Source organism: Coregonus clupeaformis, chromosome 12 (genome assembly GCF_020615455.1).
Source record: "Coregonus clupeaformis isolate EN_2021a chromosome 12, ASM2061545v1, whole genome shotgun sequence".
In the NCBI taxonomy this organism is placed as follows: domain Eukaryota; kingdom Metazoa; phylum Chordata; class Actinopteri; order Salmoniformes; family Salmonidae; genus Coregonus; species Coregonus clupeaformis.
This window is the reverse complement of record NC_059203.1, coordinates 36532287-36655083: the sequence shown is the minus strand read 5'-3', so window position 1 is coordinate 36655083 and position 122797 is coordinate 36532287. Positions and strand designations below refer to the sequence as shown.

Genomic DNA, 122797 nt, shown 5'->3' with positions numbered 1-122797 from the left:
TTAAAATAAATGCACTGTTGGTTAAGGGCTATAAGTAAGCATTTCACTGTAATGTCTGCACCTGTTGTTTTCGGCGCATGTGACCAATAAAATTTGATTTGATTTGATTTGACAAGTCAAGAGGACAGTTCAAGAGGTATGCTTAGATAGGCAGAAAAATATACATATTTTTTACATATAATTAACTATAATTATTATATGGCTCTATTGCAGGGAAAAGCTGTTTCAGGTGTTTGAAAAATACCACCCCCCAGGCATCCTCATGTACTTTGTGCCCCCTCAGATTTTGGGGGTGCATGACGGCCCTGCAGACACCTTGTAAGAGAGTAACACTCCAGACTTCCTAAATCTCTTGCCATGGTGTTCCATGTAAATTGCTGTTACACAAGACAAAATGTCTGTTGTTCCTCTTATCATACACTATTCATCTATCAGTTAGTCACAGTCAATTATACCTCTAAGTGAACATGGAAATATTTGTGATAAGGACATTTCCATAACATAACACAATAAGATATTCTATTTCAGGGGCACATGGCTGCGCTGCAAATTGGTAATTTTCTACATCAGTATCCATTATGAAGGCTTATACTCATAGCTGGCTATGAATACATTCTGTATGCCAATATTAGTGACTGCAATCACACTAAAAACCAACCTGGTCTCAGAGCATTTCGTATTATTCTAAATCTGAGACACTCCATTCAATATGATATGTTATGTTTCGTATGGTATGTATTAATTTGTGGATGTCCATGACCCATTTCGTATGATATGTTCTGAATTTCAATTCGTATTATATGTTACGAATTTGCAAAACGTACAATACGTTAGGAATTAAAAAAATATACAATATGTTAGGAATTTGTAAAACATATGACATGTTATGAATTCTAGCTAGGTGGCTAGGTGGCTAACGTTAACTAGCTGGCTAACGTTGGCTAGGCTAGGGGTTAGGGTTAAGGTTAGGGTTAAGTTTAGGAGTTAGGTTAAAGGGTTAAGGTAAGGGTTAGGGGAAGGGTTAGCTAAAAGGGTTAATGTTAGGGTTAGTGGAAGGGTTAGCTAAAAGGGTTAAGGTTAGGGTTAGGGGAAGGGTTACCTAGAATGCCTAGTAGTTCCTTTACACGGTACCCTATCCTGTTTATCTGTTTAGCCTCAGCCCAAACTTTCGTCACCATTACCAGTTGTTGTCTTAGCCCTCTCGAATAACACCTGTGATTGCGTTATGCCTCTCTCCCATGTCAATATGCCTAGCCTATTGTTGTTTGGGTTAGTTCTTATTGTACTATTTCACTGTAGAGTCCCCAGTCCCGCTCAACCAGCCTCAGAGCTCCTTTGTCCCACCCCCCATACACGCGGAGAACGGCTCAATCGGTACCTCCAGTGATGCTATCTTTTTCATCGTTACCCAATGCTTAGGTGTACCTCCACTGTACTCATATCCTTCCATATCCTTGTCTGTACATAATGCCCTGAATCTATTCTACAATGCCCGGAATATCTGCCCCTTTTATTCTCTGTACCCAGCGCACTAGAAGACCAGTTCTTAAAGACTTTAGCCGTATCCTTATTCTATTCCTCCTCTGTTCTTTTGGTGATGTAGAGGTTAACCCAGGCCCTGTAGCCCCCAGTATCACTCCTACTCCCCAGGCGCTATCATTTGTTGACTTATGTAACCGTAAAAGCCTTGGTTTCTTGCATGTTAACATCAGAAGCCTCCTCCTCAAGTTTGAGTTATTCACTGCGTTAGCACACTCTGCCAACCCTGATGTTCTAGCAGCCATCAGAAATTCAGAAATTTCCATCCCGAATTACAACATTTTCCGTCTAGATAGAACTGCCAAAGGGGGCGGAGTTGCAATCTACTGTAGAGATAGTGTCAAGGCCGGGCGTAGGTGTGGTGTGGAATCAATTGCAGGATGCAGATGCAAGTCCAAAAACACTTTAATAAAGTCCACAGAAACAACGGCTATAAACAGAGCCGGTTGAACAAGGGAAAAATAAACGCACTCAGCGTAAAAGTACAACAAACGCACAACGTGCGGACTCTCTAAATACATAGAGCACAAACTGACTGGCAACACCTGCTGACATAGAACATAAACACATAGAACTTACACACCCTGGCTCAACATATAGAGTCCCCAGAGCCAGGGTGTGACAGTACCCCCCCCAAAGGCGCGGACTGCGACCGCGCCTCAACAAAACAAACCAGGGGAGGGCTGGGTGGGCACTCCGCCTTGGAGGCGGATCCGGCTCTGGGCATGATCCCCACTCCTTCTCTAACCCCCCACAGTACCCCTGGTCCGGTCTGGCCCTGCTGGCCGGAGCTGGACTGAACACTGGTGGAGCGGATTGCTCTAGCTCCGACGTGGAGCAGCTGACCGGTACCGGACCAGGCACCGGTGGAACAGGCACGGGCTGTGCCGGACTGACGACGCACACCACTGGCTTGGTGTGGGGAGCAGGAACAGGCCGAGCCGGGCTGACGAAGAGCACCACTAACTTGGTGGGGAGAGCAGGAATGGACCGGGCCGTGCTGGTGACGCGCACCATAGGCTTGGTGCGGGGGGCAGGAACAGGCCGGACTGGGCTGACGAAGCGCACCACTGACTTGGTGGGGAGAGCAGGAACAGGCAGAGCCGGGCTGACGAAGCGCACCACTGACTTGGTGGGGAGAGCAGGAATGGACCGGGCCGGGCTGGCGACGCGCACCATAGGCTTGGTGCGAGGAGCAGGAACAGGACGGGCCGGGCTGGCGACGCGCACCCTAGGCTTGGTGCGAGGAGCAGGAACAGGCCGGGCCGGGCTGGCGACGCGCACCCTAGGCTTGGTGCGGGGAGCAGGAACAGGCCGGGCCGGGCTGGCGACGCGCACCATAGGCTTGGTGCGGGGAGCAGGAACAGGCCGGACCGGGCTGGCGACGCGCACCACAGGCTCGATGCGGGGAGCAGGAACAGGCCGGACCGGGCTGGCGACGCGCACCACAGGCTCGATGCGGGGAGCAGGAACAGGCCGGGCCGGGCTGGTGACGCGCACCACAGGCTCGATGCGAGGAACAGGAACAGGCCGGACCGTACTGGGGACACACACCACTGGCCCTACGCGGGGATCAGGAACGGGCCGGACCGGACTGGTAACACACCCCAGTACCTCTCGCCGTGCCTCTACACTTTCCCTCCCCTTTAATACCAGTGGCCCCCGTAACCTGGCGGCCTCCTCTGTCAACCCGCTGGACCGCTCTATCGCGGCCTCCTGCTGCCCCGATGTCCACGTCGTGAGCCCCCCCCTAAAAATGTTCTGGGTGTCTCTCCTCCCCGTGGACCAGGCCTCCCTAGTTCTCGCCAGACTCTCACCCCACTGCTCCAAAGTCCAGCCACTCTGCTCTTCACTTGGCTTGGCCCAGTCGAGACTCTTAATCCACTGCTCCATAGTCCAACCTCTCTGCTCTTCACTTGGCTGGGCCCAGTCGAGACTCCTACTCCACTGATCCCAGGTCCATCCTCTCTCCTCTTCACGCTGCTTGGTCCTGTCTTGGTGGGATCTTCTGTCAAGGCCGGGCGTAGGTGTGGTGTGGAATCAATTGCAGGATGCAGATGCAAGTCCAAAAACACTTTAATAAAGTCCACAGAAACAACGGCTATAAACAGAGCCGGTTGAACAAGGGAAAAATAAACGCACTCAGCGTAAAAGTACAACAAACGCACAACGTGCGGACTCTCTAAATACATAGAGCACAAACTGACTGGCAACACCTGCTGACATAGAACATAAACACATAGAACTTACACACCCTGGCTCAACATATAGAGTCCCCAGAGCCAGGGTGTGACAGATAGCCTGCAGAGCTCTATCATACTATCCAGGTCTGTGCCCAAACAGTTTGAGCTTCTACTTCTAAAAATCCACCTTTCCAGAAATAAGTATCTCACTGTTGCTGCTTGCTACAGACCCCCCTCAGCCCCCAGTTGTGCCCTGGACACCATATGTGAATTGCTTGCCCCCCATCTATCCTCAGAGTTCATATTGCTTGGTGACCTAAACTGGGATATGCTTAACACCCCGGCCGTCCTACAATCAAAACTAGATGTCCTCAATCTCACACAAATAATCAAGGAACCTACCAGGTACAACCCTAAATCCGTAAACATGGGCACCCTCATAGATATCATCCTGACTAATTTACCCTCTAAATACACCTCCGCTGTCTTCAACCAGGATCTCAGCGATCACTGCCTCATTGCCTGCGTCCGTAATGGGTCCACAGTCAAACGACAACCCCTTATCACTGTCAAACGCTCCCTAAAACACTTCAGCGAGCAGGCCTTTCTAATTGACCTGGCCCGGGTATCCTGGATGGATATTGACCTCATTCTGTCAGCAGAGGATGCATGTATGTTCTTCAAAAGTGCTTTCCTCTCCATCTTAAATAAGCATGCCCCAATCAAAAAATTCAGAACTAAGAACAGATATAGCCCCTGGTTCATCCCAGACTTGACTGCCCTTGACCAGCACAAAAACATCCTGTGGCATACTGCATTAGCATCGAACAGCCCCCGCGATATGCAACTTTTCAGGGAAGTCAGGAACCAATATACACAATCAGTTAGGAAAGCAAAGGCTAGCTTTTTCAAACAGAAATGTGCATCCTGTAGCACTAACTCCAAAAAGTTTTGGGACACTGTAAAGTCCATGGAGAATAAGAGCACCTCCTCCCAGCTACCCACTGCACTGAGGCTAGGAAACACTGACACCACCGATAAATCTACGATAATCGAGAATTTCAACAAGCATTTTGCTACGGCTGGCCATGCTTTCCACCTGGCTACCCCTACCCCGGCCACCAGCTCTGCACCCTCCGCTGCAACTTGCCCATGCCCCCCCCGCTTCTCCTTTACACAAATTCAGACAGCTGATGTTCTGAAAGAGCTGAAAAATCTGGACCCTTACAAATCAGCTGGGCAAGACAATCTGGACCTTTTCTTTCTAAAATTAGCCGCCGAAATTGACGCAACCCCTATTACTAGCCTGTTCAACCTCTCTTTCGTATCGTCTGAGATCCCCAGTGATTGGAAAGCTGCCGTGGTCCTCCCCCTCTTCAAAGGGGGTGACAATCTAGATCCAAACTGTTACAGACCTATATCCATCCTGCCCTGCCTTTCGAAAGTATTTGAAAGCCAAGTTAACAAACAGATCACCGACCATTTCGAATCTCACCGTACCTTCTCCGCTATGCAATCTGGTTTCCGAGCTGGTCATGGGTGCACCTCAGCCAAGCTCAAGGTCCTAAACGATATAATAACCGCGATCGATAAAAGACAGTACTGTGCAGCCGTCTTCATCGACCTGGCCAAGGCTTTCCAAAATGACTGCCTCGACTGGTTCATCAACTACTTCTCAGATAGAGTTCAATGTGTCAAATCGGAGGGCCTGTTGTCTGGACCTCTGGCAGTCTGTATGGGGGTGCCATAGGGTTCAATTCTCGGGCCGACTCTATTCTCTGTGTATATCAATGATGTCGCTCTTGCTGCTGGTGACTCTCAGATCCACCTCTACGCAGACAACACCATTTTGTATACATCTGGCCCTTCATTGGACACTGTATTAACAAACCTCCAAACGAGCTTCAATGCCATACAACACTCCTTCCGTAGCCTCCAACTGCTCTTAAACGCTAGTAAAACTAAATGCATGCTCTTCAATCGAACGCTGCTTGCACACGCCCGCACGACTAGAATCACTACTCTCGGCGGGTCTGACTTAGAATATGTGGACAACTACAAATACAAGAAAAGTCGGATATTTATATAAACCTTAGCCAAATACATTTAAACTCTGTTTTTCACAATTCCTGACATTTAATCCTAGTAAAAATTCCCTGTTTTAGGTCAGTTAGGATCACCACTTTACTTTAAGAATGTGAAATATCAGAATAATAGTAGAGAGAATTATTTATTTCAGCTTGTATTTATTTCATCACATTACCAGTGGGTCAGAATTTTACATACACTCAATTAGTATTTGGTACATTGCCTTTAAATTGTTTAACTTGGGTCAAACATTTCGAGTAGCCTTCCACAAGCTTCCCACAATAAGTTGGGTGAATTTTGGCCCATTCCTCCTGACAGAGCTGGTGTAACTGAATCAGGTTTGTAGGCTTCCTTGCTCGCATACGCTTTTTCAGTTCTGCCCACACATTTTCTATAGGATTGAGGTCAGGGCTTTGTGATGGCCACACCAATACCTTGACTTTGTTGTCCTTAAGCCATTTTGCCACAACTTTGGAAGTATGCTTGGGGTCATTGTCCATTTGGAAGACACATTTGCGACCAAGCTTTAACTTCCTGACTGATGTCTTGAGATGTTGCTTCAATATATCCACATCATTTTCCTTCCTCATGATGACATCTATTTTGTGAAGTGCACCAGTCCCTCCTGCAGCAAAGCACCCCCACAGCATGATGCTGCCACCCCCGTGCTTCACGGTTGGGATGGTGTTCTTCGGCTTGCAAGCCGCCTCCTTTTTCCTCCAAACATAACGGTGGTCATTATGGCCAAACAGTTCTATTTTTGTTTCATCAGACCAGATTACATTTCTCCAAAAAGTACGATCTTTGTCCCCACGTGCAGTTGCAAACCGTAGTCTGGCTTTTTTATGGCGGTTTTGGAGCAGTAGCTTCTTCCTTGCTGAGCGGCCTTTCAGGTTATGTCGATATAGGACTCATTTTACTGTGGATATAGATACTTTTGTACCTGTTTCCTCCAGCATCTTCACACGGTCCTTTGCTGTTGTTCTGGGATTTATTTGCACTTTTTGCACCAAAGTACGTTTATCTCTAGGAGACAGAACGCATCTCCTTCCTGAGCGGTATGATGGCTGCGTGGTCCCATGGTGTTTATACTTGCGTACTATTGTTTGTACAGATGAACGTGGTACCTTCAGGCGTTTGGAAATTGCTCCCAAGGATGAACCAGACTTGTGGAGGTCTACAATCTTTTTTCTGAGGTCTTGGCTGATTTCTTTTCATTTTCCCATGACGTAAAGAAAAGAGGCACTGAGTTTGAAAGTAGGCCTTGAAATACATCCACAGGTACACCTCCAATTGACTCAAATGATGTCAGTTAGCCTATCAGAAGCTTCTAAAGCCATGACATCAAGTACTGGAGTTTTCCAAGCTGTTTAAAGGCACAGTCAACAAAGTGTATGTAAACTTCTGACCCACTGGAATTGTGATACAGTGAAATAATCTGTCTGTAAACAATTGTTGGAAAAATTACTTGTGTCATGCACAAAGTAGATGTCCTAACCGACTTGCCAAAACTATAGTTTGTTAACAAGAAATGTGTGTGGTTGAAAAACTAGTTTTAATGACTCCAACCTAAGTGTATGTAAACTTCCGACTTCAACTGTAGGTGTCTGGTTAGACCGTAAACTATCCTTCCAGACTAACATTAAGCATCTCCAATCCAAACTTAAATCTAGAATCGGCTTCCTATTTCGCAAAAAAGCCTCCTTCACTCATGCTGCTAAACATGCCCTCGTAAAACTGACTATCCTACCGATCCTTGACTTCGGCGATGTCATTTACAAAATAGCTTCCAACACTCTACTCAGCAAATTGGATGTAGTATATCACAGTGCCATCCGTTTTGTCTCCAAAGCCCCATATACTACCCACCATTGTGACCTGTACGCTCTCGTTGGCTGGCCATCACTACATATTCGTCGAAAAAAAAACACTGGCTCCAGGTCATCTATAAATCACTTCTAGGCAAATCCCCGCCTTATCTTAGTTCATTGGTCACCATAGCAACACCCACCCGTAGTATGCGTTCCAGCAGGTATATCTCACTGGTCATCCCCAAAGCCAACACCTCCTTTGGCCGCCATTCCTTCCAGTTCTCTGCTGCAAATGACTGGAACGAACTGCAAAAATCTCTGAAGCTGGAGACACTTATCTCCCTCACTATCTTTAAGCATCAGTTGTCAGAGCAGCTTACCGATCACTGCACCTGTACACAGCCCATCTGTAATTAGCCCACCCAACTACCTCATCCCCATATTGTTATTTACATTGTTATTTATTTTGCTCATTTATCCCCAGTATCTCTATCTCTATCATCTTCTGCACATCTATCACTCCAGTGTTAATGCTAAATTGTAATTATTTTGCACTATGGCCTATTTATTGCCTTACCCTAAATAATATATAATATGCCATTTAGCAGACGCTTTTATCCAAAGCGACTTACAGTCATGTGTGCATACATTTTTGTGTATGGGTGGTCCCGGGGATCGAACCCACTACCCTGGCGTTACAAGCGCCGTGCTCTACCAGCTGAGCTACAGAGGACCACACCATACCTCCATAACTTACTACATTTGCACACACTGTATATAGATTTTCTATTGTGTTATTGACTGTACGTTTTGTTTATTCCATATGTAACTCTGTGTTGTTGTTGTTTTTATCACACCTGCTTTGCTTTATCTTGGCCAGGTCGCCGTTGTAAATGAGAACTTGTTCTCAACTGGCTGACCTGGTTAAATAAAGGTGAAATAAAATAAAATAAAATAAAAAGTTGCAAAATAGCTGAAAAGTAGTAAGTAGTTGAACATTTGCTCATTAGCTAAAATGCTAAATGTTCATGATGAGATTGGAACTCGCAACCTTTGGGTTGCTAGACATTCGTGTTATACGCCCACTCCTCCAACCTGACCAACCACCTTACTTTCATTTCTGCCTTAAGTAACCATCTGTCTTATGTAACCATACCAAAAGTAACATATCATACTAATTTGAGTGTCCCGGATTAACATTTACTATGTTACGTCTAGTCTATGAGACCAGGCTGTAAAAACTGGTCCTTACACCCAGACATTCACAGTCACATGTTAACATAATTGAGTAATCATAAGACATTCCAATCATGCACTGCAAAGTTGATAAGGCCTGTTAATATGAGTAATGGAATAGTTTTAGGTATAGAGAGCTCTCTGTTTAAAAGTTACACCAACTACACTTTCACCAGTGTTTGGGTAATATAGTGTGCCATAATCTGAGCAAATATTAACCCATATCATGATACAGTACTGTATGATATGACCATTTAAAATAAAAGAGTGTAGGGCAGGCAAATCAAGTTGTATATGAATGGCCAGACCATGGTTGATAAAACAGTCACACCTGCCACCTGAGTCAGAGAGGGCAGTGTGCAACTGTGATTGGGTGCAATCTGGACATGTAGGCTGGCTCACCCATCACTAGTATCCATGAGGCAAAGGTAATGTCAGTAAGGCAGGGCTCTCAGAGTCTGCTGTGGGGTCAGGTCAGGTACTGTAGGTAGGCTGGTGTAAATCACATTCAAGCCAGAATCCAGCTGGGGCCTGAGTCTGCCTGCCACAGGTATGAGACATTTTGGAAAACAAACAGAAATCAGAATCCTCGTGTTTTGACAGCTTGTGCCCATCTCAAATCAAATCAAATTTTATTGGCCACATGCGCCGAATACAACAGGTGCAGACATTACAGTGAAATGCTTACTTACAGCCCTTAACCAACAGTGCATTTATTTTTAACAAAAAATAAATAAAAATAAAACAACAACAAAAAAAGTGTTGAGAAAAAAAGAGCAGAAGTAAAATAAAATAACAGTAGGGAGGCTATATATACAGGGGGGTACCGGTGCAGAGTCAATGTGCGGGGGCACCGGCTAGTTGAGGTAGTTGAAGTAATATGTACATGTGGGCAGAGTTAAAGTGACTATGCATAAATAATTAACAGAGTAGCAGCAGCGTAAAAGGATGGGGTGGGGGGGCATTGCAAATAGTCCGGGTAGCCATGATTAGCTGTTCAGGAGTCTTATGGCTTGGGGGTAGAAGCTGTTGAGAAGTCTTTTGGACCTAGACTTGGCACTCCGGTACCGCTTGCCGTGCGGTAGCAGAGAGAACAGTCTATTACTAGGGTGGCTGGAGTCATTGACAATTTTGAGGGCTTTCCTCTGACACCGCCTGGTATAGAGGTCCTGGATGGCAGGAAGCTTGGCCCCAGTGATGTACTGGGCCGTACGCACTACCCTCTGTAGTGCCTTGCGGTCGGAGGCCAAGCAGTTGCCATACCAGGCGGTGATGCAACCAGTCAGGATGCTCTCGATGGTGCAGCTGTAGAATTTTTTGAGGATCTGAGGACCCATACCAAATCTTTTCAGTCTCCTGAGGGGGAATAGGCTTTGTCGTGCCCTCTTCACGACTGTCTTGGTGTGTTTGGACCATGATAGTTCGTTGGTGATGTGGACACCAAGGAACTTGAAGCTCTCAACCTGTTCCACTACAGCCCCGTCGATGAGAATGGGGGCGTGCTCAGTCCTCTTTTTTTTCCTGTAGTCCACAATCATCTCCTTTGTCTTGGTCACGTTGAGGGAGAGGTTGTTGTCCTGGCACCACACGTCTATTCTCAGGTTGAAGTTACAGGGCAGAGACCAGGCAACTCTGATCAGAACAACTCTAAGTATGCCATCTGTAGCAGTCCTTCTTCTTCTTCTTCTTCTTCTTCTTCTTCTTCTTCTTCTTCTTCTTCAGTATAATGGTGTTTGCAACAATAGCCTACCTGTAGCAGTCTGGTAGCAGTCCCTTATTTATTACCAATTGCCAATGCATTTTCAATGCCTGATAATACTTTTGTATTCAATACAGAATGACAGAACATTGAATTCAGAAAATCAGATTGAATTCCCTATAAAATAAAGTGCACATGAATGTCTCAGTGTGTTATATGAATTACGGACCACACCTTGAATTGACAGTCTCTCAATAACAGGGATGGGCAACATTGATGGGGGTGGTGGCCACAAGAAATCTGAACTCATCATGAGGGGCAGCAGTGGCTCGTGGGTCTGCGTACCCACATCCATACCCACACATTCACTCAGAGCCAGCACTAGCCTTTTGCCCCCAAAGCATTTTAGTGCCCCCCCTCTTGACAGAGGAGAGAAAGTTTTAGAGTTCATTTTCTGCAATTCTACACGTTTTGCCATGGGGGCATAGAGAAAATGTTGTACTTTTAAAGCAAGTTTGCTGCAATTCTACACACTTTGCCATGGGGTGGGCAGAAATGTTAGCAGTTTTTTATAATATGATATCTGAGTGAGAGTGACTAACATTACTTCGACCATGATTACTACAAGTATAGATAGCTGGCTAGACTAATTTACCAGTCTAAAATGTTTTAGCTGACATTGTCTAATTGAGTCACTGTCAGTGACTGACATAATAAGAGAAAAACTGCTGATGAACAATAACATTTCGAAATTGCACATTGTGTGTGTGGGGGGGTATTGATCCGGTGGGCCGCCAGTTGCCCATCCCTGCTCTATAATGTACATTTGTATCTGCAACTTTCTGAATGCCGCTCCCCCCTCCCCAAAAAGCGGAAGTAGCGCTCCCTCGACAGTCGGTGAGTCTGTCAAAAGATTGTTTTGTGCTCGTGCTACTTCTGACAGTGACCGCTCGAGCTGCCGAGTCCCTGCTCTAAGGTAAGTAGCAAGTTGATGAAGGTTTGCAAATTCTTTAGCTAGCTTCACATTTCTGTCAGCTGTAGCGGCATCCATAGCCTTGTAGTTAGCTAGCTAGCAAACGCTATTGCGTGAACTTCTCGATACCAACGGCGTTTAGCTAACGTTACACACCCACAAAAGGAAGTTATTGGACTTTGCACCAAGCTAACTAAACCAGCTAGCTATCTACCTAAACATTACTGAGGGGTTATACATGGAAATCCAGCTAGGACAGCTGCTGTAGCTAGCTAAAAAGACATATCTCAACCTCCCCAGTGCCTCCTTAGACAGGTCAGGGAACTTACGGGCATGTCAGAACTTGTCTGTGTCTGCTTTTTCTACGATGTCTGCTGCTACTACTTCTGTGTTACTGGAAGTACCCCGCCTCACTCATCTGTATCAAAACACCAGTGCCAGTGTGCCAGAAAGGGGATGAAGTGAAAAGCACCTTCCTCAAGTGCACCAGGACTATCGTTCATTCTTCACATTTTAGTGTGTTGATGATGCATAATGTTTGTCTCTTTTCTGCAGTGATTGAGATACAGATAAAGGATGGCACCAAAGAGAAGGGCTGCCTCATCCACCAAAGCCAATAAAGCAGGTGGAAAGAAGGTGAAGCAAGAGCCTGACACACCAAAGGATGCCTTTACCTCTGCCAAAGAGGCTCTGAAGGCTGCAGGGCCAGAAGTTAAGGGCAAAAGGAAGGCTGATGAGCACTGCTTGCTGTCAGAACAGCATTCAGGAAGGGTGAGTTGGACATCATACCATATCAAGGCAGGGAGTAGGCTATTTATTGGGCTGCCTGTACCTCCAATCAGACAAATGTATTGTGTACTATTTCAACTCAAAAGTCCTCCTGTGCAGCCATTACTACTCCATTGAGGTACTTTGAAAGTGTTACTGTGATTGAAGCATTTGTCACACACTGACCATTACATTTACATTTTAGTCACTTAGCAGACGCTCTTATCCAGAGCGACTTACATGAGCAATTAGGGTTAAGTGCCTTGCTTAAGGGCACATCGACAGATTTTTCACCTAGTCGGCTCGGGGATTAGAACCAGCGACCTTTCGGTTACTGGCACAACGCTCTTACCCACTAAGCTACCTGCCTCCCCATAAAGGCTATGACAATGAATGGCTTTGTGAGTTCAGTTCAGCCACACCCTTCATTTAGAATCCATGAGGTCTGACTAATTTCCATTATACAAACCTTAGAAGTGACATGTAGGGTACAGTAATAGTTTCAGTTGGAAGTAAACTCCCTGAGAGAGAGATATACACGTGCCCCCTGCATTCATCTAATACAGAAGGGGACTATGCTCTTGTCTCCTTGTTCAAGACATTAGCTTTGCTCAGTTGTAATGTACGCTCCCCCAAGACACCTGAGATAATGTGTGTAAGGTCACTCATATCTACTGTATATGCTGCATTCAGTTATAGCTGTTTCAAAAGACCAATGTGTTGCTACAGTATGTGTGCTAATCATTCATATGTAGCGGAATCTAAAACTGTCACTAGTTACAGGTATTTGACTTGATGATTTGTTTGATCAGCCTTGCAGTCAAGTCAGTAGGACAGACTGCTGTGCAGTGCAATAGATGAATGTGTCCATTTTTATCTGACTGCTTTCCTGAATCATGTTCCTCCTTTAATCTCCCCAACAGGTGTATGAAGATTATGATTGCATGTTGAATCAGACCAACATTGGAAATAACAACAACAAGTTTTATGTTATTCAAGTGTTGCATATAGATGCCTCTTACTACTGCTGGACCAGATGGGGGAGAGTGGTAAGCTACATTTCAGACAGACAAGATGGTAGTTTACTGCACATTCCTGTGTAAACTTTAGTAGTAAATCTACATTTAAGTGAATTATGTTAAGTACTAAACTATTAATTTCTTGAGCATCCAGAATTGAAGCATCATTTTCTCCTCTCTCCTTTACAGGGAGAAACAGGCCAGTCAAACCTATCAGACCCCTCCGACAGCCCAGACAAAGCCATCAAAGACTTTGAGAAGAAGTTCAAAGACAAGACAAAGAACAGCTGGAAGGAGCGGGACAACTTTGTGTCTCACCCAGGGAAGTACACCCTGATAGATGTGGATGGAGACCAGGATGCAGAGGTCAAGGTACAGTGGTGGCTGGGTCTCAGTAGGACTAGGGATTCTAAAATAGGGTTAGGCGATTTTACGATTGCATCGTCTATCAACGATGTTTGACAGCCATTGTCGATGGTAATGACATTGTGATATCATAAACAATGTTTTAGCATATTTGAACTTAAATTCAGCACCGGAGTCTGGCAGCGCACAACAGCGCAGCGGAGTGAACACACAGCAGGTCGACAAGCCAAATGGCCTATTCCCTATTTGCCATAGCCTACATTTTCAGTACATACAGTACCAGTCAAAAGTTTGGACACACCTACTCATTCAAGGGTTTTTCTTTATTTTTACTATTTTCTACATTGTAGAATAACAGTGAAGACATCAAAACTATGAAATAACACATATGGAATCATGTAGTAACCAAAAAAGTGTTAAACAAATCAAAATATATTTTAGATTCTTCAAAGTAGCCACCCTTTGCCTTGATGACAGCTTTGCACACTCTTGGCATTCTCTCAACCCGCTTCACCTGGAATGCTTTTCCAACGGTCTTGAAGGAGTTCCCACATATGCTGAGAACTTGTTGGCTGCTTTTCCTTCACTCTGTGGTCCAAACCATCTCAATTGGGTGAGGTCGGGTGATAGTGGAGGCCAGGTCATCTGATGCAGCACTCCATCACTCTCATTCTTGGTCAAATAGCCCTTACACAGCCTGGAGGTGTTGGGCCATTGTCCTGTTGAAAAACAAATGGAATGGCGTATCGCTGCAGAATGCTGTGGTAGCCATGCTGGTTAAGTGTGCCTTGAATTCTAAATAAAGAACCATCACTCCACCACCTCCATGCTTCACGGTGGGAACCACACATTCGGAGATCATCCATTCACCTACTCTGCGTCTCACAAAGACACAGTGGTTGGAATCAAAAATCTCAAATTTGGACTCATCAGAACAAAGGACAGATTTCCACCGGTCTAATGTCTATTGCTCGTGTTTCTTGGCCCAAGCAAGGCTCTTCTTCTTATTGGTGTCCTTTAGTAGTGGTTTCTTTGCAGCAATTCGACCATGAAGGCCTGATTCACGCAGTCTCCTTTGAACAGTTGATGTAGAGATGTCTGTTACTTGAACTCTGTGAAGCATTTATTTGGGCTGCAATTTCTGAGGCTGGTAACTCTAATGAAGTTATCCTCTGCAGCAGAGGTAACTCTGGGTATTCCTTTCATGTGGCGGTCCTCATGAAAGCCAGTTTCATCATAGCGCTTGATGGTTTTTGCGACTGCAAATTTTCCAGATTGACTGACCTTCATGTCTTAAAGTAATGATGGACTGTCATTTGTCTTTGCTTATTTGAGCTGTTCTTGCCATAATATGTACTTGGTCTTTTACCAAAAAGGGCTCTCTTCTGTATACCACCCTACTTTGTCACAACACAACTGATTGGCTCAAACGCATTAAGAAGGAAATAAATTCCACAATTTAACTTTTAGCAAGGCACACCTGTTAATTGAAATGCATTCCAGGTGACTACCTCATGCAGCTGGTTGAGAGAATGCCAATAGTGTGCAAATCTGTCATCAAGGCAAAGGGTGGCTATTTGAAGAATCTCAAATATAAAATATATTTTGATTTGTTTAACACTTTTTTTTTGGTTACTACATGATTCCATATGTGTTATTTCATAGTTTTGATGTCTTCACTATTATTCTACAATGTAGAAAATAGTCCAAATAAAGAAAAACCCTTGAATGAGTAGGTGTGTCCAAACTTTTAACTGGAAGAGAGAAATTTAGATTGTAGAAAGAGCGGCTCGCACCAAAGCATGGCTAAATGTCAGATACAGCCTAATGTTTTTCCCTCTCCAATGTCTGATGATCACACATACCACATACACACCAACTTCCAGTGGTGGCACTCACTGAGAACGAAATGATGAAGGGTCATTCTGATAAAAAGCAAATGCTGAAAGGAAACACCCATTCTGAGTCCTCAAAGTAAAAAAAGTAAAAATTAAATTCTTCCCCCACCCCCCCCATAAAAAAAAAAATGTCTATCATAAGTTGAATGCACCAATTTGTAAGTCGCTCTGGATAAGAGCGTCTGCTAAATGATGTAAATGTAATGATCATGGGCCTTTTTCAGCGAACACCGTTTGGTTTATTGTTTTAAAATCTTTAATATCCCCTTTGAATGTATTTCCCTCCTTGCAAACCAAACAGCCAATAATAGGCTATTGGCCTACACATTGGCTACTGTCATTGAAAGTTGCAGTAGGTTAAACGTTACTTTGACAAGTTAATACTGGATCAGTGTCCCGAAATCGGGACAGTTGTTGCTCAATATGCGATATTTGACTAGAAGGGCATTGTAAACAACAGCGAACTTTCCGGGACATAGACATGTCTTACATCGTCAGAAAGCTTAAATGATTGTTAATGTAACTACAGTGTCCAATTTACAGTAGCTATTACAGCAAAAAAATACCATGCTATTGTTTGAGGATAGTGCACAACAACAAAACACTTATCAAGGCAACTGGTTTGATATATTTACCTCTGACGGTAAATAATGTACTTAGTCAGCCATCATTACGCACCAATGAGACGAGCGGTGTTCACTTGATTGACAGTGTCTTGGTGCAATGACCACCTATTTAGCTAGCTAGATAGCCAATGAGCTGGGCTTTACAGTTGTATGTGAACACCCTTTGTACGACAAACAGCCATCAAGCTAGAGCTGTCGCAACCGTGTTCATTCTCAAAGAAAACAGGACAAATGGTAGTTTGCGTTACGCAGCGTGGTTCGTTCTCTTCTATAAACTTTTCTCAAAACTGAAAAAGTAAAACATGGCTACTAAGAGTGGAAAAGCTAAATCAAAGTCCATGTATACAAATTTGGATGAGATTATTGCAGAAATTGACCGTAGAGTGACAGAGAACGAATGGACGAGGACTCTGAGTGAGCACAGTTTTGATTCCAGCGCAGAAGGAAAATATCCACTTTTAGATCAGTAAGTAAAATACGTTTTTGCTTCTCATGCTAATGCAGTTTTAAATGTTTGCATATTCATTTGAGATATTTCTCTCATATATATATATATATATATTCACACACAGTGCCTTCGGAAAGTATTCAGACCCCTTGACTTTTTCCATATTTTGTTACATTACAGCCTTATTCTAGAATGGATTAAAAATTAAATAATAAAATCCTCATCAATCTACACACAATACCCCATAAATACAAAGCAAAACCAGATTATTTTTTAAATTGTTGCACACAAAAAAAAATGGTTTCCAGGTTTCCTCCAGACGTGACGCATGGCATTCAGGCCAAAGAGTTCAATCTTGGTTTCATCACACCAGAGAATCTTGTTTCTCATGGTCTGAGAGTCTTTATGTGCCTTTTGGCAAACTCCAAGCGGGCTGTCATGTGCCTTTTACTGAGGAGTGGCTTCCTTCTGGCCACTCTACCATAAAGGCCTGATAGGTGGAGTGCTGCAGAGATGGTTGTCCTTCAGGAATGTTCTCCCATCTCCACAGAGGAACTCTGGAGCTCTATCAGAGTGACCATCGGGTTATTAGTCACCTCCCTGACCAAGGCCCTTCTCCCCCGATTGCTCAGTTTGGCCGGGCGGCCAGCTCTAGGAAGAGTCTTCGTGGTCCCAAACTTCTTCCATTTAAGAATGATGGAGGCCATTTGGTTCTTGGGAACCTTCAATGCTGCAGAAATTTACTGGTACCCTTTCCCAGATCTGTGCCTCGACACAATCCTGTCTCGGAGCTCTACAGACAATTCCTTCGACCTCATGGCTTGGTTTTTGCTCTGACATGCACTGTCAACTGTGGGACCTTTATATAGACAGGTGTGTGCCTTTTCTAAATCATATCCAATCAATTGAATTTACCACAGACTCCAATCAAGTTGTAGAAACATCTCAAGGATGATCAATGGAAACAGAATGCACCTGAGCTCAATTTCGAGTCACATAGCGAAGGGTCTGAATACTTATGTAAATAAGGTATTTCTGTTTTTCAAAAATGTCTAAACCTTTTTTCCCTTTGTCATTATAGGATATTGTGTGTAGATTGAGGGGGAAAAACATTTTATTTAATCAATTTTAGAATAAGCCGGTAACCTAACAAAATGTGGAAAAAGTGAAGGGGTCTTTGCTATGAAGCCCCTAAATAAGATATGGTGCAACCAATTACCTTCAGAAGGCACATAATTAGTTAAATAAAGTCCACCTGTGTGCAATCTAAGTGTCACATGATCTGTCACATGATCTCAGTATATATACACCTGTTCTGAAAGGCCCCAGAGTCTGCAACACCACTAAGCAAGGGGCACCACCAAGCAAGCGGCACCATGAAGACCAAGGAGCTCTCCAAACAGGTCAGGGACAAAGTTGTGGAGAAGTACAGATCAGGGTTGGGTTATAAAAAAATATCAGAGACTTTGAACATCCCACGGAACACCATTTAAATCCATTATTAAAAAATGGAAAGAATATGACACCACAACAAACCTGCCAAGAGAGGGCCGCCCACCAAAACTCACGGACCAGGCAAGGAGGGCATTAATCAGAGAGGCAACAAAGAGACCAAAAATAACCCTGAAGGAGCTGCAAAGCTCCACAGCGGAGAGTGGAGTATCTGTCCATAGGACCACTTTAAGCCATACACTCCATAGAGCTGGCTTTACGGAAGAGTGGCCAGAAAAAAGCCATTGCTTAAAGAAAAAAATAAGCAAACACGTTTGGTGTTCGCCAAAAGGCATGTGGGAGACTCCCCAAACATATGAAAGAAGGTACTCTGAGACTACAATTGAGCTTTTTGGCCATCTAGGAAAACGCTTTATCTTATTTCTTGTTTGTTTCACAAGAAAAATTATTTTGCATCTTCAAAGTACATGTATGTGTTGTACATTTGATTTTTTGATGCAGGGCTCACCCCCTGCTAAAATAAAGGTTAAATAAAATAAGTAATAGTAAACTTGAGTTCCAACTGAGTTTTTAAAATCCTCAATAGTTGTTGAGACTCAGATGACCCCTGGGAGCCAACTCCAGAGACCACATTAAAGTCCTCCATCCCCCACTCATTCAAACGTAATTACTGGTTCCTTCAGTCTGACTCCTGCTGCTGTCTCTGGCTCCACACCCACCCGGCCAAAATGCATAACTGCAGACCTGAATGTGCCTCAGGGCCACAATAGCACAGCAGGGAGGCATCATTGTACTCTGTGCCACAATAAATCTCCCATCACCTGCACTACTTGTGCTGTTACCCTCTGCTTCACAGCAGAAAGAGACTGCTATGGGACTTGGCATCTGCAGCACAATATTGTGTAGAGGACTGTGGGTGTTCTAAATACTCTAATTGTAAATAGTGTGTAAATAAATAGTTTTTTTTTTCAATGTGTTTGTTGTGTGTGCATTTATGACATTAGATCAGTGTTGGCTGCTAACCTGGCCCTTATCTTAAATAGTTCACTTCTGTGTTGGGAGGCATTGGATCAGAGTTCTCGTCGCGTCTCCTGTTGGTACCTTTCATGCTGCTAATGATGTTCCATCATGTATGACATTCCTGGGAGTGTGTAAACTTAAACTTAAATGTTTTATTTCCATAGCGTTTTTGTATGTTCTCTATAGTTATGTACTTGGAAATTTATCAATAGACCAATTCGGCCACTTGGAGACCACTTGGGTACATTTGGGCAAGCTCGTGAGGGACACCTGGGAGACTTCATACAAAATATTATGTAGCTCTCTCATTCTTGAATGTATCAGTCTGAAACTTTGCACACACACTGTTGCCCTGTTGTGGACAACATCTATCTCAATCTATGGCCTTTCTTTTGCAGTTCAAAGATGATGCAACAAAAATAGAAATCGCATGTTTTTTTTTTTTTTTTTTTTAAAATCTTTTACCAGATCTATTGTGTTATATTCTCCTACATTTCATTTCACATCTCCACAAACTTCAGTGTTTCCTTTCAAATAGTATCAAGAATAAGCATATCCTTGCTTCAGGTCCTGAGCTACAGGCAGTTAGAGTTGGGTCCTATCCAGGGTCCTATCCAGAAGAGGTTAAGCTTATAAGCTAATATGTGTAATATTGTCAGTGTTTATTAATGTCCTTCAATTGCGCAACGGGCTATCGGGCATAAGCTCCCGCAGCACTTTCAATAAGCAGGACCAAAAAATACATGAATGATGAGTCTGTGTTGGAGTTGTCTCACAAACAACTTTATTTTTGAATAGCTTACAAATTGTGCATTTGTATAAAAGTCAACTTTAAGAAAAACAAATTATTTAGCCTATAACACTTGAATGAACATTGGCTTAGGCAAAAAAATGAATAGGCCAATTAGGATATGCCTTTTGCCTTTCGAACTGTACAAATCCTAAATATAGTTACAAAATAAATAAAGTAGCCTAAACAAAATAAGTACGAAAATAACACATTTGTGCAATAAAACAAAGTGCAAGTAAATCTTTCAACGTTTGACAGAATATTTTACCTATCCTATAAGCTATATCTTTTGAATAAGATTCATCTGGATTTGAATATAGGCTACATTTAAACAAAGTGCAAAGAGGAACCATTAGGTGTAGTTGTTTTTTACCATGTCTTAGGCCTACCTAAAGGTTTCTGGCAACGAAAACCAGCATGTTCACATTTTCTGCCCAGAGTAGCAAACTCAGTAGGATGATGGACTTGTAAATGTTGACGGAGGTTTGTAGTCTGTCCATCCTTTACCCTGAATCTTTTTGCGTATTCTGCAAGTGACTTCGGTCAGGTCTGCTGGCTCACCTTTTATCCTTCGTCCTGAAACCGAAGAATGCTTAACAACACCAAGTCAGCCATAGTTTTTTTTTTCTGATTTAGTGTAAGGCAGGCTATACTATAGTTACTAAGTGAAATGCTGTTTTTTTTAACAGTCTGGAGTAGCCTAAATGAGGAAAGAATTACGCAAATGCCCTTACCCAGATGCTCAAGATGATGATGAAATAGCAATAGCCTACACTTTATATGGCTGTAATATTCATTTTTAAAAGGTAGGCTAATATAACTATCTAATAATATAGCTGTAATTTCAGACATCGCCCAACCATACTCTAAAGAATAACAACATTTTACCTTACTGGCTCCTGTTGTTAGTATATCTTACAATACGCTCCGGCGGTCAGGCTGACTCTCATTATTGTTTTGCTGTGTCCATTTCTGTTCTCTCTATAACATGCTCTGTTCTGGCTTTTGCAGGTGGACAGTGTTGATGGGATGATTGTCAAGGGGCCCAGAAACATCCTCCCTTGCACCCTGGACAAGCCCACGCAGGAGCTCATCCAGCTCATCTTCAGCAATGACATGTTCAAAGAGGCCATGGAGTGCATGAACCTGGGTGGGTGTCAATTTCAGTCCAGCACACCACCTGTACCCCTCCAGCACTGAAACAACTCTCTGTTCTTGAGTCAGTAAGCCTGGGTGGGGTCTGTCTATGTACACATGTTCTGTTATGAAACATACCTGTTGGACTGGACTGCTTGTTGTATTGTGTTTTACTATGTCAGTGCAATGATATACTTGGCTGTTAAACTGAAGTCAGGGAAGCCCAGGCATCTGCTCTATGTGATCAGAGAAGAGTATCCTAAATCATTAACTAGAGTAATTTTAAATGGATCTGGAGCTAAATGTCTAATCCATATAAAAACCCAGTCTGTCTGATTGATAATGTAAGTAGGACTGTAAAATGTATATAATTTTGATTCAGCTGTATTGCAAGTTTCCTAACTACCACATTTACCAATGTAGAGGAGCAGTCACCATGGGCCTATATAAACTGCAGGTGTCTAACATATGAACTCCGACAGAGCAGTAGTATGATGTGTGTAATCATATCCTCCCTGGTTGTCTCTCTCTCTCTATGGGCCACCAGACATAAAGAAGATGCCCCTGGGGAAGCTGAGCAAGCTGCAGATCGCTAAGGGCTTTGAGGTGCTAGAGGAGATCGAGGGAGCCATGAACGCCAGCAGGCCCAAACTGGAGGAGCTCTCCTCCAAGTTCTTCACCACCATCCCACACAACTTTGGACGCACCAGGCCCCCGGTCATCAACACCTCTGGGATCGTGGAGCAGAAGAAGGAGATGCTTCTGGTGAGATCAATTTGTACTTGATTAGACGCTGTCACAGTATTGTGCTTTGTGGAATGAGATTGATCTTGATCAGTACTATTTAGGGCCAAGATATTTTATTAATTTTTTATAGCCTACAATAAGTACCCATTTTTCCCTGATCAGGTCTGGTGAAACTCCTGGCCCTAATCATGATGAGTAGTCTTTTCCAGGCCTGATCCCATTCCTGACTGTGCTGTCCCCTGCAGGTGCTGGCTGATATAGAGATAGCCCAGAACATGAAGGCTGAGACTAAGAAGGCCCAGGAGCAAATGGAGGTGGAGAAAGTACCTCATCCACTGGACCAGAACTATCTGTCTCTCAACTGCAAACTCGGTCTACTACAAAGAGATACACAGGAATTCAAGGTACTGTGGTCTCTAATAGAAGTTTCATTCTATACAAACATGACTGTATTGTTCAAAATCAGACAAATCTTTAGTGATATACTGATGTAAGTCGCTCTGGATAAGAGCGTCTGCTAAATGACTAAAATGTAAATGTAATGGTCATATTTAGTGGCGTAAATGCCATATAGGTGACTATATTTACTGTGACAAAGCATACTTTATACTACAAAGACAATAATATTGTAAATGTTGAGCTTCCATTGTATTTCCATTCTTGTCTCCATTTAAAGGTAATAGAGAAATACCTGAAGGCCACTGCATGTAGCCACAACCAGCCAAAGATTATAGATATCTGGGAGGTGGACAGAGAGACTGAGGTGGGTAACATATGGCACAACAACTTCATATCATAATCCTTGTAGCATATTATACAGCATTAATTGTTTTACTCATTTGCTGTGATCTTGATTTTTATGCTGATGAATATAAAAAATATATTGTATAACTGTAGGTTTGTTTGACTTAGCATGAGTATTTAAAGTGAATCTTTCTGTTGGTCTGTGTCTGTGGGGATTGTTTTCCGCAGGCGGAGAGATTCAGGGAGAATGACGGTCTGGAGAACCGGCGTCTGCTGTGGCACGGTACGAACGTGGCGGTGGTGGCAGCCATCTTGAAGGGTGGCCTGCGGATCATGCCCCAGTCAGGGGGCCGCGTGGGAAGGGGCATCTACTTTGCCTCGGAGAACAGCAAGTCTGCTGCATACGGTGAGGCTATAGCTACCATGTGGCGGCACTACCGTTATCTCTTTTAGACGTCAACTTCGGAATATCCAGTCTATTTTCAAATGTATGTTATCATACAATATAGTGAGAATAAGACTGTTAGGTGCACTACTACGTCACTGTTAGTTTTGTGAAGAAATACTGTGCTGCTTACTACATATAGGGACTTTAAAATGAACTCCCTAACAGCCATGTCTCTGTGTCCTGTCCCTGTGTAGTTCGTACGTCTAAAAACACGGGGGTGATGTTTCTGAACGAGGTGGTGCTGGGGAAGGAAAACACTATCACTATGGACGACAGCTCCCTGAGGAAGGCTCCTACTGGCTACGACTGCGTGGTGGCTAGAGGACAGGTGGAACCAGGTACAGTAGCCTGAGCTATGTTGTTGATGTAAATTAAGAAGAGCGTGGGGCCTAGGATCGAGCCTTGGGGTACTCCCTTGGTGACAGGCAGTGGCTGAGACAGCAAACATTATGACTTTACACACTGCACTCTTTGAGAGAGGTAGTTAGCAAACTAGGCCAAATACCCCTCAGAGACACCAATACTCCTTAGCCGACCCACCAGAATGGTCTACCGTATCAAAAGCTTTGGCCTAGTCAATAACAGTAACAGCACAACATTGCTTAGAATCAAGGGCAATGGTGACATCATTTAGGACCTTTAGGTTGCAGTGACACATCCATAACCTGAGCAGAAACCAGATTGCATACAGAGAGAATACTATAGCCCTCAAGAAAGGCAGTCAGTTGATTGACAAGTTTTTCCAACACTTTTGATAAAAAGGGCAAGAGAAATTTACCTATGATGTTAGGATCAGCTTGATCTCCCCCTAAAAATAAAGGCACTGGGAACCTCCCCAGAGAGGAAAGACAGGTTAAAAAGGTGAGAGCAAGAGGCTCAACGATGATAGATAAAGAGGAAAGGATCTAAACCATCTGACCCAGATGTTTTTTGGGGGTCAAGTTTAAGGAGCTCCTTTAGCACCTCAGACTAAGTGACCGCCTGCAGGAACAAACTGTGTAGCGGGGCAGGGGAAAAAGAGGGAGGAGCATCAGGGCTAGTTGCATTAGAAGGGCTGGGAGATGAGGAAGTGTTGGACGGGCAAGGAGGCATGGCTGAGTCAAATAGGAATCCTGACAATTAAGTGGTTATTAAAGAGCTCAGGCTCCTTGTCAGTAACAACCACATCATCAACATTAAGGGGCATGGGGAGCTGTGAGGAGGAGAACTGCTCCTTAAAGTAACTAACTTTGGCCTTACGAATAGCCTGAGTGCACTTATTTCTCATTTGCCTGAACGACAGCCAGTCAGCATGAGTATTTGTTTGCCTTTCGCCAAATGGTGTTCTTGAGGTGGAGTAACTCTGCTAGATCACGGTCGAACAAGGGGCTGAACCTGTTTTTTAATTCTCATTTTCTTTATTGGGGTGTGCTTGTTAACAATACCACTGAAAATATTAAAAAAGAAGGTCGACTGAGGGGATCAAGCTGACTATATACCAATTTACAGAGGCCAGGTCATGAAGGAAGGCTTGCTCATTCAAGTTTTTCAGCAAGTGTCTGTGACAAATCAGGACCGGTCGTTTAACTAAGCAGCCATTACGAACATTGGCTGTAAAACAGTGATCACCAAAGTCATTACAGAAAACACCAGACTGATACCGATCAGGATTATTTGTGAGGATAACATCAAGTCACATTGTTTTAAGACTTTGTCAGGTGGTATAAGCATGTCCCAGTTTAGGTCACCTAACAGGACAAATTCAGACATAGTGTAAGGGGCCAGGAGAGAGCTTAGGGAAGGTAGGGTACAGGCCGGTGCTGATGGTGGATGATAACACCCAGCAACAGTCAACAAAGAGCTATTTGAAAGTTTAATGCTTAAAACCAGCTAATAAAATTGTTTTGGGGACAGACTGGAGACAACCGAGCACTGAAGGTGTTCCTTGGTAAAGATTGCCACTCCACCACTTTTGGAAGATCTGTCTTGCCGAAAAAGATTCTAACCAGAAAGGTTAACATCCGTGTTCAGAACACTCTTTCTTAACCATGTCTCAGTAATGACAACACATCTGGATTGGAGCTGTGAACCCACACTTTCAATTGATCAATTTTAGGTAATAAGCTTATAGTGTTAACTTGCAGAAAACCCAGGCTTTTACGAGAGCAGAAATTAGTGAAGCAGAAATTGGAGCACAAGTCAGAATTGGGGCTAGCAACAGTAGCGGACCAGGGTGTGCATGCACATTTCCAGATATCATCAGCAGTAATACAATCAGGGCACAGCAGAGGACAGGGAGAGCCCTGCAGTGTTTATTTTTTTAAATGACATTTGAATGTGCATTAGATGGCAACAAGATCATATTGTACAGCAATTTCATCAGGTAATGTGAATATAAAGCCGGCGAGAGGTGGTTAGAATAGGATGGGAAGCCATAGTCGTAAGTGTCTGTCTCCATATACACTACTGAAGTGGTCACTGTATGTCTAAACATCTGGTAGATGATCAGCAGATATCCAGAAGACTGCATCAGTCTAGTGAACACTGTTGTTGTGTATATCAGTACAGTGTTTTGTACAGTTGTGTAGTGAACACTGTGTGTTGTTTCAGACCCGTCTAAGGACATCTTCCTGACTCTGGATGGTAAGCAGGTGGCTGTGCCTCAGGGTGAACCCATCAAGCAGCCCCAGTACAAGGACAGCCACTTCTCCAACAGCGAGTATCTGGTCTACAAGGAGAACCAGTGTTGCATCCGCTACCTGCTGGAGCTCAGGTTTTAACCGGAGAGGAGGAGAGGCACCTATGCCCTCTAGGAGAGCGATATCTCCTGCTACGTCTAATTAGTAGAGTATGAAGAGTATTATTCAAATGAAGGTTGTTGTTGTTAGACACAACTATCACTGAGTACCATATTCAACCAAAGTTCCCTATAATATATCAGATATACTTCTCTGTGCCTTATGCTTTACACAACAGGCTTTGAGTGAAGTCTTCCATTGTCAGTTTTAGTTGCAAGTCGTTGGTGATTTTACTCTTAACCTGAGTATAAAAATTGCACTCACTTAAAATTCTAATCCTTATTGTAATTATATTAGTCTGCAATATTTACTTTGAACAGACCCATAGTATGGTGGATTTTCAATGTTATTGTACTATTTGGCCACTCATTTCTGTTATGGGAGGACTATTCTCTTTATCTTTACTGGATGTAGTGTGAATACTGTACCTTTACTAATATGCAATACAGTACCTACCTGTATCTTCATTCTGCACTACATCTGTTTTAATTTTGCTGTGAGTATTTCCTACTCTGAATATACTTGTATAAAGCTTTTTATTTTCACTTACCTACTTTAAGTGAAAACATCTCTCTTCAATAACTGTTTGAATGTTAGTGCATGCAACATAATTCAATACAATAGATAGGCCTATATGCTGTATTAGCATGGAGTAAAAGGCATGATTGAAGGAATAACTATAAATGATCTCTGTATGTTTACAGAAGTTTGATTTGCCTATAGTGTGCGTCTATGAAGGAGACCATGCAGCTTTGCAAATCTATAATCCCAGTGCACTGTGTATGTTAATATTCATTTAATACCTAGCAAGGCTCTGAAAGTTCCAGTGGTGATGATCAATGCGCTTGTCTCAGTTTATACATTTGCCTGGGTCCACATTCACAAAGCGTCTCAGAGTAGGATTCCTGATCTAGGATCAGTTTTGCCTTTTAAATCGTAATGAATAATTAGAGGGGGATCTGATTCTAGATCAGCACTCTAACTCTGAGACACTGTATGAATACGGGGCTGTTTATTCCACACAGCAGCCTATTGAGAGAATGTCCTTCTGCCATGCAACCAGGAGGTGTCACTAGTGAACACTCAGTCTCAGACCTTGTTGAATGTAACCACCTCTCAGCCTTTTTCCACCTGATCTATTTACTTGAACCTATAATGCAGGCTCAATAAACAAATAACCATCCAGCTGGCTGTCAGACCTCTCTCTCTGAGGAGACTGCATATGCTTTCACCTATTTATATAAGTCAGTGGTTTTATTATTGTGCCCAGACCCCAGTGTTTTGACAAATTTATTCAGCTCTTTTGATGTCACTACTGTGGGTTGCCACTATTTAGTGGTTGTTGCCCAACGTTTGCAACATGCTGTAGATGCACAGTTGGATGTGATGACCACATTCTTCAGACAACACATTCATCATTTCAATAAACAGCAACACCAACACAGACAGTTACCATTAAAGTTTCTTCCTTGCACTCAATTTTGAATATTGTCATCCAGAGATTAGTGGAAATTACCTCATTTCACCACAGCTGGGTCAATCACTAAATCCAATATAGGAAAGTTGAGGAGTCAGGACAAGATTATACCTCATGTTTTAATAACCCTTGCTCTATGAGTAATGTGATATTTGGTTGTAAAAAATAAATTGGTTGTATTTGCATCTAAAAAATACAGAAGCACATTGTTGGAAAAAGCCAACATGTTAACATGTATATGCCAGTTGCAGTTAAAGCAGAGCTGATGTCAGTCTTTTGAATTGGTGTGATCTAGGACCCAGAGAAGAACTGTCTCTGAGGGGACAGTGGAGTGTGTGTCTGTTGGGGAGGGGGGAGGGGGAAATCACACAGTGCACAATGTGTGACAGTCACTGCCTTATACAGTGATAGAGTGAGAGGAGGAGGAGGGATGGAGAGCGCATCCTCACATCTATCAGGGACTTAGACACCATCCTGAGTGAAGTGATCAACAGCCTCTACACACACCTGCTCTCACACTAGTGTCCCTCTGTGATCACAGCCTGGTCTGGACCAGGGAGATTCCCTCTACACCTATACCAGAGACTTCAAAACCTCCGGACAACCCACTGGCTAACTCTATCCTCAGCAGTGTGGAGCTTGTCCTGCTCATCCAGTGGAAATACCCAGTGTAACTGGTCTACTTGGACCTTTTCAGGTTTGGATCTGCTTAACTGAGGTCTCCTCACTAAAACAACACCTGGGATATCCAGAATGGACGAATCATGAAATCCTGATCTCTTTGAATTGGACTGGACATATCATAATCTCATATCATGGGTAGGTTACAATACTTTTCTTATATTATCATTCTACTCATTTTGACTCAGTTCACAAATCCATAATGTATCCTCAACAGGTTGCATAGCAAACAGGTGCACGTTCTGTTGGAGGTGCACTGTGCATTTTTACATAGAGTGTAATCACTTGAACGTTTCATCAGATTGTCATAGATGAGCTGAAAGTTGAGGGAACAAGCTATTTTGAGAGTGGGTTTTCTGCTTCAGGTGCATGTGTTTCAAAGTCAAGTTAATATATATGTCCAGTGTCCACTGTATGTGTATGTGCACTTAAGAAATTACTTCATCTTTTGAGTAGAATAGTATACCGTAATTTCCTGAATGGAAATGTAACATAAATGTTTTTATATCCCATCTATTATCATTCATAATACACACTCTTACAAAATGTTTGCCTCTACATCCATATTTAGCTACATCCTAAATACAAAATGTTAATTTTAAGAAAATACTTGTTTTAATTTACTAATATTGAAGGATATTAAACTGACTCCATCTCAGTGGGTTTCCCAGTTGACAGTAGCTGTGCAGTGACAGCTCGAGCTGAAATGGCAGGGAGGGAGGGGGTGGGACCAGAGAGGGACAGTGAGGGGAACTTTGGAGGGACAAGCATGGGTGACTCGTGTGACCTCTCAAAAAATAAACAAGAGGTACAGTGGGGGAAAAAAGTATTTAGTCAGCCACCAATTGTGCAAGTTCTTCCACTTAAAAAGATGAGAGAGGCCTGTAATTTTCATCATAGGTACACGTCAACTATGACAGACAAAATGAGAAAAAAAATCCAGAAAATCACATTGTAGGATATTTATTTACCACCATAATACTTATTTACCACCATAATTTGCAAAAAAAATCATAAAAAATCCTACAATGTGATTTTCTGGATTTCTTTTTCTCAATTTGTCTGTCATAGTTGACGTGTACCTATGATGAAAATTACAGGCCTCTCTCATCTTTTTAAGTGGAAGAACTTGCACAATTGGTGGCTGACTAAATATTTTTTTTCCCCCACTGTAAGTAATTGACCCTTCAGTGCAAAACATACACTGCTCAAAAAAATAAAGGGAACACTAAAACAACACATCCTAGATCTGAATGAAAGAAATAATCTTATTAAATACTTTTTTCTTTACATAGTTGAATGTGCTGACAACAAAATCACACAAAAATTATCAATGGAAATCAAATGTATCAACCCATGGAGGTCTGGATTTGGAGTCACCCTCAAAATTAAAGTGGAAAGCCACACTACAGGCTGATCCAACTTTGAAGTAATGTCCTTAAAACAAGTCAAAATGAGGCTCAGTAGTGTGTGTGGCCTCCACGGGCCTGTATGACCTCCCTACAATGCCTGGGCATGCTCCTGATGAGGTGGCGGATGGTCGCCTGAGGGATCTCCTCCCAAACCTGGACTAAAGTATCCGCCAACTCCTGGACAGTCTGTGGTGCAACGTGGCGTTGGTGGATGGAGCGAGACATGATGTCCCAGATGTGCTCAATTGGATTCAGGTCTGGGGAACGGGCGGGCCAGTCCATAGCATCAATGCCTTCCTCTTGCAGGAACTGCTGACACACTCCAGCCACATGAGGTCTAGCATTGTCTTGCATTAGGAGGAACCCAGGGCCAACCGCACCAGAATATGGTCTCACAAGGGGTCTGAGGATCTCATCTCAGTACCTAATGGCAGTCAGGCTACCTCTGGCGAGCACATGGAGGGCTGTGCGGCCCCCCAAAGAAATGCCACCCCACACCATGACTGACCCACCGCCAAACCGGTCATGCTGGAGGATGTTGCAGGCAGCAGAACGTTCTCCACGGCGTCTCCAGACTCTGTCACGTCTGTCACGTGCTCAGTGTGAACCTGCTTTCATCTGTGAAGAGCACAGGGCGCCAGTGGCGAATTTGCCAATCTTGGTGTTCTCTGGCAAATGCCAAACGTCCTGCACGGTGTTGGGCTGTAAGCAAACCCCCACCTGTGGACGTCGAGCCCTCATACCACTCTCATGGAGTCTGTTTCTGACCGTTTGAGCAGACACATGCAAATTTGTGGCCTGCTGGAGGTCATTTTGCAGGGCTCTGGAAGTGCTCCTCCTGCTCCTCCTTGCACAAAGGCGGAGGTAGCAGTCCTGCTGCTGGGTTGTTGCCCTCCTACGGCCTCCTCCACGTCTCCTGATGTACTGGCCTGTCTTCTGGTAGCGCCTCCATGCTCTGCACACTACGCTGACAGACACAGCAAACCTTCTTGCCACAGCTCGCATTGATGTGCCATCCTGGATGAGCTGCACTACCTGAGCCACTTGTGTGGGTTGTAGACTCCGTCTCATGCTACCACTAGAGTGAAAGCACCGCCAGCATTCAAAAGTGACCAAAATATCAGCCAGGAAGCATAGGAACTGAGAAGTGGTCTGTGGTCACCACCTGCAAAACCAGTCCTTTATTGGGGGTGTCTTGCTAATTGCCTATAATTTCCACCTGTTGTCTATTCCATTTGCACAACAGCATGTGACATTTATTGTCAATCAGTGTTGCTTCCTAAGTGGACAGTTTGATTTCACAGAAGTGTGATTGACTTGAAGTTACATTGTGTTGTTTAAGTGTTCCCTTTATTTTTTTGAGCAGTGTATTATTCTTAAGTGTTATACTTTTTCTCCTGTCTGTAGTAAAACACCTTTCTAAAAATGGAAAGGACCAGGACATTCATTAAGGGCAGTATATTGGGTTTATGAATCAATGTCAAAAGGCAAGAATAGAATTGTTTTGCTTTCCTCTGTGAGTGAAAGGTTGTTGTTGCTCAATGTTTGGAGAGAAAGGAGGAAAAACACCACAATCCATCCATTGGCCCCGTGTCCCACACCTTATCTAATGTGACCTTTACTCTTATCTACTTAGTGTTCCCAGAATCCATGCAATGCTGACACGCCATATAGCAAGGAGTAAGGACTATATGTTTCATACAAACTGTAGTAACCCACTGGGCACAGACGTCAGTTCAACATCTAGTTTTGATTTACATTAAACTAATGTGAATTCATCATGTCATTATATTTAGTTTAAAAGTTGGGTGAAAAAAATACGAAATGCCCTTATGTTGATGACTTTTTGCACGTTGATTCAACGTCATAAAATTTTTCAGGGTTGAAATCACATGTAAACAACTTTGATTCAACCAGTTTTTGCCCAGTGGGAAGTACTTTATCTGAACTAAAACAGTTTTTTTTCTCATTCACAATCAAAACAGTGAAAATGCATGTATTCTAATTTCTTTAGCTATCTTGGTTTTATGTCCATGTGATCTGGTAGTTTGGCTTGTCAGATAACCTCCAGGCAGTGAAATAGAGAGAGTTCAGGCCAGGGCAGGTATCCCCTTGTGACTATAATGCTGTATAAATGTAAATAATATCCAACATTTGACAAATTCATTTGATTTGTTTTATTTTTATTCTAACTTCATTACTATATTAGATTATACACTGAGTGTACAAAACATTAAGAACACCTTCCTAATATTTTGCCCTCAGAACAGCTTCAATTCGTCGAGGCATGGACTCTACAAGGTGTCGGAAGCGTTCCACAGGGATGCTGGCCCATGTTGACTCCAATGCTTCCCACAGTTGTGTCAAGTTGGCTGGATTTCCTTTGAGTGGTGGACCATTCTTGATACACACGGGAAACTGTTGAGCGTGAAAAACCCAGCAGCGTTGCAGTTCTTGAAACAAACCGGTGCGCCTGGCACCTACTACCATACCCTGTTCAAAGGCACTTAAATAGTTTGTCTTGCCCATTCACCCTCTGAATGGCACACATACACAATTCATTTCTCAATTGTCTCAAGGCTTTAAAATCATTCTTTAACCTGTCTCCTCCCCTTCATCTACACTGATTGAAGTGGATTTAACAAGTGACATCAGTAAGGGATCATAGCTTTCAGCTGGATTCACATGGTCAGTCTATGTCATGGAAAGAGCAGGTGTTCTTAATGTTTTGTACACTCAGTGTATCAGACTGATGTATTTGGACATGTTTTTCCTAATCAAATTTAAATTATATAATTGAGAACCATCATAGGTCTTTTGAGAGAGGACTCTCTAGAACATGTATTGGCGAGCATTGTGATATGATGTTTGTTTTTTGCTCTTAAAGCGCATTGAGATTCTATGAAAAGCGCTATAGAAGTTTAATAAATTATTATAATTTATAATGTATTATTATTAACATGAACAAAGGCCTTAGGCGGTGTTCCTCTCTGTTTGGGAAACCTTGATAGAGCTTACTGGTAAAACCCTGAGGCTTACCAAAACGCTTTGTTTTCCCTTGATGGGAGATAAAGTTGCTTTGACATAAACACAGCTATTTTTACTCTTATTTTACCCTAAATGTTTTTTTATTACCCTCTCATCCTCTTCTGTGTGAGCAAGGCATGGGATAGAATGTACGGTATATTTCCACTCTGACCTTGGGCTAATTATCAACCCACCCCTCCATAAGTTTTCTTTAGAACAAGACCTGAAACAAATATAGAAATGCTCAGTGCAGCCTAGAGCAAAGACATCATGAAGATTAAACTTGTAGAGGCAATTTTCTCTCAGGAGCCCATCAGACAGAACGTCTTTGAAGGATTAAAGGGTTATTAATGTAGAACATATTCCTTGTCAATACAATGTCTCCAGGACCATCTGAAATGTAATAAATCAATTAGGTTGTCCCTCACATGACAGGAATGAAGACTGATTTAATAGAAAAAGGATTACCAAACATGATTATACGGCATCAAAGCAAAATGTACTGTAGTAGTAAACCATATGTTAAGTTGCATCAGCATGACATTTCAAGCTCATATACAGTAATTGTTTGAATTGTGTTTTTGTCTCCTTAACAGGACATATCCAACATGATGACAAGTACCTGAAAAGAGAAGAAAGTAAACATTGCAATGGGGCCTGCTGCTGTAGTGATGCCTCTGACTAGACTTTTGTGAACTATGGAGAAATCTGGTCCGATGCTGGCCTCTACTCCCAATCGCACAGGTGCCAACCTCACAACCAGCCTATGGGGACCCAACCCCACAGTCCCCGCAGAGGTGGGAGTGGTCACCAGCTCCCAGTCTCAAATCAAAGATCTGATTGGGCTGTTCGCAATGGTGACCCTTAACCTCATCGCCCTATTGGCCAACACTGGAGTCATGGTGGCCATCGCACGCGCCCCTCACCTGAAGAGGTTTGCCTTTGTGTGCCACCTGTGTGCAGTGGACCTGCTGTGTGCCATCCTCCTCATGCCCCTGGGCATCATCTCCAACTCGCCCTTCTTTGGCACTGTGGTGTTCACCGTACTGGAGTGCCAGGTCTACATTTTCCTCAATGTGTTCCTCATCTGTGCCTCCATCCTCACCATCACCGCCATCAGTGTGGAGCGCTACTACTACATCGTCCATCCAATGCGCTACGAGGTGAAGATGAGCATCAACCTTGCCATCGGCATAATGATCCTCATCTGGGTCAAGTCAATCCTGCTGGCCCTGGTCACCCTGTTTGGCTGGCCTGCCTACGGGGCCCACAGCTCCATCGCTGCCAACCACTGCTCCCTCCACTGGAGCCACAGTCGGTTGAGGAAGGTGTTCGCCGTGCTCTTCAGCGTGGTGTGTTTCCTGCTACCTGCCATTGTCATCTTTGCTGTCTATTGTAACGTGTACAAGGTGGCGCGCTCAGCTGCCCAGCAGCACGCACCCGCGCCCACCACCTGGGCCTCGTCCAACCCGGCCAAACGTCCCAACCGTTCTGACTCCATCAACAGCCAGACCACCATCATCAACACCACCCGCAGCCTGCCCCAGAGACTGTCCCCTGAGAGGGCATTCAGCGGGGGTAAGGCTGCCCTCACCCTGGTGGTCATTGTGGGCCAGTTCCTGCTCTGCTGGCTGCCTTACTTCTCCTTCCACCTGCACCTGTCCTTCAGCTCATCCCTGCAGAGTCCCGGGGACGTGGAGGAGGCCGTCACCTGGCTGGCCTACTCCTCCTTCGCTGTCAACCCTTTCTTTTATGGCCTTCTCAACAGGCAGATCAGGGAGGAGTTGGTCAAGTTCCGGCGCTGCTGCTCCTCCGGGCCGGTGGAGCTGGTGGCCTCCAGCCATGAGGGCTCCTTTCAGGAGAACTTCCTCCAGTTCATTCAGAGGACCAGCAGCACGGCCGACACACGCTCCAGCTGCGCCAACTCCAGCCCCAGGAACACTCTGGACCAGGGGGTCAGGATCCCTGGACAGATACCAGAGGAGCATGGCTAAACACAAAGGACAGTGGACAACACACTTCAATTTGGACTGTTAATATGACAGCCCTCTGTACTCGTAGCACCCTGAGTTTTTCCTGATTATGTGTCCTGACCAGGAAAACTCTTTAGGGCCCTGAGGTTTTTCAGGTCAGGTCATGTGGTTGGGAAAAACTCAAGCCCCTACTCATAAGCTGTACTTAATGTATGCCTCTGAGTAGGTGTCCATTATTTATTGGTATGGGATTCATTCAGGTAAGGTCTCCAACACAAGACCACAGTGTTTTAATGTGAAATATTAAATTATTGTGACAGAATGTAATTGACTTTACCATTGTTTCATGACAGGTCCTAAACCTAAACATGATGTTAAACAGTCTCCATATATACTTCCATTCATTTTTTCAACTGGTACCGAGGGACCTTCAGACGAGTCTTGTGAGGTCTGTGGGCCTAGAGCAAAACAGAGAACACCATTGTGTTCGTGAGAGTCTCATCTTTCCATAATTTGTACGCTACAGACGATTTTGTGAGAAGACCGATTTTCGGGATTGTCTCGTGGTCTGACAAACACCGCTCTAGCTCTGTCACCTTTCACCACAGATGCGGAAGTGCGATATAGGTTGATGTGGTGGATTGAGAGGCATCCAATGCAACAAAAAAAACATATCTCTAGCTTAAATTGACTGATTAAAAAAAATGTTTTATGCTAATTACATTTCCACAGGGGGTGCGGACATCGACCTTAGGGGATTAAATTGTATGCTTGTTTTATATATTGTTGAATGAATTATATGTTCTGAAATAACATTTATGGACATATGTGTTTACTCATGTTTACAATGAACAGGAAAAAAGGTATTGGAATACGTTCCTATTTTAATATTGTACAGCGGCAATGTAAAGCTTCTAATTAACTTTCTCTCATTAACACATTATTTAAATAAAGTGACAAGCATCAATACAAGAGTAACAACAATGGATTTATCTTTTCTAATAATTCAAACCATTTTACAGTGAAAAACAATGTGTCATGTGCAAGTATATATCAATGCAAGGGATAAAAGGCAAAACTAGTGTAAAACATAAAAACAGCAACATGTAGATATAAAAATGTAACCATCCACCATGAATCTGAGGGACACCTTAAATGTCGTCTGTGCCTGTCACCATGGAAATGCAGTGAGGCAGTAGGCAGGGACACGTAGCAACAAGGTCCTCTGCTGCAGTGCTGGATGCTTGGCTTTTGATCCAGATTGGGAGAGCAGCAGACATACAGAGAGACAGAGCTTATTATCATCTGAATAGAGCCAGTGAAAAACACAGGCCAGCATAAGACTGTTGTGTTGTTGTGATTTGTGATTCATGAACCTGAGAGTCCCTGGCAGGCATGATGAAAACAGGGTCAGACTAGAAATAGAACGTGAGTGGATGTCGAGATACTCTGAGTCGATATTCACGTAATAATAAGGAATTTCCCTCGACCATGCACACAAATTGGGGTAAACAAACATTCTTTCCTATTGACCCACCCCCATTGTAAAAGAGCTAACTTCGTCATTGATTTTTTTGTTATACAGAAATAACAGAACATGCCAAAAAGATGCTGAGTTGTTCAATGTACATGTAACCAGGTCAGAAACCCAGACCTACGGTTCGCAATGCTCCCACGTAGGGAAATAGAGCCTGTGAGTAGGGTAAGGGGATACCTAGTCCCTGGTTACATGTACATTGAACAACACAGCAGCTTTTTGGAATGTTTTGATATTTCTGTATAACAAAAAATTGCATTCAACCAAAATGTGTCTTCCGCATTTAACCCAACCCCTCTGAATTGAGAGGTGTGGTGGGCTGCCTTAATCAATGTCATTGGTGCCCAGGGAGTAGTTGTTGAGGATGAACTGCCTTGCTCAAGGGTAGAACGACAGAATTTTCCACCTTGCCAGCTCAGGGATTAAAACCAGTGACCTTTCGGTTACTGGCCCAACGCTCTTAACCGCTAGGCTACCTGCTGCCCTTTGGTTTCAGGCTGTTCAGCATGGGAGAGTGGGAAATGTGGGGACCTGGTGTCCAAGTAGGCTACATGTAGTTATGTGTTTGGAAAACATTTAATCACAGGTAAGACATTTAACTTGTTTAGTATAGTCCGTTTGTAACTCCACTCACTACTTGTATATGTATAGTCCGTTTATTTATTTTTTTGTGTTGTTGGCTATCTTAATGTTCCGGTCGGTAGATAGCTAGGACTCACTCACATAGTTACTAGCACCGTCATGAAAGGGACATGAGGGAAGCCCTACAATATGAAGTTTTTATAACTAGTGAGAACGCTCGGGAGCAGGCAATGTTGAAAAGTAATCTTTAGACATGTACTTTTCTTAAATGTAGTTTTGTAATTGACTAAAACAAGCAGACAACAAGAAAATTGCATTTGTATATATTTGCTGTGAGCCAATGGCGTAACCTAGATAACCACAGGTTGTTTTCCCCACAGGTGGGCGGGCTGCGACTTTTATCTAATACCGACTGGGACTATGGAGAGCGTGATGGAGATTAAAGGCCAGTCCACCATGCAGCTCTAGCACAGGTGGCCTCTGGCACCTTAATTGGGGAGGACGGGCTCATAGTAATGGCTCGAACGGAATACATAGAATGGTAACGAACACATCAAACACATGGTTTCCATGTGTTTGATACCATTCCATTTACTCCATTCCAGACATTATTATTAGCCGTCCTCCCCTCAGCAGTGTCCTGTGAGCTCTAGTCTCTCCACATGAGAGGTCCAAGGTGCCTGGGGAAATAGAAGAGACACAATGGAGTACACCACATCAGTCACTGGCTTCATCAATAAGTGTATCGATGATGTCGTCCCCACAGTGACCGTACGTACATACCCCAACCAGAAGCCATGGATTACAGGAAACATCCGCACTGAGCTAAAGGGTAGAGCTGCCGCTTTCAAGGAGCGGGACTCTAACCCGGACGCTTATAAGAAATCCCACTATGCCCTCCGACGAACCATCAAACAGGCAAAGAGTCAATACAGGACTAAGATTGAATCGTATTACACTGGCTCTGACGCTCGTCGGATGTGGCAGGGCTTGAAAACGATTACAGACTACAAAGGGAAGCACAGCCGCGAGCTGCCCAGTGACACAAGCCTACCAGACGAGCTAAACCACTTCTATGCTCGCTTCGAGGCAAGCAACACTGAAGCATGCATAAGAGCACCAGCTGTTCCGGATGACTATGTGATCACGCTCTCCGTAGCCGATGTGAGTAAGACTTTTAAGCAGGTCAACATTCACAAGGCCGCAGGGCCAGACGGATTACCAGGACGTGTACTCCGAGCATGTGCTGACCAACTGGCAAGTGTCTTCACTGACATTTTCAACATGTCCCTGACTGAGTCTGTAATACCAACATGTTTCAAGCAGACCACCATAGTCCCCGTGCCCAAGGACTCTAAGATAACCTGCCTAAATGACTACCGACCCGTAGCACTGACGTCTGTAGCCATGAAGTGCTTTGAAAGGCTGGTCATGGCTCACATCAACAGCATTATTCCAGAAACCCTAGACCCACTCCAATTTGCATACCGCCCCAACAGATCCACAGATGTTGCAATCTCTATTGCACTCCACACTGCCCTTTCCCACCTGGACAAGAGGAACACCTACGTGAGAATGCTATTCATTGACTACAGCTCAGCATTCAACACCATAGTTCCCTCAAAGCTCATCACTAAGCTAAGGATCCTGGGACTAAACACCTCCCTCTGCAACTGGATCCTGGACTTCCTGACGGGCCGCCCCCAGGTGGTAAGGGTAGGTAACAACACATCTGCCACACTGATCCTCAACACGGGGGCCCCTCAGGGGTGCGTGCTCAGTCCCCTCCTGTACTCCCTGTTCACCCATGACTGCATGGCCAGGCACGACTCCAACACCATCATTAAGTTTGCCGACGACACAACAGTGGTAGGCCTGATCACCGACAACGATGAGACAGCCTATAGGGAGGAGGTCAGAGACCTGGCCGTGTGGTGCCAGGACAACAACCTCTCCCTCAACGTGACCAAGACAAAGGAGATGATTGTGGACTACAGGAAAAAAAAGAGGACTGAGCACGCCCCCATTCTCATCGACGGGGCTGTAGTGGAACAGGTTGAGAGCTTCAAGTTCCTTGATGTCCACATCACCAACAAACTATCATGGTCCAAACACACCAAGACAGTCGTGAAGAGGGCACGACAAAGCCTATTCCCCCTCAGGAGACTGAAAAGATTTGGCATGGATCCTCAGATCCTCAAAAAATTATACAGCTGCACCATCGAGAGCATCCTGACTGGTTGCATCACCGCCTGTTATGGCAACTGCTTGGCCTCCGACCGCAAGGCACTACAGAGGGTAGTGCGTACGGCCCAGTACATCACTGGGGCCAAGCTTCCTGCCATCCAGGACCTCTATACCAGGCGGTGTCAGAAGAAGGCCCTCAAAATTGTCAAAGACTCCAGCCACCCTAGTCATAGACTGTTCTCTCTGCTACCGCACGGCAAGCGGTACCGGAGTACCAAGTCTAGGTCCAAAAGACTTCTCAACAGCTTCTACCCCCAAGCCATAAGACTCCTGAACAGCTAATCATGGCTACCCGAACTATTTGCACTGCCCCCCCCACCCCATCCTTTTACGCTGCTGCTACTCTGTTAATTATTTATGCATAGTCACTTTAACTCTACCCACATGTACATATTACTTCAACTACCTCAACTAGCCGGTGCCCCCGCACATTGACTCTGCACCGGTACCCCCCTGTATATATAGCCTCCCTACTGTTATTTTATTTTACTTCTGCTCTTTTTTTCTCAACACTTTTTTTGTTGTTGTTTTATTTTTACTTTTTTTGTTAAAAAGAAGTGCACTGTTGGTTAAGGGCTATAAGTAAGCATTTCACTGTAATGTCTGCACCTGTTGTATTCGGCGCATGTGGCCAATACAATTTGATTTGATTTGATTTGATTTGGAGCTAGGACCTTGAAAAGATCCAGGAAGGAAGGCCACCTGACTAGACTGCATAACATAAAAACTCTCTCTGTAGGTAACCTAGTGTAGCCTTTGCTCAACGAGCTTCTGTCTGAGCAGAGGGGTTGGCAAAGTATGACACGGGCACACTCAGACTAGGGATAACAGGGTGGTGGCTGTGGGTGAGGGCGGGGGTGTATGAAGCGCACACCAGCTGGAGACGCAGGTGTGACAGGCAGGACACTGTGCTCTGAATTCGTTGCTCAAATCTACGTAATCTGGGGTCGGAAGGGGTGAACTGTCTGGTTTTTCTAACAATATTTACAGGACAGCGTGGATTTTCCTGTCCTTAAGTAAACTCAGACAGAACAGCGGACCCCAGACACAGTATCTGTTAGAGTTTGGGAACCCTTTTCAGACATGTTTCTCTGAGCTGATTGAGACAGATCCACAGTGCAGTGTGTCAGGCTTGGGCTGGCTCAGTCAGATGCTGTCATATCACTGTCTGGCAGCCATGCTGTTTCACTGTCATGTTACGCAACAATTAGACCCTCCCATCTCTCATTAGAGCAGCTTCTCTATAAAGTAAAAGGGCATTAATCCATAACCCCATGGAGGGGTGACAGGGAGGAGGAGGTTTGACCTCAGAGTGGTTCTGTTAGAGTTGATCCCTAGCCAATCAGGCCTGAGTGGTGAGGAGGCATGAAACTGTCAACAGGCCATTAGCTGGACAATCACAGACCGACGCACAAACGGTGGGACGGACACACAGACACACCTCTTTCTATTGATGCACATTTCTCTTTGTCTGTTAAGAGAATTGTTGCCAAACAGCAAGTGGAAGGAGGGGAATATAGTCCATGGGCGAATCAGAGCGTGGAAATGAATTGCTTTGTCTGGTTTGCCTTACCTATTGGGTGGAATCACTGAGAGGATCAGGGTGTGGAGATGACTAGATTAGTGTGTGTCACTGCTTCTCAATCAGTTCAATCAGGGTCAAGTTAAATACAATATGCTCCGCCTCCTGGCTGACATTCACACTGTCATAATCTGTGGCAAGTACTACCCAGTACATACAAAAGTATGTGGACACCAATTCAAATTAGTGGATTCGGCTGTTTCAGCCACACATTTACATTTACATTTTAGTCATTTAGCAGACGCTCTTATCCAGAGCGACTTACAGTTAGTGAGTGCATACATTATTTTATTTTTTATTCATACTGGTCCCCCGTGGAAAACGAACCCACAACCCTGGCGTTGCAAACGCCATGCTCTACCAACTGAGCTACACAGTTGTATAAAATTGAGCACACCGCCATGCAATCTCCATAGACAAACATTGGCAGTAGAATGGCCTTACTGAAGAGCTCAGTGACTTTCAACATGGCACTGTCATAGGATGCCACCCTTCCAACAAGTCAGTTCGTCAAATTTCTGCCCTGTTAGAGCTTCTCCGGTCAACTGAAATTGGTGTTATTGTGAAGTGGAAAAATCTAGGAGCAACAACGGCACAGCCGCGAAGTGGTAGGCCACACAAGCTCACAGAACGGGACCGCCGAGTGCTGAAGAGCGTAAAAACACTCATTACCGAGTTCCAAACTGCCTCTGGAAGCAACGTCAGCACAAGAACTGTTTGTCAAACTGTTAGTCTGGAGCTTCATGAAATGGTTTTCCATGGCCGAGCAGCCGCACACAAGCCTAAGCTCACCATGTGCAATGCCAAGCGTCAGCTGGAGTGGTGTAAAGCTTGCCGCCATTGGATTCTGGATCAGTGGAAACACGTTCTCTGGAGTGATGAATCACACTTCACCATCTGGCAGTCAGACGGACAAATCTGGGTTTGGGGGATGCCAGGAGAACACTACCTCCCCCAATGTATAAAGCCAACTGTAAAGTTAGGTGGAGGACGACTAATGGTCTGGGGCTGTTTTTCATGGTTTGGGCTAGGCCCCTTAGTTCCAGTGAAGGGAAATCTTAATGTTACAGCGTACAATGACATTCTAGATGATTCTGTGCTTCCAACTTTGTGGCAACAGTTTGGGGAAGGCCCTTTCCTGTTTCAGCATGACAATGCCCCCGTGCACAAAGCGAGGTCCATACAGAAATGGTTTGTCAAGATCAGTGAGGAAGAACTTGTCTGGCCTGCACAGAGCCCTGACCTCAACCCCATCGAACACCTTTGGGATGAATTCGAACACCGACTGCTAGCCAGGCCTAGTCGCCCAATATCAGTGCCCGACCTCACTAATGCTTTTGTGGCCGAATGGAAGCAAGTCCCTGAAGCAATGTTCCAACATCTAGTGGAAAGCCTTCCCAGAAGAGTGGAGGCTGTTATAGCAGCAAAGGGGGGACCAACTCCATATTGATGTCCATGATGTTGGAATGAGATGTTCGAGGAGCAAGTGTCCACCTACTTTTGGTCATGTAGTGTATTTGATCTGTTAAAACATGTTTAAAGGATTTGTTTTAAGGTAGCCTCAGCGATATGATGTGCATTGCATTCGGAAAGTATTCAGACCCCTTCACTTTTTCCACATTTTGTTATGTTACAGCCATATTCTAAAATTGATTAAATTATTTTTTCCCACACAATACCCCACCCACAATGACAAAACAAAAACACATTTGTTTGACATTTTTGCACACACAAAAATAATAATGAAATTTCACATTTACATGATAATTCAGACCAATAATTCTGTAATTTGTTGAAGCAGCTTTGGCAGTAATTACAGCCCTGAGTCTTCTTGGGTATGATGCTACAAGCTTGGCACACCTGTATTTGGGGAGTTTCTCCCATTCTTCTCTGCAGATCCTCTCAAGCTCTGTCAGGTTGGATGGGGAGCGTCGCTGCACAGCTATTTTCAGGTCTCTCCAGAGATGTTCGATTGGGTTCAAGTCCGGGCTCTGGCTGGGCCATTCAAGGACATTCAGAGACTTGTCCCGAAGCCACTCCTGCGTTGTCTTGGCTGTGTGCTTAGGGTCATTGTCCTGTTGGAAGGTGAACCTTCGCCCCGGTCTGAGGTCCTGAACACTCTGGAGCAGGTTTTCATCAAGGATCTCTCTGTACTTTGTTCCGTTCATCTTTCCCTCGATCCTGACTAGTCTCCCAGTCCCTGACGCAAAAAAAACATCCCCACAGCATGATGCTGCCACCACCATGCTTCACCATAGAGATGGTGCCAGGTTTCCTCCAGACGTGACACTTTTGCATTCAGGCCAAAGAGTTCAACCTTGGTTCATCAGAACAGAGAGTCTTGTTTCTCATGGTCTGAGAGTCCTTTAGGTGCCTTTTGGCAAACTCCAAGGGGGCTGTCATGTGCCTTTTACTGAGGAGTGACTTCCGTCTGGCCACTCTACCATAAAGACCTGATTGGTGGAGTGCTGCTGAGATGTTTGTCCTTCTGGAAGGTTCTCCCATCTCCACAGAGGAACTCTGGAGCTCTGTCAGAGTGACCATCAGGTTCTTGGTCACCTCCCAGACCAAGGCCCTTCTCCCCCGATTGCTCAGTTTGGCCGGGCGGCCAGCTTTAGGAAGAGTCTTGGTGGTTCCAAACTTCTTCAATTTAAGAATGATGGAGGCCCTTGTGTTCTTGGGGACCTTCAATGCTGCAGACATTTTTGGGTACCCTTCCCCTGATCTGTGCCTCGACACAATCCTGTCTCAGAGCTGTACGGACAATTCCTTTGACCTCATGGCTTGGTTTTTACTCAGACATGCACTGTCAACTGTGGGACCTTGTATAGACAGGTGTATCTTTCCAAATCATGTCCAATCAATTGAATTTACCACAGGTGGTCGCCAAGTTTTAAAAACTTCTCAAGGATGATCAATGGAAACAGGATGCACCGGAGCTCAATTTCGAGTTGCATAGCAAAGAATGAATAGTTATGTATGTGAAATTTCAGGGTTTGTTTTTTATATGTGCTAAATTTTCTAAAAAAAACGTTTTTGCTATGTCATTATGGGGTATTGTGTGTAGATTGAAAAATGTTTTAATCCATTTTAGAATAAGGTTGTAACGTAACAAAATGTGGAAAAAGTAAAGGGGTCTGAAAAATGCACTGTAGATGCAGAAAGTAAATGGCATAATAGGTCAATTTCCGCAACAACTAAGAGCATTGATCACGAGACGCAACTTCTCCACTGTTTTGGTTGCCTGGCTACCACCCTGTAACAATGTGAAGCGAACCCATGCACATGCGCAGATACTGTGCATGACTGTGTGAGAGCGAAGTCTACCATCTCGCTCATCTCAATATCTGCGATGTCATTTCGCTGAGTCTACCTTTATGTACATTATTTATTTAAATGTATTTTAAATGTCTGTCCGATGTATCAGGGGATCACACACACACACACACACACACACACACACACACACACACACACACTAAAGATCTACTAATGGGTCTAAAGGTCGGAGAAAGCAGATGTTCCCCTTAAAGCACCCTGGGAATCCACTGTGCCAAAACTGTTAGGGGAAAATGTGCTCAGAGCAAATTCAGACAGAGTTGTCTATTTGGCCCTGTAGTCACCTGGTGGTCCTGGCCCACAGCCCCTCTCTCTGATAATCTACATAGATAATATAGAGTAGTGTCTGGCAAAGGTGAGGGCCACAAAGGGCTGCCTGCTTGCTTAGTAGTTGTATAAGTCAATGTTTCTATCATGCTAAACACATTATTTGATTACAGTGCCTTCAGAAAGTATTCACACCCCTTAACTTTTTCCACATTTTGATGTGTTAGTCTGAATTTAAAATGGATTATATTTAGATTTTTTGTCACTGGCTTACACACAATACCCCATAATGTCAAAGTGGAATTATGTTTTTTTTAAATGTTTACAAATTGATAAAAAATGAAAAGCTGAAATGTCTTGAGTCAAAAAGTAAGTATTCAAACCCTTTGTTATGGCAAGCCTAAATAAGTTCAGGAATAATAATTTGCTTAACAAGTCACATAATAAGTTGTATGGACTCAATCTGTATGCAATAATAGTGTTTAACATGATTTTTGAATGACTACCTCATCTTTGTACCCCACACATACAATTATCTGTAAGGTCCCTCAGTCGAGCAATTAATTTCAAAGACAGATTCAACCACAAAGACAACGGAGGTTTTCCAATGCCTCGCAAAGAAGGGCACATATTGGTAGATGGGTAAAAATAAGAAAGCAGACATTGAATATCCTTTTGAGCATAATAATAATAATAATATGCCATTTAGCAGACGCTTTTATCCAAAGCGACTTACAGTCATGTGTGCATACATTTTTACGTATGGGTGGTCCCGGGGATCGAACCCACTATCTTGGCGTTACAAGCGCCATGCTCTATTAATTACACTTTGGATGGTGTATCAATACACCCAGTCACTACAAAGATACAGGTGTCCTTCCTAACTCTGTTGCCGGAGAGGAAGGAACCGCTCAGGGATTTCACCATGAGGCCAATGGTGACTTTAAAACAGTTACAGAGTTGAATGGCTGTGATAGGAGAAAACTGAGGATGGATCAACAACATTGTAGTTACTCCAAAATACTAACCTAATTGACAGTGTCACGGTTTACTAAGCCAGAACCCAGAAGCAGACCAGGACAAGGTAAGTGGTGTCAAAAGGTGAGTGTTTATTTACTGAACCAAGGGTGAAGGGAAATAATCCAGGGAACAGAGCGGCGGCGTGGAGGAGTTGTAGAGGGTCCAGTGGTTGATCCGATGATGGCTCGGCAGCCGCCGACCATCAGGCAGAGGTTGGGTAGAGGTTCCGGACGAGTGATGTTCATGGCTAACGATCCGGCAGGAACTGGATGTTGGGCCAGACCCTAAGAAGGGTGATGATTAGGCCCAGGTGTGCCGATTGCTGATGGGAAGCAGGTGCGGAAACAAGAGCGCTCCCCGGAGCGTTCCCGAACCCTCGGGAAACAGGAGCTACGACCAGAAACACTCGTCACCAGACAGGACCCGACTCAGACCGCCGGGATCGTTACAGTACCCCCCCTCCGACGAACGCCACCGGGCGGACTCCCCGGAGCGCCAGGATGGAGGCGGTAGAAGTCCCTGATGAGATCCGGATCTAGGACCTGTCGCCGCGGAATCCAACTCCTCTCCTCAGGACCATACCCCTCCCAGTCCACGAGATACTGGAAACCCCGGCCCCGCCGTCGGGAATCCATGATGCGCCGCACCGTGTAGGCAGGACCACCTCCGATCATCCGAGGAGGAGGGGGAGGAGGCGGAGGAGGCAACAGAGGACTGAGGAGGACAGGCTTGAGGCAGGAGACATGAAAGGTGGGATGGACTCTGAGCGTCCTCGGTAGTTTGAGTCGAACTGCCACTGGATTGATCACCTTCTCCACCACAAACGGACCAATGAACTTCGGTAATAACTTCCTAGACTCAGTCCGTAACGGAAGATCCCGTGTGGCCAACCAAACCCTATCTCCGATGGTATAGGTGGGAGCGGGGATCCGGCGACGATTCGCCTGGAGCTGATACCGGTCCGAACCTCTAAGGAGTGCCTTTCTGGCCCGATGCCAGGTCCGGTGGCAACGACGAATGTGGGCCTGAACAGAAGGCACTGAGAGCTCCTTCTCCTGAGAAGGGAACAGGGGAGGTTGGTAGCCATACAGGCACTGGAAGGGAGACATCCCAGTGGCAGATGTAGGGAGAGTATTGTGGGCATACTCAACCCAAGGCAACTGAGAGGCCCAGGAGGTGGGGTTGGAAGAGACCAGACAGCGTAGCGTGGATTCCATCTTCTGGTTGGCTCTCTCCGCCTGACCATTGGATTGGGGGTGAAAACCAGATGTGAGACTGACTGTAGCTCCAATGGCCGAACAGAAGGACTTCCAGACAGCAGAGGTAAACTGAGGGCCACGGTCGGAAACGATATCACTGGGCAAACCGTGGACCCTGAAAACCTCCCTAACCAGGATCTCGGACGTCTCCGAGGCAGAGGGAAGCTTGGCAATCGGCACAAAGTGGGCGAACTTGCTGAATCTGTCCACGATAGTCAGAACGACCGTGTTCCCCTCAGAAGCGGGCAACCCCGTGACGAAGTCCAGGGCCAGATGCGACCATGGACGCCGGGGAATAGGAAGGGGGTGAAGTAGTCCAGAGCTGGGCCGATTGGTACTCTTATTCTGCGCACACACTGGACAGGCAGCAACAAAACCCCGAGTATCCTCGGCCATGGCAGGCCACCAAAAACGTCTGCGAAGAAACGCCATAGTCCGAGCCACGCCAGGGTGACAAGCCATCTTACTGGCGTGGGACCACTTGAGAACAGCAGGACGAACCGACTCAGGCACAAACAACCGACCGGGTGGACCGTTACCGGGACCGGGCTGAGTCCGAAGGGCCGCCAGCACCTCCTCCTCAATCTTCCACATGACTGCTCCCACGACGCAGTTCCGGGGGAGAATAGTCTCGGTCTTGGACCCACTCTCCTCCGTCTTGGAGAACATCCGGGACAAGGCGTCCGCCTTGCCGTTCTTAGACCCAGGTCGGAACGTCAGGACAAACTTGAATCGTCCGAAAAACAACGCCCACCTGGCCTGACGGGAGTTGAGACGTTTCGCCGATTGCACGTAAGCAAGATTCTTGTGGTCAGTCCAGACAATAAACGGTTGCTCCGCCCCCTCCAACCAGTGGCGCCACTCCTCCAAGGCAAGTTTCACCGCGAGAAGCTCCCGGTTACCCACATCGTAATTCCTCTCCGCAGGTGAAAGGCGACGAGAGTAGTAGGCGCAGGGATGGAGTTTACTGTCCGTGGAGCATCGCTGCGACAGGATGGCGCCAACTCCCACATCAGACGCGGTCCACTTCAACAACGAACTGACGGGCCGTGTCCGGTTGAGAGAGAATCGGTGCGTTGGTGAATCGCCTCTTCAAATCCAGAAACGCTCGATCCGCCTCCGGATTCCACTTGAAAGTCCTGATGCTGGAAGTCAAGGCAGTTAATGGAGCGGCCACACGGCTGTAATCCCGGATGAATCTGCGGTAGAAATTCGCAAACCCCAAAAATCTCTGGAGCTGCAATCTCGTACCGGGCTGGGCCCATTCCAGAACCGCTCTAACCTTCTCCTGGTCCATCCTAATCTCTCCCCTGGAGATGATGTACCCGAGAAAGGATGTTGTGTGGGCGTGAAACTCGCACTTCTCGGCCTTCACGAACAGGCGATTCTCCAACAATCGCTGCAGAACCTGCCGGACATGCTGGACGTGGTCGGAAGGTTCCTTCGAGAAGATCAGAATGTCATCCAGGTAAACAAACACGAAGAGACCGATCATATCTCTCAGGACGTCGTTCACCATACTCTGGAATACCGCTGGAGCATTGGTCAGTCCAAACGGCATCACCTGATACTCGAAGTGCCCCCATCGGTGTATTGAAACCCGTCAACCACTCGTCCCCCTCTCTGATCCGGACCAGGTGATACGCATTGCGTAGGTCTAACTTGGTGAACACCGTAGCACCCTGTAAGGAGTCGAAGGCAGAACTCATCAAGGGCAGGGGATACTTGTTCTTGACCGTGATGTCATTCAACCCCCGATAGTCAATACATGGTCGAAGAGAGCCATCCTTCTTACCCACAAAGAAGAATCCTGCCCCCAGGGGTGATGACGAGGGACGAACGAGACCAGCAGCTAGGGACTCCTTGATGTAGGTCTCCAACGCCTCACGTTCAGGTCGGGAGATACTGTATAACCTTCCCTTGGGGTAGACAGCTCCAGGGACCAGGTTGATGGCACAATCATATGGTCGGTGGGGAGGGAGTGACAGAGCCTTCTGCTTACTGAAAACCTCCCCCAAATCGTGATATGTCTCGGGAACCAGGGACAAATCTGGAGGTTTAGCCTCAATCACCTGACTGGGAACCGAATGGGGGCAGGCAGTCTTGAGACAGTTAGCATGACAATCCAGGCTCCAACTCGTTACCTTGCCCGTCACCCAATCGAACGTGGGATTGTGTTCCTTCAACCAGGGGTATCCAAGGACCAGAGGAACATGGGAAGACGGCAGAATGAAAAATGAAATCATCTCAGAATGATTCCCTGACAACCGCATCTTAACCGGTTCAGTCCTCATCGTGATACGTGCCAGACTACTGCCGTTCAGAGTGGTCGCTTCAATGGCTTCCGGCAATTGCTCCTTGGAAAGCCCCAGCTGTTCCACCAACTCGGCATCAAGAAAGCTTCCATCGGCACCTGAATCGATAAAAGCGTTAAGCGCTAAGCTCTGATTCCTGTTCACAAGGGTAGCCGGGAAGCGGGGTCTGACAGAGGTACTGAGAGGTTGAAACTGGCTCGCTAAAAGTCCTCCCAACTTTAGCGAGCCGGGCAGTTTGACGACCGCCGGGAACAAGTGGAGATGTAATGTCCCGAGCTACCACAGTAGAGGCAGCAGTTGGTCTTACGTCTATGTTGACGCTCCTCCTTGGTTAACCCGTGCCGCCCCACTTGCATGGGTTCCGAATCGGGAGAGAGGACCTCTCCACTAATCCACTGTGGTGGAGAATGATCGATGTGTTCTGGTCCACCACCCGACCCGACTGGGAACTGAGAAACTGATCGATTGGACGGACCCCATTGCTTCTCCCTCCTTCGCTCTCGGACTCGATTATCCACCCGAATGGACAAGGCTACCAAGCTGTCCAGGTCACTAGGCTCCGGATAGGAGATCAACTCATCCTTGAGCTGCTCCGACAGACCCTGGTAAAAGGCCGCTTGCAGAGACTCCTCGTTCCACCCACTCTCCACAGCCAACGTCTTGAACTCAATCACGAAGTCGGCCACGCTGCGAGTTCCTTGGCGAAGCGAAAACAGGCGCCTAGCTGCGTCCCTCCCTCGGACGGAATGGTCGAAGAGCTTCCTCATCTCGGCCGTGAACCCCTGGTATGAAGCCATGCAGGGATCCTGTCGTTCCCAAACGGCTGAAGCCCACTCCAGCGCACGACCACGCAGCAACTCAATCACAAAGGCTATCCTAGCCTTGTCTGTGGCATAAGAGTAGGGCTGTAGATCGAACACTAGTCCACACTGCATAAGGAAGGAACGGCATCTTCCCAGCTCCCCCTCATATTTATCCGGCGTCGGAACCTTGGGCTCACGGATGGCCACAGCTTCAGAAGCGGCAGGCGAGATGGATGAAACCGGTAGTGGATCCTCCACCGGCCACTTGCGTTGGTTCTGGACCTCCGTCAGACCGGTAGAAAGGTTCCGAACTGACAACGCGATCTCCTGTAGTACCGTGCTATGATGGCCCAACATCCAGTTCCTGCCGGATCGTTCTGTCACGGTTTACTAAGCCAGAACCCAGAAGCAGACCAGGACAAGGTAAGTGGTGTCAAAAGGTGAGTGTTTATTTACTGAACCAAGGGTGAAGGGAAATAATCCAGGGAACAGAGCGGCGGCGTGGAGGAGTTGTAGAGGGTCCAGTGGTTGATCCGATGATGGCTCGGCAGCCGCCGACCATCAGGCAGAGGTTGGGTAGAGGTTCCGGACGAGTGATGTTCATGGCTAACGATCCGGCAGGAACTGGATGTTGGGCCAGACCCTAAGAAGGGTGATGATTAGGCCCAGGTGTGCCGATTGCTGATGGGAAGCAGGTGCGGAAACAAGAGCGCTCCCCGGAGCGTTCCCGAACCCTCGGGAAACAGGAGCTACGACCAGAAACACTCGTCACCAGACAGGACCCGACTCAGACCGCCGGGATCGTTACAGACAGACTGAAAAGAAGGAAGCCTGTACAGAATAAATATATTACAAAGCATGCATCCTGGTTGCAACAATGCACTAAAGTAATACTACAAAAAATGTGGCAAAGCAATTCACTTTTTGTCCCGAATACAAAGTGTTATGTTTAGAGCAAATCCAATACAACACATTGCTGAGTACAACACTCCATATTTTCAAGCATAGTGGTGGTTGCATCAAGTAATGGAAATGCTTGTAATGGTTAAGGACTTTTCAGAATAAAAAATAAACGGAATGGAGCCAATCACAGGCAAAATCCTAGAGGAAAACCTGGTTCAGTCTACTTTCCACCAGACACTGGGAGATGAATTCACCTTTAAGCAGGACAATAATCTGAAACACAAGGCCAAATCTACACTGGAGTTGCTTACCAAGAAGACAGTGAATGTTCCTGAATGCCCAAGTTACAATTTTTACTTAATTTACTTGAGAATCTATAGCAAGACCTGAAAATGTTTGTCTGCAATGATCAACAACCAATTTGACAGAGCTTGAATAATTTTGAAAGGAATAATTGGCAAATGTTGCACAATCCAGGTGTGGAAAGCCCTTAGAGACTTACCCAGAAAGACTCACAGCTGTAATCACTGTCAAAGTTGCTTCTACAAAGTATTGACTCAGGGGTGTGAATACTTATGTAAATGAGATATATATATATATATATATATATATATATCAATACATTTGTAGAATTTTCGAAAAACATGTTTTGACTTTGTAATTATGGGGTATTGTGTGTAGATGGGTGAGATATAAAAAATAAAATAAACATTTAGAATTCAGGCTGTAACACAGCTAAATGTGGAATAAGTCAAGGAGCATGAATACTTTTTGAAGGCACTGTATATAATATGACAGATTAACAAAGCCACGGCGGATTGAGTTAGGTTACATCATTTCTCTGTGTGGTGCAGAGATAAAGAGCAGGCACAGCTATCTCTGTCTGTATGGCTCACCCACCAAGCTGCCTGGTGCACTCCATCACCTTCGTTTCACCACACATCAATCATCACATCCAGTCTCAATACCCTCCTCCAGAACGGCTGCTGTAAAACCAATCCACCCATCAATACCAGGGGGAGACACTTGTTGTCTGTATATTTAGCTGCACTTTGACTCAAGTCTTTGCAGTAAGCAGCAATGGGTAGTGGTACAGCAAAAAAATATTTGTGCAGAAACTAATTCACCCTGTCAGCTTGCATGTTTGCCAATTATGTTTCATAGGCCTCTAAATAGAAAACACAGAGTACAAAGTATTGGCCAGCAGAGAGCACTATGGAGCCATACATTCTATCACACTTTCAATGGCTCTATTAAAAGGCTTTGAACAGGCTGCTTGCTGGCTCTCCATGTCTGCAGACTTAAGGACATACTGCGTCAGCTCCGTCTCCTGTGCTGTTCAACCAGGCGATGTGGATGACACCCCCAGCATGACATCTGCCACAATCACATCACATCCATGTGAATCATGCTGGGTGTGGATCTATTGATCCTATTGAACAGATTCAATGTCTGACACTTGTATATGCCCTGAGATACACTATATGACCAAAAGTATGTGGACACCTGCTCGTTGAACATCTCATTCCAAAATCATGGGCATTAATATGGAGTTGGTCCTCCCTTTGCTGTTATAACAGCCTCCACTCTTCTGGGAAGGCGTCCACTAGATGTTGGAACATTGCTGCAGGGACTTGCTTCCATTCAGCCACAAGAGCATTAGTGAGGTCGGCACTGATGTTGGGCGATTAGACCTGGCTTGCAGTCGGCGTTCCAATTCATCCAAAAGGTGTTCGACAGGGTTGAAGTCAGGGCTCTGTGCAGGCCAGTCAAGTTCTTCAACACCGATCTCGACAGACCATTTTTGTATGGACCTCGCTTTGTGCATGGGGCATTGTCATGCTGAAACAGGAAAGGGCCTTCCCCAAACTGTTGCCAAAAAGTTGGAAGCACAGAATCGTCTAGAATGTCATTGTATGCTGTAGCATTAAGATTCCCCTTCACTGGAACTAAGGGTCCTAGCCCGAACCTTGAAAAACAGCCCCAGACCATTATTCCTCCTCCACCAAACTTTACAGTTGGCACTATGCATTGGGGTAGGTAGCGTTCTCCTGGCATCTGCCAAACCCAGATTCGTCCGTCGGACTGCCAGATGGTGAAGCATAATTCAGCACTCCAAAGAACGTGTTTCCACTGCTCCAGAGTCCAATGACGGTGAGCTTCAAACCACTCCAGCTGGCGCTTGGCATTGCTCATGGTGATCTTAGGCTTGTGTGCGGCTGCTCAGCCATGACAACCCATTTATTGAAGCTTGCGACAAACAGTTTTTGTGCTGACATTGCTTCTATAGGCAGTTTGTAACTCGGTAGTCAGTGTTGCAACCGAGGACAGAAGATTTTTTTGCGCTTCAGCACTCAGCGGTCCCGTTCTGTGAGCTTGTGTGGCCCACCACTTCGTGGCTGAGCCGTTGTTGCTCCTAGACGTTTACACTTCACAATAACAGCACTTACAGTTGACCGGGGCAGCTCTAGCAGGGCAGAAATTTGACGAACTGACTTGTTGGAAGGGTGGCATCCTATGACGGTGCCACTTTGAAAGTCACTGAGCTCTTCAGTAAGGCCATTCTACTGCCAATGTTTGTCTATGGAGATTGCATGGCTGTGTGTTCGATTTTATACACTTGTCAGCAACGGGTGTGTAATTTATGTCTTGAAATCCAGAAAAATATGTTTTACAAGACGAAGCAGCATTACCAACATCATTGTCATGCCTGCCCCCGCTCCCCCTCCATTACGCACACCTGTCACCATCGTTACGCGCTTCAGCGCTTCATTGGACTCACCTGGACTCCTTCACTTTGTTGATTGACCCTTCTATATCTGTCTGTTGCCCAGTTTGATCCCTGTGTCTGCATTGATGTTGTTTCGTTTCCCCTGTTCAGACGCTGTCCGTGTTTTGTTCCATGTCTTTTATTTATTAAATCATCACCCTGTACTTGCTTTCCGTCTCCCAGCGTCTGTCAAACCGAGATCGTTACAGAATGCAGACACCACAATTGGAAGTATCAGGGAGTTTTTTGTTTTTTTGTTGGTGACGTCGGGTCCTGGTGCCGCTGCCGAAGCAACCGGGGATGACTCAGCTGGCTCGTCAGGCTCCCATGCCTTGTTTGGCTCGGCAGGCTCTCACCCCACGCCTCAGCCGGCACGTCAGGCTCCCACGCCTCGGCCGGCTCATCAGGTTCCCATGCCTCGGTCGGCCCGTCAGGCTTGACAGGTTCCCGCGCCTCGGCCGGATCGCCAGGCTTCCACGCCTCAGCCGGCTCATCACGCTTCCACGCCTCAGCCGGCTCATCACGCTTCCACGCCTCAGCCGGCTCATCAGGCTCCCACGCCCCGGCCGGCCCGTCAGGTTAAACAGGTTCCCGTTCCTCGGCCGGCTCGTCCAGCTCCCATGCCTCGGCCATCCCGTCAGCCCGGGTGGCGTCTCTAGGGCGGGGGGTACTGTCACGCCTGCTCCCGCTCCCCCTCCCTGGCGCTCGAGGGCGCCAGGCTGCCCATCATTTCGCACACCTGTCACCATCATTACGCGCATCAGCGCTTCCTTGGACTCACCTGGACTCCTTCACTTTGTTGATTGCCCCTTCTATATCTGTTTGATCCCTGTGTCTGCATTGATGTTGTTTCGATTCCCCTGTCCAGATGCTGTCCGTGTTTTGTTCCATGTCTTTTATTTATTAAATCATCACCCGTACTTGCTTCCCGTCTCTCAGCGTCTGTCGAACCGAGATCGTTACAATCATTATGATTAACGCAGTGTTATCAATGGACTCAAATCAACACGGGTGCCTCATATATTTTGTTAATATAATTTGCTAATTTTACTCTGTCAATTAAAGTGTGGGGAAGAGCTCCTCCTTTAGGAAAGTTCTCACACAGGTCAAAATGAGCTATTTCATTTGGCCTGTCAGCTGTAGAATGTCATAAGTTATGGGCCTGTGTCACGAGAATTTTGTTATCTCAATGGTTGAAGTCAACTACTTCTCAAATCTTTGAATAATTCCCAGAGGTTGTAAATCTGTAGTTAAATGATGAATTAAACAAAGATCTCACGTTTCAGCAAGCCCCAATGGTTAACACCCACAGACAAAAAACATGGACATTCTTCCATGTTTTACTAGTAGACAAAATAAAACACACTTTCAAACAGCATTCTGCATTTACCTCTACTATAGGGTTTAAAAACTAACGTAACAACGTAACCATCCTAAATTGCTGTAGTAATATCATGTTTGGTTCAGTTTATCACCAATCCTCCATTATTAGAATACATCAGATGTAGGTAAATATCATTTCTAAGTAGGCTAGAAGTAACACCAAACACTTGCTGTATTTTACCATCTTATATTGAATGAATATCCATATTATCAATATCCAATTTATTTATAGACATTACGCCACCATTCTCAATCGTTTAATCTAGCAAACCCTTAGGCAATGAAATAAAAAAAAAGACTACCACGCAAATGTTTCAAACCTTCCCTTCTACATCACCAAACCAACTCTTTAACTTCCTTTTTCTGTCTCTCACCCTCTTCTCTCTTTCGAGCCTCAGAGAGCCACACCCTGGCCGTATCTAGCCCTTCCACTCGCTTTCTCTCTGCTCTGCCTTTACACACATTGTGCATCTGTTTTACAATGGATTCGAGTTGGTCTGTGTCCAGACGCCCCTCGAATCCATACCTCTCCCTCCACCGATTTCCATAAGGAGATTTCTTCTATCTCTTGACCTCATATACCTTTCATCCCCGGTTAACTCCGGGACCTCCTTTGAGGATTTACTTCCCATGGTAACAAAACTCTTGGGTCGTCCTATACACAAAACCCTGAACAATTATTTTATGCCTTTTTAACAAATTACTGAGTCTCACACTTATAGAATTTTACATTACTTCAACTCTCTAATAATTATTATATCACTTTAACTAATTTATTAGGTATTAAATGATTTTACAATGTTTTTAATAATTTATTCGGTCTTTAATTAGTTAACAACTCTGTTTCTTTCTTAAAATACTCAATTGTAGTAACCTTCTTTCTCACGCGACCTATTTCAGTCCCTTCCTTTGATATTTATTGTTGGTCCCGTACCGTCTCACTATCACAATTTCCTTCTCTGAAGTTTCACCCCCGTTTTATATTTATCTAGAATACTGGCGCATTGGGTTTTCTCTAGATAAACGTCTAAAAACAGGCTACCGCGATGTCGATCCCGTTTTGGATTATTGACGGAACATCACTACAGCAAATTTAAACTATTAATTTTTACTGCAGGTTACAGATTCAATTCCCCCAAAACCCATGAATAAAGATTACTGACCTTACTCTTGCAGGGTGGGATTTTCAATTATAGGTTGGATCTCGTCACCATTCCTGTCGTGAACCAGGTCACCACCGGCCTGAATTAAACCTCAATCCCAGAGGTCAGGTCTTTGTCTTACGGATCCTGGATCTGCCCGCGCACGGTTTCGGGGTTCCCTGGGACGACAACAGCGGGTGTTGAGATCCGGCTCGAAGGACCAATTGTCACGAGAATTTTGTTATCTCAATGGTTGAAGTCAACTACTTCTCAAATCTTTGAATAATTCCCAGAGGTTGTAAATCACTAGTTAAATAATGAATTAAACAAAGATATCCAGTCAGCAAGAATCATCAGCATGTTTATTAATGAGAGCTCTGCCCCAAAATGGGCGCACAGTCTTTTTATACACATGTCAGAGGAAAAATCCCACCCTGCTTTAGGCAGGCTGTATTTTTCCACTGTACACATCTTGTAAGCTCACACCTGGGTTTAGCTCATGTGCTTATCTTCTGTTTTCTTGATTATCAGGTCACACATACACAGTCTTCCTTTACTAGTTTCACAACTGCACTCTGCTTACATAGATACAAAAATAAGACAACTGCCTCCTTGTACTTCTAACTAAGCTACACACATTATCAGATTATAGTGTTATGATTCTAACACATTTCACAATTTGGTAATAATTAGTCATTACCAAATTCTTCTATCAGCCCGTGAAAGCCAATTTCGGGAATTCCACAGTGAGGGAGTATGCACAGATGCAGTCACCCGTCCACTATGTCCCACTGGGGTGCCAGCGACTGGGCTGCTGGGGGCGAGAGGAGTAGGATTGGTCTACGGTGGTCAACCCCCAGAGTGACCCCCCCCCCCTCCCATTTCTTCCTCTGTCCCAGCCCAGTGAGGGTGCACGCTACTGAGATAAACACACCATGACCACGGGGCGTACGCCAGCCGAGACCAGGCTAGACCTGGAGGACATAGAGGTGCAGGAGGAGACTCCACTGTGGGTCCCACCCCTGGGTATCGCTCCAGACAGACACACTGCAGAGGGACTACTGGAGGAAGTAGTGGAGGTAGAGGCAGAGGAACCAGCCCAGGAGGAGGACTCTGTCTCACTCTCCATCTCCACCCACAGTGACACCAGGCCTCTGGTGAAGGACAGGGACCCAAGGGGAGTCAACAAGTGTCTAAAGGTAACTGACACACACGGCTGCACAGCCCGGTAAACAGCTAGTTAAAGTGGAGGTATATACAGACAGAGAGCACTCTGTGGGAGATTAAAGCACTGTGTGTGTTTGCAAATACTCCACATACCACACATCCCCTGTCTGTTGACTTCCAGATAAGGGAAGGGGAGGTTTAAACACAGGGATGAAATAAGAGAGACAGTATGGATATAATCACGTATTGATGTTCTGAGATACTCTGGAAATGTTATGGTTGAGATAGGAACTAAATGGGATTTGAGTCACCTACATAGAGTTCTGTGTACACCATGAGCCGTTAATGGTAAACTTGTTATGTAATGTCTATACAATGTTCAGTGGTATGGATTAACTGGCTAGGATTTTATTGAAATGAGCACTCATTTATCTCAAACCCCATAGCTTTAAAGGTACACTGGACATACACATCTGCAGGCAATAGAGAGGGAGATCTGGCATCCAACAAAGTGGAATCTGATGTTGAAAACCGGTGTGTTGAGCGATGCTGACCTCATGTGGACACAGTTAGAACTGTACCTTGTTTTTCATGTCGCACTGTGACCATATTATAAATAATGATTCAGTCCCATTGTACTATGGTTACTGCAGTGAGTGTGATTCAGTTTGTCTATGGCTTCTCTGCATCACATAAAAAGTTCTCAATGTTATTGGGAAAAAATGTAGTATTTGAGAACCTCCCAACCTCCTTATTCTGATCATCTTTATACATAGACCTTCACTAAAGCCCCATGCTAAACAGAATTCCCACCAGGCCATGCCCTGACTGTACTCTGTGTCTCCTGAGGTGACGTTTGAGGACGTGATAGCGGAGCCCCCCTCGGTGCGGAGCTTTGATAAGGTGTGGCTGTGGAGCCACGCCCTGTTTGAGGTATCCCGTCTCTGGTGCTACCGGCTCATCTCCCTCCTCCTGGCCGTGCCCGTCTCTCTGGTGGCAGGGATACTCTTCGCTGTCCTCAGCTGCCTACACATCTGGTGGGTCCTCTCACCTTTGACCTCCTCTGATGTGGTCCATTAAATGTCTTCAGTTGGTGCTTGATGTTTCAATGCATTGTGTATAGTATAAACTTGCTTTAGGAGATATTGCACTGCCCTGTTTATGCTCAATCTGTCTGTCTGTCTGTCCCCAGGCTGATCATGCCCTGTATGCAACTCTTCCTGATCAACATGCACTGGGTTCAGACCGTGTGGAGCAGTGTGTTAAACATCGCCATCGCTCCCTTCTTTAAGAGTATTGGGAAGTGCTGCGGTAGCATCAACGTCCGACTGGCCAGGGACTGATGTTGGGCTCTGCCACCTTCTATGGGAGTAGGGAGGGAGGGAGGGTGGAGGGAGGGAGGGAGGGAGGGAGGCAGGGAGGGAGGGTGGAGGGAGTGTGGTGGGAGGGAGGGTGGAGGGAGTGTGGAGAAGGGTGGTAGAGGTTGGGTGGAGGGTGGAGGGTGGAGGGAGTGGGCTGGGCTGGGCTGAAGCACAACAGGCACTGGTTGTTTGCAGTCATGTCTTATTCTCAAATAAAAAACTACTTTGCAGCCTTTACTATGCAAAGGACACTTTTAAAAAAGCAGAACTTGACATATTTATTTTGTCAATATGTTAAATTATATTACATGAATTACACAGTATCTAAAAATGATATAATTTATGTGTTTTTATTTTAATACAAAATGATCATTTATAACTATTATTGGTTCATTGGAGTCAATTTCATCTCTAAACCACATCTTGAAAGAAATGTGTTTTCAATTAAGATAATGCAGCACACACACACGCACACGCACAACACACGCACACGCATGCACACACACACAAATTCCATATGCTGGTGTAAATGAAAAGTTCCTCCTGACAGCACAGATTATGTGGCCAGTGGTGAATGTATACCCCCAGTTAGATAGGGGTGTGGAATTACATTTCCTCCACTGACTGGCCAATTCTCTTTCTTAGGCAAATAATGGATCAGGGCTTCAAAGCAAAGCTCTTTCTCTGTTCCAGAGTAATGTTGTCAAAAAGATCAGGGAAGCATTACTGTAATTACTGGTTGTGTCATCTATCTGTACAGGTAGATTCAAAGCGCAGTTGAAATCATTTGAAATCAATCTGGCCATTTTTAGTAGAACAGAAGTAAGAGCATGGTTGCAGGTTCTAAAATATGCTCAAAATGAGCTACCGATTTGTCTCCGGAGCATAAATAGGCTTAGGCAATTATACCTACAAACTGCCCCAGCAATTCAAATTATGTAAACTTCAAAAGCACTGCACAGCTGTTGTGAGATGCTAATGCACTCAACTGTACTAATCATTGGGATTTCTGTCCCTTAGCATACATACACTACCATTCTCTGGAGCATGGAGCTGCGCAAAGATACAGTAGCAGAAAGGGCCAAACTTATTTATTTAACTAGGCAAGTCAGTTAAGAACAAATTCTTATTTACAATGACGGCCTACACTTGCCAAACCCGGACTGCTGGGCCAATTGTGCGCCGCCCTATGGGACTCCCAATCACGGCCAGTTGTGATACAGCCTGGAATCGAACCAGGGGGTCTGTAGTGACGCCTCAAGCACTGAGATGCAGTGCCTTAGACCGCTGCGCCACTCGGGAGCCCATGAAACAACTATTATGAAGCAACTATTTTTGTGATACAGTTCATTTTCAAGGGAAATTGCAGTGACCCTTGCCTATACCACAGGGATACGTTCTTCAACTTCTCTGGGATTGTAAGAAACCCTTTTAAGTTGTCGGATGGACAGTACTGTTCAGTAAAGAAGTCAACATCAATGTCAAAACATCTGGGAATTTTAGACGATCAATTGTACTGCTTTGCTACCATGAGGTCTGTCTGTGGGGGTGCCATCTGTCTGTCTGTCTGTCTGTCTGTCTGTCTGTCTGTCTGTCTGTCTGTCTGTCTGTCTGTCTGTCTGTCTGTCTGTCTGTCTCTGTCTGTCAGTCAGGACCCACTGCAGAGTCAGTTTACAGGCATGCCCTCCGTGACAATCAGGGATCTATTTCTGTCCCTCCTCCTTCTCCGTGCCCCAACCCCTAGCCCCCCAGCCCCCCCCGACACCTAGCCCCCCAGCCCCCCGACCCACAGCCCCCCATCCTCCAGGCCCCCAGACCCTCAGCCCCACAGACCCCAGCCCCACAGCCCCCCAGACCCCAGCTCCACTCCTCCTCTCACACCACGCTGAGAATACACTCCTCTAACACGCACTCTGAGCCCATTCCACCACTCCCCCTTCCTCTCTCCCACCCCCTGTCTCCATCTCTCCAACTCTCTGTCTCTCTGCCCAAAGGGAACTGGTGCAGGGAACATTAACAAGCAACTGCTCTTCCCTAAAGACACACTTCACTTGACTCAATTAAGTATTTTTTGCACACTACTGGACAGCAGTCTGTTGATGTAGATCAATAGCAACAGGTTTACGATAGTGATAGCTGCTATTACTGTTGCTTGCTTAGCTTACACTTCTTTTTCCTCCTCCTCTTCCTCCCTCTTTTCCATATCATCATAATGTATCTATGGTCTTGTTTATGCAACAAGCAAATATAGGATGTAATGACTGATCGTGACAACTGCAAGGAATCTTAAATCAGATGATACATTTATTTTGAAAGAGTATTGCATTTTATAGGGGGATGTAAGCAGTTGGACAGAGCTGACACTGTGAATCATGAAAGATCCCAGTTGAAATTCTTTCTTGTGCAATGATGTCATCATCTCGACATAATGTGCATGTGAGAGGAACCACAATTGTTTCTGTTCTATTATGGGACTTATCGGTGGTGGTAGATATAGGCTTATTGTTCATATCTGCTTACTCATGGTAGTAAAATAAATACTTTTCAGTTTTTCATCTTTAACTAGTTAATCAAAACGTTTGTATTTATTTCTACATATTATATCCTTCACCTTGAAATAAGTAGATCAGTGGAGGGAAAACATGGTGACATTGGCTAGGTTTTATAGTAGATCAGTGAAGAAATGGTAGTCATGCATCTAAATTCCATATAGGTAACAATGTGAAAATTGTGCAGTGGGTGAACTGTACATTTCCAATAGTCACAGCGTGCATGTTAACATCACAGGGTTGCTTCACTTCAGAACCTTATCTGGACCTGATCACAGATCAGTTAAGTTCGGGACAGCATTACTGTATCTTTATTTTTCTTTATCATCTTTGAAAGTTATTCAATGTATCTTCCCACTTTTGTTTAAGGCAGTTAAAACTAAGGTTGTAACTTTGAAGAACTGACTATATACTAATATTTGCAGTGAAGAGAGTAACCAGCATGTTTTCGGGGACACTAGTGGTCATATCTTTTCTCTAGGCTACTGTTTATTCTGTGTAATATTAGATAAATATCATTGCAAGTCTGGTAAGGTGCTACAGTACAAATGCAGGTAATTAAGCGAAGCAATGGGAGGAAGAATGCAAGAACACAAAGCTGATGGGACAGGTGGTGGGCCTTCATCTTTCATGGGATGACACTTTCACTCTAGTAGGGCTGGGATTCATTCAAACCCACCATAGCAATGTTTACACAGTGTCTTTATTTACAATATTCATCCTGTGCCCAACACTTCAAATTCTGAAAAGTGAAAGCGTACCTGTGAGGGGGGACGCCCTGGTAGCAGGTGTAGATTTTTATACAGTACCCAAAACCAATCTGTGAGTTAATTTGACCATGGGAAAAATAGCTATTGCGTAAATAATGCAATGCGGGATTGAATTGAGCCCTAAATCAGCATTTGTTTGCAACCTAAGCAGTCACAACTCGTAATGGTAGCTGTGCACCTTGACTTAAGAAGTACTGTTGTTCTTGTAACACCTAATTCGGCTAAGACATCAGATTAACATCCAATTTTAGTTACTATTTGATTCTGTAACCGTTGCCAATCATTGAATGATTTTCATTGATTTGATCTTCGTGGTTCCGTTAAGTTTATGGACCCAGTTTTCCCATCTCAAGGCCATCATACCCACTTTATAATACCCACTTTATAATACCCACTTTATAATACCCACTTTATAATACTCACTTTATAATACCCACTTTATAATACCCACTTTATAATACCCACTTTATAATACTCACTTTATAATACTCACTTTATAATACCACTAAAACTCATGATGTCCATAAGAAGTAGAGATTATTTGTGCAGGCTTATAATACAGTATAGATACAAAATGTTTTTTTAAGGATGATAAAGATAATTAATTAATAAGAATAAGAATAAAGGCTAATACGAAGTCAATGACATGCTCTTGCTTTCTTCATACAGAATGCATGCCATCAAATAGGTGGATCCCTAGCTTCTATCACCTACAATGATGAGTTTGAGTATGCTCTTTCCCTGGTAGAAGATGGATCTGCCTAGGTTGATGGGAGCCATGGGGTAAAACACCCTGTTTCTTGTCCCCAAGTTACTCTCATTTAATATTGATGTTGGTTTGTCAAGGAAATCAGCTGCTACTAACTAGGGTTGCACATTTCTGCGAAAATTCAATAAATTCCCTGGTTTTCCAGAAATGTTCTATGGTCACTCTTGTTCTGTTCTGTCTTGCCCTGAGACTCACAAGAACATTCTCCTCTACAGATAAAACAGGCTTTGATGACATCAGCTGTTCCAGTAAAGGCAACACCACCAACACTCTCCTTGCGAGATAGATACTTCCTACTTCATAGTGTAGAGGAGTCCAAACAGAGAGGGCAAAGGGATTTTGGCAATACTCTGATTTTCTTTTGCACACAAACTGTTTTGAGTTGACTTTAAGTCGAATACTTAGTGACAATATCATGAAGGGAGATTGCTACAGATACTGTACATACATAATGATACATTGATTCAACTGTATTGAATTGTATTTTATTGAATTGTATTTTTGTGTCTGGTTTTGCAATGGAATTGTCTTTATAGTGTTGTGGAAGCTGTCTTTAAGATACAGTACCAACCATTTAGGTACATTAAAACATTACAATTAAAACAATAATAATAATAATAATAAAAGCAGGTTTGATTCCCTTACAATCCCATTTCAAAACTAACTGTATATTTGCGAACATACACATCTATTTTCAATACTTAATCTAAAAGATGAAATAGCCTATATCCATTATATCTGGAATATCTAGATGGAATTGTCGTGTCCTGTACATCCCTCATTGCTTCCTTGCCTATCTTTTTTAATATAAACTTTCAGCATCACCCTGTCTCAGCATGATCAACTTATACCACTGTGAAATAAACAAAATCAATCAATAGGGTCACCTCAATTAGCAACACTTTAGTAGTATCTATTAATATTTGATTGATGATTATTTGTGAACATTATTATTAAGTGTTACAGTAATTAGTCTTGCCAAGATGCATTGGCACTGACTCACTACAATTTGATGCCGCAGGTCAATTAAATACTTTATAGTGGACGTATCGAGACAGTAACACACTACACAATATTCTACCACCAGTGAGGGTTGACTCATAAATAAAAATGTCATTTTTTCAATTCTAATTGCTCACTGTACAGCCCATACAATTTGTTAATAGACATAAAGGAAGTTTTATTATTTAACTGACAGCACGTTAACTGTAACATTTGCAGTGTCAGCGGTAGTTTATCAACATAAAGCTGGACAATTCTTAATAAACTAATTTTTTATCACAGTGGGTGACAGCTTAATGATGACTGAAAATGAGCACCTCAAGAGGACATATGCCTACAGGGCTAGCTGAAACTGCTTTGACATTGTATAATGATGGTCAGTTCACGGCTGAAATGCACATCATCCATTGCTTATTAGAAGTAATTCCATTACAAAAAATGCATATGTAAAGTGCATGTTTCTAATTGTTAATGTAGGTATGCATCAACACCTGCTGAACTACAGTATGCTTTCTTGTACTTTCATCAATACATGTATGAGTAGATTTGGACGAGTTTTACTTCAATGACTGGTGAGGATACAAAGCGAAGATCGCGTTCCCTTTTTATGAATGAAGGGAAGAGCTGAAGACACCGAGCTGGGATTACAACATGAACCCTTTGCTAGTGACCAGAGGGCTGAGGACTGTTACACAGTCAAACAACATTCAAGGACTTTTGGCCTCTATTCCTTTCCATTACTTGCATCAAATAGTGGTGAATAAAAACAAAAACAAATCATTCAACAACAAAACATGGGTGAATGATGAATGAGCTGTTAAATCCAATATATACACTTTCTCATTCTTTACTTTAACCCTTTATCAATTAAGTCTCTTGTTTTGAAAATGTTCTATGCGTTCACATATACTTTGCTGACTAAGCATAATACAGTGGATTGCTGTTTGTGACAAAGTCCTACATTCTTCCTTTCTGGAAGTTGTTGGTCAGTGTGGATGGTACTGTAATGAACTATTGGTGTTAGTGGGAGCAGGAGAAGGAGAGTCCTCACTGCATCACCTTAGAGTGGAAATTCATGCCACCATGTAAGCCCTGCCCGGCTGACCCCACAGCCCAGTGTGAAATTTGACACGGCTCTGGGGTCCCCTTTAAGACATGCTTTTGCTGTGTGTGTCTAGGTGTGTGTGTTTAGGTGTGTGGGTGTGTAAGTGTGTGTGCATGTGTAGGTGTGTGTGTGTGTGTATGTGTAGGTGTGTGTGTGAGTTTGGGTGTGTGGGTGCGTACATGCGTGGATGTGTGTGTTTGTGTGTGTGCGCATGTGGGGGCAGCAGCTGTCCACTGGCATTTCAGCCGTGTCGTCACAGTAGTAACAGGGGGGATCAGTGTGACTGAGGGGGCTGCCTGCAGTCTCCTTCAGTGGGTTCACTCTCACTGTCCTCTGCCCAGCCCTCCACGCCCCACTACTCTCCCTGCCTCTGCCCCAGCCCGGGCCCACGGCTCCACCATGGCCGACCAGTACCAGTACAACACCAACGAGGAGAAGATTGTGAAGGACAGCCACACCAAGGAGATCGACCTGATCAACAGAGACCCTAAATTTATCAATGAGGATGTGATCAAGGTAGGTAAACCATGACGACGCCACCCACTCACACACACACTGGATCTACAGGATGAACTCCTTTTTGCCTCAAGGAAAGACAAGTTTTAAACTTTAGTTTAAAATTAAGTCTAAAGTCTAAACTTAAAGCCAACACATTACACTATAGTATGTTGCTGTGTTGCTACCATGAAGGTCCCAAAATAGTCCCAGGCCTATTCCTTGTGCCCCAGAACGGCACGCAGTGTTTATTTCTGGAGTGGGGCTAAAGGGGTGTGACAGACAGGGATATTATGAGGCGGTTTCTTTTCAGAGCTTTATCACTGTTTTTCCTGTGTTTGTCGCCATGTTTACATACAGTAGTATCTATCATGCTCTATATTTCCCCAGAGCTCAGGAGAGCATGGAAGGAGATAGTCTACTGCTGGGCTAAACAGGGCGTCTGGAAAAACCTTCAGTGACTTGAGTGAGTCATCTGTTAAGTATAGCACGTACAGTGGGGTCCGAAATTATTGACACCCTTGATAAAGATGAGCAATAATGGCTGTATAAAAGAAAACATTTAAATACTGAGCTTTATTGTATGCAAAAAAATTTAATAAAAAAGGGAAATTATATTATTTTATACTAATACAATTGCTCAGAGAAAGTAATATTTAGTTTTTCTCAAAAAAGTAGTGATTATTGACACCCCTAAAGATTCGTATAAATAATTTAATCAAAAGTTTAGTATTTGGTCTCATATTCCTAGCATGCAATGACTACATCAAGCTTGTGACTCGTTGGATGCATTTGCAGTTCGTCTTGGTTATGTTTCAGATTATTTTGTGCTCAATAGAAATGAATGGTAAATAATGTATTGTGTCATTTTGGAGTCACATTTATTCAAAATAAGAATTTCTAAACACTTCTACATTAATGTGGATGCTACTATGATTACGGATAATCCTGAATGAATCGTGAATAATGATGAGTGAGAAAGTTACAGAGGGTAAAAGATCGTACCCCCAAGACATGCTAACCTTCCCTGTTATTGATAATGGTTAGCATGTGTCGTGACGAGACTTTCAATATTGTGATGACTATAATTTATCGAATAATTACCTACTATGTTTAATTGTTACTAGATTAAATTAATCATGTAACAATTAAATAATTAGCAATTTGGGGCACCACGGGAAAAGTTGTTTAACGAGTTAGCGTTTCCCGAATTAACTCTAAAGATATCTAGATATCTCTTATCATTTAACAGTAAATTATTAATCATTTACCTCATATCAGTCTAATTCTGAAAGTCGTAGACTCTTTAAGTCTTCACGAACCCGGGTCTTACTGATCATTCCATACCACACAAATTGATTTAATTATTTATTTACTAACTAATTAAAATGATAACACAAGATACAAACACATTAGAAGTTAATACAATGAAAACGGGTCCCTAGCGGACTAACACAATATAACACTTGTTACAACAGATGGCAAGTTGAAGACAGAGCGAGAGAGAGAGAAAACACTTGGATACACATGGAACTACGCTCACAGTAATCCTAATACCTTTCCCCAAACTGCCGCCTGTTTGGTAAGAAGTAATGCATGTATTTACGTGTTGGTGGTCTTCGTCGTGTATCTCTGTTGGACCCAGGCCTTTGTGGATAGGGTTCAATTGGGCCTTCTCTTTCGGATGGGCCTTAGATGGCTTTGATTGTCCACAAGAGGTCACAATGTCCTTCTTCTTAGTTGTCTGTTTACTTTCACTCGTTTTGGATGTGGTCTTCTGAGGATGGCTAATCAGCCATGTCGATGATCCCCTGTGGGGTGATGAGAGCAGTGTAGTAGACGATGGTTGGAAGAGAGTAACATGATGGTCCCACTTAAATTCACCTTCTTAGATACAGTATACTTAGAACAGCTACTCAGCCGTAACATTGATTGTTAGTGGAGGCAACTTTGTCATCTTCACCTCGTGTTGATTTTCAGGGTCGGGACCAATATGGACCTCGCTGCAGCTTGAGGTCCGTCTAGTCTCCTGGTTAATTCTTAACTCAATCTTTTATGCACTGGTAAAGAGGGCGTTTATGTCATGCGGCCACTCTTTCTGAGCTCCCGTGGGCGTGGCTAGTTACTGGGGCAAAGTATTCTGAACAGTATGATTTCGTTAAAGAACCAAAATCATCTTTCTATCTTTATAAAAATATTATATTTTTCCTGGATCTTTCCTACACATTGTAATGGATGCAAACTTTAAATGCACAGTATGAAAGCTCCTCAAGTTACAATGTTTTCGTTATAACGTTTTTATAAAAGTTTTAATGACATCACAAAATATACATACATTTTCCAAATTCCCTCTCTCATCACTCCCAATATTCGGATGTTGAAATATATTGTTCCAGTGTCCACCTTTGGTTGTTTAAAGTTTTGGGCGGCAATCTGTCCCTGTAACACAGACACATTCAGATCGCCAATACTATGGAACAACAAGGAGTTAGTTGCTCCAAACCATTTGGTGCGAGGGGTCATAACCGCCCTCCCCCCCAACAATCTCTCCTTTGTTCTGCAGGAGAGAGAGAGAGATCTGTAGACTGTTGCTTCTCTGTATTCCGATCTTGGGCTTCTCACGTGAAACCATCACATGAGAGTCATGACAGTCCCCCTCTGGTGGGTTCCAACCTTGGACGTATTCTGCAAGTTATAATCCACCAAGATGTCCGGTGTGTGGCTCCTTGTAGCACCCCCCCCTTCTGGTGATTTATCCTGGTAGGATTTCTGCAAGCTGCAGGCCACCACCAGAATGGACAGGGGAGGTCCGGATTGTGGCTGGCCGTTCCTGACCCGTCGTCCGGTAGTCCAGGCTAGTGGATCTAGGCAGTGACTTAGACAGACGTTAATAACGCACACCACTCACTAAATACATCATTACATTTCTTCCCCAAATGAGCAGCGCTGTGGCACTAACTGGTGGTTGTATGGGGAACTTGTTTGTGGCTCTATCACATCCTGTCAAAGGAAATGCAACAAAAATCAACAAAAACACAAACAAAAGATATACAAAATATAGTGACCACACCTTAATCATCTAATTGGACTATGTTCTATATACGTCCCATGTCTTGGCTAAATCACTCTATCATGGCATTGTCTCTAATGTCATATCTAGGGCGATTCTAATTGAAGGTGGGTAGTTAAGGCACTCTCTAAAATGGCACCCTGAAGGAAAAGCTTGCAGTGGGGACACTACAGGGCTGACCTAGCGGACTCTGGAGAAGAGGCTGTGGATGGACCACCTGATGGCGTTTCAGGATCTATTGCCAACTTTCCAAAAATCGGGATTGCTTCCGTCCCACCGGTGATCCTGACACACAAAGGTGCTCAGTGTTATCCCTGACGAATGGTTTGCTAGGACAAAGGTAGTGGACGTCTTTGGTTAGAGTACACATTAACAGGTTAGGGGTAAGATAGAAATCTGGATTGTGTTCCTGATAAGCTACGACTGGCGGTGTGGTGATTTTCACATGGGTGCTGTCGCGCCAAAACCCTACGTTTAGAACCGTTTTCAATCTATAGATATTCTCCAGTTCAACAACCGGTAGAGTCAGTAAAAATCTCACTTCATTACGATTAACATCAACATGTATTTGAATTGCCGACCCCAGACAATAGGCCAAATGTGACTGTAATGGCTTTATCGTGGTTGTGGTAGCTGAGGTCAATATGTTGTGCACCATTGAGAGGGGCACTAGATATTAGGGGATTCTATTTATGGCCAAGTGGTCCATAGAAGAGCTAACTTCACGGAGAAAATCCTCCAACAATAATCGAACCAATTGGACATGGGCATAGTCATGGTTCATGACCTCTACTAGCTTTCCTACCGACAGGAGGGTTTTGTTCAGGAGAGTAGCGTGTGTGTTTACCACCTGAATAGTGTCCTGGAGAGACTTTCCCATATGCTGCAACATGAGTGCCTGTGATTTCATCTGCTGCTGGATAAGTGGCATCTCTTCAGTAATCTCCCTAACATTTATTTTGACTGTGGCTAGACTGACTGCGTTGACAGCAGTGGTGCCTAGAGCAAATAGTAACCCTACGGCTGCACCTATTGAGAGTAGAGCCCCGACAAATCGTTTCTCTCGCCTGGACTCTGCTAATTCTGAATGGGTGACTGTGAACTTTTGGAGTTGGGCCAACATATGGGCAGTGTCTAGCTGGGCGTGCTTAACTGCCTGGGTGGTCCAGTCAGCCCCGGCCCATCTCAAATGTTCCGCAGGTGGAATGTGTTGGCGGTACACATTCTCTGCATCTAGGCGGACGTACACCCTCTGCGTGTGCACTCTGCAGTTGGTTATAAGGAGTCCTGGATCATCACGGAGAACGATTCCCGTAGGGGGTCCGCTTGTGAGTACATCTGCTGGATTGGTTTTGACCAGGGAGCAGAGTGTCAGGATCGGCCAAAGGAACTCCATCCTACAAAAATGTATAATTAGAGATATTGTTTGATTATTTCAGTTATATATATATATTTTGATAAACTAAAACGTTTTGACAACAAATTTAGCTGATTTTCCTATTTCGAACAGTACAATATCAACAATGGCAACGAAACGTTTCTCTTGTAGCTGGGAAGAGAAGAAAATATGTTAGTGCAACGTACTGATTTCCTGGAAGGGATCAGCTGAGGTACAACCCAGCACTAAGGCAGTGCTCTGAGAAACCTACTTCCAAAAATAACGTCTTGTCTTTGTTGGGGTAGACCAGGCAGGGTGCCGCACAAAGCAGGTCTTTCAAGGAAGTCACAGCTTCGTCGTGAGTGGCATCCCAAACGAACGGGGTGTCTTTCTGAAGAAGACGGGTCAAAGGCTTTGACAAGTCTGCATAATTTTCGATGAACTGACGGGAGTAATTACATACTCCCAAGAAGCTGCGGACCTCATGAAGGTTTACAGGTGTTTTGATGTTGCAGACTGCTTGGATTCTGCTAGATTGTGGCAGGATGCCCTCACCACCCACCAGAAGTCCAACATAGTTGACATTGGTCCTGCACCATTGTCCTTTCATGATAGCCAGTTTAGCCCCAGCCGTTCCTAGTTGGGTAAGAACGTGGTCCATCTCGTTTAGGTGATATGACCAGTTCCCCTGGTGGGTGCATCTGGCATTGCCTTGTGCAGGAAGATGTTGAACTCTGCGGGGGAGTTCGAATACCCGAACTGGCAACGATTGAACATGAAGAGCTTGTTAGAGAAAGAGAAAGACAACTTGTGTTGGTCACGAGGTTCGACTGTCATGGTCCAAAAACCATTCGCCACATCGACAGTGGAGAAGTATTTGGCGTTTGCCACCTTTGGCAACTCTTGGTCGAGCTGTGTCATAGGCCAACGAGACAACGGAACCAGCTTGTTGAGTTGTCTATAGTCAATGGTAAGACGCCATTTACCCATTGGTTTCAAAACAGGCCACACCGGAGCGCTGTACGTACTGTTACATTCCCTGATTATCTGTTTAGCTAGTAGGGAGTCGATAATCTCCTTTACCGCTGAGTATGCTGCAAGCGGAATTTTGTATTGTCTCACAAACGTAGGAGATGCCCCGGGTGGTGTAGGAATACGCACCACATGAATATCCGTAACACCGCAATCCAGCGAGTCTGTCGACCAGATCTGTCTGTGTTTGTTAAACAATTCCCGCAACTGATTTCTTTCAGTGTCATTGACAAGTGCGTCTGACAGTAGCTGTAGTACCTGTGCATGGAAACCAGGATGCGGTTCGGCGGCATTGTACAGGTCTTTCTCAGGGGGTGATGGCATGTCAATGGTGGGGGAATCATCGGCTGTTACCTCATTAGTGTGTACCTCACATGCAGAAGGAGATGCGGTATCATTCTCCGTGATGATGGAGTATATCAACAGCTCGTTGTCCGAATCGACATCCATCCTGAATGTCGATATGTCGCCAAGTGGCAATACGGGAGTTATTGCGATTGCCTTTGACTGACAAGTAAAAAGCATCCCTCCCTCACCACATAGGTCTAGGTAGGAAGGAAGAGGCCCAATGACGGGAACAGTAATTTCAAAATCATGGAAGGAGTCATCAATCAATGTTCCCAGCTGAGTGTGCCGAGGAACAGAAATATCCGCTTGAATCAGATTCTGCACCAAGAGGTAAGTGGATCTAGCGTGTAGCTCCAACAGCGGGTTACCATTGATAGTTAGCCCCAAGTCGAATAGTTGCAGAGAGGGTTGGAAGAACGCAGTGGTGCCTTCCATCCGGTAGCCGGGCGCCAGGTTCAGTCTTATAGAAACCTCTGTGGTTCTTGCCTGTATCACCACGGTGGACTCAGTTATCACTTTACAAGCTTCAGGAATAGTCTGCCCGGATGCCATCCGCACAGGGTCGAAATAAAAGGCGTGTTGGGCTGGCTGCGCCAAAGACCAAAGAACTTGGTGTATGGTATTGAGTTTAACACCCAATCTTACCAAAATGTCCGCTCCCACGTAGGAGGTTCGCGACAACCAGTAGGTAGTGAGATACTTCCTTGGTTCCGATGTGGAGTGATAGCGCACATACTCATAAAGCGGTGAGTGTCGTCTGGGGAGTCATTTCCAGTGGGAATCTGAATGTTTTCGGAACAAGGGGGTGGCAGTGAACATGTCGTTGAACATTTCCAAACTGATTGCAGATTTTTCCAACCAGGTTTCCAGTATGGCATCCTCAATCATTGTGCCGTTTAGGCACACGCCACCTATCAGTGGAGGGCGGTATATGTCAGTTGGTGATTCACCCAAGCCACACAGGAAAACCCCATGTTCGGTTAATTTCCTAGTTGAACTTGTCACCCTATCATTTGCCACTCATGACCAAGTTCACCAGGGGTACGTCAGTTGTTGTCGCCGAACCCTCGTCGTTGCATAATGTAGTGCATGTATTCTTCGACGAAGGCGGTGGGGTCAATGGAAATGGCATAGTTATTTGTGACCAGACTTGGTTGGTTTTCCAATCCATCAGTGGTACCAAACAGTCAATTAAATCTATCCCAATCAGCATATGTTCGGTGTCAATGCTAGTCATGTACACAGGGTGGATAAGTGACACGCTTTTGAAAGTCAGTTTTAGTAGGAGGCGCTTGGTTAAAGGTGATGTAGCCTGAGTGAAACCTCGAAATGTAGTGTCGCAACATTCCGTTTTTAACCAACGTTTTGCTGGGTCCACTGCTCTTTTGAGTTCATCCAGCAAAGTTTGAGATATGAGGGAAATAGTCAAATCTATCAAACAGTCCTCTAAGACTGCTTTGAGGTATGACCTGTTCGAATTGGTTTTTCTGTTCATACAGTGCCTTGCAAAAGTATTCATCCCCCTTGGCGTTTTTCCTATTTTGTTGTATTACAACCTGTAATTTAAATGGATTTTTATTTGGATATCATATAATGGACATACACAAAATAGTCAAAATTGGTGAAGTGAAATGAAAAAAATAACTTGTTTCAAAAAATAACGGAAAGGTGGTGCGTGCATATGTATTCACCCCCTTTGCTATGAAGCCCCTAAATAAGATATGGTGCAACCAATTACCTTCAGAAGTCACATAATTAGTGAAATAAAGTCCACCTGTGTGCAATCTAAGTGTCACATGATCTGTCACATGATCTCAGTATATATACACCTGTTCTGAAAGGCCCCAGAGGTTATTCGTGTCGGCCCCGTAGGTTATCCGTGTCGATTTCCAAGACATATAACCCACCTTCGTTACCTAGTGGGTCCTCTATCAGAATGGGAGAGGAATCAACCGTTGCAATGCTACTTACCTTGTGCGTCTCCACATCTGTATCAGAGTCTGTAAACAAAACCTGTGGGCTTGTTTTTTGATCGAGCAGGCCCTGGATATGGTTTGGAGTGAGTGCTGGGATAATTTGATCATTCCCATCCTCGCAAATGGTGTTAATTTCTGCGGACCTGTTGTTCGCCGAGTCCACGCCTAGTCATGGCGACTTATCTTTGTCCTGTTTGTCCTTTTTGTAGGTTGGGGGCAGGAATGTGGTGGCCATGTTGATCGTTACGATACCGGTTTGGTTGGGAACGTTCGGTATAGTTAGTTTTACCACTAAGGTTATTGGTTTGGTTGTTTTGTGGTAGGTACCATTTTTGTGTGTCATTACTCACCGCTCTTATCCTTGTTCCGCACCCTCTAACTGGAGTGAGTGCTCCTGCTCAATATTGAAAACCGAGACATTAGGGCTCTTAGAGCGGCTCACTTTTGATGCCTCAAAAGCTTTGCTTGCAAGCTCTCTACGTTCTGAGATTGGCAAATTTATGTTGGCTGTAGGGCCCAAGTAGTTAATGAAGGTGGGATACGTTTGACAGAAACATTTCTATTTCAGTGAGTAGGCTAAAGTAAGCTGAACGGAGCCTATGATAGTATGCTTGTGGGTGTTCGCTTCGTGCTTGTTTGACAGTGTTAGCCAGCATGCTGTCGTGTTTGTGAGTCGCAGAACCACTAAATTATATTGTTAAAGCTGTGGCAAGTTTCATGTAGTAGTTTTGCACAGTATGTTGTTGTAGGCGGATGAACCTAGTCACGTGTCTATTCGACGTTCGCTTCAACAGGTAAAGCTGGTCACTATCTGTAGTGTTTGGGTAGCCATCCAACGCATCCTCTAGGTCTGCTAGGAACGTCTCAGGGTCGTTCAGCTTCCCTGGTGTGGGGTCAAAGGTGCGGAAGGTCTTGATGATCTTATCAAGGCGTTCTGTGCCTAGTGCGCAGGGAGGTTTTGCATCATCCTGTGGGTAAGAATTGGCCGAAAGGCCAAGAGGAGAAACCAAGCCTTGGTCTGGTTGGCGAGGAGGCGCCATATTACTCTGTGCCAAACGGCCAAGAGGAAAAGACTGAGGGACACCTGAGAAATGTAAAGGCTGAAACCTTCTGTCTTCTTCACTCCTTTGTGTACCAAACTCTGGTTGCGAGCTTGGTTGTTTGGCTGTTCGGAATTCCTCCAGATGGTTTCTAAGGGTGGTATTCTGCTGCATAGCAGAGTCCACTTGAGTACTTATTTTAGACACGTGAGTGTCGCACTTGCTCCGTTCGGTCTCATACTTATCTATCATGGTTTACAGGGAGAGGTTTTGAGTCTGTAGCAAGATATTCAGTGATGAGATTTCCTCTGCTTGGTTGGAGTTCCATTTTCCCACCTTCCTCACCTGGGTTTTCTCATCATTCATTTGATCAGTGACTTCAATGAGATCCATTGTTTTTTCATCCAACTTGGACATTGTGTTCTTTAGCTGATCATCTGTGGTTTGCAGCTTTTGGACTAGAACCTTATTGCTTTGAGTGGTGTCATTCAACACTGCTTGCATGGTATCAAGTTGCTTGTCCCTGGTTTTAAGTAGGCTGTCAAATTGATCTAGTTTTGCGTGTACTTTGTCATATTTAGTCTTGGCTAAATGGAGTTGTTCCTGAAGCAGACGATTTTGTTCAAGAGTTTGTTCTCGTTCGTTGTCATACGTTTTTGCCAGATCTTTTAATTGCTCCGTTCTCAAATGCAGCTCCTCGGCTAGCAGTATCTTGTCTTTGTCGGCTTTTGTCATTAGCTTCCTGGTTCTCTCCACCTGTCCCTTCATCTGAACAGTTTCTTGCTCGTGCTTCTGCTGAGTACAGCGGTATTGAACCAATGTCCATCTCTGCTGGTGGGCATAGTTCAGGGCTAAACTGGAGAGAACCTTTACAAGGCCTGTGCCTGCTGGCCTATTTTGGAGGGCGTCGGTCGCGATATATGCAGTTTTTTCACTAATGGCATTGTGATCTAACATTCTCAACCCTTCGGCATAGTTTGGGTTTGCATCGCTGCTGAGGTCAGCGATCAATCTTTCTATGGGTGAGGGTTCACTTATTAGCGGGGGAATGGTCTCCCGAGTGGCGCAGTGGTCTAAGGCACTGCATCGCAGTGCTAGCTGTGCAACTAGAGATCCTGGTTTGAATCCAGGCTCTGTCGTAGCCGGCCGTGACTGGGAGACCCATGGGGCGGCGCACAATTGGCCCAGGGTAGGGGAGGGAATGGCTGGCAGGGATGTAGCTCAGTTGGTAGAGCATGGCGTTTGCAATGCCAGGGTTGTGGGTTCGATTCCCACGGGGGGCCAGTATGAAAAAATAAATAAATAATGTATGCACTCACTAACTGTAAGTCGCTCTGGATAAGAGCGTCTGCTAAATGATGTAAAATGGAATGGATGGCACCCCCTCTGATAGCTTTCTCATTTTGATGATTATTAGTTGTTTAAACGTATGTAACATTTTGGGTTTTGAGTCGTTGGAAGCTGCAAAAACTATTTTATTCGGTTTATAGACGTCAATGAATCATCAATACTGGATCAGTAATGTGGGAGTTGGCTTTTAACGAACTTGCAAAAGCAATTTTAATTGATTAATCAATGTTATTGATTAATCATACCTGTATAGGCTATCTGGGAATTAAACTTTAATTAACCTGATAGCATTGTTGTATCTAGGTTAAAATTGAAAAGTTTAAGTTGTCTCCTTTGTTGAACCAAATCAATCAGGATCTTATCCAAATGATCAACCTGAAAAGGTATGTTTGGCAATTTAACTTATTAAATTGAATGAGACAATGATATTCAATCATTTGAGATTAGCTGGATATCCTAAGTGTAACCCGTTGTAACAGTGAGTTAAGAGTGTGCCCTCACATTAATTGTTTCAAAAACAATTACTGGTGATTCTTCACCACCAGAGGTTGCTGATCGCAGAAAGCTGAAATCAAACGGGAGTCCTGAGGGGCAGAACTTCCGTTGGAACAAAGGGAAAAACAAAAATGGCTGCTCTCCCTTCGTTAGCTTAGCATCTAGTGCAAAGCTACCCTACTTGTACAGGGAATTTAATTTCCACGCACACACAGGGTCCCCTTTAACAAGGGAAGGGGTTTATTAATGATGTCTCACGTTAACCCTTTCGGCGATTATTTTGCTAGCAATGTACAGTGTGGAGTGTTTAGAAACCTATTATATTATTATTTACAATAAAAGTGACTCCAAAATGACACAATACATTATTTAGCATTTCTATAGTGCACAAAATAATCTGAAACCCAACCCAAATGAACTGCAAATGTATCCAACAACTTTGTAGAGTCACAAGTTGATGTAGTCATTGCGAGCTAGGAATATGGGACCAAATACTAAACCTTTGACTACTTTATTTACAATAATCTTTATGGGTGTCAATAATTTTGACCCCTACCTTTTAGAGAGAAAAAAAGTATTACTTGTTAAACAAAATCTCAAAAATAATATATTTTCCAAAAAAAAAATCAGCATACACTATAGCTCAGTATTTTTATTATTTATTTTATACAGGCATTATTGCTCATCTTTATCAAGGGTGTCAATAATTTTGGACCCCACTGTATGTGCGAGGGCTGAGGGCCCTACTTCTCTGGATTTTATTGTGAAATGTTTTGTACATGTTAAGTAGATGATAGAGGATTTACAGTGGCTTGCGAAAGTATTGTAGTGAATTATTATTAATGAACTGTAGAGTTTAATGGACTATGAGGTAGAACTGGGTTAATCAAGAGCATAAAGTTAGAATTCTTTGTTACTGGGCCAGGAATTGTATTGGGTCATTTAATTTCACTGTGTGGGTGAGTAGAGAGGGAATCTGCCCTAGGGTCAGATTGCTTGCTCTTACTTAGATCCATGGTTGTCTTATCATATCAAAGACTGAAACTGGCTTGGGCCATTTGTTTTTGACTTCAAACACAGTGAAAAGAGCCAGGGTTGAACAGAGTTTAAACTAAACATGAGTGTTTTTGCAAGATAAGGATTGATTGATTGTAGTACTCTGAACTTAATGAAAGTTGAGTTTAGCCGCTCTCAGAGACAAAGGAAGTGGGCGGAGCAATAAAAGAGCGGGAAAACTGAAGAGGACTATATAAGTTGGAGGGAGACCGTAAGGGGGTGTGCCACTCTGCAGACTGGTATCGGCTTTGTTGAAAACTTGAATAAAGTCATTTCTTGATGCAACAAAAACTCTGTAAGACCTTATTTGTAATAAAGTATAGTGGTTATTTTCCACTACAGTATTCACCCACATTTGCATTTTTGGTGCTTTGTATTATTTGATTTACACAACATGTCTACCACTTTGAAGAGGCAAAATATATTTAATTGTGAAACAAACAAGAAATAAGACAAGAAAACAGAAAACTTGAGCGTGCATAACTATTCACTACCCCCCCTCCCAAGTCAATACTGTGTAGAGCCACCTTTTGCAGCAATTACAGCTGCAAGTCTCTTGGAGAATGTCTCTATAAGCTTAGCACATCTAGCCACTGGGATTTCTGCCCATTCTTCAAGGTAAAACTGCTCCAGCTCCTTCAAGTTGGATGGGTTCCGCTGGTGTACAGCAATCTTTAAGTCATACCACAGATTCTCAATTGGATTGAGGTCTGGGCTTTGACTATTCCAAGACATTTAAATGTTTCCCCTTAAACCACTCGGTGTTGCTTTAGCAGTATACTTAGGGTCATTGTCATGCTGGAAGGTGAACCTCCATCCCAGTCTCAAATCTCTGGAAGACTGAAACAGGTTTCCCTCAAGAATTTCCCTGTATTTAGCGCCATCCATCATTCCTTCAATTCTGACCAGTTTCCCAGTCCCTGCCGATGAAAAACATCCCCACAGCATGATGCTGCCACTACCATGTGTTCTCAGGGTGATGAGAGGTGTTGGGTTTGCGCCAGACATATCATTTTCCTTGATGGCCAAAAAGCTCAATTTTACTCTCATCTGACCAGAGTACCTTCTTCCATATGTTTGGGGAGTCTCCCACATGCCTTTTGGCAAACACCAAACGTGTTTGCTTATTTTTGTCTTTAAGCAATGGCTTTTTTCTGGCCACTCTTCCGTAAAGCCCAGCTCTGTGGCGTGTACGGCTTAAAGTGGTCCTATGGACAGATACTCCAATCTCCGCTGTGGAGCTTTGCAGCTCCTTCAGGGTTATCTTTGGTCTCTTTGTTGCCTCTCTGATTAATGCCCTCCTTGCCTGGTCCGTGAGTTTTGGTGGGCGGACCTCTCTTGGCAGGTTTGTTGTGGTGCCATATTCTTTCAATTTTTTTATAATGGATTTAATGGTGCTCCATGTAATGTTCAAAGTTTCAGATATATTTTTATAACACAACCCTTATCTGTACTTCTCCACAACTTTGTCCCAGACCTGTTTGGAGAGCTCCTCGGTCTTCATGGTGCCGCTTGCTTGGTGGTTCCCCTTGCTTAGTGGTGTTGCAGACTCTGGGGCCTTTTAGAACAGGTGTATATATTTACTGAGAATATGTGACAAATCATGTGAAAGAGCTGCAAAATCTGGACCCCTACAAATCAGCTGGGCTAGACAATCTGGACCCTTTCTTTCTAAAATTAGCTGCCGTAGCAACCCCTACTACTAGCCTGATCAACCTCTCTTTCGTATCATCTGAGATCCCCAGAGATTGGAAAGCTTCCACAGTCAGCCCCCTTTTCAAAGGGGGTGACACTCTAGATCCAAACTATTACAGACCTATATCCATCCTGCCCTGCCTTTCGAAAGTATTTGAAAGCCAAGTTAACAAACAGATCACCGACCATTTCGAATCCCACCGTACCTTCTCCCCTATACAATCTGGTTTCCGAGCTGGTCATAGGTGCACCTCAGCCACACTCAAGGTCCTAAACGATATTATAACCGCGATCTATAAAAGACAGTACTGTGCAGCCGTCTTCATCAACCTGGCCAAGGCTTTCGACTCTGTCAATCGCCGCATTCTTATTGGCAGACTAAATAGCCTTGGTTTCTCAAATGACTGCCTCGCCTGGTTCACCAACTACTTCTCAGATAGAGTTCAATGTGTCAAATCGGAGGGCCTGTTGTCTGGACCTCTGGCAGTCTCTATGGGGGTGCCACAGGGTTCAATTCTCGGGCCGACTTTATTCTCTTTGTATATCAATAATGTCGCTCTTGCTGCTGGTGACTCTCAGATCCACCTCTACGCAGACGACACCATTTTGTATACATCTGGCCCTTCATTGGACACTGTGTTAACAAACCTCCAAACGAGCTTCAATGCCATACAACACTCCTTCCGTAGCCTCCAACTGCTCTTAAACGCTAGTAAAACTGAATGCATGCTCTTCAATCGAACGCTGCTTGCACCCGCCCGCCTGACTAAAATCACTACTCTCGGCGGGTCTGACTCAGAATTTGTGGACAACTACAAATACCTAGGTGTCTGGTTAGACCGTAAACTCTCCTTCCAGACTCACATTAAGCATCTCCAATCCAAAGTTTAATCTAGAATCGGCTTCCTATTTCGCAACAAAGCCTCCTTCACTCATGCTGCCAAACATGCCCTCGTAAAACTGACTATCCTACCGATCCTTGACTTCGGCAATGTAATTTACAAAATAGCCTCCAACACTCTACTCAGCAAATTGGATGTAGTCTATCACAGTGCCATCAGTTTTGTCACCAAAGCCCCATATACTACCCAGTATTGTGACCTGTACGCTCTCGTTGGCTGGCCCTCACTACATATTCGTCGCCAAACCCACTGGCTCCAGGTCATCTATAAATCACTGCTAGGCAAATCCCTGCCTTATCTTAGCTCATTGGTCACCATAGCAACACCCACCCGTAGTATGCGCTCCAGCAGGTATATCTCACTGGTCATCCCCAAAGCCAACACCTCCTTTGGCCGCCACTCCTTCCAGTTCTCTGCTGCTATTGACTGGAATGAACTGCAAAAATCTCTGAAGCTGGAGACTCTTATCTCCCTCACTAACTTTAAGCATCAGTTGTCAGAGCAGCTTACCGATCATTGCACCTGTACACAGCCCATCTGTAATTAGCCCACCCAACTACCTCATCCCCATATTGTTATTTATTTTGCTCATTTGCACCCCAGTATATCTATTTGCACATCATCTTCTGCACATCTATCACTCCAGTGTTAATACTAAATTGTAATTATTTTGCACTATGGCCTATTTATTGCCTTACCTCCATAACTTACTACATTTGCACACTGTATATAGATGTTCTATTGTGTTATTGACTCTATGTTTTTGTTTAGCCCATGTGTAACTCTGTGTTGTTGTTGTTTTTATCACATTGCTTTGCTTTATCTTGGCCAGGTCGCAGTTGTAAATGAGAACTTGTTCTCAACTGGCCTACCTGGTTAAATAAAGGTGAAATAAAAATAAAAATAAACTTAGATTGCACACAAGTCTTATTTAACTAATTATGTGACTTCTGAAGGTAATTGGTTGCACCAGATCTTATTTAGGGGCTTCATAGCAAAGGGGGTGAATATATATGCACGCACCACTTTTCCATTATTTATTTTTTTATTTTCACTTCACCAATTTTGACTATTTTGTGTATGTCCATTACATGAAATCCAAATAAAAATCCATTGAAATTACAGGTTGTAATGCAACAAAATAGGAAAAACACCAAGGGGGATGAATACTTTTGCAAGGCACTGTATATAGAATGGAACACGTTCTATATTCCAGTATTATCCACACAATCATAGTAGTTTAATAAGTTACAATACAAGCTTGAAGTATAAAAAACACTGTAAGGAATTACATTTTCCTTCTGTCAAATCATTCATTTAAAACAAAGCTTGACCTCTCTGTTTTTTCAATCTCAACTTCTCACCTAAATCTTACTTAGAAATGTTATATTCAAATACTAAGTTTGGAAAGCATGCCTACAACCAATTTTAAAGTTGTGTTAAAATGAATAGACCGTGATTCAGAAGTAGAACCTCTAATAATATTTCAAATTATGGAAATTGGTTTACATCTGTTAGGCATCTGTTGATTGTAACATCCCCCTTTTATCATCACTGACAAGTCAATTACCATTCAGAGTTGAGTTGCAGATGTCTATGCAACAGTGAGCCAGGATTCTTTAAGGACCAGGTGTTGGATACTGACTACAACAAGCAATTACATGCATTTTACATGAAGGACTATGCATATTCATCAAGAGTGTGAAACTGTGGGATATTTTGAGCTACACTAGCACTGACATAAATGCAAAGTAACAAACAATCACCATATGAGGGTGAAAGTTGACAGGGTTCTCATCACTCATAAATAAACAAAGACTATAGGCTCCTTTTCAGTACACAACACGCTGACGTCACGCACTGACTTTTGGAAGCAGAAAGAAAGCCATCCCCATCTGCGCCCATTCAACATAGACCACATTTACATACTGTAGTTATTACTTCTAAACAAAACAACTTTTTTGGGTTCTCATACGCTTACAATGTTATTTTGATTATTGCTTGAGCAGTTGCTAAGATTATATTTGGTTGTGATCTTTGCAAAATACCTATTTTGGATTGCTAACGCTCATTGATATAGTCTGTAGCAAAGTTAGCAAAGGGCATTTTTACTGGTTGAAGTTGAAGTGGGCCTCCTGTAGCTCAGTTGGTAGAGCATGGCGCTTGCAACGCCAGGGTTGTGTGTTCGATTCGCACGGGGGGCAAGTATGGAAAATGTATGCACTCACTAACTGTAAGTCGCTCTGGATAAGAGCGTCTGCTATATGACTAAAATGTAAGTGTTTTTTTTTTACGTATAATGCCAGTTGATGGGTAACGATGACACACACATTATATTAAGCAGGACATTCATACAAGCTTTACCATCCAATCATAATCTAAAATAGTGTGAAATGCACTCATAAGCAACATGTAAATGGAGGCTTTTTAGCTAGCAGTCTATGAGAACTCCCTGTGTCCCTCGTGTGGCAATGTTTGCAAACACAGAAAGGGGTCTATATGTTAGTACACTGAACAGATGGAAGTGTGGTATAGGCCCTCAGTATAGCTGTGTTTATTTCATTCACTATGTATCCCAGGCACTACTGATGATAACTGTCATGTTGCTAAGTCACAACAACACATTTATTTTTGCATAATCACATCCATTGATTTGTTAGGAAACTGGGCAGGGATTCAATCAAAGGTGCACTGTTGCCAAGCGCCTTGCTCTTGACTTTAAAAGGGAATTTACACTTGAGCCGACAGTCACAGCATTTACCATGACTTCTCCGTGTACATTACAAAAATTGCCTTCAAAAGGCATACAGTGCAATGGGTTTGTTGATTGAATCCTGGCCCTGGTGTTAGGTACTCAGAAAACACTAGACTTTCTTTCATCAGTGAGAATACACTAACGTCGTCCATGGTATTCCTTCCCTGTAGGTGGAGTTTGAGGATGTAATCGCAGAGCCTGACGGCACACACAGTCTGGATGGGGTGTGGAAGCTCAGCTACACCACCTTCACCGTGTCCAAGTACTGGTGCTACCGCATCCTGTCAGCTATCTTCGGCATCCCCGTGGCTCTTCTCTGGGGCTTCCTCTTTGCCTGCATCTCGTTCTGTCACATCTGGGCCGTGGTGCCCTGCATCAAGAGCTGCCTGATCGAGTCCCAGTGCATCAGTCGCATCTACTCCCTCTGCATCCAGACCTTCTGTGACCCCTTCTTTGAAGCCCTGGGCAAGATCTTCAGCAGTGTGAAAGTGGCCCTGCGCAAAGAGGTCTAGACAGTCACACCAGAGGTGGCTGGTGAGGGGAGGATGGCTCATAATAATGAATGGAATGGAGTGAATTGAATGTTATCAAACCATGTGTTTAATGTGTTTGAGACCATTCCAATCATTCCGTTCCAGCCATTACTGTAAGCGTGTCCTCCCCATTTAAAGTGCCACCAGCCACCACTGACTCACACCCACCACAGTGTTTACATGTGTTTGGATGAAATGTTGCACCCTTTTTGTCTGCCAGATCAGATGACCAGTCCTGGTGTCCTCATCTTTCCCAAGACACCCCCCGTTACCCTCACCCCGCCCGAAGCTCTGGGCATCACCCTGCCCGTCTTGCCTTTTGAGTCCTGACATGCTCAGAGCGACCAGCACCACTAGAGGCTCTGTGACAGCTGCAGCATGGTTGGGTGACAGCTCTGGCTCCGTTGGAAGGCAGAGAGCTGCCTGTTCATTGAGGGAATAGAGGGCTGGCAGCCATGGCCTGAGCAGGACTCCCAGAGTGAATGTATTTTGAGATGCTGAGGACAGTGGCTCCTCAGTCACGTGACATAAACACCCCAGTGACACTAACGGCATTGCAGCACCTGTAGGACAATACTGCATATACAGGGCTCTCCAACCCTGTTCCTGGAGAGCTCCCTTCCTGTAGGTTTTTGCTCCAACCCTAATCTAGCACACCTGATTCTAATAATTAGCTGGTTGATAAGCTGAATCAGGTTAGTTACAACTAGGGTTGGAGCGAAAACCTACAGGAGGGCAGTTCACAGGAACAGGGTTGGATAGCCCTGTACGATCTCTACTTTATTGGCCAATTCTGAATTGATATACAGTATATTAAACAGTCAGATGTGTGTGTGTGTACATGTGTGCATTTTGTGCCTGATGATGAACTAGTTGATGTTGTGCAATGGAAAAGAGAAGTGTAATGCTTGAACAAGTTTATATCACCTTTTACAGAATCAATATGATGCATTTTCTCTACTGAATAATTTTGATTAAACACATTCTAAATTGTCAATTTTGCTTCACATTTCTTTCACATAAGCTACCAATAACTTGACTGTGTGGCTGTAGAAACTGTAAGAATGTTAGGAAGAAAGGAGACCCAGGTTTTAAAATGACAAGTGGAATTTTCTATTTGCAGGTCCTACAATTCAGCAAAGTACGTGGTATCAGAGTGTATGCCAACCATCTCACTAAAGACATAAGACATTGGTATTATTGCATTTGTTTATGTATTGATTGAGAAAGAGAAGTCAAAATATTTGTTGTTGATTTATGATGAGTGGGGCCTAACCTAATCGGTGGGGAATTTTCTCTATCAGCATTTGCACATAATTATTTGATGGATTAGACTGTAGCTATAAATATTCCAGAGCAGTATTTGGGTTTCTTTGATATGATATCACAGATTATTATTATTTCAAAACATTCACAAGAGCCTTGAGACCTTCTGTACCCACAGTACAATAGTACAGTATCCTCTTGGCCTCTACAGATATAGGATCTTAATTTGAACCAGTTTGCTACAGAGGGAAACGAATCCTGCAGCAACAGGAAATCTGAATTATTATGTGGATTATAATTAATATACATTTTTCGTAAGGGAAATTCAAGTATGACATTTCAAAGTGGAAATTACAAACTTCAGAAGCTTTTTTAAGCCTCAAATACACTACATGTTTTAAATGTTCTCCTGCAACAGGGTGATCAAATTAAGATTTGAAGTTACCCATTCCTCTGGTGTTGCTTCTTTTTGTCATCAGGGGGACCCAAGAACAGTCATTCTCATTGGAAGGTAGGTATAGAAAAGCCAATTGAGAACTAGTGGTCTGGATCCAGACACGTCAGGCCATGTCTAGAAAAGTAGCATTACACCATCCCTATATATTTTTCCTATCTTCCTATGAAATGCATGTATGTGCACATTAATCAATCTCTAACAAAATTTAAAGATACAGAAGTTCAACATAATTTAAAAGCCGGCTCATTCTTACAATGCGGTGCCTTTTCTGTCCCCAGGAAATATCACTTCTTATTTAGTGTAAAATGTGAATTCCAAAAGGCTTTAAATATAAGGTTGGGTGTCCTTCACCTTAAAAACACAAACATATAGATCTTGAAAGATAATTTTATGCATTTTGAACACTTTTTCCAGTGGATATAGGCGTTTTTGCCATGTCCCTGGGTGTTATTCAAAATGTTTCAAAATGTTCAAATATATGTTTGATAGAGAAGTTAAAATCCTGTTCAAGTGTTGACCATTATGCTAGCTCAATCTCGCTCACGCACAGAGATATGACTAATTTGGCCTCCAAATTTCCACCCTGTTAGGATTATGGACCTAACATGTTGGAAAATGCCTGAGCTTGACCAACATGTTTTTCTGAAACGCAAACATGTCCTTTTCCTCATATAATTAAAATAAAATAAAATAATTCCTAAAGTTATGAGGTCCAAAAGCCACCACGTTGTAGGAATGACCCAGCTGCTCAACTCCATTTGATTCAAAAAAATCGATTCGGACTCACTTGATAGAACACATACAATTTATTTCCAATAAATAAGAGATACATATGTACTTTCCCAAAATACAACACTCTAAATGCAAATAAGGAAATTATGTTTTCTATTAAATGTTCAGTAGCTTGAAGGACAACTTGAAAACAAAGACATTTACAGTAAAAGGAGAAGCCAACATTGTAAAAAATAAAATAAAATAATACTGCCATTTGTGATGTGTACAAGGAACAGAGTTTCAAGTAGATTCGATATTAAGGCAGGTCACCCTCTTTATGCAATGGGTTCTAAAATACATTGAATAATCCAGATAGATCAAAGCAGGATTCATGAAATTGCTCTCCCAATTCAGAGTGTTCTGAGTATGTGTAATCCATATTTCTCAATCATATTTTGCAGTGAAGAAGACGCCAGCCTAACACTAAAAAAATACAGACAGAGTAATTATGTAGGAAGTACACCACAATCTTCATAGAAATATATTTGGATGTTTGTGTTCATCCTAGAAGAAAATGGTGGCTAGTTTATTGAGTTGCCTTCTGTAAAAATAAGTAAGTAAACCTTTACAGCATGACAGATATCACAGTTTTCATTTCACAAACTGTGCAAACTGTGTAATAGTTGAAACGTACAGTGTGTGTGACCTGACACATGGTGTGATACAACAGACATGAGCAACATAGCACAGGAAATATCCTATTTGTCGATATGTGCAAAGCAATGTAAGAGGAGAGTAGCTTTACCTTCAGGCTGACAAAATAAATCAGAATGTCCCTCTGTTTTGGTCAGTATTCACAACCCAAACCACCATTACAGATCTGATTGACACAGAGTCTGTGGCATGGGAGGCCTATGTTAATGGCCTTTAAGTCCATGTTGAGGAGAACACAGCTCCCTCCTCTCCTCTCCTTGGTTGGGTGTGACAGACAGTCAGTCCTTCATTTTCCATTCACCATCTGCTGTGCTCCTCCACGGACCAAATATGTAAATCCATCAGTCTGAAAACAAAATCAATGGATAACTCTGAACTGCGACAGGACATTTGCCTGTGAGAGGAGACATTCAACATGTCCCAAATAAATCTCCATCTGTACAACAATTAATCGTTCATTTTACTCTTGACAAACCATGTCCAACACGAAATAAAAAGCAGTGCAATAGTTTTAGGTGAGCCTCCCCCGGAGCGGGACAACAGTAGGGAAGGAGAAGTGTGGGTTTGGGGCGGTGGTGGAGGGTGTGTGTGAGGGGTTCACAGTTTTGACCTGGGAGGTCTTGGGGGGAGGGAGGGCGTCTCATGTGGTGGAGGTCTGTGTGATGCTCCTCTGGCTGCTGGTGCTCTTGATGACGTAGGTTGAGGAGTTGCTCTTGCGGCTGGAGTCGTGGTCACGCTCGCACTGGCACTGGGAGGACTTGAGGTAGCGGGCCGAGCAGCACACAAAGTTCTGCCTCAGGTCTGAGAACAGGTGGCCCGCAAAGCACATGTAGATCCACGGGTTACAGCAGCTGTTCAGACTGGCCAGCAGCATGGAGATGATGAAGGGCAAGGCTGGGGAAACAAGACACACACTTTGATTTTTACTGATTGCAAATTAACAATTGGTGCAAGAAGTGGGTTCTAGTGTTTTGCGGTAGACATTCATTTGTTTGAAGATATAAAATACATTTTTAAAGATGATATCTGATTGGATCGAACGATTTCCATTGATCTCATTCACACGTCGTAATAGTCTACATTTCAGAGAGAGCTTAACATCCGTGTAGCTCAGTTGGTAGAGTATGGCAGTTGCAACACCAGGGTTGTGGGTTCAATTCCCATGGGGGCCAGTATGAAAAAAATAAATACACTCACTCTGGATAAGAGCGTCTGCTAAATGACTAAAATTTAAATAAACATGGTTGTTGTGAAATGCCATCTTTCCTAATTCCGAAAGTATCCTCTGGTTCTTCTGAGGAAACCATTCATTATCTTTCTCCCCCCCCCCCCCTCCCTCCTCCCTCTCTCTTTGGATTGTTCTTAAGAATAGACAATATTTTTTGGCTTGGTCATTGAAGGGATACTTCGGGATTTTGGCAATGAGGCCCTTTATCTACATAAAAATGGTATCCACGTGATCATCTGACTCTGGGGAAGTAGATAAATGGCCTCATTGCCAAAATCCCGAAGTATGCATTTAAGAAATGCAGTGGCCATGACTGAAGCCAAACAAGAGTTGTCTTGGGTGGGTGGTTTAATGTGGGTGTCTCTTGTGTGTGTGTTCGCACATGGCAAGCGTTTGTACATTCACTCTGCCAAAACAGTACACAGTTACAGTCACTCACTATTCTAGATAACTTGAAACAGTCTAACCAGAGGGGTATACTAGAACGCAGCATCAATGAGTTAGCCAGCTAACTTCGATAAACAATCAGAAATAACTGTTGATTTTCTGATTCAATAAGAAAGCTAAAGTTACATATGTGTTTTTGGTTGTTGTGTCAATTAGACCATGCCCATTTCAAGCTTATCTTTCTAAAAATACAAAGTTATTTCTGAATAATTAGGTTAGCTGGCTAACTCTTTGATCCTGCTTTGTACAGTCGTGGTCAAAAGTTTGAGAATGACACAAGTATTGGTCTTCACAAAGTTCGCTGCTTCAGTGTTTTTAGATATTTTTGTCAGATGTTACTATGGTATACTGAAGTATAATTACAAGCATTCCATAAGTGTCAAAGGCTTTTATTGACAATTACATTAAGTAATGTAAAGAGTCAATATTTGCAGTGTTGACTCTTCTTTTTCAAGACCTCTGCAATCCGCACTGGCATGCTGTCAATTAACTTCTGGGCCACCTCCTGACTGATGGCAGCCCATTCTTGCATAATCAATGCTTGGAGTTTGTCAGAATTTGTGGGTTTTTTTTTGTCCACTCGCCTCTTGAGGATTGACCACAAGTTCTAAATGGGATTAAGGTCTGGGGAGTTTCCTGGCAATGGACCCAACATGTCAATGTTTTATTCCCAGAGCCACTTAGTTATCACTTTTGCCTTATGGCAAGGTGCTCCATCATGCTGAAAACAGCATTGGTTTGTCACCAAACTGTTCTTGGATGGTTGGGAGAAGTTGCTCTCGGAGGATGTGTTGGTACCATTCTTTATTCATGGCTGTGTTCTTAGGCAAAATTCTGATTGAGCCCACTCCCTTGGCTAAGAAGCAACCCCACACATGAATGGTCTCAGGATGCTTTACTGTTGGCATGACACAGGACTGATGGTAGCGCTCACCTTGTCTTCTCCGGACAAGCTTTTTTCCTGATGCCCTAAACAATCGGAAAGGGGATTCATCAGAGAAAATGACATTACCCCTGTCCTCAGCAGTCCAATCCCTGTACCTTTTGCAGAATATCAGTCTGTCCCTGATGTTTTTCCTGGAGAGAAGTGGCTTCCTTGCTGCCCTTCTTGACACCAGGCCATCCTCCAAAAGTCTTCACCTCACTGTGCGTGCAGATGCACGCACACCTGCCTGCTGCCATTCCTGAGCAAGCTCTGCACTGGTGGTGCCGCGATCCCGCAGCTGAATCAACTTTAGGAGACGGTCCTGGTGCTTGCTGGACTTTCTTGGGCGCCCTGTCACCTTCTTCACAACAATTGAACCTCTCTCCTTGAAGTTCTTGATGATCCAATAAATGGTTGATTTAGGTGCAATCTTACTAGCAGCAAAATCCTTGCCTGTGAAGCCCTTTTTGTGTAAACCATGGTTAACAGAGGAAGAACAATGATTTCAAGCACCACCCTCCTTTTAAAGCTTCCAGTCTGTTATTCTAACTCAATCAGCATGACAGAGTGATCTCCAGCCTTGTCCTCGTCAACACTCTCACCTGTGTTAACGAGAGAATCACTGACATGATGTCAGCTGGTCCTTTTGTGGCAGGGCTGAAATGTAGTGGAAATGTTTTTTGGGGATTAAGTTCATTTTCATGGCCAAGAGGGACTTTGCAATTAATTGCAATTCATCTGATCACTCTTCATAACATTCTGGATTATATGTAAATTGCCATCATAAAACCTGAGGCAGCAGACTTTGTGAAAATGTATATTTGTGTCATTCTCAAAACTTTTGACCACGACTGTAGTCTACCCCTCAGGTCTTGTGTCTTGAAGTCGCCTAGGCTAGCTAGAGCTAGATAACTTATTTAGCCAATATTAGAATCAGCTGGCTGATGTGCTACCGTGGCAAAGTTGGTCAACTGGCTAACGTTGCCCATGAAAGGAAGCTGGGCTAGCGAGCAAGCATTTTAGCCAGGTAGCCTAGGACAACAAAAATTACAAGCGTGTACTGTATGACAGAGTCATAGACCGTTTCGTCAACATGAAAGAGAGGAGGATGGCATTGACGCTTCTCTACATGTAGGGTGATTCAACATGTTTTTTCTACTTGCACGCACGCAAGCATACACACACACACACACACAAATCAGAACCATGGATAGCCACGTAGTATGCGCTCCAGCAGGTATATCTCACTGGTCATCCCCAAAGCCAACACCTCCTTTGGCCACCATTCCTTCCATTTCTCTGCTGCCAATGACTGGAACGAACTGCAAAAATGTCTGAAGCTGGAGACTCTTATCTCCCTCACTAACTTTAAGCATCAGTTGTCAGAGCACCTTACCGATCACTGCACCTGTACACAGCCCATCTGAAATTAGCCCACCCAACTACCTCATCCCCATATTGTTATTTATTTTGCTCATTTGCACCCCAGTATCTCTATTTGCACATCATCTCTTGCACATCTATCATTCCAGTGTTAATGCTAATTGTAATTATTTTGCACTATGGCCTATTTATTGCCTTACCTCCATAACTTGCTACATTTGCACACACTGTATATATATTTTCTGTTGTATTTTTGACTTTATGTTTTGTTTTACCCCATATGTAACTCTGTGTTGTTGTTTTTATCGCACTGCTTTGCTTTATCTTGGCCAGGTCGCAGTCGAATTTGTTCTCAACTGGCTTACCTGGTTAAATAAAGGTGAAATAAAAAAAAACATATTTAGCTTATGTTGATTGGACTAAATGTGTTTTTGGTATCTTTTAGTTGTCACTGTATTAGAATAAGCAGAGGTGATTTGATGATGTTGAAATTTTGAAGTTGAAATAGTGATAGAATAGTGGAGGCAGCTCCTGTTTTTTTTGCGACTTGCAGAAACTCTTTGTGGTTCTCAATCAATAGTTGTTCACTAGTCCGAAAATGTCAGAAGCATTCACTTATTTTTTTTATTATGATAATTTGTTATTACATTAAATTTCTTGACCATGCTGTAGGTCATGTAACTGCTTGTTACATGCAATATGCTTTGTGGACTTCACCAGCAAGCAAGCAAGCAAGTTCTATATCGTGGAGCTCCGCCCCATAGGGGAGCTCTGCTCCTAATGGTTTACCCTCTGCCCTAAGGCAGCAGCAGCCTGAGACAAAATTATGCACACACCTACAGCCAATAGGAGTACAGGTGTCCCTATAAGAGGGGACGCTTCCCCTCAATCAGCCTCCCTTTTTCTTCAGCGACTGGTGACTAGACTGAAGAGCCAAGAAGAGACGAAGCACGAAGACTCAGGACGAAAACGCCGTTGATATTCCAGTCATCAACGTCGTCTAAATGAGCACACCGGGTGATTTCCCCCCCCCCAAAAGCTCTTTTCAGAGCTCAGTGCAGATGCACCTCCATGGCGGCCGGTGACCACCACGACTTATGTTTCGTGTGTTTGGGATCCCAGAATGCCCAGCATGTCTGCAGTCCCCCGAATTGCGCCTCCTGCGCCCTCCTTTCTTTAAAGGAGAGGAAGCAGCGTTGGGCGTTTTTCAGGGAGGACATCCCCCTTGAGGATGTGTTGTCGATACTAGCCTCTGCTTCAGAGGCGTCGTCCGACGGCGCAGACTCGGGGGAAGATGGGGATTTTGAGGAAGGGTCTGGCATTCCAATGGAACAGTCGGACCCCTTCCCTCATACTTTCAAGCCCCCCTTTCCTCTGGAGAGCGAGAGGGCTTGTAGTCCCTATAGCGAAGGGGATACGAGCTCTGAGAGATCAGAAGCTCTCTCTTTCGCTGCAGCCTCTCTGAGAGCGGATTTTCCGGGTCTCATTGAGAGAGCTGCTCAACGGCTGGCAATAAGCCTGCCCCCTCTTCCCTCCGCACCGGAGGTTGATATGATGGAGGGCGGTCCTTATTCCAGGCCGAGGAAGGCGGCAGAGCCAGTGGCTCCTGCCATGCCTTCTTTGGCTAGGTACGTTGGAGGCTCGTGGGAGGCACCTTTAGCGGCGCGTTCGCCTGTAAAAGCGTATCTCCCATTCACGAGAGTGGAAGGAAGGTTCCAGGGTCAGGGGATCCCCAGGTTAGAGAGCGCCATGGCGGCGTATCTCGTACCGGGTTCGAGCCCTTGGCCCTCTTCCAAGAAGGCCACGTTGCCATCCCAGAAGGACCGACTCACAGCGTCGCTGTTGGAGAAGTCTTTTGGGTTGGGAGCCCAAGCTGTAGCAGCAGCTAACAACATTGCCCTCTTGGCGGCCTCTCTGTCCCGTTTAACCACGGGTAAGACAGAGATGGCACCAGAGGAGGTGGAGGAGGCGTCCAGGATTTCTGGCGCCATACTCCACCTTACACAGGCGTCCGCAGTCTGCGCGGGGAGATCCATGGCCACTTCGGTGGTCGGGGAACGACACCTCTGGTTGTCTTTGACTTCCATGAAAGAGGCAGACAGGACGTCTCTCTTGAACGCCCCCCTCTCTGACGACGGCCTCTTTGGGGTCGCAGTCAAAGAGGCTACGCAGCGTTTTTCGAAGTTGGAGGAGGAGAAGAAGCACTTGGCCAAGCACCTGCCGTTGGCAGGACGACTCGGACCCCCTCCTCCCCAAAGGCCATCTACCTCCGCCCCTCTAAGTAGACCGGGATCTACGACGAGGCGGCATAATCGGCGTCATCCGGCGGCCACGAGCAGCAAGGGAGCGGGCTCGGCCCTCCCAGCAGCTACGGTAGCCCCACTACAGCCGGCGAGGGAGGTGACGAGGACGCCGACCTGGCCCTCCAAGGGAGGCAAGAGGAGGCGTACGTGACGGGACGCGGGGAGAGGATGGAGGACGCATCGATGGTGTCGAACGCGCCCACTGTTCCCCCCCACCCCTTCGGTTGAAGGGACGGGTGCTGATGTAAATGCTTTTGTTGATGTGTTTAATAAAGAGTTGGCTCCACCTGACTTTGTCAAAAAGAGCCTCTTTTCCATAATACGTCCGAGAGCGTTCAAATCTCACCCTCTCTTCCTTACCACTCTAAGAGCCGTTCAGCCCACCGAGGGTGCGTTGCTGAACAGGCACTAAGAGTAGGTATCCAGAAGACCTCAATCAGGTCGTCACATCACACTTCACGTATAAGAAGTGCTTTACATAGAAGGCAGCAGTCCCAGTCAGATTCTGACATGAGGACGCAGCCGCTATTTGGGATGGCGCACTAGTACAGACTAAGGTCTCCACTAGTACGAGCCAGACCCATGCTGCGTTCACGGAGGGCCCGATTACCGCGGTCACCAAGGTGCCCAGAGTATCGGGCGCCCCCAGGCATTGTAACACAGCAGCTATCTGGGGACGGCGCATTACTCGCATACCAAGGTCTCGGTTAATGCGATTCAGACCCATGCTACGTTCACGGAGGGCAGGATTACTAGCGTTATGGGTATAACCAAAGTATCAGCTCCCCTGACAGAACGAGCCAGTACTCACCACACTGAGCGTGAATCAACCCACCAGGGGTGCAGAGTTGAACACACACAGAAGGTGAAAGTTAAGAAGGTATCAAGGCGCCGTCTTGTTTTACCTCATAGAGACCTCATACTACAGACTTCTAGGAGTACTGTAGTGAAGGGCTCTGATAGCGAATTGCAGTCACCTAAGATGACGCAATCGCTCGCTGAGGATGGTGCCCTGCCGCAGGCTGTGGCCTCGGTCAGCGCAATTCAGACCCAGCGATGCGTTCAAGGAGGGCAGGAATACGACGGTTACGGGTTTAACTGACGTCCCTACTCCTCTTTCTTTCTCAGAACGCATTTCCTCTCCCTTTCACGGGAGGCCCACCTTGGGCTGTTCCACCACTTCAATGTCGGGGAACAGTGGCGGTAAGGGCCATAGAGGAATACAGGTCCTTCCTACTGGATGCACCACAGCTTCGCGCCCAGCCACTTTCTCTGCATTGCTGGCAGTGGCGAAGAAGCTGCACCCTCTCACGCTGGCTAGAACAGATGTTGCAGAAGGGTTATGCTCTCCAATTCCACCGGACCCCACCCCCGTTCAGGGGAGTGGTGGAAACGGTGATGAAGACGCCAGACAAAGTGGCCGCTCTGATGACAGAGATTACGGAACTTTTGGCGAAGGAGGCGGTGACAGTAGTTCCCCGGGAGCAAAGGAACAAAGGGCTATATTCGCCTTATTTCCTAGTGCCCAAAAAGACGGGAGGAGTGAGGCCGATTTTGGATTTACGCATTCTCAACGAGAGCATAACCAAACGGCCCTTCCGAATGCTAACGACAAAACGCCTGCTAGAATGTGTCCAGAAAGGGGATTTTTGTACGAGCATAGACCTAAAGGACGCGTACTTTCATGTGCTGGTTCAGCCGCGTCACAGGAAGTTTCTGCGGTTCGCCTTTCAAGGGGTGGCGTACGAATACACGAGGATGCCATTTGGGTATGCCCTGGCACCTCGCACATTTTCAAAGTGTGTGGAGGCGGCATTGGAACCGTTGCGTCGTCAGGGAATACGGCTACTAGCCTACCTGGACGACCTACTGGTTCTCGCCCCGTCAGCAGAGCTGGCGATCACTCACACAACACAGACAGTGATGCATCTCACAAGTCTGGGGTTTGCTGTGAATTGGAAAAAGAGCGCGCCCTGGCCCACTCATCAGATTGTCTACCTGGGGATACAGCTAGACACTGTGAGGATGAGGGCTCGAATTTCGGACCCCTGAAGGGTAGCCTTGTTGCTAGCCCTAAGGAAGTGTCGTCCGAATCACACGGTGACGGCGCTGTCGATCATGTCACTTTTGAGTCTCATGTCGTCAGCCCACTCTGTGGTTCCGCTGGGACTCCTGCACATGCGCAGGACGCAGCGATGGTTCGCCCAACTAAGACTAGACCCATTGCGTCAACGTCATCGGTTGGTGGTGGTTCCCCTCTCGCTCAGTGCAGACCTAAACTATTGGAGAAACTCGCGCGTTCTCACGCACGGAGTCCCGATAGGAAAGGTGTCCTCTCACATCCCAGTATTCACGGATGCGTCCCTGACGGGATGGGGAGGGACATGTCAGACACAAGCGATAGGAGATGTGTGGCCTCAATCAGGTCGTCACATCAACCTCCTGGAGTTGCAAACGGTTCGACTGGTTCTGACCCACTTCGCGTCTACCCTTCGGGGTCGCGATGTGCTGGTCTGGTCAGACAACCGGACCACAGTAGCCCACATAAATCGCCAGGGAGGAGTCAGGTCTCCTGCTCTCCATCGGGCGGCAGAGGAATTGTGGCTGTGGGCTCACGAGCACCTTCGCTCATTGAGAGCAGCACACATTCCGGGCTACTTGAACGTAGGAGCAGACCTCATGTCAAGAGGGGGTCCTCGAGACGACGAGTGGTGTCTGCATCCAGACATTGTTCTCCAGATTTGGGAACAATTCGGGAGAGCCGAGGTGGACCTATTCGGCGTCACGCGTGAACGCGCAATGTCCTCTGTGGTTCTCTCTGAGGGAACAGGACGATCCGCCACTGGGAAGGGACGCCTTGCGCACCAACCATGGCCGAGAGTTCTCCTGTATGCATTCCCTCCGCTGTCCTGCATTCTCCCACTGCTAGCCAGGGTGAGGTCAGGGGGCTGTCAGTGATACTGATAGCGCCCGATCGCCCGGGGCTCTGTGGTTTGCGGAGATGAGTCAGATGTTGATTGCGCCACCTTGGCCAATTCCACATCGACGGGACGCGTTGTCTCAGGCGGCTGGCACGATAGGGAAATTGCCCATAATCGGCCAACCACTGAAGGCCTGGCTGCTGAGAGGGACAGGCTAGAGCGCCGTGGGTTATCTGATGCGGTGATCAGGACCATACAGGGTTCACGTGCCAGTTCCACTTCTAAGATGTATGCCAGTAGATGGAACGTGTTTTCACGATGGTGTGTCACACAAAGTGTGGACCCCATGAGCTGTCAGGTGGAGAGTATTCTCTCTTTTCTGCAGCTCATGTTTGATAAGCAAAAATCGCCTGCCACGATTAGAGTGTTTGCAGCAGCGATTTCAGCTTGTCATGAGGGTTTTGGCAGAGACAATGTCTTTAGTCACCCTCTAGTGAAACGCTTCCTATTAGGAACGCGGCGACTTAGGCCAACACCTAGAGTCACGCTTCCTCAGTGGGATTTGGCTTTGGTACTCGAAGCGCTATGTAAGTCGCCGTTCGAGCCATTGAATCAAATACCCCTCAAGATGTTGTCTATCAAGACAGCACTGTTGCTCGCTTTGACTACAGCTAAGCGGGTCAGTGATTTGTGTGCTCTTTCGACGAGACCTGACTGCCTGGCCATCAATGGTGACCTGAGCAGAGCAGTGTTACGGTCCTAACCCGGCATTTGTGCCGAAGGTTATTAAGAGTTCATATAGGTCACAGACCGTGGAGCTGTGGGCTTTTTCTCCTCCTCCTCATAGAGAGAGGAGTGAGGAAAAGCTCCATCGCCTGTGCCCGGTACGCGCTTTGGCGTGTTACGTCGAGCGCACAGCAGCGATTAGGTCATCGCCTCAGTTGTTTGTGTGTCACGGTGCGGCTGCACTAGGTAGACCACTTTCAAAACAGAGGCTGTCTCACTGGCTTTGCGAAGGCATTGAGACAGCTTATGAGGTAGCAGGGCGGCAATTGCCTCAGGGTATCAGAGCTCACTCCACTCGTGGAGTAAGCGGCTTCTACTGCCCTTTTTAGAGGAACGGGAGTAGAGGATATCTGTAGAGCAGCATCCTGGTCGACGCCGTCTCCATTTATCCGTTTCTATCTCTTAGATATGTCTTCCAATTCTCTGGCTCGATCTGTACTCAGCGTGGCTGAAGGGAGATCTTGAGCAAGAAGTAGAGGAGAAGCAGGACTGTGGACACAGGTTTCCATCAGATCCGCTTTTGGTTAGGAAGACGTGTCTTTAACAGATGTGTTTTCTAACTCTTTGGCTCGGTCTGTACTCAGCATAGCTGAAGGGAGATCTGGAGCTAGGAAGAGAGGGAAAAGCAGGACTATGGACTGGGTTTCCATCAGGTCCGCTTTGGATGAGAAAACATATTTTGTGGCATGAATCCTGACTGACAAGCTCAGTACAGTAGAGGCATGCGTGGATTAACAGAATATGAGGTCATCTATCTGCTCGCTCAGTTAGTATGACTCATGTTTTGTTCCTGCCCACTAATCTCTGGGATTCCATTGAGTGAGTGAGGCGGTCTACCGCGTTCATAATGTAGAGTGACATTTGATGTCATTCCATTAGTGGTCGGTAGTGTTTTCACAGGATATTGAGGCACATATATCTGCTAGTACAGATTAGTATGGCTTCTATTCTGGTGATCTGCCCACTAGTCATTGGCATTGCCATTGGACTAGGTGGGGCGGGTCTTTTAACCGATGACGCGGTATATTGTGACGCCCGTAGGGGTTTTTAGTTGCAGTACTGCGGGACTCGGTTACAGCCATTGCTGGGCCTGACTTTCTCGTTTTGATGGGAAGTGTTAGGCTCGGCAGGGAGTACATTTTGGGAGCGCTACGCTCCGCCCTTAAACCATTAGGGAGCAGAGCTCCCCATGGGGCGGAGCTCCACGATATAGAACGATTAGTTACCGGAGTGTAACTCCAGTTCTATGAGTGGAGCGGAGCCCCATAGACTTAAGGCCCTGCCGACCCTCTCTAGTCTCGCTGAAGAAAAATATCTCGGGAGGCTGATTGAGGGGAAGCGTCCCCTCTTATAGGGACACCTGTACTCCTATTGGCTGTAGGTGTGTGCATCATTTTGTCTCAGGCTGCTGCTGCCTTAGGGCAGAGGGTAAACCATTAGGAGCAGAGCTCCCCTATGGGGCTCCGCTCCACTCATAGAACTGGAGTTACACTCCGGTAACTAATCGTTTATTTATATAGCACAATTCATACATTGAAGCAATTCAATGTGCTTTACAAATATGTTCATCAAAAGTAATGAAAGCTCTCCGGTTTTGTGATGAAACAAATGTGTGGATGAATTTATTCTGCCACTGTGTCTTCTTATTGTCTGGGCCTTAGGCCTATATATCACGGTGGCAAGGCATATGAACTAACATGTTATAGAGCAAACAATGCAATTATCACAACACATAGGTTGTACAAATTGCTTTTTTTTTCTGGCTTCCCCAGTGATTTTACCCACGCACCACTACTGATTGGATAGCCTATCTCTGGGGCTAGTTAGGGACCGTCAATGTCTCATTAAATGCTTTCAATATGTGTCTATGAATATCTACAATTTAAAGTAGGTTTCAGGTTTTTAAGTCATTGGAATTTGCTGCTGTTGACATTTAAAAATATTGTCCCATGTACATTGTGTAATTTACTGAAGGTCCCTAACTAGCCCCATAGGGATATCGAATGTCAAACCAAATTGACCATGGACATTACAATTCAAATCAAATCAAATCAAATTTTATTGGCCACATGCGCCGAATACAACAGGTGCAGACATTACAGTGAAATGCTTACTTACAGCCCTTAACCAACAGTGCATTTATTTTTAACAAAAAAGTAAAAATAAAACAACAACAAAAAAAGTGTTGAGAAAAAAAGAGCAGAAGTAAAATAAAATAACAGTAGGGAGGCTATATATACAGGGGGGTACCGGTGCAGAGTCAATGTGCGGGGGCACTGGCTAGTTGAGGTAGTTGAAGTAATATGTACACGTGGTTAGAGTTAAAGTGACTATGCATAAATAATTAACAGAGTAGCAGCAGCGTAAAAGGATGGGGTGGGGGGGCAGTGCAAATAGTCCGGGTAGCCATGATTAGCTGTTCAGGAGTCTTATGGCTTGGGGGTAGAAGCTGTTGAGAAGTCTTTTGGACCTAGACTTGGCACTCCGGTACCGCTTGCCGTGCGATAGCAGAGAGAACAGTCTATGACTAGGGTGGCTGGAGTCTTTGACAATTTTGAGGGCCTTCCTCTGACACCGCCTGGTATAGAGGTCCTGGATGGCAGGAAGCTTGGCCCCAGTGATGTACTGGGCCGTACGCACTACCCTCTGTAGTGCCTTGCGGTCGGAGGCCAAGCAGTTGCCATACCAGGCGGTGATGCAACCAGTCAGGATGCTCTCGATGGTGCAGCTGTATAATTTTTTGAGGATCTGGGGACCCATGCCAAATCTTTTCAGTCTCCTGAGGGGGAATAGGCTTTGTCGTGCCCTCTTCACGACTGTCTTGGTGTGTTTGGACCATGATAGTTTGTTGGTGATGTGGACACCAAGGAACTTGAAGCTCTCAACCTGTTCCACTACAGCCCCGTCGATGAGAATGGGGGCGTGCTCAGTCCTCTTTTTTTTCCTGTAGTCCACAATCATCTCCTTTGTCTTGGTCACGTTGAGGGAGAGGTTGTTGTCCTGGCACCACACGGCCAGGTCTCTGACCTCCTCCCTATAGGCTGTCTCATCGTTGTCGGTGATCAGGCCTACCACTGTTGTGTCGTCGGCAAACTTAATGATGGTGTTGGAGTCGTGCCTGGCCATGCAGTCGTGGGTGAACAGGGAGTACAGGAGGGGACTGAGCACGCACCCCTGAGGGGCCCCCGTGTTGAGGATCAGTGTGGCAGATGTGTTGTTACCTAGCCTTACCACCCGGGGGCGGCCCGTCAGGAAGTCCAGGATCCAGTTGCAGAGGGAGGTGTTTAGTCCCAGGATCCTTAGCTTAGTGATGAGCTTTGAGGGCACTATGGTGTTGAATGCTGAGCTGTAGTCAATGAATAGCATTCTCACATAGGTGTTCCTCTTGTCCAGGTGGGAAAGGGCAGTGTGGAGTGCAATAGAGATTGCATCAATTGGGTCGCGTGCAGTGCAGCTGCATTCCGAATTGATGATTACTTGGGTGCTGCCAGCTGTGGGCATGTGGGCAGGATTTAAATAAACCCAACCCAATGAAAACTGTTACGGTATTCTTCATTCTGTGACATACCATTTTTTCCAATCATCTCGCAAATCTCCGTTTGGGACGAGACTGACTTTATGACCAATTTTATCCTATTTACACTTAGTAGTCCATTTTGACACTAAACAAAATTTATCGGACTCATATCGATGTTACATAGGCCATTTTCAGTCGCTCTTTAATGGAATTGGCTCATGTCCTGTATTTAACCTCTTAATGGTTATTGTGTCAAGTTGGCTGGATGTCCTTTGGGTGGTGGCCCATTCTTGATACACACGGGAAACTGTTGATCGTGAAAAACCCAGCAGCGTTGCAGTTCTTGATGCACTCAAACTGGTGCGCCTGGCACCTACTACCATACTACGTTCAAAAGCACTTAAATGTTTTGTATTGCCCATTCACCCTCTGAATGGCACACATACACAATCCATGTCTCAATTGTCTCAAGGCTTAAAAATCCTTCTTTAACCTGTCTCCTCCTCTTCATCTACACTGTTGGAAGTGGATTTAACAAGTGACATCAATAAGGGATCATATTTTTCACTTGGATTCACCTGGTTAGTTTATGTTTTGTACACTAAGTGTATACTACAGTTTAATGTGGGTGTGTTTGTGTGTTTGTGTGTGTGTGTGTGTGTGTGTGTGTGTGTGTGTGTGTGTGTGAGATTATGTATTTACATGTGTGTTTGTATATATGAGTGTGTATTCAAGTCCTAAATCCCTTAATTATGAGCTATGAGACTGCTGTGTAGCAAGAGGGAGGAAGCACAGGTCCACATGGAGCTTCAATCAAGGATATTGCTGTGGGTTGCTGTTTGGGCATTCCGTTTCTGCTGAGTTCCCCCCTTTTCAGGGAAAGCAGGAAACAGAGAACTTGAACTTTTGTTGTGTTTGCAGTTTGATTTATTGTGAGAGTGGTGGAAAATTATCTTCTTATTTGAGCGAGCCCATCTCTGGGGAGCCAATGTATAATGGTTTTCCATGAGGAAAACAACCACTGACAACCATTCTGTACTAACTGATGTTTTCAATTTACAGCAGTTTAGCTTCTCTGTGGCAAGAAAAGGAAGCTACAGGTTATCTTAGCTCTATCAAGGGGTATGTCAAATAATCTGCTCTGTAATACAGTGTCATGACTTAAATCCTACATTATAGTATCATCAGAAGAGTATTAAAAGTGTGTCTTGATAGGTTGTTATCTGAATGTGAATAGGTGTAATGCTGGCGTCATTATCTGCCATGATGGAGGTAATAGGCACTGTGATGTGGTCCTTATTAAACATTAGCAAAGCGCAGCATATGTTACTAATGGCCTCCTCAGTAATAGCCCATTAGTCTGTATGGCTGTCTGGGCTCACTACTGGCTGTGGTGCTGCTAGCTAATGGATACTTTATCTCTCCATAGCCACATGCAGCCAGGATCTCTTCCATAATGGCTGCTTCAAATGGTTTATAATTTACTTTCTTTCAATGTTAAAGCCAATAAATTATGGATTTTCCAATTGTATTGTATGGAAACTTATAGTGAAAATAAACTATTTGTACCATGTTGCATCCCCTGTGTATCTGCTATCAGAGTAAATGCCCAATATTGCATTATAACTGCATTGGCCTTACTGCTGTTAGCCCATAGAAACTCAATGAACAACAGATTCACTACATGCAACAACAGATAGTCCAAAAATAAATCAAACGGAAGTTTGTTTGAAAGTGTCTGTCCTATATCTGAGAGATATAAAAAAAGATCTGGAAATTATTATTTATTTATTTTACCCATACACAAAAAAAATTGGGGGCAATAAACTACTTCCATATACAGTGCATTCGGAGAGTATTCAGACCACTTGACTTTTTCCACATTTTGTTACGTTACAGCCTTATTCTAAAATTTATTAAATTATATTTTTTATCTACACACAATAACCCATAATGACAAAGCGAAAACAGGTTTTCAGACATTTTTGCAAATGTATTAAAAATAAAAAACAGAAATACCTTATTTACATAAGTATTCAGACATTTTGCTATGAGACTCGAAATTAAGCTCAAGTGCATCCTGTTTCCATTGATCATCCTTGAGTTGTTACTACAACTTGATTGGAGTCCGCCTGTGGTAAATTCAATTGATTGGACATGATTTGGAAAGGCACACACCTGTCTTTATAAGGTCCCACAGTTGACAGTGCATATCAGAGCAAAAACCAAGCCATGAGGTCGAAGGAATTGTCCGTAGAGCTCCGGGACAGGATTGTGTCGAGGCTCTGATCTGGGGAAGGGTAGAAAAACATTTCTGCAGCATTGAATGTCCCCAAGAACACAGTGGCCTCCATCATTCTTAAATGGAAGAAGTTTGGAACCACCAAGACTCTTCCTAGAGCTGGCCTCCCGGCCAAACTGAACAATCGGGGGAGAAGGGCCTTGGTCAGGGAGGTGACCAAGAACCCGATGGTCACTCTGACAGCGCTCCAGAGTTCCTCTGTGGAGATGAGAGAACCTTCCAGAAGGACAACCATCTCTGCAGCACTCCACCAATCAGGCCTTTATGGTAGAGTGGCCAGACGTAAGCCACTTCTCAGTAAAAGGCACTATACAGCCCGTTTGGAGTTTGCCAAAAGGCACCTAAAGGACTCTCAGACCATGAGAAACAAGATTCTCTGGTCTGATGAAACCAAGATTGAACTCTCTGGCCTGAATGCCAAGCGTCAGGTCTGGAGAAAACCTGGCACCATCCCTAAGGTGAAGCATGGTGGTGGCAGCATCATGCTGTGGGGATGTTTTTCAGTGGCAGGGACTTGGAGACTAGTCAGGATCGGGGGACAGATGAACAGAGCAAAGTACAGAGAGATCCTTCATGAAAACCTGCTCCAGAGCGCTCGGATGAAGTGGATTGAGACGCAGCCCATGCAACAAAAAACAGATGGATTTTGATGTTTTTTTTATTATTATGCAAATTATTTTTCGCTGGGGGCGCGGACATCTACTCTAGATTTTTGAAATGAGAACTTTGTTATTTCTATATTTTTCCCTACACTTGTAATGCACGATTGTTTGGGGATTCTAATAACTTGTTTTATTTCCTGGTGTTTGTCTGAAGATGTTGCTGTGGGGATCAGGAGGGAACAGAACAGAAGAGAACAGTTGTGTTGAATACATAGTGCTGTGCTCTACCTCTGATGTATTTCCAATGGATGGATGGTCTCACTTTGATTTATCATACTCCTTAGCTGTTTACAGCAATATAGCTTCAATTATATATTATACTTCTGCAAAGGATAGAACATAAACAACATTGCAACCCCAAACAGTAGGCCATATACTGTATTTAGTTCAGCACAGATTGTCCAATCCCCCTCCCCTCAATGCCAGAATCCTAATGTGAATAGGCCTGGCTAATGGGATACAGTATACAGTATGACCAGAGTTCGATACCCGGTAAATCACAAAAATTACCCTGCTCAATGATGGTTCAATGACTGTTGGTGAGTCATTGAACAACCATTGAACAGGGTAATTAAAAAATATATAAAAATCAGTATATTCACATATGTGTATAGTCTACACTTCAGGAAGTTTATGACAACAACATTGTTGTAATGTGTATGCCTTCGGGACAGTCATTATAGGCCAATTTGCTTGGAAAGGAATGTAAAGAAAATTGTAATGCAAAACTCCAACAGCAGGGGTAGCATAGCCTATTGGACGAAAACCAATTAAGATTTCTGCTCAAATTAATGAATAACATTGGATGTGGCCATAAAGCGCGTCATTAAGAGATTAATTGCAGTGATGGGCTGTCTGCTCCATCGAAGAGCTCTAGGGTGCGGTGCCGCTGCCCTGTGTGCTGGACTGAGGAGATGACATGCGTGGCCCGACTCGTGCGCTCCGATGTGCCTCCCAGGTAACAATATTTCGGCGTACATGTATAATCAGACTAATGATGAACTGCAGGCAGACTCGGATGGTTGGGCCTCAGAGGTGCGCACAAACCACGCAGGTTACACTCAGGAAAGACTGCTTCCAGTGACTTATTTTGGTTGCATGTAAATGATCGTGGGTAGGATCATTTGCTTCGCTTCAGTGGAGGGGTTTTATAGCCTAATAAGATCACCCTCTCAATGTTGTTGTTGTTCGTTACAGAAAGTGAATCAAATGGACGGTGGTGGTGTTTTATTTTCTTCATGAAAAAAACTGTACCAATTCTGGACAACCATTGAAAAATTCAGCCCAACACTTTTCTAAAATTAAGGATATTTTGACGGCTTATATAGGCCTATATGAAATTAATAAAACGAATAATATTTATTTGGCAAATGTAACATTATTCCATACATATTCGGATCGTTCCACCCGTGTCTCCACAAGTCACCATAACATTCTATAGGTGGGCAGAGCTTCATTTGCAACATGGCATTTTGGTTGGCCGGAGGCATATAATAAGATGCTGCGTATGTTGTCATTTCATCCGCTGCCTGTGGTGGTGGGCGGCTACTCCATATGATGCATCTAATCTTACATCCTCTGATGTTCCTCAGGTTGGCCAACATTTCATGCGCAAAAGTGCAGTGTCCAAACTTGTGCGAATTTCAATAGACTGTCAATGGCAAAGGCTGTATAGTGTATCTTTGTATATTTGTATTACAATCGAGGCTATTTGCTATTCGTAATTATTTAAGTATTTACCTACACCATAATTACTGGAGCTGTGGGCTGCTCCGGGGCGCAGAATGCCGAAGTCTGATAAATAATAGTACACCGCATGCAACATTACGCACACCGCATGATAAACCCCAAGGCAGAATACATTCCGAGCGTTTTAAATTAACCATGGACATTCATTGTCGTTTAACTTCAAAAGATACATATTAATAATGGCTACAATCTATAATTGCGAAGCCCCTGGTTAAAGTAGCTCCTATTACGAACAGAATCTCACCACACTGCATTTTACTGGTTATTTTCTAGTTTAAATTTACCTTCCCGGGGCGCCGCTGCATCCCAAGCCGTCCACATCTGCACGGTGAAGAAAGGTGTCCAGCAAACAATATACGCCAGGACTATGACAAATGTCATTTTAACGGTGGTTATCTTCGCTTTGGAGATGAGCTTTACACTGCTCACCCGGGCGAGCGCATGGCCTTTCGAAGTCTTCGGGGTGAGGCTTATGCACTGGTCCCTCTTGGTTTTCATTCTAAAGTTTTGCCATATCTTAAAGCTTATTAGCCCATAACAAAGGCTCAGTATGGCCACTGGTATGATGTAGATGGTAAGGCTAATCCAAGTTATATACGCTTTGGCACCCCAGGGTTCCACGAAATCGCCCCAACAGTCATACACTCCAGCTCCAACGTCCTTCAGAGAAAATATGTACATCTGTGGGCTGCTGAACAATAGGCTGAGGACCCAGGATATAATCACATAGAAGCGGTCCTTTCTCTTGTGCAGAGACCGAAGCGGCTGACAAATCGCCAAGCACCTGTCTATGGACATCAAAACAAGCATATAGGTAGAGGCGAACATCCCAACGATCTGAAGGTATTTCACCAACCTGCACAGGATATCGGGTCCATAGAAACGGAAAGTAATGTCCCAGATAAGTTGTGGCAGGACCTGAAATATAGCCACCACCAGATCCGCGATGCTGAGGTGTTTCATGAAGTAGTACATTCGGGACTGGGTGTGCTTGGTGGTGTGGATGCCCACCAGAACGCACAGGTTCCCAGCCAGGGCCAGGAACAGGACCAGGGCGAGCACGGTCACCTCCACTTTAGCCACCTCGTCATTCCGTTTCAGGGGGTTAGTCTGGTTCCCCCAGGTGGTCCCGTTGCCAAGGGTTGAGTTCCTCAAGGATTTGTTGAATGGCCAAAAGTCCTGCTCATTTAATATGGTACTTTCCATTGTGTTGACCGTATCCTCTGCCAGTCCTCATGCGAGGCCCAAAATCATGCAAAAGCAGCAATGTTTAACCACCTTAAAACATTGGAGGGTTGTTTTAAACTATAGTGTATTCTTTGGCTCTTTCTCTAACAGGTGTCAAGACAAAGCGTCCTAGTGTGGAGCTGTGTTGTTAACATTTACGCACGATGGGAAATGTAATCGCAATTTTGCGCTGAAGCCTTATTTCTTTTTCATAGCCGAATAGGATCAGACACTGAAGGAGAGGAAATAGAGGAAACACATAAATGCCTTGTTTGAATTCAAAACAATTAAATTATATAATACCAAATTAAAGGGGCAATCTGAGATTGGTGCATCCATTTTTTGTACTTTAAAATGAATGATATATAGCTACCCATAGCTTCTAAGAATATACCTTATAAATGCCTCATGAGCTTAGTTCAACTGTCGTACCCCATCAGAACCCAAAATATATGCTTATTTAATCTATTGTTTGTAAACAATTGAATTGTAAACAAACATTGTATAGTGAAATAAATATGGTTAAAACTATCATTTTGATAGCACGGAAGGTCCTTGTATCCATAGCTCTGTCTATTTTCTGTCTGCTTTGTTATTGTTTGAAATGCAGATAGCCCCTTTAAAAGAAAAATGAACAGAACCACAAAATATAATTCAAGACATTTTTGATAGGGCTCACCTAATTCGCAAAAGAAAAAGTGTAACACTTTTACGCTATGCATATTCTTCAGATATCCAAATTATATTTAACATAGCCTACAAGTAATAAATACCATATTATGATGGGGTTTCCTACTTACATGTGCATCTGCTTTACCCTCTGTCTTGTAAATAGAATACTGGAACGCCACAGTGTTTTTTTTTTCATAAACCAGTGAGCCTCCCTCACTAGTAGCAATCGGAATGGCCAGTATCATGATATTTATACCACTTGTATCCCTGGCCAAGATTACACACGAGAAATGGATTTACACATTATTTCCACTAGATGTCCATGTGCGCCACTCTTATAGATGATGGCCTAGTGCCGAACAATTCACTGCATCTGAAATGAAAATACTGACAACTGTTCTGTTTTCGAAAACGAAGTGGTCATCATCATCATCATCATCATCATCATCATCATCATCATCATAATTTACCATAGTCAACTCAATGCCTATAAAGACAAACATAACGAACAATCATAATTAAATGGCTAATTAAATAACAACTTCACACTAGATATTAAATATGTGGACACTAGCTTTACAGAGTTGACAGCAGTTGATTGGGCTACAATAAAATTGCTAGGCTAGTGCAACATTCCATTTAATTCCATGAATGCCTCTGAAACACTTGTGGAAAATTTTTTATCCCACTGGGCACACATGTTGAATCAACATTGTTTCCACATAATTTCACTGAAATTACGTTGAACCAACGTGGAATAGAAGCTGAATTTATGTCTGTGCCCCAGTGGGTTCTTTCCTTGGCAGCCTGCTGCTCAAGGTATGTAGGCCTAAATTATTGATCGAATTTAGGCAGGTTGTAAATAGAAATGTTGACTACATTCCTGCAATGCGCACCTTGAAATTGCATATTTGCCTCATTGACTGCTACTGTGCAGTGACATGTTTTATAAAGCCTTTCGGCACAGAAATCTATTCTGTATGCCTGTGAACGGAATGAGCCCGCCTGCATCTGAGTCCCCCGGGCCGGCAGACAAACCTCTTCTGAATTGTGAAAGTCAACAAGTTCCCACAAATAGAAGAGCTAAGAAGTATGGGGTTTCTGGACGATTATTGAGGAAGAAGTTGGCCTATGAGATACTGCGCAGATAGCCTTAGATGAGACTACTATGTGTGTACTGACTTGTCTTGGCTTAATCTTAGAACATTATTATAGGCCTAGTTACCGCTCCTTTACTTCCTGACTGCAGGTCAATCGGCCCGCTAATGTTACATGCCATTAGTTTCGTCACTGCTGCTGCTTTTTATGTCACTCACACATCAGTTTAAAACATAGCAAAGGTTAAAGGGGCTTATTTTCATAATTAGTCAATGGTGTAGCTTGTTTAACAGAACAAAATTAGGAGATCCCCTTTGTAGTTCACCAATTAAATGTTTGCCTACCCTTAAAAGCAGTTGAGCTGACAGCTGTTTTGCACTGTTTCCTATGGTTTTAGTCATAAATCTAGCAAGAGGGCAACATTTTATTAATGTAAAAGTAGTGTCCACCCAGGCCTCAAAGAGCTGTAAATTACAAGTGTCATGGGCGGGTTAGTGGGACAAGTAACATCCAGACTCTTGGACAGTACAGCAGACCTAGGGCTTAGTGGCTAATGACCTGCCTTGCATCCCTTCCTGCAGAGGTCTAGCTGGTCCTATCAGAGTGGCCCACTCTGACCAGCCTCCCCAGAGCCTCCTCAGAGCCTGACTCAGTCTGTTTGTAAAGTCAGGACCCCAGCCCTCTCTCTCCCAAACAATAGCAGGATGAAGCCTCCCAGGTATTTATTTGGGCTAGCCCAGTCTGAGGGGCACGGCGTGGGCAGGGGTGGTCAACCCTGGTCGCTCCTAAGGGGGAAATGAAACAATCAAGTCCAACAATATCCGTCTTTCATTTCTGAGGATTATGTCCTGTTAAAATGGAACACAACACAACAAGCGAGAGTGCTGCTGTCCTGTATTTGGATCCAGTGTTAACTGAACAACCAATTACTAGTAATTCACCTTTTGCCTGTCTTCATAATGAAAACAACCATTATCATAATAGGTGGATGTGGATGAGTCATGCTTCTCTATTTCTAGGAGGAGTAAAGATGGAAACAGCTAGAACACAGTGATTAGAGATGTGTTATTTTAATCCACCTTTCATTACAAGCGGAGTCGATGTCAGACTGGAATAATTGGGTTTTCTGAATTCACAATCTCATCGGCAACAGTCCTAAAAAAGCTAAAATATTATTTTTTTCAGCTCCTCGTTAGAGTGACCAAAGAATACAGAGAGGCTTGTCTGGATCTCTTTTCAATAAATATTCAACAAGAAACAGTACATGTACCCACTGGGCACAGACGTCAATTCAACATATTTTTCACACTGGTTCAACGTAATTTAATTGCAATAACATGGAAACAATGTTGATTCAACCAGTTGTGTGCCCAGTCGGTAGTCCCTTTCCTCTTGCAGCTGTACTGCCGCTTCTTTATAGGTATTTTACATACTGTGTTATTTTATACTTCAGAAATAAGTATGCTTTTATTCTGAAGAAACAAACTGATAAAAACAAACTGATTAAAAATTGTCAAAGACTCCGGCCACCCAAGTCATAGACCCTTCTCTCTGCTACCGCATGACAAGTGGTACCGATGCACCAAGTCTGGAACCAACAGGACCCTGAACAGCTTCTACACCCAAGCCATGAGCTGCTAATTACAGTGCCTTGCAAAAGTATTCATCCCCCTTGGCGTTTTTCCTATTTTGTTGCATTACAACCTGTAATTTAAATGGATTTTTATTTGGATTTCATGTAATGGACATACACAAAATAGTCCAAATTGGTCAAGTGAAATGAAAAAAGAAACTTGTTTCAAAAAATTCTAAAACATAAATAACGGAAAAGTGGTGGGTGCATATGTATTCACCCCCTTTCCTATGAAGCCGCTGATCTGGTGCAACCAATTACCTTCAGAAGTCACATAATTAGTTAAATAAAGTCCACCTGTGTGCAATCTAAGTGTCACATGATCTGTCACATGATCTCAGTATATATACAGTGATCCCTCGCCACTTCGCGGTTCACTTATCGCGGATTCGCTATTTCGCGGATTTTCATAATGCATTTTTTTTTTTTGGTGCATTGTGCTCTGCATTCTGATTCGCTAAAAACTCACTCCCGCTTCTTGTATCAAAACATGCTACGAATTGTGCTATCATTTTGTCGTCTCGTGCAGTTATGTGTACGTACATAAAACAGCTTGGCAAATTTACATTAAGTTGGCCAAATTATCTTGTAATTTCGAACATCTCCTAAACCCATAATGTCGGTTAAACGGCCTGGACCGACAAAAAGCACCTGCGGATGGGCCCAAACGGCGGAAGATGCTACCTATCTCAGATAAAGTTAAACTTCTGGACATGCTAAGGGAAGGTAAAAGCTATGCAGCCGTTGCTCGCCATTACGGAATCAATGAATCTTCCGTTGCTACATAAAGAAGGAGGAAAAAAACATAAGGACGACAGCAGCAGTCAATTTTAATACGAATGCAAAAAGGGTTGTAACTGTCCGCAACAAGACCATGGTACGGATGGAGACGGCATTAGCTCTGTGGACTAATGACTGCAGGAAAAAAACATAACCCTGGATACAAACGTTATCTGCACAAAAGCGAGAATGCTGTATGAAAACTTTGCTGTCAGTGACGGGGAAGAGGGAGAGGATGCCGGGCCCTCAGCAAGTGCTGCTGACACAGTGGGAGAGGATGCCAGGCCCCCAGCAAGTGCTGCTGACAAAGTGCCAAGCGCATTTAATGCAAGCAAGGGCTGGTTTGAAAAGTTTAAGAAACGCTTTGGACTTAAAAATGTTTGTCTGCACGGTGAGATGGCGTCTGCGGATACCGCTGAGGCAGAAGCCTTCGTGAACAATAAATTCAAGGCGATCATTGAGGAGGGGGGATATAAGCCCGAACAAGTTTTTAACATGGATGAGACTGCCTTATTTTGGAAACGAATGCCCTCCCGCACCTTCATCATGCAGGAAGAAGCCAAAGCCCCAGGATTTAAAGTTCACAAAGACCGTTTGACCCTGGCTATGTGCGGAAATGCCGCGAGGTTTCATGATTAAACCGGGGCTGATTTACAGGTCTAAAAATCCCAGGGCGCTGAAAAACAAAAATAAGGATGATTTGCCTGTTTACTGGATGTACAATGTAAAGGCTTGGATGACAAAAGCGCTCAATCTGGATTGGTTCAAAAACTGTTTCATCCCGGAGGTCAAGTGTTATTTGAGAGGAAAGGGACTGGACTTTTAAAGTGCTTCTGCTCCTTGACAACGCCCGGAGGTCACGGTAATGATTTGGCATATGATGGTGTGCAAATCGAATTTCTGCCGCCAAACACTACATCCCTGATTCAGCCCATGGACCAAGGAGTCATCCGTGCTTTCAAGGCTCTCTATACGCGCAACACCCTGCAACATCTTGTTGACGCTATGGACTCGGATCAAGATTTCTCACTGAAGGACTACTGGCGTGGATACACCATCGCATCGTGTCTCCAAAACATTCAGAGGGCCATTCAGGAAATGAAAACGGAAACTCTGAAGGCCTGCTGGAAAAACTATGGCCAGAGGCAGTGCAAAACGCAACCAGAGGCTCGCTTGACGAGGTCCACCACTCTGCCGTAGAAACAGCTGTGAATCTGGCTAAACAGATTGGAGGAGACGGCTTTAATGACATGAGTCCGGATGACATAAACGCCCTGATTGATGGAGACGCACAGCCGCTGACCGATGCAGAGCTGGCAGAAATGACAAAGCCACAAAGCGACGATGAAAGAGAAGAGGGAGAAGAGGACACGAGAGATGAGGAGGAAGGACTAACGCTTGGTCGCTTAGCAACCATGGTGCGAATGGCCACTGAACTTAAGCGAGTAGCTGAGGAATGGGACCCTTTGATGAGCCGTTCGTTACAGTTCTCCAACGTAATCGATGGTGGCATGTCGGTGTACAAGGATCTTTTTGCAAAGAAGAAAAAAGAGCGACAACAGCTGCCTATCACTATGTTCTTCTCCCGAACAAACACACCTGCACCGCGGGCTTCAGAAGAAGAGAACACTGCAGAGCGCAGTCAGGATGCAGCGGCCCAGTCTGAAGAGCAGTGAAACGGCCTACACGTGAGTCACTGTATTTGTATACATGTAATAGTTGCTAATTGTAAAAAAAAAAAGTTTTCTATTTCGCTGGATTTCACTTATCGCGGGTCATTTTCGAACGTAACCCCCGCGATAAACGAGGGATTACTGTACACACCTGTTCTGAAAGGCCCCAGAGTCTGCAACACCACTAAGCAAGGGGCACCACCAAGCAAGCGACACCATGAAGACCAAGGAGCTCTCCAAACAGGTCAGGGACAAAGTTGTGGAGAAGTACAGATCAGGGTTGGGTTATAAAAAAATATCTGAAAATGTGAACATCCCACGGAGCACCATTAAATCCATTATTAAAAAATGGAATGGCACCACAATAACCCTGAAGGAGCTGCAAAGCTCCACAGCAGAGATTGAATAGTTATGCACACTCAAGTTTTCTGTTTTTTTGTCTTATTTCTTGTTTGTTTCACCCCAAAAAATATTTTGCATCTTCAAAGTGGTAGACATGTTGTGTAAATGAAATGATACAACCCCCCCCCCCAAAAAAAAATATATGTTTTAATTATGTTGTAAGGCAACTTATAAGGGCTTATAAATAAGGATTTCACTGTCATGTCTACACCTGTTGTATTCGGCGCATGTGGCAAGTCAAATTTGATTTGATTTGATGTTATGGGGATATTTTGCTTCCACTGATCCTGGGGCCCTTGTTAAGGTCAATGGCATTATGAACTTTACCCAGTACCAGGATATTCTAGCCAAAAACTTGATTGCCTCTGCCAGGAAGCTGAAACTTGGCTGCAAGTGGATCTTCCAGCAAGAGAATAACCCCAAGCACACATCAAAATCCACAAATGAATGTTTAATTGGCCACAAAATCAACATTTTGCAATGGCCATCTCAGTCTCCGGACATGAAACCCATTGAAAACCAGTGGTTTATTAGAAAACGGCAGTCCATAAGTGCAGATGAAGGTTCTCAAGGATCTGGAAGGATTCTGTATGGAGGAATGCTCTAAGATCCTTCCGAGTTTGTTCTCCAACTCATGATCCATTGTCATCGCAAGGTGAGGTATTGAAAGGTATTGAAAACAGGGGTGTCAATAATCTGACCCCTACCTTTTTGAGAAAAAAATGTATTGCTTGTTCAATAAAATGTTTTTCTCAGAGTCATTGTATTAGTATAAAATAATATAATTTCCCAAACTTTTTAGCATAAATATAGCTTAGTATTGGAATTATATATTTTATACAGTCATTTTTGCTCATCTTTATAAAGGGTGTCAATAATTTCAGATCCCACTGTGGGTAACCTAGCGGTTAAGGTCGCTGGTTCAAATCCCCGAACCAAATAGGTGAAAAATCTATTGATGTGCCCTTGTGCAAGGCGCTAAACCCTAATTGCTCCTATGAGTCGCTTTATTGTCCAGACGATATGGATCTGCACGAGAGGGAAATGTTATTGTCCAGTTACACCTGAGTACAAAGTCGACAAGCCGTCCTGTGGAAACCAGTTTATAGCTCATGACTGATCCTGTCCAGTCGTTAGCTGCACGTGTCTCAGCCACTGGTCCTCTACCTATCTAGTATCAACATTAGCCAGGGTTTAGGGAACACACTATCACACCTGGCAGCTTAATGTTTTTTGTCTTTATCGACAATCACACACAGCTCTGTTTGTCTGCTTCCGAAATAATCCCTCTTTCCCATTGCCACTATGAGATTATACATTTAAATGAATGAATTAAATGGCTGATTTTCGTTAGAGAGCTGTAGGTTCTACTCTCTCAACTTTTACTTCAGAGAAATTAATGTAATTTTTCCAACAATGGACCAGCGTCGGCTCAAAAGTAAGAATCCAATCCATCCAGTGCAATAAAAAATTGAAAAATCAATGAAGTGCAGGTTGACCTTCAGAACACCACCATTCTGAGCAGGGCTCTCCTCTGTCTGTAAAAGCAGCAGGACCTTGAAGCCAAAGCTAATGCAAGGACAGGCTGGGAGCTGGGAGGGAGCTGCCAGAGCAGTGTAGGGCTGTAATGCTGGCTAATGGACAGTGCGTAGGCTGAGCCAAGGTCCTGTGGCCCTGATGGGGAGTGGAGTGGACACCCTTCTAAAGTTACAGGAAACAGAATCTGACTCACCACCACTGGATTGTCAATGTCACGTTCACAGCAAACTGACTGGCAGCAGAGAGACATGCACTGTGAGATGGAGATTCCATTTTCACTCAGGGAATCAAGGTTTCTTAAATTGAAGTTAATGGCTATGAAAATTGCCCAGTCAAAATCATAATCATTATAGCAGTAATTGCTACAGTGCATTCGGAAAGTATTCAGACCCCTTCCCTTTATCCTCGTTGTTACCTTACAGCCTTCTTCTAAAATGGATTAAATAAATGTTTTCCCTCATCAATATACACACAATACCCCATAATGACAAAGCGAAAACAGGTTTTAAGACATTTTTGCAAATTTATAAAAAATAAAAATAAAAATAAACTTATTTACATAAGTATTCAGACCCTTTGCTATGAGACTCGAAATTGAGCTCAGGTGTATCCTGTTTCCATTGATCATCCTTGAGATGTTTCTACAACTTGATTGGAGTCCACCTGTGGTAAATTCAATTGATTGGACATGATTTGGAAAAGCACACACCTGTCTATATAAGGTCCCAAAGTTGACAGTGGATGTCAGAGCAAAAACCAAGCCATGAGGTCGAAGGAATAGTCAGTAGAGCTCAGAGACAGGATTGTGTCGAGGCACAGATCTGGGGAAGGGTACCAAAATGTTTTTGTAGCATTGAAGGTCCCCAAGAACACAGTCGCCTCCATCATTCTTAAATGGAAGAAGTTTGGAACCACCAAGACTCTTCCTAGAGCTGGCCGCCTGGCCAAACTGAACAATCGGGGGAGAAGGGCCTTGGTCAGGGAGGTGACCAAGAACCCGATGGTCACTCTGACAGAGCTCCAGAGTTCCTCTGTGGAGATTGGAGAATCTTCCTGAAGGACAACCATCTCTGCAGCACTCCACCAATCAGGCCTTTATGGTAGAGTGGCCGGACGGAAGCCACTCCCCAGTAAAGGGCACATGACAGCCCGCTTGGAGTTTGCCAAAAGGCACCTAAAGGACTCTCAGACCATGAGAAACAAGATTCTCTGGTCTGATGAAACCAAGATTGAACTATTTGGCCTGAATGCCAAGTGTCACGTCTGGAGGAAACCTGGCACCATCCCTATGGTGAAGCATGGTGGTGGCAGCATCATGCTGTGGGGATGTCTATCAGCGGCAGGGACTGGGAGACTAGTCAGGATCGAGGGAAAGATGAACGGAACAAAGTACAGAGAGATCCTTGATGGAAACCTGCTCCAGAGCACTCAGGACCACAGACTGGGGTGAATCTCTGAATGTCCTTGAGTGGCCCAGCCAGAGCCCAGACTTGAACCCGATCCAACATCTCTGGAGAGACCTGAAAATAGCTGTGCAGCGACGCTCCCCATCCAACCTGACAGACCTTGAGAGGATCTGCAGAGAAGAATGGGAGAAACTCCCCAAATACAGGTGTGCCAAGCTTGTAGCGTCATACCCAAGAAGACTAGAGGCTGTAATCACTGCCAAAGGTGCTTCAACAAAGTACTGAGTAAAGGGTCTGAATACTTATGTAAATGTGATACTTCAGCAAACATTTCTAAAAACCTGTTTTTGCTTTGTCATTATGGGGTATTGTGTGTAGCTTGATGAGGGGCGAAAAAAACTATTTAATCCATTTTAGAATAAGGCTGTAATGTAACAAAATGTGGAAAATGTCAAGGGGTCTGAATACTTTCCCAATGCATTGTATGTGTTGTTCATTGATGTGGGAAGAGAAAAATAAGTTATGATTATTGATTGATGTTAATATTTTTTGGACTAATTTAGAGTTTCCCGATTGGCTGACTGATGTCCTGAACTGCATCTGAGATGGGGACCAATGTGATGCTGCAGTTGTCCATGTGAACAAGGTAAGACTGCTCTACCCTGTTTTTATTTTGTCTCTAAATTAGGATTCAAAGGTATTAATGTCACGATCGTTTACGGACTAGAAGGACCAAGGCGCAGCGTGATATGCATTCATATTTATTAACGAATAAACACACGACAAAAACAACAAACGAAACGTGAAGTCCAAGGTAGACAAATAATATACCTCACACGGAACAAGATCCCACACCCCACTAGTGCCAACAGGCTACCTAAGTATGGTCCCCAATCAGAGACAACGAGCTACAGCTGCCTCTGATTGGGAACCACCCTGGCCAACATAGATCTAAACGATCTAGAAACTAACATAGACAAACCCAACACAGAAAATACACACCCTGACTCAACAAATACAAGTCCCTAGAGTCAGGGCGTGACAATTAACCGATCCCAGCTGTTGTCCTACCATCTTACTGCTCTCCATCACCACACAGGTAATGTAGAGAGGATGATAAGAAACAGGTTATTGGACTCCCATGTTATAAGTTCGAACAGATCCAGCAGAAGCGTGTTTGTGTATGCTTGTGTGTTCAAGTGTATGGGAGGATAATCATCCTTCCCAGAAGGGGCACGTAGCCTAGTGGTTAGAGCGTTGGGCCAGTATACTGGTTTGAATACCCAAGCCAACAAGGTGAAGAATCTGTTGATTGTGACAATAATCAAATAAATAGTTGTGTTTATCCTGACTAATACACCTGATCGCTATGGGGTTAGGAGTGTATGGACTGGAGGGGATTAATATGGGCTCTCATATTTCACACCAGCAGGACGGCGTCCAAGGCTCTGCTCTTTGGCAAGGGTTCAGCTTTTGGCTCTCATTTCAGATTTAATTCATGTCAGACCACCTCTGCTATCTGTCACAACGTCATGGTGAGTTAGCATACCACAAGGGCGCTCACGGTCAGGAAAACAACTCGTGAGAAATATATTTTAGCATTTTTATGTTTTGAGTTAGGATGGGAACTAAGTTGGTCACAATGTTAGTCATTATCGAATCCCAGCGGGCAAAATTTGCCATGGGTGCATCATAATGACGTCATGAGGTAAAGACGTTTCTCACTTCACTGATTTTGGAGGCAAGGCTTCTTATAAAGACAAAATCAAATAACAGAGGGAACATAAAAAACACAGTACACTCTCTTTTCAATCAATCAAACTAAAATCCATTGGATTGTGGACAGATTGTGATTGATCAGCCATAGATGGAATGAATAGACTAAGTGCTCTCAGTTCAGAGGAAGCATCTGAAGGCTTGGCTTGGTCCACAATGCACTGGAACACCTGAGATTTCTATTACTATCCCTCTCACCTCACCTCTCCACAAGGTTATTGTTCAACTGTTTTGACAGTACGGTGAGGTAAGAGACAAAAAGCCTCAGGAGGACTGTACATAAATGTCAGATAATGGGAAATATGAAAATGTATAGGGCCATGTATATTTCCCCATATTTTAAGGTTATGAACAAAACTGTACAGTAAAGGTGCATCCAAAAAAGCTATTTTGAATAATCCATGGGCTGTTGTAGATTGATGATATCTGCCTAGCTTTGGTGAGAACACAAGACGAGTGAGGGGTTGTGGTAAGATTGCGGAAGCTTGCGTAACACTCATACAGTTGCAGAAAGCCATAGCGTGCAGGAGACTGCTCTTAGTAGCTTTAAGAAAGTACTGTAGCTCAAAAACCTCTGCATGTGTCAGAAGTCATGAGTTTAATTATGTTATTGTTGGGCACTAGGTGGGAAATACAAGAGTGAACTATTGCCCCACTCCCAATCTCTACCAAGAGCATGAAATCACTGTCTGATAAATCTAATTTACCTGAAACAAAACATAATCCTCTTAGCTCATGACATTTTGCTTATTAGTAAGGCCCATTAAAACTCGCCCCGCTCTTTTGTTCAGTTTGTCGGTCAGCCTACAAACATTTGTCAGGCAGTTTGACTTTCTCACTCCATTCACACTTTACAGGTGAGAGAAAATAATAATACACATGATATGCATAGGTTACTGCTGAATGACCACATAGTGAGAGAGAATCAGTGGTTTGTTACATGCCTGAGGCATTACCTCATAGGCAATTTTCCAGCTGGGCAGTTATCTGACTAGAGCACCACAGAGAAGGCAACTCCAGTCAATCCATTTTCACCCCAGCTTCTCCTTCAATCTTTACAAGACACGAGGAAGTTGATTCTAGAAAAGGAATGAGAATAAAGGGGATTCTTCAGATGAAGAAAATAGCTGACGGTTTGGCAGGCAGTCCCAGCCAAGATGATGCTTTGAAGCTGTCTGTGTTTAATCCTACCCAGTTTGTCCTCTTCATTTTCAGTTTCACCCCACATTCCCGGCTGGTTTACTAATCCCATTTCACTTCCCTCTCCTCCTATTATTGTTTATTTTGTTTGTTTGTTCCTTCTCTCCTCTACGCCGGGTCTCATCAGAGGCAATGTTTGTTATCACATGGTGCTCGTCTTGGTTGCACACGCCCGTCGGTCAACATAGAAATAGCCTCTCCAATGACTGGACCAATATGGATTACAGGACACGATATCAGTTCAATGAAGAGGATCCCATCAAATAAAAATGCAATAAAGTGCATGCACTGATGTTAGAGATTAACTAAATAACTTTCTGTAATATCCTGCTTGGATGGAATATGGGTCAAAGGTGTCGGGAACTCAAATAAAGTAATCAGAGGAATTAGCCTACGAGGTCAGGAGCCTGCTGGTTTTCTGTTCTACCTGATAATTAATTGCACACACCTGGTGTCCCAAGTCTAAATCAGTCCCTGATTAGAGGGAAACAATAAAACAATTCAGTGGAACTGGCTTCGTGGTCCAGAGTTGAGTTTTAAGGCTCTAGACTCTAGAGTCCCTCTTTCACTTTATCACTGAATTCCATCAAAGACAATCAAAGTCAGTTATTAAACTAAATTCTGACAGAAATTAAAGTAAGAACATATTGGCCATGACACTAATATTTAATTGCAATTCATGATGTACTGTACTGCACTGTGTGTGCGGTGTCACCTACAGTGCAACAACATGACTGTTTAATATGCCTAACAGGTCCTAATTCAATTCCCAGCAGCATTGTGATCACCATTGCTATGATCAGAGCTAGGTATTTAAGACCCCAGAGGAGATCTTAAAGTAGATCTCAGTGTAATTGTGATTTTATAAAACAACTATTTGATCTTTTATCTGATTTGCAGCTTGCCAGATCATTTTAATTCACTGTATAATCTATAAAATGGACCTCAAATAAGATTATGCTAGATTAGATTACTTGTGTTTACTTAGATTAATTCCAGGCAAACGTAGTGGTCTACCTGAAACATAAAGCACTGATTATGTTGAATGCTACGGTTGCTGTTAAAAAACAGAACTGCAGGGCTACATTTGGAATACCTCATCAACATGTAGAAAACAGCCAAGCTTGGTGCCTGCTCAAATATGGAGTTTGTTCAGATTATCGTCTACATTGATACTCTTTACATGATGGGCAATTGTTAATGGTCTTTTCAGTGCAGATTGTGGCATTATGTCATGCCAGGGTAATGAAGAGCACTTAATCAATCAAGTAGACTTGGTGGTCTTTCATTTTCGAGGCCCTATTTGTAATGGAAAATCTGGTTCATAGGTGAGTTATCAAAAATTGGTTTGACACAAGAAGGAGCATAAACAAGTGATACAGTATTAAAGTGAAATTCACTTAAAAATGTTTTAAAATCCTCGATGACCATTACTGTAGTAGTATAAAGTAGTAAACGTAATACTGTGTGACAATTGGATGGCACAATCGCTCTTCCATTGATACTTGAATGACCAGGCAGAGGATAGGATGTTCAAACCATTGAAAATACTGCCAACATAAAAGTGATAGATTAATTTGTATTTTAAGAATAATGACTAAAGGATTTCACCCCAAATACAGTATAAATGTGTGAACGGTGTTAGAGTTATAATGTAGTGTCAACCCACTAACAGAGGGTGAGGAGTTAGAAACTGCTGAGAAAGCATTCCAGGGTGAAGGGGAATCAGAAACTGTTTAAAGGTGGGCGGAGCAAAGTGCCTTTGTGTGTCAGGGGGTATAAAAGCTGTATATGTATTTTTTGGCGGCAGAGCTCTCCATGATTAAAACATACAGATCATTCTTGCTGGTTGCGGACCTTCGTTTAATTAATGATTAAACCAGAGCCTTACACCCTCTGGGAATTATTCAAAGCATTAAGTTTGATTAATTAGAGATATAAATTCTCGTGACAAAAAGACAAATCGCAATGTCTTAAGAAAATTATAGAAAGAAAGGATCCATTTCTATTCCGCAGGAAATTTGTTTTACAAAACTTCCTGCTTTCTAACCCATGGTATTTCCATTACACTGGACAATTCAGCATATTTTAAGACAGGTTACACGTTTAAAGACCCAGTGCAGTCAAAAGTGTGAAAAATGTCCTGATAGTTGCTTGTTGAAAATACAATATGCACAGGACCTTCTAATCGGCAGGTTTTCATGGGCGGGAGGTTCAGCTTTCCATGGTTACATCACCATGCAGTAAATTGGTTAATAGACCAATAAAAAAAAGAGTTCCAAACCTCTCTGCCAATAAAAGCTAGTTTTCAGTATTTTTGTCCATTTTAATGGAAATCTACTACAGTAAGGTACTTCATTGTTACCCAGAAATGATTTGATATTGATATAAAAATAGCTGCATTGGGCCTTTAATTATTTACAGCAGTTGAGTCGAAATTGAATTGGGGTTCGCTTGAAAATTATAGCTTTATCAAAAACACTTCAGAAACTCTTAGAATGGTAATATTGTGAAACTGAAGCCATTACACACATAAACTATTCAATCTGATCTGTGACTAATGAAAACTGCTTTGCTGCCTAAAGGAATACAAGAAAGTGAGACATCTTGGGCATATTGGATTTCAGTTGTTAAACGTTTGCATTTTGAAAGACTTGATGCCAGTTCTGCTTCTTTTGATGTTTTGTCTAAGTGCCAATGTGGTGCTGTTTGTCTTAATGACATTTGCACATACCTGTACTACACTTTAAAAAGAAAAGGTTCCTGGAGGATCCTTCAGGATCATTTAAGGTTGAAAAACTAACCTTAAGGTTCTGTAGGATCCTTTAGGATAATATAAGGTAAAAAAAAAAAAAAAAACGTAAGGTTCATTTAAGAACCTATACTCTGCCATCAGTTAGTTTTTGAACCTTCGTAGACTTAAGGGGTGCTTTGAAGAACCCTTTTCAAAAGTTTTGGAATCAGCGGTGCGCTCGTGAGTAAAGGGCACTCGTGCGTATAATTCAAATTGAGAACGTTGGTTAAAAGACTCAATGTAAGCGGGAAGTGTGCGGATGGGCGGAGACGCGACAGATAAGAGATGACTTGCAACGGATCGACGTGAAAGGTGAGTGAACCTTAGCTAATCACTAGCTAAGATAATAATTAATCAAACTACTATCAAAAAACTAAGAAACAATGCATAATGTAATGTACTCTTAATTTTTCATCAGCAAAGCTATAGCCTGTAGCCTAATGTTCGCGCAGGATGGAATGAGAGGGCCCTGATCGACCACTATCGTTGCAGCCTAAGGGAGGACGTTCTGCGGGAACTGGCCTGCAGGGATACCAATCTCAACCTGGACCAACTGGTGGAGATGTCCATCAGGCTGGATAACCTGTTGGAGACCCGCAGACGTTCTGATCAGGGCCCATTCATTCCATCCCCCAGCACCTCCGACCCTACCCCCATGGAGCTCGGAGGTGCTGCGCTTAGGGAGACCAGGAGAGGGGCCGTCCCCTGCACCAACTGTGGCCGCAGAGGACACACTGCGGGTCGGTGCTGGGGAGGGTCCCCAGGGAGTCGAGGCAGTAGGCAGAGCACTGGTCGACCATCTCAGGTGAGTAAGCACCCGACTCACCCAGAGCTCCCTGTTGGTCAGCTGTGTATAGAGGTTGTTTTCCTAGAGTTTTCTCCTCATTCCCAGCATAAGGCGCTAGTAGATTCAGGCGCAGCTGGGAATTTTATTGATCGTCAATATTCACGTAGTTTAGGGATTCCCACTGTTCGTGTTGATGTGCCCTTCCCTGTACACGCATTAGATAGTCGCCCGCTAGGGTCAGGCCTAATCAGGGAGGTTACTGCACCACTCTTAATGAGGACGCAGGGGGGTCATGAGGAGAGGATTAGTCTCTATCTGATTGATTCCCCTGTGTATCCTGTGGTGTTGGGACTTCCCTGGTTAACCACTCATGACCCCACTATTTCCTGGCAACAGAGGGCTCTTAAGGGATGGTCCAGTCAGTGCTCAGGGAGGTGTGTAGGGGTTTCCTTAGGGGCTACTACGGTGGAGAGTCCAAACCAGGTCTCCACAATGCACATTCCTTCCGAGTATGCCGATTTGGCTCTCGCCTTCAGTAAAAAGAGGGCGACTAAATTACCACCCCATCGTCCGGGGGATGGTGTGATAAATCTCCAGGTAGGCGCTGCACTTCCCCGGGAGTCACATGTACCCTCTGTCACAGGAGGAGAAGGCGGCTATGGAAACATATTCGTCCTTCCACTTCACCTGTTTCCTCGAGTTTCTTTTTCGTGAAGAAGAAGGATGGTGGGTTACGCCCGTCCATTGATTACCGTGGGCTTAACCAGATCACTGTCAAGTACAGCTATCCCTTACCTCTGATAGCTTGTATGACGGAGTCACTGCACGGGGCACGCTTCTTCATGAAATAGGATCTCAGGAGCGCGTACAACCTGGTGCGTATTCGGGAGGGAGATGAGTGGAAGACGGCATTCAGTACCACCTCAGGACACTATGAGTACCTCGTCATGCCATACGGGTTGATGAATGCTCCATCAGTCTTCCAATCCTTTGTCGATGAGATTTTCAAGGATCTGCATGGACAGGGTGTAGTGGTGTATATTGATGACATTCTCATATACTCCGCTACACGGGCCGAGCATGTGTCCCTGGTGCGTAAAGTGCTTGGACGACTGTTGAAGCATGACCTGTATGCCAAGGCGGAGAAATGCCTGTTCATCTCCTTCCTAGGGTACCACATGTCTGCGTCTGGGTTGAGGATGGAGAGTGACCGCATTTCGGCTGTGCATAATTGGTCGACTCCAACCACAGTGAAGGAGGTGCAGCGATTTTTGGGGTTTCCCAATTACTACCGGAGGTTTATCCGGGGCTTTGGTCAGGTAGCGGCTCCCATTACCTCGTTGCTGAAGGGGGGACCGGTGCGTCTGCGGTCGTCAGCTGAGGCGGACAGGGCATTCAATCATCTGAAGAACCTGTTTACCTCGGCTCCAGTGCTGGCTCATCCGGATCCCTCCTTGGCTTTCACGGTTGAGGTGGACGCGTCGGAGGCTGGGATAGGTGCTGTACTTTCCCAGCGCTCGGGCACACCTCCCAAGCTCCGCCCCTGTGCGTTCTTTTCGAAGAAGCTCAGTCCGGCGGAGCGCAACTATGATGTGAGGGACCGGGAGCTGTTGGCTGTGGTCCAAGCCCTGAAAGCGTGGAGACATTGGCTTGAGGGGGCTAAACACCCTTTTCTCATTTTGACTGACCACCGCAATCTGGAGTACATCCGGGCGGCGAGGAAATTAAACCCTCGCCAGGCAAGGTGGTCTATGTTTCTCACCCGTTTTGTTTTCACCCTTTCTTACAGGCCAGGTTCCCAGAACACTAAGGCAGATGCTCTGTCCCGACTGTATGACACGGAGGAGAGTTCCGTGTAGCCCACTCCCATACTTCCGGTGTCGTGTCTGGTGGCACCGGTGGTGTGGGAGGTGGACGTGGACATCGAGCGGGCGTTGCATAACGAACCCACTCCTCCCCAGTGTCCAGAGGGTCGTGTGTATGTCCCGCTGGACGTCCGCGATCGTTTGATCTATTGGGCTCACACGTCACCCTCCTCTGGTCATCCTGGCATCGATCGGACAGTGCATTGTCTTAGTGGGAAGTACTGGTGGCCCACCT

General features: G+C 44.4%; 5 protein-coding genes across 5 annotated transcripts; 4 read left to right on the top strand and 1 right to left on the bottom strand.

The window, feature by feature from the left end:
* Positions 1-11427: 11427 nt before the first annotated feature.
* Positions 11428-26954, top strand: LOC121577580 (protein mono-ADP-ribosyltransferase PARP3). The gene is made up of 11 exons (XM_041891309.2): positions 11428-11532; positions 12085-12300; positions 13221-13346; positions 13506-13688; positions 20928-21066; positions 21601-21818; positions 22046-22204; positions 22477-22563; positions 22773-22950; positions 23187-23330; positions 25582-26954. Exons 2-11 carry the CDS (start codon positions 12106-12108, stop codon positions 25749-25751), a joined length of 1599 nt encoding a protein of 532 aa, XP_041747243.2. The 5' UTR covers positions 11428-11532; positions 12085-12105; the 3' UTR covers positions 25752-26954.
* Positions 26955-27666: 712 nt separating this feature from the next.
* LOC121577579 (probable G-protein coupled receptor) lies at positions 27667-34790 on the top strand. The gene is made up of 2 exons (XM_041891308.1): positions 27667-28065; positions 32963-34790. Exon 2 carries the CDS (start codon positions 33065-33067, stop codon positions 34358-34360), a length of 1296 nt encoding a protein of 431 aa, XP_041747242.1. The 5' UTR covers positions 27667-28065; positions 32963-33064; the 3' UTR covers positions 34361-34790.
* A 21590-nt stretch (positions 34791-56380) lies between these two features.
* Positions 56381-58027, top strand: LOC121578516 (caveolin-2-like). The gene is made up of 3 exons (XM_041892882.1): positions 56381-56687; positions 57505-57692; positions 57848-58027. Exons 1-3 carry the CDS (start codon positions 56424-56426, stop codon positions 57996-57998), a joined length of 603 nt encoding a protein of 200 aa, XP_041748816.1. The 5' UTR covers positions 56381-56423; the 3' UTR covers positions 57999-58027.
* Positions 58028-64473: 6446 nt separating this feature from the next.
* On the top strand, positions 64474-82997 carry LOC121577578 (caveolin-3). The gene is made up of 2 exons (XM_041891307.2): positions 64474-64727; positions 81974-82997. The coding sequence occupies exons 1-2, from the start codon at positions 64611-64613 to the stop codon at positions 82313-82315; spliced, it is 459 nt and encodes a 152-aa protein (XP_041747241.1). The 5' UTR covers positions 64474-64610; the 3' UTR covers positions 82316-82997.
* Positions 82998-84963: 1966 nt separating this feature from the next.
* On the bottom strand, positions 84964-105145 carry oxtra (oxytocin receptor a). The gene is made up of 2 exons (XM_041892881.2): positions 103995-105145; positions 84964-86381 (listed from the first exon to the last, which is right to left on the bottom strand). Exons 1-2 carry the CDS (start codon positions 104914-104916, stop codon positions 86128-86130), a joined length of 1176 nt encoding a protein of 391 aa, XP_041748815.1. The 5' UTR covers positions 104917-105145; the 3' UTR covers positions 84964-86127.
* Between the last annotated feature and the right edge of the window lie 17652 nt (positions 105146-122797).

Bases quoted from the DNA above. Each gene is read 5' to 3' on its own strand.
- LOC121577580 (XM_041891309.2), top strand. From the start codon at position 12,106: ATGGCACCAAAGAGAAGGGCTGCCTCATCCACCAAAGCCAATAAAGCA. The intron at 13,689-20,927 runs GTACAGTGGTGG...TGGCTTTTGCAG, and splicing joins ACCAGGATGCAGAGGTCAAG to GTGGACAGTGTTGATGGGAT. The intron at 22,564-22,772 runs GTGGGTAACATA...TGTTTTCCGCAG, and splicing joins AGGTGGACAGAGAGACTGAG to GCGGAGAGATTCAGGGAGAA.
- LOC121577579 (XM_041891308.1), top strand. From the start codon at position 33,065: ATGGAGAAATCTGGTCCGATGCTGGCCTCTACTCCCAATCGCACAGGT.
- LOC121578516 (XM_041892882.1), top strand. From the start codon at position 56,424: ATGACCACGGGGCGTACGCCAGCCGAGACCAGGCTAGACCTGGAGGAC. The intron at 56,688-57,504 runs GTAACTGACACA...GTGTCTCCTGAG, and splicing joins GAGTCAACAAGTGTCTAAAG to GTGACGTTTGAGGACGTGAT. The intron at 57,693-57,847 runs GTGGGTCCTCTC...GTCTGTCCCCAG, and splicing joins CTCAGCTGCCTACACATCTG to GCTGATCATGCCCTGTATGC.
- LOC121577578 (XM_041891307.2), top strand. From the start codon at position 64,611: ATGGCCGACCAGTACCAGTACAACACCAACGAGGAGAAGATTGTGAAG. The intron at 64,728-81,973 runs GTAGGTAAACCA...CCTTCCCTGTAG, and splicing joins TCAATGAGGATGTGATCAAG to GTGGAGTTTGAGGATGTAAT.
- oxtra (XM_041892881.2), bottom strand. From the start codon at position 104,916: ATGGAAAGTACCATATTAAATGAGCAGGACTTTTGGCCATTCAACAAA. The intron at 86,382-103,994 runs GTAAATTTAAAC...TTGTTTCCCCAG, and splicing joins TGCAGCGGCGCCCCGGGAAG to CCTTGCCCTTCATCATCTCC.